General features: G+C 37.2%; 1 non-coding gene across 1 annotated transcript; it reads right to left on the bottom strand.

Moving 5' to 3' along the window:
* Window positions 1-92,162: 92,162 nt before the first annotated feature.
* On the bottom strand, window positions 92,163-92,289 carry LOC123325629. Its single transcript, XR_006540560.1, has one exon. It is a non-coding gene; the product is annotated as a small nucleolar RNA SNORA72 (small nucleolar RNA).
* Window positions 92,290-144,179: the final 51,890 nt, after the last annotated feature.

Below are 144,179 nucleotides of genomic sequence, written 5' to 3'. Positions count from 1 at the left end.
GTGGTTTGGGGGAGGAAGAATGTATGGTGATCATTGGTGATATTGACTGATTCCAAATTATCCCATACTCTTTAGATATAATTTTGCAAATATCAAATTTACCATATTTTGCCTTCTTTGTAGGTCCCGATCCCTTAAAATCCCCCAAAGACAGTTAATCATATTTTATAGGCCCATATAAGGCTAGTAGTTTTATCTTTATAAATACTTTAAATTCTAAATTGAAGGTGCACTGTGTGTTCTAAGACTGATCATGACTTACTTAGCCCCCTTTTGTCTCAGCATGACACTCAAGGAACACTGATCCGTGAGTCACTTGAGCAGACTTTTTCTACATTATGGTGGGAATCTTCTTTTCTTTTTTAAAAACATGTATTAAAGACAAGATTAAACCATTGATGTGCCATCTATATCACATTTTTTTTTTCTTAAAGACTGTGTCCTAATAGGTTAAAATACTGCTTCTCAGATCCGCAATTGGGTACCCTCAGTGCACACAGAATAAATACCCAAAGTTTATTCTATGAAAAACAATTTTCAAATGATTTTATCTTACAACCAATAAAGATTCATTCCAGGGTATATTACTTATTTGTATTGATTTTGAAACAACCAGCACAGTTCAAAGCTATTTGGATCTTGTTTTGAATAGAACATAGGGCTTTCACAGTCCAGTCTCCACACCTCTCTGTACTATGGTGGGTTGCCATTTGCATTCTTCTCTGCCACTTGGGTTTTTGTTTTATGGAAGCTTTAGAAGCTGGGTTAGAGACTCAATTTCTGCTTTCTAGGATGTTGTGGCGGAATCTAGTTTGCAGCTGAATTCCTTTTCCTCATACTTGACCCGCCTTTCCATGAGGATTCCCCAGGCACTTATAGACCTACTCTCTGACACCTCCCAGCAGCTACCGAGCATCTTTATAGTTTACCAGTTAGACCCGTTCACAGTAGTGCTGATCCCCCACCTGAAGCTTGTCCGCTTATCTGCTGAGAGGCTCTACAGAGTCCTAAAGGTGGATGTTTTCGCATGGCTGGTGTCTTCCAGTCCCATTCAAGTAATTCATATGTAACCAATGTAATTCACATTGCTTCCCAGTCTTTGTTTCATGGATGTTAAGATCAACTTGGAAAGTTAGGGTTACAGCAGTCAGAGAAACCAGCAGAAGCAGCTTCAGTGTTTCTCCAGATGTTTCCCTCTGTAGATTGCTCAGTTTTTAGAGAGGACTTGAAGGGCATTAGAATTCTTCCACGATCACAGATACCTGCAAGAGACTTAACCTGCTCATATGTGACAGTGGCGCAGGTGACAACCTTTATCCTCACTCTCATCACACCAGCAACAATTTTTTATTGATTTTTTTCATGGTTCGGAGAATAGAGTTTAACTGTTAGAGTTATCTGCGTCCTACTGTTGCTAGGCTATTTGGATTGGAAGTCACAGGAGCAGAAAATCTGGGTAATGTTAAAAAAAAAAAAAAGTTGGGTTAGCTTTCAAGTATTTCACTCAGTGGGTGAATCAAAAAATCATTTTGATTCTGAAGGTTATTCATGTAATAATTAAGATGACACATTTCGAGCTCACCCTTCCTGACAAATGTTTCTTTAAAGAGACACTGATGCCTCATAGAAAACTTGCAAGACGTGACACATCAGCAGAAATTGTTTCTGCACAGAATGTTTTTCAGAGATTTTTCCTGAGTAATCACTGGCATTTCCCCCCTTTTTTTCTATAGTCTTTGCAAAACCTTCTGTTACTGCATGCTTGTTATTTTTGTGCTGTTAGTAAAGGTTTCATTTTTAAAACAACTTCTAAAACCACAGTATATATAAAATTGCGTTTAAAATAAGCCAAACACTCTGATTTGAATACTGATTAGGATGAAGCATACTCATCAATAAACATGGAGCCACAATGACCTCGGGAGGGCAAGGAGCTTGTGATGTGCATCAATTGTGTTTGGGAAATAGCTTTTACTTATGACTACAAAGTCTGTTTAAATTCAGGTTCCCAAATGCAAAGGACATGAAGCATCTAGCTCACCTGCCAGCACTGCATTGGGCACGGCTTCTATTTTAGTCAGGAAGTCAGGCAGCGTAGTAACAACATAGTCATTTCTCTAGACCATCTTTTCATTTTTCCTACCCCAAATTGCTTTTTAGGGGCTTTGGGAATGGCTTTGCATCCAGGACATGCACTTAGGGAGGTAATGAATCATTATTCCTAAAGCTTGCTCTGATTCTGTTGCACAGATTTAAATACAGGGGAAAAAAATCAAAATGTACTAATTTCCTGTCAGAGGAATAGGATGGTTTCATGCAGTATAACTAAATATTGATCCCGTAACAGGCTGGCAGAGGGCAGCAGCTGGGAATTTAATGCCATTCATGTGACTATTGCAGGAGGGGTCTGTTTGGGTGCCCAGGGAAGGAGTCAGGGGAACATCCCATCAGTACTTGTTTTAAGCTCCGTTGGTTGAACTTGTGTAGTGTGTCCCACTGGGCTTCGGTGGTCAGTGAGGTCAGCTGGAGGTTTCCCCCAGCCTAGAAGCCCACTTCCAATAGCCCGGTGCTGTCTGTTCTAGACTGGGATGGACGCCAGCCCCAAAAGAAAGGGGGCTGGGTGTGGCAGGTCAGCATTGGGGTAGCTCCAATCTGCCCCATTATTAACACTGTGTAGCCAGCTGGGTTCCTAGGGGGAATGCATGGGTGCCAGGTGATGGTAAATTTGTGCAGAGGAAAAACCTGTCTCCATATGTGCGCCTGCTGGGTGGTATTCTCCCACTCATGCTCCACCTGTCTTCTTCCCAAGCCTCCAGGTTCTGAGTCTTACCTCCCATAGGCAAGCGAAAATTCAGAGCAGAGATGTTCCTTGTTTGTTGGTGGAGAAGCCTTTCCAGAATGTGGAGATTTCAGTAGTTGCCTGAAACTGAAAAAAAAGAAAATGGTGGTGGGGAGGGGGTAGGAAAGAGGGTGGAAAGACAGAGACACAAAAGAAGAGAAGCCACACACTAAATCGGGGAAATCCCTGGAAGCAGCAACCCTGTGAGGAATTTACAACCCTACGGATGGCTATTTAGCCATGCGTCTGAAAGATCCTGCATGTTAATAAGCTTTGACAACTGGTGCCTCCATCTCATTTTTCCCCACAGCTTCATGAAATACTCTGCAGACCCCGTCTTATTGATATTAATGTTGTAACAGCTGCACAGCCTCACCTGGTGTGTTATGAAATGCTCTGTGCTCAGCCCTGCCATGTGCTGTGCGTAGGCTCACTTCCCAGGAGCCGTCCTGCACCTTCTGCAGGTGTCTGGGCCAAAGTTTTCAGCACAGGTGCCCTTGTGTCACTTCCGAATTGGGAACCTGGTGAGATATTCAGATTTGACACAATTTGGTAGCTTTCAAGGTGTAAAATGTCCTGAAACACAGGTGCTGGGGAAAAAGGTGTGCTTTGTTCTAGTCCCAGACAGCTTTTAGCCTCATTCTCACGAAGGAAATAATTCATGGGGAAATAATTAAATGGGTCTGCCTGATTCAGAAAGGGAGAGGTGAGAGTATCTTTTTTTAGCAAGTTCGGTAAGCATGGTTGAGATGCATGAAGTGAAGTTTCACACTATAAACACAGCCCTGAGAAGTGCACTGGCTTACTTTTAAAATTTAAGCATTTTCCAGGGACTGAGTTTATCACTGAGGTCTTAGGAAACAGCAGATTATATTGGGCTTACTAAAAATCACTTATTAAGGAGTGACAGTGTGGAGGACATAGTACTCCTAGAAAATGATCTTAATATTGATTTCTGTTTGTGTTTCCTAATGGAAAATAGCTGCAGTAAAATGCAATAAATATTGATGGGGACAGAATCGTATTGGAAAGGTCATTATAGCTAAAGGGTGCTATGATAATAAATTAGTGATTATCCCAAACATCAGCAGCAGCCTAGAGAAGGCAAGGTGACAAAGAGCAGTCACCAGAGGATTATGGCTAATACTGACCTCAGCTGGGACACTAGGAGGTTTGGAGTCATCTTAATTTTTTCTGTTGTTGTGGTTTTTGTTACATAAGTGTGGCGCTTTCCCACATTTACATCCTCTACAGAGGTCTGTACTGCAGTAATAGTGAACAAAAGAGAATTTAGAAACTGAAGCATTGCCTGAAGAAAGGTAGCAAAGCAACAATAGACTACATGTGCTGTTGGAAAGGGCAGTGCCCTTGGAGAACATACCTCCAAGAGTTGGCCACCTGTGCTCTGTGCTCTTTCTCTCCCATGCACTGAAGTTCCCTGTCTCACGGTGGAACCTAGGGCAGGCCATTTCACCACTTGTGTTGATTTACCTATCTGTAGAATGGAAATAATCGCATATGCCTAAATTGCTCAATGCAGTTCAAGTAATAATGTGAGAAAAAGCCGCTGGAAAGTTATAAAGCCTTTTATAAATAATAGGAATCCTTGCATAAAGACCAGTAGCACAAAGGTTATGCTGAGTGTGCCAATCCAGGATGGCGTGGGCCAGTAGGAGAGCAGACATCTGTCGAATCTCATTGCAAAGGCAAAGAGGCACAAACAGTGACATGCTCTGAACAATTCACTGATCAAAGAGTAACAGGTGAATGGTTTCCTGAGGTCTGGAAATATTGGTCCTTGAAGAACGACTAGAATTTCATCAGGCAGCTAGAGGAGGTGAGGCGGGGCAGGATACTGGAACACCTGCTCGTGTTTTTAAGAATCTGGTGTGCCTCTGCTTTGAAATATTTCCCAAACCTTTAGTAAAATTGACCCCTTCCACTTTCTGCCCTGTTTGTACTCTGTGTAAGATTTTATAACAGCACCTATACGTATTTTAGAACCTACTATTTTACATACGTCTGATGGACTTTACTGAATTGAGATTTTGGAAGTTGAAAGGTATGATTTATTTTTATTTTTATTATTTTTTTAGAGAGGGGGAGAGAGAGAGAGAGAATGAGAATCTTAAATAGGCCCCACGCCCGTCGTGGAGCCTGACAGGGGCTTGATCTCACAACCCTGAGATCATGACCTGAGCTGAAATCAAGAGTTGGACACTTAACTGACTGAGCCACCCAGGCGCCCCTTATGTATGTATGTATGTATGTATTAAAATGTGTAACTTATTTTTAAATGGAAAATTCTTACTACATGGCGTGTGGTGGGTACCTAATATGGATTTCTCAAATCAATTAATAGATGAGGCCAAAGTCATGGGGGTCTAAGAACCAAGATGTGACATTGTCATATCTGTGAAATCGTGTGCAGTGCAGCAAATCTAGATTATAGGGAGTTATGGGTAGGAAGCTGTGGGAGATAAAAAAGAGGACAGGGTTAGATTATAAACTCATGTTTAAAGAGTTGGGTTTAAACCTATGAGCCTTACAGATTTATAAGAGTTAATAAGCAGAGGAGTGACAAAATCAGAAAAAAACATTTTTTTCAGTTGAGTTCATATTATATAAAAGATGTTAAATTCTACTTTTAAAGGAAACATTACATTATATTTACTTTCTCATATCATTCAAAACTTCAGAAACTTGATATTCCATAATATATCTTAATATTCCATCAGGAGATGTACCATAACATATTTAATCACTTCCTTAATGGTGGACATTCATTTTTTTTTTTTTTTGGTTATGAAAAACATACTGAAATAAATACCCCTTTGCTTGCATAAATGTCTACATTTCTGATTATCTTCTTGAGATATTTTCACAGAAGAGCAATTACTGGGTAAGAAGGAAATGAATACTTAAAAGACTCTTGATACATACTACTATTTATCCCTTTCTGGGATGGTTGTACTCCTAGAAGCAGTATATGGGGAGATTATTTCATCTAAGATCATTGGATGCTTTCATTTAAAAAATTTTAGTAACCTGATAAAAAATTATATTACTATTGTTTTAAATTATAATTTTTTCATTAATAGTCTGGATATTTTCCTACATCTTGTTTAGATATTTGGATTTCATCTTTTTAAATAATTTGTTCACATTCTTTGCCCACTTGTGCACTGGGTTTTTAGTGTTTTTCTTATCTATTTGAATTTATTATAATTTTAAGGTATTACCCCTTTGCAATAGTGTTCCATATATATGGAACACACACACACACACACATACATGCACACAATTTCCTTTAATTCTTTTTTTTAATGCCAAGGAGCTAATGATTTTTAGAATTTTTTTTCATTTTCTGTTCTTTTCCATGTATCGATGCCTCAAGTAAACATAGTAGAGTATCCTAGGTAACCTAAACTAGGATTCTGAGCTTGGCTGTTTGTGAAACTTGTGGGTGGAGCCACATCATTTATGGAGCATGTATTTATTAGAGCTGATATTCATTGTCACTTGAGGAATTGGTTAGACAAAGAATGAGAAGATGGTCTTTGTCAGAGGTGCCAGCTGACTGACTAGTCCAGCAGAGAGAATTGAACACCACTGGTTTTCTCCTTGATTTTTTGGACCGGGTAGTAGTTCTAGGGAATGAAGGGTAAGAAAGATGATGGGGTGGATTTCTGGAAGATGCTCTAAGATACAGCTGGGTACCAGTAATTTTGCTTCCAGGCGAGGAGACAGTATGCAACCTGAGTGGGGTAGAAGGCCATTTTTTCATTTGTACATAAAATATGACACTGCCTGATGTCTCCAAGTGTGTGTCTTTGGAAAACTTGGAGGAGAACATTCTAGGCATGAGGCCTGCTCATGATGCTACCTTTAGGTGTTTTATAATTATCACTATTGATTGATACATATATTGAGAGAAGCTAATGCAGGGGAGAACAAAAACTGCAGATGGTTTCTGAGTGCATTTAAGGCTCTCCCTTGGCAGGTTGGGGATACTGGAGAGCCCACACATATATGTTGCAAAGAAAAAAGGAATGTGGATTATTTAAATTAGTGTGATTATACTTTTAGGAGGTTGAGTCTTAGAACATATAGTTAACATTTAGAAAACCTTCTTCTCCAGAAATTTCATTAATATTGAGAGATAGTTTGAATATAGAATTGACTAGACGGTGACTGATTATCTCTGAGGGGTAAGAAAAAGGAGGCTTCATGGGGATGGGCTGTGCTGGAGTTTCCAACTTGGGCAGTTGGGTAGATTCTTGACTAAATCTTTGTTGTGCCTCATGATATATCCAGGTAGAAAGTATTAGAAAACTCTTGAATACATAAGTGGTTGAGTTGAGGAGAGAGAGTTCAGGAGGTATGTTTGGAAATCATCAAATATGGGCAAAAGTTAAATCCATGAAAGTAGATAAGATCAACTAGGGAGAATATCATCTATTCATGCATTCATCCCATCTTTTGTTCCATGATTAATTCTTTGGCTTTTTCAGAAAAAATTTAAATCTGTGAAACTCTAAGCATTTAGGAGTCTGGGTTTCATGTAAGGGATGTTTCAGTTGAGCGATGGGGGAGAAGCCAGATTGTAGTGGGCTGAGGAGCGAATGAGAGGAGAGGAAGTCTGGGCACAGAATTTAGGGTTTGGAAGGAAGGGGAAAAAAGAAAGATGTTGTAATCAAGACTGGGAAGCAGAGTCCTTAGAAGTGATTTTATTTTGGGTGGGGAAGAAAGGAAAAGGTTGTTTATTTATTGAGTGAGCATATATGTACCAAGCATTGGACTCACTGCTTTATGTACAATATCTCATTTAATCCTCCCCCAAACTCTTGTGAGGCAAGGATTATTATTCCCATTTTGCAGATGAGGAAACTGAGGTTAGAGAGCACGTCTCTGGTTATGTAGCTTGAAAGTGATGGTATATCCAGGAAGGTCTCTTGTCTTCAAAGCTCTCAGTGAAGACAGAGAAAATGAAGGTACAAGAATGAGGTGGCTAACTGATGGAGAGAAATCTCAGAGGATGCTGAAAGGAAGGGAATCCATTCATAGGTGGTTCACATTGGAAAGGATGTGACATTTTCCTCTGAGAAAAGGAAAAATAAAAAAGGGAGAGTATAGAGTTAAATAAGAAGGTAAGGAGGTAAAGACTAAAGACATGGAAGAAATTTGTCCATGATGGCAGTTATTTTTTAGTAGAATATTATGACATCTGTTGGCAATCAGGTTATGGAATTGATTTTAGGAGGATTAGGAGAAGATTAAAAGTTTGAAACTGCTGCAAGGGAGTTGGAGATGGGACAGGGAGTGGGAAAGGTGATAGAACAGCTGGGTATCACCAAAGGCCCCCTGAGGTTGGTAACTGTGTTTAGAATGGATCTAAAGATTATTTATCATGACTATTCATCATGACTATTCATCAGCCCTCTCAAGTGATCTGGGAGCAAAAATAGATGTTCTGGGGCACCTGGGTGGCTCAGTCATTAAGCGTCTGCCTTTGGCTCAGGTCATGATCCCAGGGTCCAAGGATCAAGCCCCGTATCGGGCTCCCTGCTCAGTGGGAAGCCTGCTTCTTCCTCTCCCACTCCCCCTGCTTGTGTTCCCTCTCTTGCTGTCTCTCTCTGTCAAATAAATAAATAAAATCTTAAAAAAAAAAAAAAAGAAACACTCCTAATTCATTTGATTATTGAGTACCAGAACCTGTGCTCAAAGCTGGGGATATATGCACAAAAAAGTCAAGGGTTGCCTTTTGTGAGTAAACTGCCTATCGGGGGGGAGGGGCAGGAATAGACATCTAAATACGTAATTACATTCCTGGACTTTAGAAATGATAAATAGTATTGCAGAAGAGGAAGCTGTCTCGGAGGTAAGGAAAGACCTCAGAGACACCTAACTTAAGGTGGGCCTGGAAAGGGTTCTAAGAATCCATTATTTCTGGGCCTGCTATAAGTCTGTGTGCCTTATATGACTTTCTCCTCTGTCCTGCAACAATTGAGGAATTCCAAGTGGCCTTCTGGTTTCTGGCTGTTCCTTAATTGGTCAAAACATACGAAACTTTTCTCATTACACTTGGTTTCAAAAAGGTGAAGACTCTTCCTGAATTCATGTACTTGTATCTTGAGGCTTGCATTTACTGTTCTCCAGAAAGCATGAAATAGACCAGGTAAGACCTACCCCAGGATGTGGATGGTCTAAATAAATTGTTCATTGTCTCTGAAAAACAGGGAGAATTCATGGAATACCCAGAGGTACCCAGGAAACCAGAATGAATTTTCCTCTCCTTTCCTCCTGGCACTTTGCTTCTAGATGGCACATCAGCTTCCCAACAGAAGGCCTCTGCTACCTAAATTAGATGCTACTGGTGACTATTTGAGAGCACGCGGAGTAGGAAATGTGAGTTTCCCTGCGTACTGGATAGCTTATGTCCTTCAGCGATTTTTTACAGCCTTCAGTCAATACATTCTAGGCAGAAGCTATAGAAGTATAGACTAACATACCTTTCTAGGTCAGACAGGTAGAAAAACATTCATTTTGTCTCATAAAAACAAAATGTCTTTAAAAAGTGGCCTTGGAATGATGGAGGGAGATAGTTGAATAGCTATTTCTTGCTTCCCTTAAATACAGTGCTAATATGCTTCTCAGAACTTTCTATATAAAGGCTGCAGTGTATTTTTTCTACTCTTTTCTCTGAGAATGAGTATTTTCTAGGATAAGCTTTAACTGGCGAAGCAGACTTCAAGCTTCTCATTTGCATTGTTGGGTTATGCTCTTTCATAGTTTCATGAACAATAACCTCCCACTTCTCCACAGGCTGATGGGATAATTTGCTCTGCTGAGAAGATGAAAACCAAAATGTAGAGGTTTTTTTGAAGCACGTGGTTCAATGGAAAAGCTTCCAGCAGTGCAGGCAGTGAAGTTTTAGTTCTTTTAGATTATAGCCTGGGATAAAAGGTCTTTCTGTAAAGAAGACTAGGTACAATCCATGTGATCGATACTTTTAGACTTAAAAGAAAACCCTTTAACAATACATTTGTTTCTCCTGTGGTTTCCTGGTAATAATGCTGGGAGAGAAAAACGTGTCTACCAGCCTTGGTTTCAACTTTGCTTGTCATTGGAATCATGCCAGCAAGGGTAGATTCCCCTCTTTTCTTCACTTACTATCTGGTATCTCATGAATTTCCTTTATGATGTACAGTCCAGGTGATTAGCCAAAGGTAGATTATGGAAGACTGATCTTGAGAGGGGATTTTAGCCCTGACAGTCTTATTTAGGGTCCTGACTTTTCCTTGGGTGCCCCCTGTCGGTGGTGTGTTTGAGAGCTGCAGCCTGCCAGGCCATGCATCCTGTGCCCTCACACTGTCGGATGAGAGCTACTTTCACAAGAGCAGTGGGAGCAGAGAAAAATCTGCGGGATTTTCTGATGTCCTGCCTAGAGATACTGTCTCTGTTAACACACTACTGGGTCATTAAAGGATTGTTCCATTCAGCTTTTGCCTCTGAGACTGTTTAAGATCAGGTGATGAGAAACTGTGGGCTTACTCCTGTACTTCCCGTAGTGACTAGTGGTTGGTAAGGGAACCTTTCCTTCGTTTCTCTAATGCTGTCAATTGAGCGACTCCCAGGGAAAGGAAAAGTTATGATTCCCCCTAGGATATTTTTATTAGTGCTCACAGGAGAGTCTAGGCAACCCTAGGAAAGCATAATGGCAAGAACCAGTAATAAGGGATTATGCTTTAGATACCTTTGGGTGTTCAAGGTTTATTTGCTTGTGAGTGACTGACTCATGGGGTATTCTAATGGGAGCATTCCTTAATCATTACTGTTGTGTTTTCTGTAGGAAAAGCCATAATCTTAACAGATGTTATTCATATTCATGGAGATGTCTACTGCCTTTTTTTTTTTTTTTTTTTTTTTTGAGTTTCACTAAGCCTCATACTCTATTGCCATGGAATCTGCAGTGAGCATCAGGCACAGCTGGCTTTCTGTGGTGCTCCTTTTCATTCCCAATTCACCCAGCCTGGCCTCCGCAGGAGATAAGGCTGCAGTCAATTTGACACCTCAAAACACCTCCTCAGAGAACCAGAGGAGTAAAAGAGGCGCACAAGGGGCTGATGTGACAATAAACCATATTTCTTTTTCGGAAAAAAGCTTCTTCAATACTTGATAACTCATTTTCTCCTGAATTAAACAAGGCTGATTGCTGAATTCAATTGGTTGTGCAGGGATTTCAGTGAGAGAGGCCGGCTGTGCTAACAAATAGGCCTCTATTTTTCATTTCTCCTGATAGTTCTGACAGTATAAGTTTTGAGGCTGTATTATTAGGTAATTTGAAGCTGTATAATTAGGTAATATTAAAATTTTGTCTTCCTGATCAATTGAAATTTTTAGATGAAATGACCCATTTTATCTGACACAAAGCTCTTGTCTTAAAGTTCATTTGTATTTGTAGTTTATATAGCCAAACCATCTCTCTTTTGGTTAATTCTTACTTGACCTATCTTTTTTCCTCTTGTATTTTTACATTTAGTTTTTCTATGTTTTTATGTTTTAGATGTATCTCTCATTCAGTTTAAGATCTTCCTGACTTTTGGTATGGTGAATGATTTTTAATTGAAATGTATACATTTTGGGTTTTACATTATGAGATTCTGTACATTATTTAAACCTCCTGTTTTAGCAGGTCTTTTCTGACACCTCTCTGACAGGGGAAGTGGAGGTGGAAGGTGGGCCTCGCTTGTTAATTTTGGGTCAGGGGTGAGAGTTCTAGCTCCCGTTAAGGTCTACACAGATACCTTCCTGGCTCGGAAGGGTAGGAGTGACTCATTACTGCTCCCCACATCAGGTGGATGGGCAGTGATGAAAATCTTGTCTTACTGCTAGGACTTCTCTGACACCTCCGCAGAGCCTTGTTACCCCAAGACAGGGATAGAAGTATCCAGGCTTTTCATGTGATCTTTGTTGACCTTGCAGAGTGGGAGCTCCTTCCTACCCAGAAGGATGAAGTCACAGCCCCCTCTTTGGTCTTCTCTGACACCACCTCTGCAAGGTGGGGAGGTTGGAGCACCTCATTATATACAGTGTGGTGAGGGTGCAAGTCTAGGCTTTCCACTCTGCCTTTGCTGCCCTGGGTGGGGCTCCAGTTTTTTCTGTGGTTGTTGCTCAGAGTTGAGCTGTCATCTAAAAATTTTCTTTCTTACTAGATCCCATTTTTGGTCCTTTGGCTAAAGAAAGCAGGTTTTTGTTGGGGCTTTTTCTTGGACTCTATAGGTATTCCCAGCTTGCCAGCTTCTTCAGCAACAAATCTGAGATTCACAAAGGAAAAAGAAAACCAGAGGATACCCTACTGTGTTGTTCCTTGGGTCTCAAGATTCCCTGCTTGATGTGCCTTCCTCCCTCCATCTTTCAGGGTCATCTTATGTTTGTTTTATATATAATGTCCCAACTATGTAGTTGTACTTAGTGGGAGTAGGGAATAGTAAGTCTTCAACATATTCCTGAAAGTGGAAGTCTCCAGTGTGTCTTTCTTAAACAGCATTTGGCTTTCATTTTTTAAAAATCCATTCTGAAGTGATCTGTCTTCTAAATAGAACATCTAGTCCTTTTACATTTAGTGTAACTCTTGATACAATAATATACTGTACTATTTTATTTTGAACTTCCTGTCACTTCTGTTATGTTTCTTTTTTTCTTAGATTAACTTTTCTTTGTTTTTCCACCTACCAGTTTAGAAACTATACATTGCATTTTTATTTTTTTTGTAATGGTAGTATGTATGTTTAACTTACCAAAATCTCAATTTAATTAATACCTCTTTTGCTCTCTTGGACCATATGAAAGGCCTTAGACATGTTAACTCTGTTCTCCCCTCTGCTAATAAATTTTTGCTTTTTGGTGGCTTTATATTTTAATCATCTTATTTATTCTATAACACATTATGTTATAGTTTCAAATAGATTTTTTTTTTTTTACGGTGCTCATTGATTTCTATGTTCATCATCTCTTCTTTGAGCTAGGGTCATCCTTCTGGGATCACTTGCTTTCTCCTTAAATTCAACCTACCAAATTTTAGTGAAGAAGAGCTGAGCGTAAATACTTTTGGATTCTGTTTTTATAAAAATATCCTATTTTGTCTTTGTTCTTGATGGCTATTTTTCCTAGGTACATAATTCTGTAATTTTCTCTCAGCATATTAAATATATCAGTCTAATTTAAGGCTTCCGTAGTTACTGATGAGAAGTCAACTGTTAGTCTAAATTGTTGCTCCTTTGAAGGCAATTGGTCTTTTCTCTGTCTGCTTTTAATACCCATTTTCTTGCTTTGGTCTTCAGCAGGTTTACTAGGTATGTTTTTGTTGGGATTTTTAAATTTTTGGATTAGAGTTCTTCAGTGGTTCTGGATAATTTTCAACTGACATTCCTTTAAATATTACCTCATCTACCTGTCTCATTTTTGAACTCCAAATAGATGTAGTAATGCTTTTTCACTTTAATTGTTTATGTCTCCTAATCTTCTTTCTTATTTTTTATATTTGTCCTTTTATGCTGCCTATAATCTGGATAATTTCTTTATATCTATTTTTCAGTTTGTAAATTCTCTCATTTATGTGTTGTTAAATTTATCCACATCTATGAATTACATTTGGTTTGTTTCAAATATGCTTTGTCCAACTCACATATATTTCTCTGGCTTTAAAAGTTTCTTTACACATATTAAATATACTTATTTCATAGTTTGCGTCTGAATTCATTATCAGAAATCCTTTTAAATTCTTTTTTTTTTTTCCCTGCTGGTTCTCAGTCGTGGTGTTTCTTTTCCTTTTGGTTTTTGTTTTTGTTTATGAGATGATTTTCTTTGAAACAAGAGGAGGTGGTGGGTTTTTTTTGTTTGTTTGTTTTGTTTTATTTTGTTTTGAGAGTACTTCCATTTGTTTCTGTCTGACAGCTAGGGGAAATTCTTTCCAGATACCGAATTTTAATCTTTGACTTGAAGCTTTTCCAAATACTGAGGCAGTGTACATTTGTCCTCTGGGTATTGGTGAGGGTTGGCTTGTGGTTCTGAATTCTCACTGATGATTGTTCCTCTTTGTTCAGCATTAGGTTTTGAGATACACAAGTTTCCTTGCAAACCTCTGGACTTGTGGACAGAGTCCAGACTATTTTTGGTTGCCTGTTAAACTGAAGGTTTATCTCTTTGGAGTTACAACCTGTAAAACCTCATGAGTCTATGAAAATTGAAGCTTTCATTTACCTAGTTAGGCAGATGATCTCAGGGGGTGAAAGTGTTCTCCTTCTTTGGGTTGTCGTTTTCGATTAGATTTTTTTCACTTGAGAATTTCTTTTATTCTTTCCAGTTTATTGTTTTTTAAGAACACTGAAAAAAAATTTATTACATACTGGATTATTATTTTCAACAAGTTGTTCTAGGTATTTAGCCCACCATATTACCAGAAATAGAAGTAAAACCATATTTGAAGCTGAACTATAGTAATTATACTGGCCCTATTTGGAACATATTTGCATTGTTCTTTTCATTGGTCAAAGATTTTCTTTATTGTCTGTGTCTTTGATTATGCTGATCCCTTCCATTACTTTTCTTTTTTATTACACTCTGTCTATTCAAAACCTACCAACTCTAATATATCAATGTTCTCTGTGTGTATTTCTGACCTCTGGGACTATGTTGTAATACCTGAAGAGTCAGGGCAGTTACTTTTGTCTTTTTAACTCATTTTTTTATTTGGTTAGTAAAATTAAGGTGCCCAGTAAATCTTTGATTTAATATATATTTGGCCAAGTAGTGTATTCCACAAGGTTATAATAGTATTATCTTAGCAATATTCATAAGCAATGATATCATTTACTCAAATCTGTAATAAAGTATTTTTAAAAACCAAAGCAAAGTTGATTTAGTTTCCTCACTCAAGAAACTCTGAAAGAGTTGATTAACATCTTAATTTAAAAATCCTCAAATGTGTCCATATGTAAACACTGGAATGTGTAGGTTTTACTTCACTGTTAAGATTTTATAGAAGCATTAGATTTGTTCAAAAACCGAAAGTATGAGTCACTTAAGCAAAACTTAGATGCTTATGTTACTAGAAACTTGATATATCTTCTGAAAAGATGGTTATTCAAAAAATCATTCATCACTTAATGCTCAAAGTTCATTCATCATGAGTACTTTATGTCATTTTTTAAAAAAAACAACCCACTAAACTTTATCAGAGATTCAAATTACTGCAAGGCGCATTGTGATATGTCCATATGGTACATTTTGCAACTAACAAAAGAAGAAGGAAATAACATCCTAATCATTCATTTTTCATCTGCTCTCTTTATTTCATTCAGGAGGATTTTCAACAGAAAGAGCTCCAGTGATGGTAGAAGCTGCAGAAATAATGTTGGGAATGCATTATTGGATGCAAATGTTGAAGAAGAGTGAGGAGCCTAAGTAATTCTTCATGTTGTGCTTTGCATAACTGAGCCTATGTTGTTCCTCTTAGAAAGAGAGGTTTTCCTACAGTATTTTCTGTAGGAAAAAAAGAACACAGAGGTTTTATTTTTTGCAGTGGGAGACTCAGTTTAAACTCCCACACAAAATAATATAACTTTATAGTGTACCAAGGCAATTTAATGATCAGCACTGTCCAATAGAAATATATTTCAAGCTAGATAGGTAATTTTCAGTTGTCTAATTGTCACATTAAAAAAATTAAAAAACAGGTAAAACTAACTTTTATGCTATATTTTATTTTACCCAATATATCCAAAATATTGTCAGTTCAAAACATAAGCAAGATATTTTACATTCTCCTTCTTTGTACTAAGTCTTCACAATCCAGTATGTATTACACACTTACAGCATACCTTAATTGGCATACTAATATTGGAAATATTTTATCTGCATTTAGATTTCATAAAATATACAACAGAAAAAAATAGATTCATATTTAAGTTGTTTCAAAAATACTTGAGATTTTCTGATAACTGAAATGAATATCATTTGTAAAATTTAAGTCTAAATCAATTAAAATTACATAAAATCAAATATCTATTTTAAGTGTTCAATAGCTGCACATGGTTGGAGGCAACTCCATTGGACAACAGGGCTCTAAACCAGTGTTACATACAAGAAATGAAATCTTATTTAATACATACAAGGGAGGTTAGGCTCATGTTACTGATAATGACTTGGCAAACTAATAATTTATATAAAATTAAACACACAAAGCAATTTTTATAGTCATCTTGTCCTCAAGACTTAAAGTTCTAGGCTAATTTTGACAGGAGCATAGGTGCGGTCACTTGTTTTAGATTTGCTGTTTCCAGGCTATTCAGAGTCAGAGCTCCTAATCAACAACAACAGAACAAAATCTGGGTTAAGAGCAAGGCCTGGGGGGCACCTGGGTGGCTCAGTCGGTTGGGCAACTGCCTTCGGCTCGGGTCGTGATCCTGGAGTCCCGGGATCGAGTCCCGCATCGGGCTCCCTGCTCAGTGGGGAGTCTGCTTCTCCCTCTGACCCTCCCTCCTCTCATGTGCTCTCTCTCTCTCATTCTCTCTCTCTCAAATAAATAAATTAAAAAAAAAAAAAAAAAGAGCAAGGCCTGGGTCAGAACCCCAGAGTTCAGAGGTCTAGGAAGAGATGAGGCATCAGCAACAACGTAATAGATGAAAAGGGTTTGCCTTTCACCCCAGAGGTTCAGAGTCTTGTTAACCCTTGCTGCCCATCAGCCTGCTGCGCTACAGTGTCAGATAAAGGGAAATATCTATAGCTGGTAGGCAACCCAGTAATCAACACTGTCTATCTATCATCTATCTATCTATCTATCTATCTATCTATCTATCTATCTATCTATCTATCTATCTATCTATCATTTATAGTCGATCTTGCAAAGAACCAAACTGCATCTTCTAGGTTTCATGTTAGAGGTGACTTATCCAAGATACCAGATGAGGTATTTTGATATTGTAGCATTACAGGTAAGATGTGGACTAGGCAAGAAGAGAACATACACACACCCGCTAAAATTCCCAGTTTGTTTAGCCAAGAACAAAACAAGAGCAAGGTCATTATATGGAACAGAAACAGAAGTCACATATCTTTGCATAGTTTTTCTCTTGCCTCTTGTTCTGTATGGGGCAACTGTAGCTGGTGAACTTTCTTCACAGCTAAGATCTTGCCAGAGTGAAAACGAAGGTGGGTTTTTGTCAGACACTGCTTTTTTTATTGGGGCTTGTAACACTGAAGAATTATGTGAACACTGTTGGTAATTGCATTTAAAGAAATGTCTACAAACATGAGGCTTTTCTAGTTCTTAATCAACTGAGGCATCAACAAGTCCCTGTCCTTGTTTTCAGGGCCCAGTCAGCCCTAGACACAGCCCCGACCCTGTTCTCTCGGTGACCTGGGAAGTTTATCTCTCCATAGACATGTTGTCCACCTTTGTTGATGTTGTTTCTCCTGGTAGTTTCTTTTTATCCTTTGACCAGAATATAAAATGGAATCTGGGGGAAAGAAGGTGGGGGAGAACCTGGATTGACTATCACCTAGCACATTGGGTACTCAAAATAGAAATTAAATTCAGCTATAAAACAGCAAATTGTTTTTCTTGAACACCTGAGTTTGTTGACCCACGATTATTCACACTTGTTACAAGTTAAGTCTGTTCAGAATTTCCAGGTATCCTCATGGTCAGCCATCTCTGCACCATAGACTAATTGTAAACCCTGGCCCAGAGTTATCTAGAAGCAATGGGTGTTATCCTTTGCGGCTTTTAGTGTGTAGAGATAAAGGGGATTCAGAGGTTAGTAAGGATTTCAATGAAAACTTTAGTGTGAAAGAGAACTATATGATGTCTTAAATTTCCCTAGTAAAGGAAATCCTAGATTCGGGAGAAATGGTAAAGGAAGAAAGGGAGAAATATGAAAGGCTAATTTTGAGGCTGTTGGGTACTCTGAATTTCTAAAATAGCCAAATCTCTTCCTGGCCAAGGAGGAGTCCTTCCAGCAACATCAGCTATACTGACCTGCCCTTCAGTCTGCCTACATATATATATGGGGAGAGGCATCTATTGCATGTTTTTTTCATTCCCAGCAATTATTTTTCTACTTGTTCTCCCTCTGTTTAGGTAGAATTTGGGAAGCATCCACTGTTATAGGACAGAGTTGTAGCACCAAAGCAGAGACAAGAATTTTGGGGTTTTGAAAATTTAGGCTATTGAGTATCAAATGTAAAGATCATCTAGGACTTTGGTAAACAACAGATTTGGAAAAATATGCATTTTATTCATAAGAATCTTTTTCCACTGGGGTGCTTGGGTGGCTCAGCTGGTTAAGTGTCCTACTCTTGATTTCGGCTCAGGTCATGATCTCAGAGTCATGAGATCAAGCCCCACATCAGGCTCCATGCTCAGTGAGGAGTCTGTTTGAGAGTCTCTCTCTCCCTTTCTCTCTGCCCCTTCCCCTCACTTGTGCTCTCTCTCTAAAATAAATAAATGAATAAATAAAATCTTAAAAAAAAAAAGAATCTGTTTCCACCAACTTAAAGACTAGATACATGTTTCTTTTCCAAAACTAAAGGCAAAGGAAGGAGGAAAATCTGTGGAACCACAAGACAGTTCAGGTTTTTTTGAGCCTTTGTGAAGAGACATCGAGTCTCCTAGTATGGGACAAAGATTTGAAAGGTGAGAGAGAACAAGATGACAGTGCCTTGGACAGTGTGAAAGCAATGGAGGTGGTGGAAAAGGGTCAGGTACTAGATATATTTTGAATGTGGACACAACAGAGTTTGTAGAAAGATTGGATGAATGTTGCAGAAAGGGGGTGGGAGTCAAGGATGACTCCAAGGCTATTGACTGGAATAGGAAGGAATTACTATTATCAGAGATAAGGAAGGCTATAGGTGAAAGTGTATATTTTTGGAGGTAGGTGGGTGTGTGTATGAAGATCAGTGATTTAATTTTAGGCAAGTTAAATATGAAATGGCCAAAGAGAATAGTGCAGTAGGCCGGTAGTGAGGTTGGGATTAGAGATATAAATTTGGGAGTCAATGTCATATAGATGATGGGACTGAATCAGGTCACCAAGGGAGTGAGTAAGGATAGAGAAGAAAGGAGGACCAAAGAATAAATACTGTGGCATTTTTAAATTTTGAGATGTGCAAAGGAGAAGTAGGAGGAGGAATCAGATAGGTAAGAGGAAAACCAGAAGCTTCTCTAAATACATACCTACTCAACAATCCCACACCCTAAAACATTTATGTTCTGGTGATATCTACTTTACTTGAAAGGAGGCCATTCTTTAGAATGGGAAGGGAGGAAAAATGGAAAAAATATTAATAGAACCCTTCTTCTTTCCTCTACCACTCCCCATGCCTCTGGTTTCTCAGGAAGATACAAGGTTTCATGAGCAGATTGTCTTATGATATCCTTAGGTCTGGTTCAGCATCTGCTTTGGCAGATCCATCCTTTGGTCTCCTGCTTGCCTTCTCCATGAGTCACTGGTACAGTTTTCTTTGGATTAGTAAAGTGCCTCTTACAATTCAAGTCCAAAAGATGAATACCCCAGATCTTCCATATTTTGGAATTGTCTCATTCTACCATTTCCAGAAATTTTTGCAGCTCTTGAACTGTTTCAGTCATGAAGCTTTCTAAACGTATTTCAAAAAGGATATCCCATTCTTGATGGATTTTCTGCTTCTGTAATGAACTTGATTTAGTTAATGTTTCTCATTCTTGTTCCCTTGTAGTAACTTCCTGTTTAGGAATGCTTGAATTCTATATATAAATAGCTCATGTTAGGAGATTATTACCAAATCTATTGATTTAGTATCTGAAATGAACATTATTTGAAATAAGATAGGTTATTTAGGATATAAATGAGGATTAGAAGGCGTGCCATCTTCTAGTATCTTAAGGAGGAACACTTTATAAGAGAGCCCTTGGGCACAGTGGCTCAAATGGATGCTTCAGAAGCCTTAAAGGTAATCAAATGGATTCTAAGATACATGAGAAGATGACTTCCAGAGAATGAAATGCCCTTCACTGGTTTGACTGATAAGGCAAAACTAGTAAATATCAAAGGCAGTCCCTACCTTGCAGTCCTTTGCGTTTCCTCTGTACTTCATTCTGAACTTTTTTGACATTGGAGAAAAGTAAATTTAAGAGCTAGCCTTTTACAGAAGGACAGAACAATTGCTCTCCTTCTTATGCACAACTTTAGTGATAAATATATCCAGAACACAGATAACTAGCTCTGAAAATAAGGACAGCCTTTCCTAGTGTCATTTATTTGTGTATTGTACAAATGTGTGTCTTTCAGTGCATATAGAAGTGTTACCATTCTACAAAAACAGACAATCAAAAGAAGTGTTGTCATTCCTTTGACCTCTGGAAAGGACTGGATTATCTCTCTTTCATGTACTTGTACGCCTAAGCCCAATATCCTACTTACACTTGGGTTAAAATATAACTTAATGATGATATTATGCTTGGATAAATTAATGATATTTAATATTGCACAGGGCATAATAGGTATTTATTTGGGAGAAACAGAACTTTTCCTGTTTTGATCAATATTTCTATACAAGTAAATGATTAGGATGATTTCTATATCTTTTCTTTGCAGACACTGCCTTTAAGACTTAGTTAAATCTTTAGAAGTAGCTTGTGCCCTGTGACATAGTCTGTGGCACTGGAGTCTGACCATTGTGATGTTTGCCAAGCAGGCACAAAGGTTAATTGAAAATCCGTAATAGCTACAATACTATACAGCAAAATCCTCATAGCTGTTTTCTTCATTTATAAAGGCTTGAGCCTGTCTTACCATTGATATCAAAAGCACAAATGATTCCTTTGAATGGGATTTCAGAGCACAGAATCTGCAAAAGAGGAAAGAGTTAATGCATGTGGATTGCTTTCCAGGAGGTATGCAATTCCTTTCATAAGCTTACTTTAAAATGCCGTCCTTATATTTGCCTAAAGCATATGAGTGTGTACTAATAGTGGAGTAAGAAATCAATTGTAAAACTAACATGAGGCATAACTGAGTCATACACATTTGGGTTTTTTGTCCCCCCCTCCTAATAACCAACTTAATTAGGACTTTCAGATGATGTTCTAAGACAAATATTCTAATTTTGCATGGGAGAACAAAAGGTCTCATAACAGGAAAAAAAAAAAAATGGATGGAACTAAACCGAGAGCCCATAGACCTTGAGCCTTAATGGTCTCAGATGATTTTCTCACATAATACTTAGAGAATTGACCCTGTGGGCCGGGACTGTCAATTGAGACTTGGCTCTGATTTTCTGAGATTGTTTGCTTACTGACATTTGATCTTTGTTAAATCACAGAACTGTCTCTGCTCCATTTTCTCATTGGTAAAACAAAGATGATCCTTGACACTTTCTCAACTTGTAAGATGTCATTAAAGTACCTTTGGTTAATGTGGTATCAGAGAGCATTTTTGGTACCTGAAACACCAATACTATCTAACCAGAAGTCTCTATTACTGTTATATCATTGCTATTGACTTTTTCTGCATATAGGAAGAATTCAAGTTGCTTTCCCTTTCTCTTTAGTTCTTTGAAAATCACATAAACAACACTATTGTCATTGTTCTATACAGAACAAGTGATGTGGAATATAGAAAGTCAGACAGAATTGCTACTTGTTCCATTCTATTAATTAATTAAAGATTTTTCTTGGGCGCCTGGGTGGCTCAGTCGTTAAGCGTCTGCCTTTGGCTCAGGTCATGATCCCAGGGTCCTGGGATCGAGTCCCACATCGGGCTCCCTGCTCGGCAAGAAGCCTGCTTCTCCCTCTCCCATTCCCCCCTGCTTGTGTTACTGCTCTCGCTATCTCTCTCTCTGTCAAATAAATAAATAAAATCTAAAAAAAAAAAAAAAAAGATTTTTCTTGCTCTTCTGCTGAAATTTGAAAAATATTTGCTTCATTTAAAAGATCTAGCTAGTTCCTGTCATCATTTCGACTTTTAAAGTCTAACTTCACAGCAGAGAGCCTGCTATATAAATATTTTAAGTCAGAAGTTCCCGTCTTAAGGTAACAAGTGATTATCCTTCACAGTAGAACAAGGAGTCTTAATTACTGAATATCTTAAATGTCTTTCCCTGTTGCTGTTGACATAGAAGCTAAAAGGCCTAAACAGATGAGATCATTGCTCAGGGGGAAAAAAGGAAAAGAAAATAAAACATATCTGAGAACTAATCTCAGGAGTTCTCCAGACAGTCCCTCCATCATTCAATTCACCTTGCAATTTAAAACATTGTAATGCCTTTGTGCTATTACTGTCTATTTTGAGTGTTTCCTAAGATTTTCAGTTCTTTGTTACTGCTTTACTGCTGAGAATTGCTTTCTTCTGTGATACTAAAATTATGTTTCATTGTGCTTTTCCTTATAACTTCATAACTGTAGAATTTGTGCCCCTCAGCAGAAACTAGTTCCTTGTTATTTTCCCATCTTCACTTATTTCCAGTGTACTGGTCAGCCAGGCAACCAGTAAAAGGAAAGGCCTGTTGGCATCATTATGTGTGAGATTTTCTATGGGAAAAGGTTTTCTTTTACTCACTTTTTTTTAATGGTGTCTGAGATGAGGGCATGAGGCAAAGAGCTCAAATTGGATTTTTAAAAATAAAAATATGGGAAAAGACACTAGCTCAGAAACATAGCCTACAATGCCATCTTAGTTCTAAGAACTGAGTATAGCTCTCAGATAGAATTCAAAGGGTTCTTCATTTTGGGCTCAGCTCAGCTTAGAGAACAGAAGGGCACCATATGGAACAACTCTAAAGCAATTATACCAATAACAGTTTGTAATGAAATGGTTTAGAAATAATAAAACCTAGATTAAGTAGGAACCAGTTAACTGGAACTTTCAATTATCCATATTTTAGTTTGTTTCTCTCTTTTAAAAGAATAGCTAAGTGATGAAAAAACAAACTTAGGAAGTTAAAAATCCTTCTCTTCTTATATTGGAAGAAAATGAGGCTCATGGACTACTGCTTAGTACCTGTTTTTCTACCTAAATTCAGAGATCTAGGAACCATCTTTTAATAAAGGGTATTAAGACTAGGCAAATCCTTAATTTGCAGATATCAAAGACCATTATAGAGTCAGTCTACTTTTTTATAGTTCTCACAGACATGTCTACCATACTGCTAAAAAAAAGACTAGACTCAGTGTCAAGACCTGATCCAAGGTCAGCTGCCATCTAACAGTGTGGCCATGGGTAGGTTACTTCCTCTGTATCTCAGTGTTTTCCTGTGTCAATTAAAGAGGTTGGCCCTGTCCCTTTCAAGCACTAAAATGCTTTTGAATTTGGTAATCACAGATCTTTAGAATGGTCACCCTAAGGCAATGTCAGATCCTCAGCAAAGATAAGCAATGTTTTCTATTCAGAATTGTTAAAATGTATTGTGTGCTAGGGAAATTGCATACAGAGAAAACAATGACTTAGAGAAGGTAGGTAACTGGCCCCTGGTCACATTGTCAGAAGGATAGCTTGAGAGCTGGGATGAGAACCCAGGGCCCTCTGATTTCAGAGGTCATGTTTTTTTCACATCAATGGATATATCCCAAAGGCTCTGTTTAATTTGGGAGTTTGAAATAGGAAATACTGATCCTATCAAGACCAGAAATACCTATTAAAATGCCATGAATTTGATTCAAAGACTAGAAATTACAGGAAATAGGGGAATGAATTCAATATGAATCAAAGACAGACTATAATGTGGCAGGTTTAAAATAAATTTTTATCTAATTTCAAATAAACATTTATACAGTTATACATATCCAAGTAGATATTATTGCCTCTGATGCATTAGGATTACTTGCTTCATTGTTGATTAGAATAATGTTAGAGAATTGTATATAAAGCCAACAACACATTTATTTTTTTAAGTATCAGCCTTTATGATAAATTCTCATCTTTTGAAGATGGATTATACTTTGGAATTGGTGAAATGTCAATAACCTCTTAAGAGAAAAAAATATTTGTCTTCTTTATTTTATATCCCATGGTGCTTATCCTAGTATTTTTTTACTTAGTGGACAGTCAGTAAGCAATTTTTAAAAATTTGATTTATTGTTTTTTACCATACTGAAGTGTGAGAATTTTGTGAAGTTATTAATTTTATTATTCAGGGGTCTCCAGGGAAATAGAAGCAGTAGTATATATTTTATTATTAATTATAACATATTGGCTCATGCAGTTATAAAAACTGAGAAGTCCCCTAATCTTCTGTCTACAAGATGGAGACTCAGTCTGGTTCTGAGAGTGTGAGAACCAGAAGCACGAAGGAAAGGAGAAAGGGGATATCCCAGCTCAGCATTCAGGCAGAGAAAGAATTCAACCTTCCTCTGCCTTTTTGTTCTAGTTAAATCTTCAGTGGTTTGGATGATGCCCAGCCACATTGGAGAGGGTCATCTAATGTACTTAGTTCATGAATTCAAATGGTAGTCTCTTCAGGGAACACCCCTATAAACATACCCAGAAATAATGTGTAGCCAGCTCTCTGGGCCATACTTTGCCTAGACAAATTGACACAAACATTAGCCATCAGAATGGATGTATTAAAGCAGAGGAAGAGGAGTCATTTAGGATAAGACTTTTTACTTGTTCTTTTGATTGTATCCAGGAATACTCCTAAACCTTTGTTAGGAACTACTAAAATTAACCTATGTTGTAACATCCACCACTTATATTGGGATCCATATAGGCACATCTCAGAGGCAAGAGGAAATCTTTGCCTCATAGGAAATTGTTTTCCTTTTTATTGGAAACATTCAAATAATGCATTTTACTGTTTATAGTGTTTTAAGTCAGAGGTGCAGAGTGGTCCTTTGCATTTTTCGTGTGGTGGCTCAGATGAATACTGGACATATAAAATTAAAAATTAAGATGCCTGTTGATGTCAGTACTACCTGAGGATGACTCGTCTTGTGAGACTGCATTTGTGGGTTCTATGCCTGACATCAGGCAGGTGGTGACTCTGTATCTGCTGGAAAGCATTTCCCAGAAACAACCTCATGCAAGGCATAGGATCCTCAAACAATGTAAACCAAGGCATGTGAGACAAGGCACTTTCCTTGATTTATTTGATAATAGTCACTTCCCTTTCATTTTCTCCTGGGCAGAATAAACCAAACTGAATGTTTTTCATGATGGCATTTTAAACATTTCAAATTATTTGTTATAGGCCTGAAGGATTTTAAGCAAAGGTACAATCTACACAAATCTCCACAATCCTAGAAGGACAAGAAGAGCTTTCAGGGATAGGGCACACTTCTATTCTTTGGCACTAAATGAGAATCACACAAATAAGTCATCTCACACCCTGAAAAAATATGCCCATTTTGCTTCTGGAAGAGTCCAAGCTTAGGTATGAAAGTTCCCATGAAGGCTGATTTTTCAGAAACAGAGTTGGAAGGACCGGAATTGCTGTTGCAGATATAGGCAATTCCAGGTTTTATATCTCCAACCTGTGAATCAGCACATCCTATTATGTTTTAAGGAATCACATTTTGCTGCCCTTGCAGTCTTGCAGCATTTCTAATTAAAAGTGCCTGCTCTTCTGAACAGGTTTTGTAAGGTTTCAGAAGACACTTTTGTGTTTATTTCCCTTTATTTGTGTTTTTAGTACCACTTTTGGGATATTGCTTTTAGCAAAGTAGGAATATGGAACGCTTAGATATAGTGCTGGTAAAGTGCTTAGAGCAGTAGTATCTGGTTACTTACATAAATAGATGTGAAACATCTGCGGGAAGAGAGGAAGTTTCATGTGGACCAATGGTTTTCTAAGAGCAGCCTTTGGAGTGAAGTGTATAGGCTCACTTGAAAGTTAATTTAAGGTAGTTTTTCAAAGGATTTAGAAATATTTGAGTTTAATTTTGGAGAGACTAGATCTAAAGTCAGAGAGATTGAGACAATAGGACATAGGAGTAGAGAAAGGAGAGTTGAAATGGCCAGAGTGGAACTGAAAAGGCTACATTGTGAGGAGACTCAGGCATGGATCAGTGAATTGGGAGGACCTCTGGACACTGAAGTCTGGTCCTTGGTCACAACATCCCTGTTCCCAGATGTCACAGTGGAACACAGGTAGAGGAAGCAACATTCCTCAGATCCTATGTCTACAAGATGATGGGTCTGGCATTCAAAAGCAGGAGGTCTGAAAGAAGATTATGTTCGCTATTGAAAATGCCTTTGTGGTATGTGTCCTGCATGATATCATCTCTATTTTAGATATCACATTCCCCCCATGATAACACTCTTATTTGGGCCCCTTGCTTGCTGCCAAAAAAATTTCATTAGCTATTTGTGTTTGAAACTGTCTCTTAATCTTGAACAGAGTAGGTATTTTGTCCCCTTGTTCCTGCCTTCTATCCTACTTGCACCATGGGATGATGGCTCACTGATGATGGTTGTACCTATGACTCAAATTCCTCCAAACCCTTTCCAAGAGTAATTAACTTGGAACCTTGCTTTTAAGTCCAAACCCCTGGATTTCTTATCTCTTCTGTAACCATTGCCACCTCAGGCCCACCTCTGACAAGAAGAAAATAATACCAAAGGTAGCAGTGCAAGCAAGAATTTGAATACCTTAAGAGAAAGAAATCACCTTATTTTCAGGCAGAGGGGACTAAATTAATGTTGGGGACTGGCACTATTTCCCTGAGAGATGATTTTCATTTGTTTAACAGTCTTCACGCGTGGGAATGTTATTCAGTTTACCTTATAATACTTCTGAGTGCTCTGTTGCCTTCTTAATCTATTTGTTTGATTATGTTGACTTGGCAGGAAATGGTATTTGAACACTTTACTGTTCAAATATTCTTGTTTGAAAAACAAGCCTGCAGAACAAACTACCCCACTCATGTTACTACATTTGTAAATCTCCTTATTTTGAAAGTCACAATATGTTCTTCACCAGTGCTCCTTGATCTCACCCACTCCAAGTTTTTATGAGAGTATAAAGGTTATTATATGTTAGATACAAGAGAATGTAGTACTATGTAGTTGTTTCACCAATTCACTGTCATAAAATGAACAATATTAAAAGGAAATTGCTGGTCAACAATGAGGAAGTAAATTGTCAGAATAATTCTCCTGCAAATAACAATTATATATTTTGAACAAAATGAAAACACTCACACACACACAATTATTTAAAGGCATGGAGAATGACCATAAGCAGGCAGAAACTGGGTAAGCCTTAGCCATAAAATGTAGGTACTTTGAGAGAAGTCCATATATATGGGATTACTTTGCCTCAAGTGTCCTACCAAAAACACCCAAGCAAGCAAAAACCTAAAAAATCAATAACAGAAAAACATACTCTAATTTTTAAAGGAATTTAGTAAGTTCTAAGGATATAAGTTCAAAAAACAATGAATTTTATTTCTACATACTAACTGTAATTTTCAAATTAAATTTAAAAAATTTCATTTAATATAGAATCAATAAACATAAAACATTCTAGGAATAAGTGTAACAAAATATATGCAAGGACTCTCTCTACTGAAAATTATAAAATTTTGCTGAGTGAAATTAAAGACACTCCAAATAAATGAAAAGGTTTACCATACTCCTGGATTGGAAGACAAATAGATTCAGTGTAACCTCTATCAAAATGTCACCAACATAAATGGATAGCTGATATAAAAATGTACATGAACTTGAAAAGAATGGACAATAATCAAAACAATTATGAAAAAGAACAAAGTTGGAAAGCTCAAAATTCCTAATATTAACTCTTACTGTAAACTATTGTAATTAGTGAAGAAACGTGGTATTGGAATAAAGATAGGTAAGTAGATCATTGTAACAGAACACAGTCTAGAAAGAGGCCCATATTTATATGGTCAAGTGATTTTTGACAAAAGTACCAATAAAGTTCAATGGGAAGGGAAAGTCTTTCTACCAATGGAGCTAGAATAACCGGATACGTGTATAAAAACAAAGGAAACCTCATTCCTGATTTCTACCTCACAATCCACATAACAGTTGATTCAGATTGGAACGGGACTTAAATGGAAAGATATGTAACAACATTAGGTGACAGAGATACAAATTAATCTAGTATGACATGTCATTTCATGCCCACTAGAATGTTTATAATAAGAAAAAAAGACTGATAATTGAAAATGTTGGCAAGGGTATAAAAGCAACTTGAACACCCATATGTTGCTGGAGGGAATGTGAAATAGTACAACCTCTTTGGAAAACGTCTGTTAAACATATGACCCAGCAATTCCAATCCTAGAAATGAAATTATATGTCCACAAGAAGAATTGTGTAAGAATATTTAGAGCAGCCTTATTTATAATAGCCTATTAGAAACAACCAAGTGTCCATGTCCATGTTTATTCATGTTGAGTATGAATAAACAAGCCATTGTGTATAATGGAATATTACTCAGCCATAAAAAATAATAAACTATTATACATGCAACAATATCTCAAGAACATGTTAGGTGGAAAAGCCAATATGACATGAAAAGGTACATACGGCATAATTCCATTCATATGAAATTCAAGTAATAGCAAAACTAAGATGCAACAATAGAAATCAGAACAGTGGTTGGTTATGGAGGTGGGATTTTGACAGCAAGGGAGCCCATGTGAATTTTATGAGGTGACAGAAATGCTTTAGATTCCTGATTTGGGAGGTGGTTACACAGCTGTATACATTTATCAAAACTATTTTTTTTTTTGTACACAGATCTGTGTATTTTACTATATATAAAAATGCTAGTTTCCTATATGTGTCTAGAGCTAGCTCTAGACTAATATTTGATTTGTCTGTCCAATCCTCATTTTCATCTATAGTCTTGTCTCGTGTTTAGAAATCACACTTAGCACTGTGTGAAGGGCTTTATATGCATTGTGTTGTTTAATCATCATGACCTTATGAGGTAGGCACTGTAGGAGTTTGTCTGTCTGTCCACACCTATTGCCTGACCTGGCCTCTGTCTTCTAATGCCATCTCTTACTCTAGCTTTACTTTATTCATTGCCACTCTAAAATCTACTGAGAGCCAGTCAGCAAAACCTGTTTTCCTTATTGGTTCAATCCTAACTCATGCCAAACTCCTTATATATGGAGTTCTCTCAATCAAGTGCTGACTTGCGCCTGTCTAAATCACTTCATCTCACTGGCTTTATCTATTCTATTTTTAATGAGGAAGAAATACCTCCTTGCTTAACTGAGTGTGTGTTGAGGAAGATAGAAACAATAGCTTTCAATGGTAGGATGAAAATCATATGAGTATCTATGGAAATATTAAATATATACTTGCTTATTAATAATAATGATTTAGTTCATACACTTTCACCCCAAATATCACCAAATTCATATAATCTAAATATTTAGTAAAAAACAAAGACTGTGTTTAGTGGTATATTTGTAGAAAAATCCAAAACTCCATGCTTACAAAATGGACTGTAGTTTGTTGGGATGATTTCTCTGGAAGCCAAATCCTATGAAATCATTAAGGAAAAGGGAGACACTCTTGGTAAAGATTACAGCCTAGCAGCAGGATAGAAGGAGGGTGGCCAGCTCCCCATTAATCCCTCCTGTTATATAGAGGAAACTAACAATTTTCCATCCTCAGTGAGGGAAGAAACAGGCAAATGGTATTACATTCTCCCATGTCTAATCAGGAAACCAAAATAGGAAAACATACATTTTCATCAGGGAAGCTGTTGGGTGGTGTGTTTGGTGAAGGACAGATTGTGACTTTCAAAAGGGGGAAATTTACAAATGTAGTAACACAAAGGTAGTGACAGATGTAGAACTGAAGAACTACAGGGTAGAGGAAGGCTTTTTAGCTGTTGCTCATTAAAATACTGTGTGGGAAGTGAGAAACTTTTAATTCTGCACCAACACATTCATCCAAGGGTATTTGTCTTTGTGATGTGAAGGAAACAAAATCCTCTGATTTTCAAACTTTTCTACCAAAGTGCCCTATTAGTGGATGAAGTCATATGTTTACCTAGGAATTGGAGGTGAGAAAATAGGAGAGAGGAGGCTTGACAGAGGGAGAGGGTATAGTTTTAAAATGGTCCTATGCAAGTGGGAAATTTTCTGTTTTATCTTTTTTCAAAGTATGTAATTAGCACCCACATTTACTTGAAGCATTTTATGGTACTTTTAGTTATTCTCAAATGAGGTTAATTTGCCATGTTTATCATGTGAAATTTTGGGGGATGACCTAGTTTGGGAAACTGGATGAATACATTATCGATGGTCTTGATTTTCTGGTTAAGCTTTGCTATCCTTTCCTAGGATAGTAAGTAGTCTGTGTTGTTACTCTTTCTACCATTCCCCCGGTGCACCAAACCCTGCACGGGCGGTGTGGAAGGTTGTGGTAAGGAGGTTGGGAGGGCATGCAAGTAACAGAGTGAGCATCTACCTACCCCCAGTTGTGGGTCCCTGACATCTGTGGTTTCCTTCTAAGCATCAACATTGGCAAATGGGCCATTTGAGAAAGCATGGGAATATAGTTCTGGGATTTATTGCTTAATGCTGATGCCAACCAAAGTAATTGGAAGGAGCTAGAGATCAGTAGTCTCAGGATGCTAACAGCTCAAGGTCACTTTATATAAAATGCTACATTCTTCTTGTTCATGATACCAGTCTTTGTCTAAGACACAAATTCTTCCAAAAGTTCTTCCTAGACAGTTCTTTAAAAAAAAGTCCATGGTTATACTTGATCATTGTATACATTATTTAATTCATTAAAGTCTCAGCAAAACACTATGAAGTAGGCTATCATTTTGTGCTATGATCATTTTATAAGTGAGAAGAAAACCTGTTATAGTTTGAGGATTTGCCCAAGTGGTAATTGGCAAAGTTAAGATTCAAATATTGCAGAGTTTGTGTTCCTAAACATTATGTTATTTATTAATGTTTATTCTACCCACAGATTTTTACAAATAGTGAAAAGTCAGACTTAGAAAAATTACTTGGCTTTCCCAGTCCCCACAGCTGATCAGTGGTAGAGTTGAGGCTTTTAGATAAGACTTCTTCCCATTACTGGCCCCGGTTTCTCTCATGTCACTTTCCTTTTTTAGACGAAGTTTCGACTATTGCCTTTCTTTTCATCATTCATTCCTTCATTCAAAACAAAACCCAGGGTAAAGCTTATGAAGAGCACAAAGTACAATGAAGAATACAAAGATGAATATGTCTTCTAAGATCCTTTAACCTACTGAGGGTAAAGAAGAAAAAATATATCAGCAACTGATTATGTTTCAAAGCAGAAAGAATGATACATTAAAAGTAGAAGCAAAGTGTTATGGTAGTGCACAGTAAGATACAAGCAGTCTTAAGGTGGACTTGGAAAGAATATTGAAGGACCTGGAATTTGAAATGAGCCTTGAAAGAAGGGGAGGAGGTTTGAAGGCAGGGTATTCCATGTAGGTAACTATGGAAGAGAGCCAGCTAGGTGCTATGAGAGGTACAGAGGTAGTCCAAAGAACAATCTCTCATCAGAAGGAAGTGAAATGCTACCTGAAGAGGAAAAACCCATACATGTGAAGTGAAAGGGAACAGTGAAGTGTTAAAATGTTGTAGGAGCTCAGAGGTAGAGAACTATCTGAGCACTGGAGTAGACAGGGAAGGTGCACAGAAGGACCAGAGCCTGAATGAGAACTTGAAAGATGGGCAGGGCTTCTAGGGAGGAGGAAAGGTGGTGCAGGCAAGGCGAGGGTTCCAGGTACAACCAGGTGGGAATGCATAAGGGTATTTATGGCATAATGAGGAAATACACAGCAACGTGTGTGTGTGTGTGTGTATTCAGGTGGTGGTTCAAGACTAATTGCAGCAGACAAGAGAAACTGAGCAAGTGATGCCATCAACCAGTGTGATGACATGTGGAGTCAGAAGTGAGGGACCCAGTTCAGTGTCCTGTAGGCTACAGAGTATTGACAGGCCCTGGAGAAGGTTGTTATATACCCTGAATGATTGCAGCTCATGCATCAGTCATGGGAATGCCTCTGGCTGAGAGTAATCTTGTTGGAAACTTCATCTTTAAATATGAAGAGCAAAAATAGTCCACGACAGTACAAGTTGTTTATATTTAAGGGCTCTCTTCTTTTTATGGGGAAACAATAATATTCCGTTGTGTGCAAAATCTAAACAAATGCTGTAGAGGTCTGCACCGTTTTACATTTTTTTTTTTTCGTACTTATTCATTAGAGTCTCTAATACATTTGTATGAAAACTTAAATCAACGGCTAGTGATGAAGAAATTTGAATTCTGGCATATGAAAGTAGTTGAGTAGGAGAGGCAGCAGAGAGATGGAATGGACTTCAAGGAGTGTAGAGAACTGATAGTCTCCATCTGCCATGTTTTGGGGATCTGCTGCTGCATTCACGTTGAGGCCATGCTCTCCATGAGCTGCTTCCAGGTGATGCCTGAGTATCGTGCGATGACAGGGCCTGGTGATTTCTGACCGTTGTTGGGCTCCTCTATGATTGTCTTTGCACTGGAATGCCCCGAAGGGCTGGTCAAGACTTTCTCAAAGCTGCACTGTCATCTGAAGCTCTTCCTAAGGAAACCTCCCTCCTTCCTTTCCTTTTATATAAGATTTGTATCTTCATCTGATGGCTTTTCCTGTCTCTTCTTGCTCCCTATTTTCTCAATAAATCTCTTGCCCTTGAATTCTCTCTTGGTATCTTTTTCCTAGAGGACCCAAACTTATAAGCACCTTTATGATGATCTAAATCTAAAAAATAAAACTATAGTCTAGAATAGGGGTCAGCAAACTTTTTTCATTAAGAGTTAAAGAGTAAATATTTTCAAGTTGGTGGGCCACATAATGGTCTCTGTTGCATTGTTCTCCTTTTTTTTTTTTAAACAATCCTTTAAAAACATAGAACTATTTTTTTAACTTGCAGGTTGTAGAAAACTGGCTCCTGCTCTAGGATATAGAAGATCTAATTTTGGAGGTTGTTTACCTGCTGTGTATTTCCATTTTATTATCTGGAAAAAGGGGCTAATTTCTGCCCAACAAGCTCATCAGGGATGTTTGTTAGTTTTACTAGTTATGGTACTGTTTTCAAAACGGCTTTGGGATCTGAGCAAGGAATAGACTGAGATGTGGTAGGAATTCAAGAAGTGGGAGTGATGAATGACGAAGAATATATGTGTCTGAGGCAGGAAGGCTTTGGCAAAGAGAAAATGTATAAATATAAACAGGAACAGTGGGAGCATCAGAAGGCCTCTCTTCCGTAACTTCAGTAAGTCAGCTGTACACAAGAATTTTGAAGAATAGGAATGGAAGGAAAAAGCTAGAGAATAAGAACAGATGGAGAAGGAAAGGAGAGGAGACAATGAGAAGAAGGCCAAGGAAAGGAAAGAAGGCAGAGATTGTTATGTGATATTTTTTTATTCCACATAATAAAATGGTTGAGAACACATGAAATGGAAAAGGGAAGAAAAGATAGAAAGCCCGTGAGAGTAGAATAGATGACCTAAAATTTGACTGAAAATAGTTGTCCAGAAATTATGTTTTAGATTGCATAAAGGTAACTCACCAGGAAGACAGAAAAATGTGTAAGGAAAGCCTGATTAGGATCAGTTATGATGAACTCAGGGAACATATTCTTCAGAGTTCAAATTTCTGGAGTTTGATGTGAATGTTAGCTTGCAAAGAAGTGGTGTTATTTATTTATTTATTGGACATCTGGTAAATGGCATCTTTTTTTAAAATTTAATTTTATTTTTTATTAACATATTTATTTAAGGGGTACAGGTCTGTGATTCATCGTCTTACACAATTCACAGAAGTGGTGTTATTTTAATGACTGCATTAGAAGAAAAAGGGATTTAGACCACTTAATGGAACAGTTGTACAAGTTCTGTTCATTCCCACTAGGAAAATATATGATTCAAGATGTAGGAATCTTTGTTCTCTATTAAATGTCCTAGTGAAAGGAACATTCTGGTGTGGTTTTAGATTAGAAATATAAGTATTAAATTGAACTAAAGTGAGAGTCTGGATGGGATTAACTATCTGGGGCAGATATGTACTGTGTTTCATCACACCATTCCCTTTTTCTGGGGACACCTGGCAGTTAGGTTGGGTGATACCAGTGAGTTTTGGCCAGTGAGATGAAGACAGAAATGATAGGAGCCACTTTCAGGCCCAGACCTTAAAACATTTTTCTTGACCCTCAGCACTCTCTCCTGCTGCAGTGAGCTTAGAGGCCAAATGTTGCATTTGGAATAGCTACATGTTGGAGGAGGGCAGCCAAACTTCTGCCATGCTATGCCTGAGTAAGAAATAAACTAGTTGATGATATTTGGTGCTTTATTTGTTATTTTAACAGAGTGTAGCCTATATTGATCAGTACAAATTCTGAGGTACCAACCCACAGTCAATGGCTTGCTTCATGTAGGGCTCAGATAAACATCTGCCTGTGAAATTTAGCTAACCACTGTCATCAAAGGGTGGCATACAGAAATGCCTTCTGTTGAAAAGCAGATTCAGAGGAAAGCAGATGTTGCTGGAATCATTTCAAGGGTATAGAATTTTAAAAAATGAAAAAAAAAAAAAAAAGGAAGCTCAATGAATGACCCTTGCCCAAATGAATTAAAGCAAGCCTTTTAAGGCCACAGGGAAAGGGGGAAAGTCAGACTTGATATGTACTGTTTGGAGATACCATTACTGAGGCAAAATGTAATGGTGATTACTGGTGGTGTTAGTTTTGGTTGGGGGTACTAGCAAATTCTGCTTTCTCATATTTAAAAACTAGTGAAAAGGGAACGTTCTTCTGGAGATAAATTGTTGTTGGAACATAGTAGGTAACGTATTAAAGGGTAGATATGGCCGCAACTGATGTGGTAATTTACCTGATATATATAGCACTGATCCTTCTAGCCCCCTGCTTCAAACTGCTATGGTTCCCTCTGTCTCTTCCCTTGAGCACCATGCATGCTTATACTGAATTATTTAATCTTTCCCAAATGAATCTTCCATTCTCTCAGTTTAATGGTTTTACTTATCTTGGTTCCTCTGATGGACATGCTCTTCTTTTCCACTTTTTGCCTGCTGAAATCCTAGTTTTTTTTTTCCAGGCCTAGATCAAATGCTATCTTCAAATAAAGGATTTCCTGTTGATTCTAGCTTATCATTTTTCCCTTGGTTCTTTCATGGAACCTAATAACTTTATGATACCACCTTCTTTCTACTTGCACTATAGTTATTTGTATTCATGTCTTTTTTCCCCAACTATTTTGTAAACTACTTGAGATCATGTCAAATTTATTTATTTTTTATATCTCTTAGTACAAATCAGACTTTCTAGTCTTACGAAGCAATAAATAAATGTTCAATTCAATTGAAGATAAAACAAAAAGAAAACACTAGTTCTCTTTAGCATTACTCGATAGTAAAATGTATTAAAGGAGATAATTAAATTAGCAGAATATTGTTACAAGACATGAGAAAGTGAGATGAAGGGAAATATTGGTAGCTATTCTCAATAAATAGAAGGTGATATAAATAACAAAATATCAAAAATCAATGATGTTGGGACAGCTTGTTATTAACAAAAAAAGAAAGGAAAAGAAAAAGAAAAACAAGAAAAGAAAGAAAGGAAAAGAAAAAATTGGTTTAGAGCCTTACCTTATCATCTACCAAAGTAAATACCAGATAGAGCTAAACATAAAAAAAAAATCAAGTCATCAAACACTGGAAGAGATTAATATTTATCTTGTGCCTGGATTTGGAAAGACCTATTACCTTGAAAGCACTGGAAGAAATTAAAAAAAAAATACAATTGACTTGAAAAACAAGTTCAAACAGCCTTGGTTCTTCAAAACAAAACCATGTAAACATAAAGGCAAGCATCAACTTGGGAGAAATATTTGCAAGAAATATAATAAAAACAAAATTTACCTCTTCAGAATAGAGAGCTTATATAACTTAGATGGACAGTAAGATTACAACGGTGCATGAACTGAGAATTGATAAAAGAGAAAATAAAATTTTTAACATCATTAGAACGATGCAAAGAAATGCAAATTAATGATTAGAAACGATTTTGGGCTATGAGATAATATTAAAGATTTGATGACTGATAACACTGAATGCTAAGTAGGTCAGTGAGTCATGCATTTATACTTATGGTAGTGGAAACTTTCTAGAAGGCAATTTAATAATATGTATCAAAAGACTAAAATATTTATAGCTATTGACTCATTAATGCCATTGCTAGGAATCAATCCAAAAGAAATAGTGGGCAATATAGACAGTTTCACACACAATGATGTTTATAGAAGTGTTATTAAAAATGGTAAAAATTAGAAACAATTTAGGTATCTAGCATGAGAGAAATAGTTCAATAAATTATATTTATGAAAAAACATTATGCAGCCACTAGTTTTTTTTAGATTTTATTTATTTATTTGACAGAGAGAGAGAGTGGCAGACAGAGGGAGAGTGAGAAGGAGGCTCCCCACTGAGCAGGAATCCCGACGTGGGGCTCGATCCCAGGACCCTGGGATCATGACGTGAGCCGAAGGCAGATGCTTAACCGACTAAGCCACTCAGATGCTCCAACCACTAAATATTTTTATAACAAGTCTTACATGGGTGCCTGGGTGTATCAAGTCCCACATCAGGCTCCCTGCCAGTGGGAAGCCTGCTTCTCCCTCTCCTGCTCCCCCTGCTTGTGTTTCTCCTCTCGCTGTCTCTCTCTCTCTGTCAAATAATAAAAAAAATCTTTTTTTTTTTTTAAAAAGAGTCTTACATGATGTGAGGAATTGCTTATGATATGGTGTTGAACAAAAGTGTAGGATATGTACCTTTATAAGATTTCATAGAGAGAGGAAATTTGTCGGAATGTTTACTGTGCTACCTCCTTGTGTTGGCTTTATAAATTTTTTCTTTGTCATTTTCAGATTTTCTACACTAATTGTGCACAGATTTTGAAACAGAAGATTGTAAGCAAATACACAAAGTTTAAAAAGACCAATAGCTTGAATTAAATGACCTCCACTCACAAAGAAAAAGTTTATGAATTTGAAATTCAGAGTATTTCCAAAGGTCTATAAGAAGTTAAAGCATTTATTTATTTATTTATTTATTTATTTTTAAGATTTTTTTTTTAATTTATTTATTTGACAGAGACAGAGATAGAGCAGGAACACAAGCAGGGGGAGTGGGCGAGGGAGAAGCAGGCTTCCCGCTGAGCAGGGAGCCCGATGTGGGACTCGATCCCAGGACACTGGGATCATGACCTGAGCCAAAGGCAGACGCTTAACGACTGAGCCACCCAGGTGCCCCAGAAGTTAAAGCATTTAGAAGCACATTCTCTTTGTTTAGATTGAGGGAAATTTAATAAGGGGATCACTTACTAAACTACATGGTGCTTAGTGATAGTAACAAGAGGCAATTTAGCATCCCAGGGTTAGCAAAGCGAAGCGCTGTTTCCATCCCTAGATCTGAAGGGGTATTGGAAAAGGATAGCCTTATGGAAAATATTCCCTGGCAGGGTCAGCCAATACACAGAGATCAGAAGATGGAGCAAGGAGAATAATATCAACTGTACCACCCTCCTGTTCTCCAAGCTCCTGCTGATGCTCCTCTTTGGGTGACCTCCAACTAGAAGCCAAAGGGCAAGGGAGCCTGTTGATAAAGATCAGCATCTTATTGCATAGAGCAGGATGGAAGGAAGAGAGTAGACCTGGAAGATCCATGAGACATGCAGCACAGATGCTGTAGGAAGAAAGAAAAGCTTGTCACAGTGGATCTCATACGAAATTCTTTATATAATAAACTGTTGTTCAAGTCAATATGAATTGGGGGACTGATTGATACAAAATCTTCCAAGTGAAGGGGAGACCTAGTCAGTCAAGGCTTAGACATGTCACATACAGCAAAAGGATTTTTGGATACAGCTAGTATTGTGGGGAAAATAAAATAGGCTATAGTGACAAATAAGCAATTTATGGAGTTTCATTAAAATAAAAGCTGAACAAAAACAATCACCAATTTAGGGATAAAAATCCACTGGAATAGCAAAAATGTCGTTTACAAATAAATGTGGGTGCAGATCAGGGAAGGAACTAAGAAGTCTTGGACAAATTATACTAAAGAGCATACAGGAACTGAGGAGGAGAAAACCATGATAATTTGAAAAATTGGAATGTAGGAAAGGTTTATATACATTGCATATATTTTGGTATATTTCTTTATGAAAAAAGGTATAAAAGTGAAAGTTTGGAAGGTAGGACTTGAAGGTAAAAATTTGAAATTAAAAATTGTGATTTTGTTATTTGTGATTATTTAAAGCTAAATTTAATAATTTTGTAATTTTTTTGTCTGTTTTGTTGAGTGTTAGATTTTCAGTGATGTTTAATTCATTTGAAACACATTTTTGTGAATTACTTAGGAATGAGGTCATGTTATAAAAAACAGAATATGGTAGTTTGCCAAAGTTTTTGGATAATTGTTTTAAGTGGTAGTATTACCCTTGGAAAATAAAATGTGGCTGTTTTGGAAAGATAGCATTTCCTTCAAAGGTTAAAAATATATTGACAGCCCCTGAGATTCAACAGGAATTCATCTTTAAGATAAAGCCCACATAAAAAATTTTAGATATTGCCTGATGGCAGGGAGATAAATGGTTGTCAGAAAATGGAAAAGACTCACTTTCTAAGTCTGAGTGGCAATTTTCCTATAACTCTGTCACATGGATAAAGTACTTGCCTTTCTGAAGGGCTGGCTGGCTGAAGGGGGAAGGAAGGACTGGCCAAGATTAATGAGATAAACCAAAATAATATTTATTTTCTGAGACACTCTATTAACATCTCAGAGTAGGTCTGCCAGAACCTTTCTCCCAGTATCATTATGCGGATGACATAGTTAAGACATTTATTAAGTTAATAGAAGTGGGAAATGGAGACACCCTGCAGAAACATCTTTGGCAAAACTGAAGGGATCTATTACAACTCTGTATTATGTCTGTTGCTCTTCTTTTGCCTGATCTTATCATGTGTGTGTTTGAAATTTGTTCATTTTCCCTTCCTTTTATTTAGAGCTGGGTGAAGGAAAGAATGTATGTGGTGTCATTTTTAACTTTTAAGAATAAAGATAACCCATGGTTTAGCTGAAAAGCAATTCGAGCAGTAAGATTATTGTTTGTGTCAGAGAGAGAGAGAGAGACAAAGAGATTGAAAGACAGAGACACAGAAAGGAGTTGTTAGTATCAGTTGTGAACTAAAATTTAAAAAGTACTTTTAATTAGCCAGGCACAATGTGTGTTTGCCTGTTTTATCCTTTTACTTGCTTGTGTATTAATGAGTATTTCCAAGACTGGCTGAGTGTCCTTCCCACATTCAGGAAAGAAATGTATATGAGAGATAGTGCTGCCAGATACATGGGGGATATATTTGTTAATATACAGTATAATACAATTTTGGATAATTTCCTTCTCATTGCCCCAAAAGCTAACCAGCAGGTGTTAGTATAACATATGTGGGGCAGTCTTGAAGTTAAATCTTATTTCCCTGCCAACAAGGTCATTATACCATGAAAGTACCCAAAGCAAATGCCCCACAGCATGTGTGTGCATCTTACTTTGCCCTTCTTTTGGTTGTTTTAGTCCAATATTCAGATCTGCATAAGTTGAGAGATTCTTAGGGGCCCAGTAATCCCACTCTAGAGATAAAGTGTTACTAGTAAAGTATTTATCTTTCCATTCTTCTGCAGTGCACATTTAAATGTGTACATTTTCTACATTATACTGCATTTTTTTAAAAGATTTATTTATTTTAGAGAGAGAGAGCCTGAGAGCAAGTGTGCGTGGGGGGTGAGGGTGGGGATGGGGTACGGAAGGGCAGAGGAAGAGAGAGACTCTTCCTCCAAGCAGACTCCCTGCTGAGCGTGGAGCCTGAGATGGGCTGGATTTTGACCCTGAGATCATGACCTGAGCCCAAATCAAGAGTTGATCAATTAACTAACTGAGCAACCCGGGAGACCCTCTGTATTATACTGAACTTTTAATCTGCATCCAATATATGATAAGCCAATACCTAGCAATTACCTGATCCTTTCTTATGGTTGCATAGCATTCTGCTGTATAGATATATTCTAATTTATTTTAAAAACTCTTTATTGGACAACTTTTAGGTTGTTTCAAATTTACTGATGAAACAGTGCCCCCAATTAACTTCACAATGCCATGTATCTTTGCATCTTTGTTTTTGTTTTTATTTCTGTAGGATAGATCCAAAATGTGGAATTGTTGTGATGACATATATTTAGATTATTGGGGTGGATTGAAACAGTGCCATCCAGACAGCTCTTGCAATTTATATTCTGAGTGTAAGAACTCTATTTCCTTACACATTCACCAGTTCTGGTGTCTTACTAATGTTTGCAGGAATAATAGATAAAAAGCGATTTAATTATTACATTTCAACTAGTTGAAAGGTTAAATAAAATTTTACTTTTTAAAAATTGAAAATCCAAGTAGTTAAAAAAATCCAAAAAAGGAAGGAAACCTCCCCCCCTCCGAATACACCCATTTTCCTCATTATTTGGTGCAGATGTTAAATGTTATCATTTTTCTCTCACACGGCTCCACTTTAGGAACCCTCTCTGTCTGCCAATGTTCTTCTGTAATATTGTAACTAGAGTTACTTATTCTTACCATAATTTGTGTGGATTCCTCTCCTTTTGTAGGAGTGCATTTCCCTTTGTGGGATTAACTGAGAGGGTAAGTCCTCTGTCATCTGATGACTTTGATGCTGATCCTGACACAACTCACTAAGTGGATCCTATTTCTTTCCATCTTAAGGGTGGTGATTTTTACAGCTTTGAAAATGGCTCGTATTTAAGATCTGCCTGTTACAGGTAGCGCCTGGGTGGCTCAGTCGTTAAGCGTCTGCCTTCGGCTCAGGTCATGATCCCAGAGTCCTGGGATCGAGCCCTGCATCGGGCTCCCTGGTCTGCGGGAAGCCTGCTTCTCCCCCTCCCACTCCCCCTGCTTGTGTTCTCTTTCTCGCTGTGTATCTCTCTCTGTCAAATAAATAAAATCTTTAAAAAATAAATAAATAAAAAGATCTGCCTGTTACATAGGTTTTTTTTTCCCCCTAAACAATTCCCTTTATATGGCAGTGTATATGATTTCTCATTGTATCAATTTCAGTTGGATCAGACACGAATGTCCAAAGTCCATAGTCATTGTCATTTGATAGCTGTTAAAATTTCCACTAGACACATTATTTCTCTGAGTGTTCAAACTTGGTTATCATAGTAATAATAGAATATTTTGTTTGCATGCTATATTTAAGAAATCACATTGAACTTTATGAATCTAGTAAAAGTAATGTGCTTGAGATTTAAAGCCTTGTGTATTAACATTTCAATGATTTAATAGTAGGCATTGGGGTAGTAAAAAGAGGCACTTGCTTTGCTTTATGTGAGATTGGTATTATGATATGTATATGATGGGAAGAATTGATGAGAAATGGAACTGTGAGTAAATTTTTTCATATCGTCTATATCTAAGACCATGAGAATATGATTACCTAGAATAAGAATTTTTGAGTTTTTACATACAATGATTTCTAAGTCCAAGATCTTAAAATATATGCAATTTAATTGGAACAAAGTTTACTTTATCTGGAAAACGAGGATAACAGTATCATTCCTGTCCCACATTACAAAACAGTGTATTTATTACCAAACAAATATATATTTGATAAGAAATCAAATATACATCTAATATTGCCTTCTTAAAATCTTTGTTATTACCTAAGTCCTGTGTTTTTGCTGCTTATGTAAAAGGCTAGAAGTTTATTTATTTTTATTTTTATTTTTTTAAAGATTTTATTTATTTATTTGACAGAGAGAGAGAGAGAGCACAAGCAGGGGGAGTGGCAGGCAGAAAGAGAGAGGGAGAAGCAGGCTTCCCGCTGAGCAGAGAGCCTGACATGGGGCTTGATCCCAGGACCCTGGGATCATGACCTGAGCGGAAGGCAGGTGCTTAACTGACTGAGCCACCCAGGCACCCCAAGGCTAAGAATTTTAAATGGCTGCTTTTGATGCTTCATATTAATTGCATAAATTATTCAAGTGCATAGTTTATGTGTACATCTTTAAAAAAGGATCATTTTCTGGAAAGAGAAATAGGGATGTAACTGAGGGGGGCAAATCCAGGCAAATATGCTTGTTCTGCACTTTTATCTTGCCTTCCATTCTTCCTTTTTACATTCTGGATCCAATTTTTAATACAGTATCAAATATATGTATTAAATTAGTATTAGAGAGTCTGCATTAAATACTTTTAAATAAAACTATTTCTATTTTACCAATAAAGAAATGGAATCTCGGTGAGGTTAAGTGACTTGCTGAAGTTCACACAGCTAGTAAATAAGAGAGCTGGACCTGGCACCCAGAGCTCTTTGGTACTCAATCACTGTTCCTACCCTCAGTGTTCCCTGTCACCTGGGGTATTTGTGTTCATGTATCCTTATTGTCTATCCTTTTTATTTCATGAATACTAGCTGAGAGTAGTAGAAAGAATGTTGCAGTAAAAGTCAGGAATCTGGGGTTCCAGGTTGACTTCTGTCTTATTAGCTCTGTGATCTTTGGTTATGATTGACATTTCCCTGAACTTTCATTTCATACTCTGGAGAATGAAGCTAGTAATACCATCTACTTTTTTTCTACCCCTTTCACAAGATTGATATATGTGCATAATGAAAATTTTGTATAGATATTATAAAACTTTGTGGTAGACTGAATTATTGTTAAGAATTGTCTCTGTCTCTATGGAAGGATTTATACTTCCCTTTTCCACTGATATAAGAGTGAGCATATGTTTTGCTTTAATCAATAAAATGTGAGCAGAACTGATATGCTTTGTTATAAGCAGAAACTGTTGATTTCTTTTCTTTGACTCTATTCCTTTTCATTTCTTCTTGCTAATATTTTCTCTGAGCTCATCTCTTTTTTGTAATAGTTGCTAAACACAGCCAAGAGTAGCCCACACATAGTATTAAACAGGTTCAGCTGTTAAAAGATAAAACTGCCAAGGTCTCATGCAATAGGAGGCCTTTAATTAACAACACAGGCTAATTCAAATAGACAGAACAGCTTAAACAAAAGCAAGGGTGTGGTCATAAATCCCATTGTTAAAATCTTCAAGTTGACTAAAGTAATACCCACTAAATTCTTTCAACTAGATAAAATTTCCCAGGGAGAAGAAATTAAGATCATGGCTCTTTCATAGAAGCCTGATAAGCTTAGTCTGGAATGGAGGCTTGTTCTAAAAAGAATTATTATTATGGTTCTTGGCACATGGTGCTGATTTGTGTCAAACAGACAAGAAACTATTTTTTTTTATAGATTAGTGTGACCCTAAATTCCACTATCCTTAACTAACAGAGATTCAATTTTTAGAACTTACTGTGACCCTTAGGTTTTCAATCCTTTATGGGCAGAAAACAGGATGTGAAATTTTCTGATTCCAGAAAGTTCATTTGCTCTAATTCCCTTCTAAAAAGGTCAAGGGAGATAAATGGAAAAAGACCTGCCAGAGTTGAGCCAAGGGCCATTGATAACAGTGGAATAGAAAGCTATTCCTCCAGGCAGAAACAGGGCTCAATCAAGAAACATTACCTATTAGGGCACCTGGGTGGCTCAGTCAGTTAAGCGTCTGCCTTCAGCTCGGGGCGTGATCCCGAGATCCTGGGATCGAGTCCCACATCAGGCTCCCTCCTCAGCGGGGAGCCTGCTTCTTCCTCTGCCTGCCTCTTCCCCTGCTTGTGCTTGCTCGCTCTCTCTCTGACAAATAATTAAATAAAATATTAAAAAAAAAAAAGAAACATTACCTATTGTATTGGTCTAGGGCTGCCCCAGCAAAATACTACAGACCAGATGGCTTAAACAATAGAAATTAATTTTCTCACAGTTCTGGAGGCTGGAAGTCTGAGGTCAAGGTGCCAGCATGATCAGTTTGCCATGAAGACCCTTCCTAGCTTGCAGACAGGTGACTTCACTGTGTACTCACATGGTCTTTCTTTGTAGGTGAGACAGAGAAAATGAGCACAAGCCCTCTGGTTTCTCTTGTTATGAGGACACTAATCCTAATGGATATAGGCTCCAAATTTACTCTCCCATTTAACCTTAAGTACTTCCTTGGAGGCCCCATCTCCAAATATAGCCACACTGGGGGATTAGGGCTTCAGAGCATGAATTTTGAAGGGACACAAACACCCAGTTCATAATACTTTCCTTCAGGGTAGAGTCCTTACAATGCCTGCGAGCAGGATTTTAGAATTACTACAGCTGCTTATATCTGCCATTCTTCCTGTTTCTGAATGGGTGTGTGCTTTTTATAATGAGGGGGAGGGAAGGCTGATAATTTGGGTTTTCAGTTCTAGTTCTTTGCATCAAGAGGAACCACATATGAATCTGGTATTGAAACTCTCAAGGAGTGCAAGCTTTATGCCTTGAGGGGATGATGGGACTTTTGGATTGCTTCCTTGTGCAGATAGGATGGGAATTATTGTATTTTATATATGGAAAAGGGATGTTAAATACTTGCAAATAAAAGAGCAGACTGTTATATATTATGATATGGTTTAAATTTTTTTTCTGCCTCCTTGCTGTGACCCTTCTTGTCATGTATCTATCTCCCTGTGGAAGAATTCTATATCAGAATCTTATTGATATAAGACTTGGCAATATGACTTGTTTTGTTTGACCAAGAAAATGTGAACAAAAGTGATGTTTGTCACTTTTGAGGGGAAATGTTAAGCCAGAATATGCTTCATGATGAGATGTAAAACATCCTAGATATAGGATCCTAGATACTCTGTCAGCCTGAATACTGTTGAGAAGATAATATTGAGCACAACCATAATGGGCATGTGGCATGAATGAGAAAAAAGCACAATAAGACAAAGCTTTTGTTGTGTGAGCCATTGAGAGTTTGAGCTGGTTTCTTATCACATATAATCCAGCCTAGGATAATCGATAGTATCCTATATGTATATGGGGATTTCATGTTATATTTAGTGTATAAGTTATATCTAATTTATCCAAATTGACCAAAGGGTTAAACATACTATTTTATTTAATTTGCTAGTATCTTGAGGTTAAGACTGAGTTATAGAAAGGCACATTTTCTTTTCTTTTTGTTTTGTTTTTAAAGATTTTATTTATTTATTTGACAGAGAGAGACACAGTGAGAGAGGGAACACAAGCAGGGGGGAGGGGGTGAGGGAGAAGCAGGCTTCCCGCTGAGCAGGGAGCCCGATGTGGGGCTCGATCCCAGGACCCTGGGATCATGACCTGAGCCGAAGGCAGATGCTTAACGACTGAGCCACCCAGGCGCCCCAAAAGGCACATTTTCATATTGAAAAGTAGCCCAAAGAAGAATTGAGTCATTTATTCTATTTCAGTGTTAGTTTTATAAAATCCACTAAGCTGTTCTTATCACAAGTTTGGAATACAGCCTTTAAATGAAGAATGGAAATTTTGGAAAAGAATTTGTTCTTCCAGAGAGTGTGCCATGACTGTAGCTCCTTTACTGTATTGTGGTAGGGGTGTAGTATACTAATTCTGCTCACAGGGATGACAAGCATGCTGACTCGTCCAGTCCTGTTTCATTATAATAAATTTAGGATGACTTCAGCAGCATTTTCTATGAATTGGCCAAAGCAATTAAGAGGCTAACTTTGCTTTTTCCTAATTTAAATTCAATTAATACTCCAATGCAGGATCTCTAGTTTATCTGGTCTTCATTAAGGGCCTGTTAAACTATGAAAAAAGTACTACATTTTTGGACATTTACATGATCACGTATAATATTAATTGCCAAAGTTTACTAATTAGCTGATTAAAGTAACTGTTCTTTGTATATATGTTGTTTCCCTTACTCTAGAGTCTGCACTCTGAGTAGTGTTAGGAGCAGAGAGAAGAATTTTTGTGTCATAAGGGAAAGGGTCACCCAAGTCTTCCTTGGTTGCACCAGCTAAAACTCCTTCAGTCACCACCCTGTCTTCAATCACCTGAAAGGACTGGGTGCTCATTAGTAAGCTTCTCCATTCAATTTCTGGTGCTGAGCATAGTGTTGAGGGAGGGAGATTAAATGGGCTTACTCAGCACTGCAGATAGAGTCAATTGATCTTCCAGGCAGCGAATACTTGATCGGCTCTTCTCATACTTACCAGTATCTCTATGTGAAGATGTCTGAAATCAGTGAACAGTAGTAGCCTAACCAAGTGAGATACCAGTAGGATGTGCTATAGTTGTAAGGACAATCTATCCACCTACATTAAGACCCAGAATAATTTGTGGACATCAGGGCCCAACCTAATTGACAAGATTTTTTTTCTTATCCTGCAATAATTCCAAAGTCATAAGTCCTGTGTGTTTTTATCAAGTGATTGTAAAATACTGTCTCAGTACAAAAATCTTAATTTTATAGATGGGAAGTACAAATATTTGCTTGAAGTTCATATGATGTGAGAAAAAGAAAATCAAAACAGAACAGTTCCATTTGTCTGATTATTATAGTGCTCAGAACGACTGACTGAGCACAATATATTCATTGATAAAAGCCCCAGTTGGGGAAATCTTGGTGGCGAGAAAGTTGAGTGTTCTGGGAGTCAGTCCCCTGAAGTTTTGCAATGAGAACATCTGAAAATAGGTGACTTCTTTTACAGAAATAGAAAAGAGAAGCTATTTCTAGTTCAGTAGTGCATTGTTTGAGAAGTCTGTGTCTGTGTTTTCTGAATATTGCTAGTAGAAATGCTAATAAAACTCATGGAAATTTCCAAATGCTCTGGTTCCCAAACTTCTAATATTATGTATTATGTACTTTCTTGTTTTGCTGTTTATTTAGCTTTGCACTTTATTTTCATTTTAATCAGCTTATGCTCTCCAAATATTTGGAGAAGGTAAATCCTTCTAGTCAAGCCTTCTTGCAGTGTAACAAGGATAATTTAATATTCTTGTTCATATTTATTCAATACCTAGTTCTCTCTAAATGCTTATTCAGTTTTAACAATCAGCTTATGTGTTGGCAACACATTTCCATTGATCACTCACGAGTAATTTCTTGTACAATGGCATGGCAAAGGCTTATATTTATTTTGGTGCACATTTTCAACATTGACATTCCTTGCTGTGTAAATAGGACTATTGTTAAGGAAAAGTACAGTTTTTCATAAGTGTGTGTTGAAAAAAGGTTAAGTACTTACTATTGGGAAAAACCATTAGGAGATGATTACCCCAAAATTGATCATCTGTGTTGCTGTTTTCATACAGGATCTAGTGTATATATGGAGTACAGGCTATATAAATGATCTTGTATAGGATTGAGTACAGGAGTCTGGGAAAATATAGAGAATCAAATATGAAGATATTTCAAAATGGTTTCAATTTGGTTCAGATATATTTGAGAATATTAATAACATAGAAATGATGATGACTAACAGTATGAAACTTTAGATCTGAAAGAGTCCTCAGAAATTGCTTTGTCCAATTCCTACATTTTAGAGATAAGTAAAATGACCCAGTTGTATCCAAGGCCATGGGGCAAAGAGGTGACAGATTAGACGTTTGAATAAAAAGACACTTTGTGGCTAATCAATGCCTTTCTTCTGCTCAAAGTTGACTCCTTATGTTCTTAAAAATCACAACTTACTGTCTTTACTATGGAAAAGTCAGGGCAGAGTACTCCTATCAGTATTTTTTGTTTACCAGATCTGATGGGCATTAGTTGGTGTTATGACCTAGTAAAATGGTGATTCTCCTTGAAAGAAATTCTAGAGTTAATAATATTAAGGAGAATTAGTGGGAATTAAGAAACTGGTAATATTTAGTACGCCCAAAGACAGTAATTTCCTTAAGATCTTGTATCTAGCTTATAACTCATGTTTTCTTTCTAGGTACAATTTCTTTTCTTCTAGTTACCAGACTAAAGGCCTGGATAAAGAATCTTGCCAAAATTCTGTTATTCTGTTATTTGTGATATGTGAGAATGTCTATTACAATAAAATGAATAGGAGTTACTTTTCCAACATGTTCTTGCAAAGACCGTTAGGTGGGAATGCAACTTCCCTACACCATTATCTCTCATATAAGCCCATGGTATGAGAGCTTGATTAATGCTCCCAGCATCTCTTCACCTCTTTACTCACTCTGCTCCTGGCAAATAAGAGTCACTTATGTGATTGGAGAATTTGGGAAAAATGCACTCACTATGTTTATCTCTATTCTGTCCCCTCCCCCCTTTTTTTTCCTGTTGGGGGTGGGCTGGCTCAGGAAGCAGAGTGAGGAGAGCTTCTGCTGTTTAGTGTTGCCTGTAACAAGGTGATAAAATCTTGGGTTTAGTTAGCAGGGTTGTTAGGGTTCTCACAATAAGCTATGTCTTCTAACTCAGTTTTTTTGGGTACTAAGTATGATATTTATTTTATCTACATTCCTTCCTTATCTAAATTTTCAATTTGTTTGGAAGAAACAAGGACCCTATAGACTTCAACAGATGCTCTAGGCATAGACTAATTAAAAATATAAATATTATACACAAAATATTATATTTAAAAATTAGCTTAAGAATGTTGTAGGGATAAGGAAAACTCCCATTTCCCCCCTTCCCAAGCAACTATATTAGTGAACTCTTTAATAAGTGAGCAGTGTTAGGCTTGTTACAAATGAAAGAATTTCTCCTCATGATACCTTCTTGATCCTGCAGTCCCAATCTGGTTCCATATGATGAGATCCTCCTCTTCCTTCCTTCTGGGAGTTGGTGCTGGACTCATTCTTTCTCTCTCTCAAAGCCATCAGTCTTGCACATCCAGTATTCCACAGAATCCTGGCTATCTCAAACCTGCAAGATTCTTTTTGAAAAGAACTTCACATTTTAATTTTTATTTATTTTTATGCCCACTTTTCTCTTCCTCTCCTAAAACTGTTCTCCTTGGAGTCTCTCTTTTTCTCATACATTCCTGTAATATTCCTCCCCTTCAATCCCCCATACTCACATATACCATCCATATGTATACCTATATTTCTGTATAGTATATGTAATCCTTACATTTTGTACTATTCAAAAATGATGATAGATTTGTAGTGAATAATTCTCACCCACTTTGCCATTTATATTATGTATATCTGCTATTACTCTTCACACTCACCAAAGAGGAGTTTCTGGAACTGAAAATTTGAGAGAATTTACCTGACTTCACTCACAACCCTTAAAGAAGGAAGTCAGTAATGCATTGCAATCTGCTGAGCTAGATATAGTTCTTGATATTGAGGGACATCTGCAAATTTGATTTTTGTGAGAAGGAAATATGTACAACTAAGTGTTTGGTGAGCTTCAGTGAAGAGCATTTTTCTTTATCTGCTGTACTTTCTTTGTTCTGACTATACCTTTTAATATTTCATATCTTACAAATCTTTACTCAGAACACAGTGAAAAGCAGCATTTGAAATCTTCTTTTGGATTCCATACTATTAGAAAAGGAGAGATTTTACAAAAAAAATGGAAATGGTTATTGCCTCATTTAACAAGACATTATAAAACAATATGAACTTAAAAAATTTTCCAAAATGACAAAGTCTAGATCAAATTTAACTAGTGCTGGAAGAGTCTAGTCCATAAGGATTTGAAATTCAGGTCAACTATTGAGGTCAAATTAAACTACTTAGCAAGTTTTATCTGTGACACTGGGATTACTTGGCTTCATGGACAAAGGCTAAAGTCACTTAAATACTGAGGCAAAGTTCACTGCAAATCAGTTGTGTTGAGAGGATGTCAAGTAAATTGCTCTCTGATGGACTGAAGAAAGGGAACTCTGGAGGATAAGGGAGGACCTCTGTTAAGGAGAACTTAGTCCCAGCCTGAATCCATTTTGAAGACTGAGAAACAATCAGGTCATGCTGATGCACGGTGAGTGGGTTATCAGGAAAGTCATCCAAATGACTGGGAGGTGTATGCAGAGCCCAAAGCAGTGTTTGTATTAATAGGGAGCAGGAGAGTTTAAAAAATGAATCTTTGTGTATGTTGACCATATTTCAATTAAAAAAAATCGGTTTCATTAAAAAAAATTAGTTTTAAAAGATCAACAGGAAATGAACTATTGACTGTGTGTTGACATTTCAGGTCATAAAGGGACTGGAAGTAACGTGAACATACCCTTCAAGTATGCTGATATATTTGAGTGCTATTTACATAGGAAAAAGAGATTAAAATCACATTCCTCCCCCTCTTAAGGCTATGTGCACCAAGATTAGGAAGTTAAACAATGGCCTTTTCTAAGGAATTTCTAATTTATAATGCCTGGTTTTGCTCCAGTGGCTTGGGCATTGAGACCAATATCCAAGTTGACCCCAGGTCCTGGTGATCTTTAGGTCCTCTCTGTTGACAAACAATGCCCTCTCAGGGCAATTTTGTGTATTTTTTCTTCAACATTAACCAAAAGGGTAAGCTAAATTGAATCATATCCCAGAGCTAATGATGAAAAATAATGGTGTTTCCAGAGCTTTGTCATATTTTTGTTAATATAAGCTGAATTTCAGAGCAAACCCTTCCTTATATCATGTAATTTTTTTTTCTTTCTAGAACAGAGGTCACATATAACAACTTTTGAGCTCAAAATGGCTGATATATAATTTTTGTTCTTTTTTTCCAGTTTGATAAAAATTGAGAGCATTAACATAAGAATCCAGATCTTCAGATTCTCTTGAAAAATTAGAAGACGTGGCACCACTTTCCTCACTTCCCGCATAACAATGACTTGATGGAATAGAGTAGTGCTGCATATCCAAGCAGAGCAGGTGCTTTCTGATGTGGCACCACTCCCTATGTTTTATGTTAGACCAGCTTCATTACTTATGTTACCTGAGTGGCCTCGTAGGTGTTTCCATTTGTGGCTCTGCTTTTGATGGTCTAGCACTTTCACTAGTGCTTGATCCTTCTTCAAATTGTGTCCTGCAGGCCTTTGTACTCATCTTGCCAGTAACATTATTTTCCTATGCATTTAAAAAACCGAAATTTTAGAACAGCCTTGCAAAATCAATTCTTATCTTCCTTCTAGCAATTATGTCAGACTTTGCCATTTTGATCATCCTTTATTTTAAAAATTTACTGCATCAGTCCTCTTGGTGGTGGTACTTGTGGAGAAGATGAGAAAACGAATAAATAAGTGTAAGCTGGTCAATGGAAACATTTCTTTTGTGCAAAACAAAATCCATGTTGTCCTTGGGTTCCTATCTCTTATTCTGACAGGACTTTGTGACGTTGGTTTTTCTCCTGAGATGTAACTAACCTATGCGGCTTCGCTGCCTTTCCTCTCTCTGGCAATGTGCTACATTAACGATTAAATTTCAGTGGGTGGATGTGTGAACACCTTAGGCAAGCTGCTCTCTGGGGGAAAAAGAAAAACCTCTCCTACCAGTCTTTATTTTTCTTGACTTACCAAGTAGCAAAACCACCGCTTACTGCCCTGATTCATTGAGTGGAATAAGTTAAGGTTAGCTGTATCTGCATTGTGATTCCAGTTGTGGTGATGATCCGCTGTTAAATGAATTCCAGTTTACTTCCTGTGCCATGTCATTCTTAGTTTTTAGTTGAATCTTTAATGTACTGTTTATCTAGACATGGACCCCTTGGCCCTTTTCTGATGGACATGGAGAGAATGTTAAGTTGCCTTTTGAAAAATCATACAAAAACATAAACACACAATAGATATGAAATAATCCTCATCTTATAATCTGTTTTTCAAAGAGGGCTCCAATTTAATATTTCTTTGTAAAAATTACCGTGATTACAGAGGTTCCCCCTCTCTTTTTAGATGCTTTCTGATCTAATTTCAAGAATTCAGTGCATTTTGTGGTGAACCAAGACCTAAAAGAGATAAGCTAAGGCATATCACCACACATTAAAAAATTAGTTACTTATTAATATTTTGGAAAATAATGGTGGTGTTTATTGACCTGTGCTGCAGGACTGCATGCAATGCTGATTGGGAGAAATTGATAAGTTGATCATTTGCTTAAAAACCAAATTTACCCTACAGGGGAATAAAGTAGAAGATAGCACATTCAGTGAGACACAAGTAGATTTGAGAGGGAAGCAAATAGTTTGACCACTAAGGAAAAGAAATTAAAAAAATAAAAATAAAAAGAACATTGATGATACATTCTAAGGTTGGAGATATATAAATACTTTTAACACAGAAACTAGTTTTATTCATCTTTGAATCTCCAGTGCTGAGCCCCATGCCAGTGTATGGAGAAACACTCAGCAACTGTCAGGTGAATTACCTTGAATATGGCTGTGTGGGGAATTAGGCTACTATTCAGATTTCTATGGACAGACAAGCCCGGTGGGAACACTTGGTTCCCAAGGACCTATCACTAATAACAAATGTCCTTCAGAAAATGAAGAAAAGATAGGGCAACATGCTACTGATTGCTGTAATAAAAAATATCTGTACTTAAAGATGAGTTATATTCAGTGTATTTAAAGAGACCCAGGGGTGCCTGGGTGGCTCAGTCGTAAGCGTCTGCCTTCAGCTCAGGTCATGATCCCAGGGTCCTGGGATCAAGCCCCACATCAGGCTCCCTGCTCAGCAGGAAGCCTGCTTCTCCTTCTCCCACTCCCCCTGCTTGTGTTCCCTCTCATGTTCCCTCTCTCGCTGTGTCTCTCTCTGTCAAATAAATAAATAAAATCTTTAAAAAAAAAAATAAATAAATAAAGAGACCCAGATATGGGCAGGTCTTGAAGATTCTCCTGGCTGATGCAAAATGAAATGAAAAGTGATGGTGCAAATGTTATGTAATAAAGAATAAGAAAACCTAATTTTACTTTTCTAGGAGAAATTAATGCTGCAAAAAACACAGAATTTTAGCGTTCTTGAGTGTACTTTCCAGAATACTGAAAAGGAATGTTACACTACTACAAGCTACCAAAAAGACAAGAAACTAAGTTGGTACCAATGCTTTGCTTTTTAAAAGTAGTATTAAACATCTTAAGACTGCTCAGAGTTCTCTACGGTTTTCATGTGACCCAATAATTTTTGAGAACACCTGTGGTAGTCAAGCTTCTAAGATTTCCCACTCCCCTGGTGTTCATGCCTTACATAATCCCTGGCATGGTGAATGTGATGGATTTTGCTCCATGCTTATGTTATATTACATGGACAGCTGATCTTAAGATAAGGAGATTTTCCCAGTGGCCTGACCTAATTGCATGAGCCATTTAAGAAAAGAGAGTTTTTTTCTTGGCTAGTGGCAGAAAAGGAATTCAGAGATTCAAAGCATGAGAGGAATTTGGTGCCTCCTTACTGATTTGAAGATGGAGGGGGGCCATATGGCAAGAAATGTGGGCAGCCTCTAGGAGCTGAAAGTGGCTCCCACTAATAGCCAACAAGGAAATGGGTCCTACAGAGGCAAGGAATTAAGTTCTGCTAACAGTGAGAATGAACAATAGATTTTTCCATAAAACTTCCAGACAAAAACAGCCTGAGACTCACACCTTGATTTTAACCTCATAAGCTCAAAACAGAGAACCCAGCCATTCCAGACTTCTGACCTATAGGACTGTGAGCTAATACATTTGTGTTGTTTTATGCTGCAAGTTTGTGGTAGTTTGCTATTCAGCAATAGAAAATTAATATAACAACCAAAGGCACTTTGCCATTCTTGATCATAAAAAAAGTTCTGTTCAGCATGTTCTTCTAAAATGTCTAATCTATGTTACAATATTACTTAGTTACAAAGTACAGTATTAAAAAAGGAAGATTTTCTTCATTCTTTGACTATTCTGATTAACTGAGGGGTTGCTTTGTTAATCCTGCCAAAATAATTTTTTTATATTAAAAAGCTGTCATGTAAGATTTAATTGTCTCATTTAAACAGTTATCAACAGTATGGTAAAATTTGTAGAACAGATACTTGTCTCATTTTACAGATGAGGATGAAAAAGGATGAAAGAGGGAAAACTTGCTCAGAGTGGCAAAATGGTAGACCTGGCTAGAATGCACATATTGGATTAATGTATTCTTTGATTCATTCACTTATTCAGTAGTATTTATTATAACAAACATTGTTCTGGGTGAAGAGAGTACTGTAGTGATCAAAACAGAAAAATATTATTCTAATGGAGCTATGTTCAAGTTTTGGGAATTAAAAAATACTTTCACTATAGCATGGTGCTTGAAAGCTTTTTTAAACTTATGAAATGTAGCATACATATTTATAGAATATTGCACCAAGGTATAGCTCACTGCACTATAACAAAGAAAACACCTACACAAACACCAAATAGGTCAAACTACAATAAATAGAAAATACTCCAGGAGTCTCCTGAGACCCACTCTTAATCACTAACCTCCCTGATGGTAGCCATTTTTCTGACGTTTATACTAATCTTCTTTCTTGCTTCTATTGTTTTACCACCCAAACTTGCATCCCTAAATATGATTGTTTAATTTTTTTTAACTTCAAAAAAATGGAACCATATAGTATATTTTCTCTTGTGTATGGCTTATCTCAATATGAAAAGCTTGTGAGATTAATCTTTGTTGTTTCGTTCATTTTCATTGCTGTGTAGCTTTTTTTTTTTTTAAGATTTTATTTATTTAACAGAGAGAGAGACACAGTGAGAGAGGGAACATAAGCAGGGGGAGTGGGAGAGAGAGAAGCAGGCTTCCCGCCGAGCAGGGATTCTGATGTGGGGCTCGATCCCAGGACACTGGGATCATGACCTGAGCCGAAGGCAGATGCTTAACGACTGAGCCACCCAGGCACCCCATTGCGGTGTAGCATTTATGTGAATGTACCAATCTGTCTATTCTACTTGATGGACCTTTGGGTTGTTTCTTACTTTTGAATACCCTTGCACATGCTTTTTGTGTGTATTTCTGTTCATTACATATCCAGGAATAGAAATGCTGGGTCAAAGTTTATGGGTTCAGCTTTTGTGGATACAATCAACATGTTTTCCAAAATAGTTGGGTGGATAGGCTTTATGGTGACTCCCAATGTATTACACTTCTTGGTGTCCATGCCTTTGTGTAATCATTTTCCCTTCAGTGTGAGCAGAACCTATGATTTGCTTTTAACCAATGGAATATGGCAAATGTCATTCCCTTGACTAGATTATGCTAAATAGCAAAGGTGATAGGGTGTCACTTTCATGATTAGATTATGTTATATAAGACCCTATTAAACAGACTGGAGCAAGAGACTCTCTTACTGGCTTTGCAAAAGTATGCTGCCATGTTTTTGAGAAGGCCTATAGGGGAGACCATGTGGCAAGGAACTCTAGGAAGCCTCCACGAACTGAGAGTAGTCCTTAGTTGACAGCCAGCAAGAAAATGGGGACCCCAGTCTATAACAAAATGAATTCTGCCAACAACATGAATGATTTGGAAGATTCTTCCCCAGTTAAGACTCCTGATGAGAATGCAGCCTGGCTGACACCTTGATCATAGACTTCTGAAGCTTTGAGCAGAGGAGTCAGCAAAACTAGGTCAGACCTACAGAAAATGTGAGAGGATCTGACCCACAGAAATTGTGAGGCAATAATGTGTTGCTTCAAGATGCTAAGTTTGGGGTAATTTGTTATGCAGCAAAGAAAACTAAGACAGTAGTTTCAAATTACACTCCCAGGAGAAGTGTATGAGTTAGATATATTTGGCAAATGTAGTATAGTTGGTATTTTAATTTTAGCCATTCTAGCAGACGTGTAGAATTATCTCACTGGGGTTTTAATTTGTACTTCCCTAGTTCTCATTGAAGTCAAGCAGCAGTTCTTAAGCTTATTCCTGAAGTGCCTGTTAAATCTTTTGCCCATTTTCTCTTGGATGTCTTTTTCTTATTGATTTAGGAGTTTTTAATCTTTCTGGATAGGAACCGTTTGTTGCTTAATGAATTGCAGATATGTTCTACTCTATGACTTGCCTATTCTTCCATTTAATACATCTTTTGATGAACAAATGTTCAAATTTATCAATTTTTTTTAATGGTTGGTGCTTTTTGTGTCTTTCTCCTGAGATCATGAATATATTCTTCTATATTAGATTTACAAGTTTTATTGTTCTAGCATTTAAATTTAGATTTATAATATACTCACGATTGATTTTTGTGTCAAATGTGTAGTTTAGGGAGAGGGTGTCACTTTTTTTTTTTTTTGATATAGCTATCCAATTGGTCCAGTACTGCCCAAATCTGTCTCCATAATTTATAGAGCTACTTAATTATAAATCAACTATAAATAGATAAGTGTGTGTTACTGGCTCCTTATTCTATGCCATTGGTCAAATTGTCTCTCCTTGACCAGTACCATCCTATCTTAATTAACTGAAATTTATTATTAATTTTGATAGCCAGTATACCAGGTCCTCCCTTACTGTTTTTCTTTAGAAGTGTCTTGATTATACTGACATTTCTATTTAAAGTTTAAATTCAGCATGCTAAGATTAACATATAAAAAAAGCAATCTTGAGATTTTGGTAGATATTGCATTGATCTATAGATCAATTTGGGAAGAACAGTCATTTCCCAATCCATAAACATGATGTATACCTCCATTTATTTAGATTTTCTTTAATTTCTCTCTATAATGTTTTATAGTTTTCTGCATAGAAGTCTTACATACCTGTTGTTATATTTATTTCTTAGGCATTTAATATTTTTGATGTTATTGAAATTTTTATCTTTAATATTTGATTTTTATTAATAATGAAAGAGCAAATGAAATTGATTTGCTAACTCATATCAATTTTAATAATTTATTCATAGATATTTGGATTTTCTGTAAATAATGATAGTTTTACTTCTGTCTTTGTAATTTTAACATTTGTTTTTTTACCCTACTGTTCTGGCTAGGAGTTCTAGTATAGCGTTAAATGTAAGTGATTATAGCATGCACCCTTATTTCTTTATTGATCTCAAAATAGAAGAATTCAGTATTTTATATTAAGTATGATATCTGTTCTTTTTTAAAAAAATATCCCTTATAATATTAACAGAGTTCCTATCTGTTATTCCATGTATGCATTTGTTATGAAAAATGGATATCGAAATTCAGTATTAATATTTTTAACATCAGAATCTATTGTGGCATTCCTTGAGATGACCATATTAACTTTATCATTCTGTTAAAGGCATGAGACAGATTGGTTTTGAAATGCTAAAAAACCTTTGTATCCCTGTAATACATTCAAATTTGTTTATATTTTGTTGCAGATATACTCTCTCATATTTATGCCTTTTGGGGGTCTGTTATCATTGATGTTTGCCTCAAAAATTGGGCTTGTGAGTGGCTTTTATTTTTCTTATAATCTAGAAATATTTGTATAATATTGAAATTACTTTTCCTTAAATGTTTGGTTGGTTTCACTGGCAATTTATGTGGGGTTTTGGCTTTTTTTATTGGATGATGTTTGAATACTCAATTTCTCTTATAGTTATAGGTGCATTCAGATTCTCTATTTTTAAGTGTCATATTGGTAAATTTAGTATTTAAAAAAATTGAATTGTCTAAATAGTCTGATATAGTGACATACATAATATCTTTTCATGTTAATGCTCTAAAAAGTGTAGTGCTATTCCCTTTCCAATTCTACTGATGTTTATTTGGGTATTCTCTATTTTTCTGCATTGGTTTCACTAGTTGTTTATCCATTTTATTCATCGTTCTATGTTAATGACCAAGTTTTATCATTAGTGTTTTGTTCTATTGTTGGTTTTAAGTTTTTGTTCTTTATCTGACTTTTTGAAATATAAGTTTAGATCATTGATTTCATCCTTTATTCTTTCCTAGTTTATGCATGTAATGTTATAAATTACTTTCAAAGTATTTCTTTATCTTTAGCACAAGTTTTTATATACCATATTTTCATTATTGGTCACTTAAAATATTTTCTAATTTTATTGTGTTTTACATTTGACTTTATAGACTCATTTATAAGTACAAGTATAATTCTTAATTTCCAAATGTTTAGAGATAGTCTAGCTATCTTATTTTAAAATTCATTTCTATCTTAATTCTGTGATTTAAGGTCTTCATCAATAATGTCTCTTCTCAGATATTATCTCTTTAAATATCACTCTGACCATTCTTTCATGTGTTTTTCTCTTAAATTTCAGTTGCATGCATAGTAAATTCTTTCACTGTCTTTTATGGCTTTTATCCTTTGTGTGTGTTTCTATCTTGTCTCTTTGTATATCATTTTGAATTTTATTTCAGTTCACTGATTCTTTCTTCAGCTGTGTCTAATCTGATGATACACTGATCCACTGAGTTCTTAATTTTGGCAATTTATTGTGTTATTTACTGCCTAGAATGTCCACTTGGTTAATTTTTATGATTTTCAACTCTTTGTTGCAATTTCTAGTCTTGTTTTTCATCTCTTACTGTAGAGCAAGAACACTCATTTTGTTTTATTTTTTTATTTTATTTATTTTAAAGCCTGTGGAGGATAACCATAATCTGTAGACCTGTCTTTTATTGCTGTTGCTTTTCACTCATATCCTGTTGTCCACATGTGTACAAGATAATTTTTTATTTTGATCCTGAAATTGTGTTTGTAATATTGTATGAAGAAATCATTCATTACTTAGAGTGATATCATCTTCTGTTTCAGAGAACTTCCATTTATTTCTGCCTGGAGATCTGTCACTTTGGAAGTTAGGCCACTTGCTCTCTGATCGCCTTAATATAATTTCAGGGACTTGCAAGATTCAGAGCTGGGCTGCAATGGCTGTGAGATCCATTTTCATTTCCAGTTCATCTTTATTCCTAGGTTGTAGCCCTTTAGAATCCTACACAGTTGTGAGGTAGGCTCACCAATATGTATTTTTTCCAGCTTCTTTACTTGTCTTCAACTGAAGAGTTTGCTTGAATTACCTACATAGTGGCTTTGGAGAGAGTCCTTGAATTTACATTTATTATTATTTATTATTATTATTACAGGTATTTACTTGGAAAGCATCCCATGTATACTATAACTTTGACATTTGCACATTAAAATTTTTGGTTCCATTCCCGCATAATTAAAGATAATTTCATAGTTCAGAAACTTCATGAACCAGAAAATAATTTGTGATTTTGCTGACACATGAACTTGACATATGAGGCTGGGGGTGGTGATTGCGTAAAGTCACCTGTTAGCCAGTGATTCAGCCCAGCTGACCAACCAACACTCAGATATACTGTTTTCTATGCAGAGTTTTGATTCTCTATGGTGATATTTCAAAATTTGAGGATTGTAAAAAGTTTCAGGAACTATCTGATATAAAGTCAAGGGCCTAGTGTGTTTCATTTTAATTAGTAAAGAAAATGGGTTTTCCTCACTTAAGTTTTGAAATCTTACCACAACTTTTGCAGGAAAACAGTTGAAATATGGGGTAACAAAAACATCTTAAAGAAATGATATCGTGAGCTAAACATTGTATGAAGAACTCTATCCTAATCAATTTTAGAAGTCAGTCACATTAGACCATTCGTAAACATACGCAATTTTATCTAAAAATATCTCGGCATTCTTCCTTTAATACATTAAAGTAAGGTGGTAGTGACTCTGTGTTCTTCCAAATATGCAGATTAACATTTGAAAGGTCAAAAAACTTTCTGATCTTGGGCATTTAAGTTCTTAAAATAGATTTTGATGGTTTAGTTACAAAACCTTTACTAGATAATATAGTTTAATTGTTACAAAGTTATTGAGCTGCTTTATTTAATTTTCTTCTTTTTGTGGTGTTTCTGGATTTGCATAAAAACTTAATAAAATTCTTAGAATAGGGGCTTGGGGTTCACTGAATTTTCTGATTAATTGGTGCTCAAGTTTATAATCTTTTTTATGTTGATAGAAATAAAAAAAAATTCACATCCACTTGACTGATTTAGTAGAATATAATGAACATAATTGAATTTCCTTTTTTTGATTATGATACTTATAATAGATGATTCATGGTGGTTATTCAGAACATAAGAGTTTCCTGTGTTGTTCAGAAAACTGAACTAACTTTCTTCTAACTTTTGGATTTAACAGAAATGATTTTCTCATACTGTGTGATATCAGTGTGTTTTCTTGCAATTTGACTTTGTACTCAGGGTTGTAGACATGAGAATGTAATAGTATGCAAATAATGGTTAATGGAGATAATATTTCTAAGTATTGGGGATAGATTTATTCTATCACTTGGGGAGGTGGAATATTCACTTTTTTGACAAGGATTAGAGAATCAAAGTAAAACAGAATTCTAAGATAGAATTTGCATCATTTGATATGATATTAGTGAAAATGTAGTGTCATTTCTGGCTTTCTGAATGATTGATACTTAATCTGTAATTGGAGAAGCTACACAGCAATTTCCTGTAATAGCTTACAAGCTATATCTAATTTCTCCTTGGGGGAGAATTTCAATCATACATTACTCCCCAAATATGGACAGATTTGGCTGCCTGCTCTTTCTTGAATTTGGTATTAATTTTTCTGGGGAGCCTACAGTTTTCATGTGTTATCACCTTTACTTTTGATGTGACAAAGTAACAAAATCTTTTGATATTTTCTAAACCAAGTGTTAACATCTTGGTTTAAGAAAAAAATCACAGCCAACATGAAAATAAATCTCTTCGGTATAAGTCTCTGAGTTCAGCTTTCCATATTAACAATGATAATCATAGTCATAATGACTCAATAAAGGGTTATTGAGAGCCTGCTGTTCTGCTGTGTGTCAGGCACTGTGATGAGCAGTTCTATGGACAGATGCTCTGCAAAGCATGGTAAACAGAGTTTTAGATCTTGATCTCATGTTATCAATGATACCATTTTATACAATGCATATGCACATACATACAGGATTTCTATTTCAAAAAACTTTTAGCATCTCATTTGATCCTCAGGACATATGAAGCTCTGAAGATGAAATTTAGAAATTTGCTAAAGTTCTTGATGACGTTACAGGTATGTTGTCCAGTATCATGAGCTTTCTGGTAAGTCCAGAAATGATTACTTTTCCTGCATTGTGTGACACACAGGAGACGCTAAGTTGACAAGTGGGGGCTATTTTTAGCCTTCCCCCCCTTTTTTAAAGTGCAGTATAGTGGCTAGGAACACAAATTTTGGACACTGTCCTAGTTCTATCAGATTGAAAAAATTATTATTCTTTTTTTAATTTATTTTTTATTTTTATATTTTTTTAAAGTTTTTTTTTTTAATTATTCATTTGAGACACAGAAATAGAGAGAGAGAGAGAGAGCACACGAGCAGGGAGAGAGGCAGAGGGAAAGGGAGAAGCAGGCTCTCCGCTGAGCAGGGAGCCCGATGTGGGGCTCGATCCCAGGATGCTGGGATCATGACCTGAGCCGAAGGCAGACGCTTAACCATCTGAGCCACCCAGGTGCCCCATTATTCTTTTTTTTAGAGCCTTAACTTCTTTAGCTGTAAAATGGGTAAAATTGGGGAGAGTAAGATTTACTCATAGGATTCTGAAGATTTAAGGCAATGACTACCCTTGAAGTTCTAACATCTGGTATTTCTTGTGCTGCTCACTAGATTAAATTGCCTATGAACTTGCCAACTCAAGAGTCTTTTATTGACAGAAAACCCATGGTTAAAAATATTCTTTCTTGCACAATCTCACTTTGTTAACACAATATATATATAGTTTTACTATTGTGTTTAACCAGCAGGGAGTTGTGAAGGTTTATGAAAAACCAACTAATCAACCTGTTTCTGTTCAGGGATTCTGGGATATAGACATAGGTCTTGGAGACATAGCTGGTAAGAGGTTACAGTCTTCATTCATTATAAGTCAATTCTACTGATTTTGAAATTTAAGGTACAGGTTGAGTTATTCACCTGATTGTCCACCTGAAATTTATGCCTAACTCCATCTCAACCTTCTTTTTGGTCCTCATCTTATTTTAGACCCTTATCCTAAGCTCCTGTTTCTAACCTTACTCATACCTCTTGGTCTTTGGTTTGTTTTTGCATTTGGTTTCCTCACCCTTGACTTTGGCTTCTTTCCCTCCCTCATTCACTATGGAATTCTGAATTAAATTCACAGCATTGGCCTCTCCCAGCTCTAGTCCAGGGCTTCTCAAAACTTATGTCCACAAGTCACCTCACGATACTGTTTTGTTTTGTATTTTTTTTTCATTTTTTCTTGCTAATTAGAAAATTGAGATATAATTGACATATAGCAATTACTGTTAAATATGTAGATTTTTAAAATGCAGATTTTGATTCAGTAGGCCTGGAGCAGAGCCTGAGATTCTGCATTTCTCAGGAGCTGCTAATGCTACTGGTTCTGGGACCACAATTTGAGTAGCAAGCCTCATTTCATCCAGTGTTTTGGTTCTTACCACCCCCTGCAACCCAATCTCAGCCTCTAATTCTAACAGTACTTGCTTGTAACACACTGTGCTTCTACTTCTGGGAAAGAGTATTGAACATGTATCTGATGTTGATAAACATCAAATTGAATCTACTTATGTGACTTTCAGGGCAGCAGGGGAAGGATAGTCTTTGAAGTCTTAGTCTACTATGGAAGAATTATTAGATCATTAAAAGTTTCAGTTTTTATGACTTTTATGTCAATATATCCAGAGTTCTTTAGCGAGTGGCTGAAAATCTTAGAAATCAAATAAATTGCTATTTCCTTAAAATATGTTGAGATAAAAGGATCTAAATCCTATACCTTACATTCCATTCAACATGAATCATGTAGTCAAGACAGAATTGCTAGTATCATGAAGCCACACTCACTGAAAAGATGGAGAATTTGAAACAAAGAGACCTGTAAAAGCTTATGAGATTACTGATCTCTGTTGACAGTCATAGGAGGAAATGTAAGCATTTGGAAATGTCATTGAGGAATGACATTTGGAATCATTTTTTTCTCCTTTTAAACTACTTCAGTGAAAGAATAATAGTGTTGTTCTTGTAATTATAGAAGTTATAGAAGTTGTAGTTATAGAAGTTACACAACTGTAGTTATACCGTTGCTTGGACTGTGGAGTCAAGGATAAAATCCAGCATTTAAATTCTGACTTCAATTTTCTATTGACCCAGATTATCACATAGAATACTTACACTAGGAGACTATTATTGGTACGTAGCATCTGCTCACTTCCCCATTCAGGTGCGATGGTGATTTCTGTTCCCCATGGCCACACCGCCTCTTTTTTGTGTGTTGATTCAGGAGTTCATTAACAGTTTGTGAATTTACAAATAGTCCATGTGTCATTCATTCATTGCCCCAGTTTATGTCATCTTGCAAGTCAGGTTTATGTATTTTAATATGACATACGAAGATGAACAATTGAGAAGAAAATCTTGTTTCCTTTGACCTTCACAGAAAAAATTTAATACACATGCAAGAGACAGAAGTGCAACCAGGGTGTTAATTCCACCTCACTTGTAAAAGGCATTTCACCACAAGCAGATTTCATTGTATATATGTTACTGTCTGACCCAGGGAGCTGCTTCCAGGACTGCCATTTATTTGCTGGGTATTAAGTTCATAAGAAAGCAATATAAAGCTTCTCTCAACTGTTAGCTGGGGAGAAAAAGCTCTGTGTTTTACATCAGTGAATTTGGAAAGGGCAATATATTTAGTTACCTGTGTGTGAGGTGATTATACAATTGCTCTGTGTCTTTTTATGTAGTGATCAATTGAGAAGGCTTTAGAAGCTTATTTGAATTTATGGCTATTGCCTGGCCCTTCTCTGGCTTTATATCAAGCAAGGTAAACAGGGTGAATTCACCCATGTGGGCTTCCTGTTTGACAACTTACTGGGGCTTGCAGTCGCTGTTGAATGCTCTCCAGTCACTCTGTATGAAAATGCTTATTAACAACATGGCAAAGGCTTAACTGTCCTCCAGAACTTCTTCCTAATTAATGCCTTTGTGGCTGATCTCCTTAGAGCTCCGCAGCCTGCAGACTGGGACATGCTCAGCAGCCAGATTCTGATTCACAGGCACAGTAATTCTCAATGAGATTCTGAACATGCCAGGTGAAGGGGTTGGCCTCCAGGGCTCCTTCTCCTAGACAGCTAAAAGCTATTCAGCAAATTAGTTTGAAGAATTGGTTTTTTTTTCCACTCATTTTATTCTAAAAAAAGTATTAGACGTAAAAATGTCTTTTATTTTACCCATGAGGGACAATATTAGTGTTTTATATAAAAATCATATAAATAAGGTTGCCATTTTTGTTGCCAGTAGCAAGAAGTGCTAACTAAGCATGTTACTGTTCTTGGGTCATTTTCTTTTGAGATTTGAGACTGAGTCAACCAAGTAAATAGGATCTTATAGCTTTTAAGGTCTAATATATATAGATGTCTATATAGGTGTTTATAAAGAGGTCATTGCTCAGATGTAAAATAACTACAGGAATGGTAAAGTAGGGTTATAGAACCTTCTTTGTGCCACTGTTCTAAATAAGACACACTCATGTTGGGTCTCTGAACTGGAAGAATAAGTAAAGCCTGGTTTGAAAGGATGTTAAATATTCTGATCAGAAAAGTAAAATTTTTTGGCCTATCAAATCCATCTGCATTCTAATCTTAAATCATTATATGTTGAACTGTTCACATTTTATGTCAACTGTAAGTATAAATAGTCCTATGCTATTTAACATCTTAGGAAACTTAGGTTCAATTCCACAGAGCTGGTGGGATTCATGCTATACATGACAAAGGATTGTTGTAAACTTTTATTAAAGTTTATGAGAGTGTGGGACGCCCTAGCTCAGTTGGTTAAGTGACCAACTCTTGATTTGGGCACAGGTCATGATTTTGGGGTCATGGGATCAAGCCCTATGTCCAGCTCTGCCCTGGGCAGCTCTGCACTGGGTGTGGAGCATGCTTGAGATTCTCTCCCTCTCCCTCTGCTCTTCCCCCTGCTCTTTCTCTCTCTCTAAAATAAATAAATAAATAAATAAATAAATAAATAAATAAATAAATAAATAAATCTTAAGGAAAAAAGTTCTGTGAGGATGTTTTTTAAATGTTAGCTATAAGTTCTTTCAGATTTTCTTATTTGTGTGGAGGAGATGATCCTCATGGCTTTATTCTAATTTGTCAGAGTATGTGAGCTAGTTTTCCTTTGTTAGGATTTTTGTTTTATATGTGATTCTGACTTTTCTCCATAGTGGTTATCTAGGCTGGTTTGGGGAAGAAAGAGAATACCTGGGATTTATATCAAATACCTGGGATTTACACTGTCAGATGCCTTTTTTTTTTTTTCCCGCTTTTGCTTTCCTTTCACTTCTTCCCCATCCCAGTAAGATGTATCAGGAGAAAGAAAGAATTAGGAGTTTTCAACTGGCCCAAGGGGAAAGAACAGTTTCATTTACTGTCCCACATGGCATCATAAATCAGGAAGGATAATACCCGTGCATTGTGATTGGGCATTAATTCTGGCACTAAGAATTTAATGCTTCCCTGGCGAACCCTCAGAAGTGTTGGGGTTAATAAGGAAACTCTCCTGGAGGACTCTGAGTTCCTCCAGATGTGAGTATTTGGGAATTTGGAGAGTCCCTTTCCAAGTGAGCTTTGTGAGGTCTATATTATTACAAATGGCATCAACAAGCAAGCCAGGGTCTATGACAATGGTGGGTTGAGTATCTTTAACAATTCATTCTTTGCTTTTACCTAGATGCTGATATCAACTCTCTGCTCCACTGGGGTATATAATAAAACTTAAAAACAAGAATGTCTAAATGTTTATAAAAAATATACTCTTCTTCATGGACTCATGGACTAATGGTCATTGTCAAATGAACCAAATCACCATTTTTTTTTTTCCTTCAAACTCATTAATGTAGACTTGCCATGTGGGACTATTCATAAGATTGGACTGTATATTCTGGATTACATACTTAAGGCTTAATACATTTTCACTTTGAATATTCTCTATTTTCTTCAATCAATTACTGACTAGTACTTTCTGGGGAATCAGAGTGCTATTTTTCACTGAAGCAGATTGTTTATATGATCCTACAGACTTTGTGGCTGAAGATTTTATTTCATATCAATATATTTATGTGACTTCAATTTATATAAGCATCAATTAAATAAACAACTGGATAAAGAAGAAAATGGAGTGGTAAATGTTTTTCAGTGGATTAAAATACAGTGCAAAGACAGTGACTGGGAAGCTTCTTTGTATTGGCTGGTCAGGGAACAGTTCTTTGTGGAAACGGAAGCCACACTAATATTGAGGGAACATTTCAAGCAGAAAGAAACAACTGGTGCAAAGACTGTCAGGATGGAATGAATTTGGTGTTTGGGGGAATAGAGAGAAGGCCAAAGTGGCTTAAGACACATTGGTGAAGTAAAAAATGGTGTGAAGTTGGAGGGGTTAGCCAGAGCACATCACAAAGAACTTCATAAGCTAGAATAGGGCAGGGAAACATTAGGGGGCTCTAAGCAAGGGCATGTGATATGATCTGAGTTATAAAATTCTCTCCCTAGCTGACGTCTGAGGAATGGATTGTTGGAAGGCAAGAATGGAAGCAGGGAGACCAATTCAGGGGTTATTTCAAAGTTTAGACTAAAGATAATCATGACTTGAATGAAAGTAGTTGGGATAAAAATGGAGGGAAGTAGTTGGATTCTGGAAATGATTTGGAAGTAGTAACTTTAATGATGTTTTGGATGTGGGGGTGAGGGAAAGTCTTCTCAAACATGTGTTCTAGAATTTTTGTTGGAGCTACTAGGTGGATGTGGCAGCCATCTGTTAGTCTACCACTGAGGAGACTTGCCCTATTTCTATCCTAAGAAGGATATAATAAAAGACTGACGAGGGTTAAAAAGAAACTTTTCCTTGGTGCTGTTACAGGAGCCATGATAAAATCAACATTGGACCTCAGTAGGGTGGTAATAGTAATCCGAGCATCAGTGGCAGTATTGGCTGAAATAGTTACTGCCCTGATGCCATTTAATAGGGGCATCTCTAGCCCTGGGGCAGTGGCGTGGGTAATAACAGTGGCAGAGTTAGTGGACTTCGGCATCATTTTTTGATGCTTACAAGTGTCGATGCAGGTTTATGGCCGACATCTGCAGGCTTGGTGGTCATTGCTGGCAATGACGGTGGTGGTCATGCCTTTGGAGAACTGAGGCAGCATCGTTACTACTTTTGATGTTGGCTACAAGCACTGCAATAGAGACCTAAGCCAGAGGACAGAAAAATAGTGGTGGCCAAGAGAATTAATTAACTCTTGGTTTTCATATATTAAAAAAAATCCGGGCGCCTGGGTGGCTCAGTTGGTTAAGCGACTGCCTTCGGCTCATTCGGCTCAGGTCCTGGGATCAAGTCCCACATCAGGCTCCCGGCTCAGCGGGGAGCCTGCTTCTCCCTCTGACCCTCTCCTCTCTCATGCTGTTTCTCTCTCACTCGTTCTCTAATAAATAAATAAATAAAATCTTTAAAAAAAAAATCCTGTGCTGATTCCTAGAATATTTTCCAAGGAAATTTACAGGATATTTGAGTTCTCAAAGAACAAGTGGGAGAGGATTAGAAACATTTTGCTTTGCGGTTATGTGCTTGAATCGCCTGAAAAATATAGATCATTCATAAGTATAGCAACTCTTCAAAGAGAAAGTGTATAAAAGTGACGGTATGTGAAAGCACTTGGGTAAAATATAAATGGTTTAGAAATGCAAGCTATTAGTTATACAAAAATTATGGAGTGGCATCCAGAGATGCCATATGAAGTTTTGTAGGTGGGAACAAGTTATTTTGGTCATAGTGGAGGTTTTTGTCTTGAGCTGTGATTTTGGTATCTCATCCCAGTGGAACAAGAACTTTTAAAATGCTTCCAGGGTTTTAGGGCTTCTTGCTTCTGCAGAGGATTTTAGGGAGATAACTCACCATCAAATGGATGCTTGGAGCCAGGTTCAGATTCTGAGCACTGAGGAAATACAGCTTGAGAGTAAGTCAAGGTTTTCCTAGCACGTGATTTAGTGGACTGGTCGTAACATTTGTTATTGTGTGGTTTTCTGGGACAGATTCTATTCCCAGCAGGGCTGTGACTCAACACTTCATCCAAGCAAATGGAATGCTGGGAAGGATGAGACCATAAAAAATGAGCCTTTACCTGGACCTTGTGGGAATTCAAGAGCTCATGGTCCCTTCTGTAATGTTTTAACCAATCAGAATTAGTTCAGAGTACTCCCTTCCCTTTTCACCATTAGGCTCTTTGCTATTTTTTCTGCTTTTCTTCTATTCCTGAAGGGTTTACTTTTTTTTTTTGGTGAAACTACATGTGTGGGGTTTTGAGAAATGCTTCAGGATGAAGTGCTATCTATCAATCCAAAACACTTCCAAGAGATTTATTTGTTGTTTGCCTGTTCCTCTCACCCCCTCACCTCTTTGCTTCCTAACACATTTTTCTTCCATTTCTATTTTTCTTCCATCCACACCAGAGAAGGGCTGCCTACAGCTTTTCCCCAGAGCCATTCAGCAGAGCAGTCTTAGAGAGGAGTTAAAGTCTTCAATGTCTCCCCTGACAGGCACTAGAATATATATATATTTTTAACTCTTGCATCACTGATCTTTGCCACCAAATATCTACCACCCTGCTTCTGCCCCACCCTTTTTTTTTTTTTTTAAAGATTTTATTTATTTATTTGACAGAGAGAAAGGCAGGGAGAGAGGGAGCACAAGCAAGGGGAGCAGCAGAGGGAGAAGCAGGCCTCCTGAGGACCCTGGGATCATGACCTGAGCTGAAGGCAGACGCTTAACGACTGAGCCACCCAGGCGCCACGACACATAAGGCATTTTTGTTGGTGGGTGGATGGGTGGAGAGGTGGGTGGTTAGGCAAAGGCCACTGTTATTCAACCAGTTATTCAAAGTTTTTTCTTTGTTTTTATAGAGGAGAAAGAAAGTTACCTTGCTAGACATGTTTTTAGGAGGAATTAATAATGCTATTCACATAATTTAAGCTGGAAAAAAGAAAAAACAACTCACCTGGCAAATTTTGGCAGGGTCCGAAAAGTTATGTATTCTACACTACTTAATTATGATGGTGATTAGTGTATCTGTCTCAATGAAAGACCATTGCAATTATTAGAAAATCAACAAAACATAGAATTACCCCACTTTGCCCTACAAATATGTCCCTGCCTATTATACATAGTATGTGAATATCCATTTCATGCCAGCACCTCATTGTCATATTGTTTAAGCTGTACCAAGGAAACTATCTGAAAAGGCTTTTCTTCAGCATGACTGCAGTTCTTGTTTTTGGGTGCTATCCTGTCCAGGTTCTTAAAGCAATCAGTAGTGTCAGGAGAGCATCATTGATTGAAGCTCTGACCTGATTATAAGAATCAAAAAGCTTGGGTGATTATCTAAAGCCCTATAGGAACTTAATCACATTGCTTTAGTCATGGAAATAAGCCAAGATTGCACAATCAGCTTTTCAAGTAAGATATCTGTAGATCTAAGGTTGAAAGAGAATAATGTGATCCTTCCTTTTAAATCAGACCTTCCTTTTAGAGTGGGCAGTGATGAGTTTGTGTTCTACCAAGTTTATGTTAAGGGGGATGTTCTTGCTGCTAGCATTAATACTGTTTCATAATTTCCAAGAGTTGATACTAGATGGATCAAGGTTGAGAATTTAAAAATAAGCAAATTATTTCAATAGAACTAAGTAAATATTTATTTTTTAGAGTCTTTTAAAGAGCCATTTTAGAAAGAGCTGGGTTCATTTTAAGCTTATGTCCCTTAATAATTTTAAAAGATTGAATTGATATTTTAACTAAGTGCTCAAGTTTTTATTTACTGCAAATCCAGCCTCTATTGACAGGTATATATCATTATTCCCTTTTTCTCTTGTTTAAGGCCAGGCTTTGCCCTGGATCCCACCCCCCTCCGTCTGTCTGAGGTCACTTAGGGGCCAGCAAACTATGGCCAGAGGCCTGCTTCTACCTTTTTTTTTTTTTTTTTCCTGGTAACTAAAATTTTATGGGAACTGAACGACACCCATTAGTTCACATATTTCTGGCTACTTTGTGCTACAACAGCAGGGTTGAGTAGTAATTGCTGCAGAGACCGCATGGCTTATAAGCCTAAAGTACCTACTATCTGATCCTTTAAGAAAAGGTTTCCCAAGGTTTCCTTCAGCCTATGTATGAACGCATCTCCTTCTCACCCTTACCAACCCCTTGATGTTATAGAGCCTCAAGACCTGTCTAGTCTATTTCACTTCCCTTCTGTTCAAACTTCTTGGAAAGTATTAGACACTCACCAACTCACTCCCTGTCTGACAGTCACTCCTCAACTCTGCATTCTGGTTTCTGCTCCTACTCTTTTATAGCTGCTGTTATTTAGGTTAAAAATGGCTCTTTACTTATCAGCCCAAATGGGCACATTTTTGGTTCTTTTCTATGGCATTGGACGTTGGGATCATCAGTCCTCATGCTGGATTCTATAGTCTTGGTTTCTGTAATGATATATTCTCCTTGTTTTATTCTGACCTCTGTGGTATTATTCCATGGATCTCTTTCAGACTACATCTCAACTGCTATAGGTATTTCAGGCCCCCATCAGTTCTCACTTGGGCAGTCAGAATAGACTTCTAGCTGGCTTTACCTTTCTGTATCGTTGTCCTCTTTAAATCTATTCTCATATACAGTGATCTACATTGAAACCCAGTATTTCACCTCTGCTTACAAAGCTTTAATAATTACCAGTGCCTATAGAATAACTTGAAATCTCTTCCAGAGCTCCAGTGAATGAACCAGGGCTCCAGTTGCTGCCTTACTCATGGTTTCCTTCTGAGGAGAATTGCCCAAGGTCCCTGATTTATAACATAAGCTATATTCCTGGAAGAGCACAACATGTTGTAAATGCAGAGTGGTGATACAAAATGTTGGGTGAAATAGTTCAATATTTCATAGGGTGTGTAAGAAAGATGGGTAGGAGATGAGGAGGAAAACTGAGTGGAGGACAGGTAATGAGGAATCTAGTATGTTATATTAGGGAATTTATATTGTATTTAATAAGGATCCACTGACTCATTTTTAGCCAGTTAGCATTATCAGTTTTATAGTGAATAAAATCCATTTTTAAATTGGAATAATACTTCTGGAAAGTAATTTTTATAATATATATGAAGATAATTAAGGGATTATACGGCTGTGCCTTTTTATTTTTTAAGTAGGAGAGACTTGAACGTACATATATACAACTCCTCAACATGAAATGGCTAAAATACAGGATTGGAATCATTGATGGAGTGATTTACCTGTGGTAGAATACCAGTTGAAGGATTTAGCATGGATAGGACAAGGAAGAATTATAATTGAGGGAATTCTCATGGGCTTTACTATTTGTAAACTAGGAAGCCACATGGTTATCTGAGAATGATGAAGGAAATAATGGCAGACAGTACTTGAAGGAGATGTTTGGACTACAGCTGAGGAATATGGGAGCTAGAGATAAATGTAGATAGAAGGATTATTTGGCAGTGTTAAAGATCACATGAGATGAGAAGTCATCAATTTACAGTGACTTCAATAGAAAACTGCTTCTAGCTTTCAGCCAACCATGGTAGACTTGGGAAGTGGGAGGCAGTCATTTAGTTGGACATGGTGTTTTGTCATGTGAAGAGGACATGGGGAAAAGAGTATTGAAGCCCTGAATCAGTGTCTAAGGCTGGCTGCAGATGGAGTTAACTTTCACAGATTCAGAATTATGATCGGTACACAAAGCATCAGCCCATCATGTTAATACCCTTCAGTGATTCCTAATTGCTTTGCATGTTAATGCAATCTATTGGTAATCAGCTTTAATGTCCTCCAACTGTTAGCTTTCTTTTATCTAACAATTGTGGATGTTTTGAAAGGGAGAGTCTCAGGCAGAATTGGAATGAACTATGAGGAACACCCAGTTTACAGAGGCAGCCAGTCTGCCTAAATGTGTATTCCTCCTTTTATTCCTATGAAAACCTTCCTTCCTTATCATCCACAAACTTCCTTCATTCTCTTCCATTTCAGGGGCTTTTATTGTTCATTTACTCAGTCAATAAATATTTAAGTAGTATGTTCCAGGCACTGTAATTAAAGTTTGGTTGGCATCACCTGAGCTGGAATGTTTAGTCTTAGTATCTTTGGAGTTGGAAGAATTTGAGATTTATTCTTGGTTCTAACAGGGTGAGAATAATGAGATATATCTAGGGCTTTTTCAGAGCTAATGGGTCATGCTGTAAAACAAGGTGCCAAAAACTCACAAGAGAAAGTAAGATAACTGCATGAAAGCACCAAGGGCAAACATGTCTTGCTTAGAGGGAAAAGAGTCATTTGCACTTTCGATCTTTCCCTCTCTGATAATATTTCTTCTGTTTATTATGACATATTGGTGGCTATGGTGATGGAAGTTTCAATCTATATACTAAATACTATATATTTTCTCTTTTAAAAATTTTTAAAAAGATTTTATTTATTTATTTGAGAGAGAGAGCACAAGCAGGGGGAGCAGCAGAGACAGAGGGGAGAAGCTGGCTTCCCGCTGAGCAGGGAGCCGGATGCGGGACTCCATCCCAGGACCCTGGGATCATGACCTGAGCTGAAGGCAGATGCTTAACTGACTGAGTCACCCAGGCACCCCTATATATTTTCTTAATGCTTATTTATTTGAGCTTGATTTTGAAATAGCCTCTTCCTGCCTCTCCCACTGGACTACAAGTCCAGGAGGGCAATGACCAGCAGAGGATACATGTTCAAAAAAAATTTTTTTTTAAAGATTTTATTTATTTATTTGAGACAGAGAGAATGAGAGAGACAGAGAGCACATGAGAGGGGGGAGGGTCAGAGGGAGAAGCAGGCTCCCTGCCGAGCAGGGAGCCCGATGCGGGACTCGATCCTGGGACTCCAGGATCATGACCTGAGCCGAAGGCAGTCGCTTAACCAACTGAGCCACCCAGGCGCCCCCCAATTTTTTTTTGGATGAATGACTGAACCATGCTGATAGATTTCATGAGCCTAGTAAAGTTTTCTAGACTCTGAAAGCCTAGACTGGGTTCTGTTAAAATCCAGTGATGCCACGGGAACCACAGCTACCGGGGAGTGAGTTTCCTTATACGATTAACACAAGTTACTATAAACTCTCTGTGATAACTTCAGACAGGTCAGCTGTTTTCACACCCTCTGACGTGTACCCGTTCTCCACTTTCCATCTCAAGTGTCCTCTAGGCAAATTGCATCTGAAAAACTCATCTGAGGAATCCAAATCATCACAAATTATTTCCTGTCTACCATTACAATCACAGCTAAAGTCTTCTCCCACTTCATTTACCCTGTTTTCTCGTTCCATAGTGCTATCAAGTTCCGGGAGAAACAGAATAGTGGGATGATGTGTTAATTATATTTTTATGCCTTAACAATTATCTAGTGCTTGGGAGACAGCTTGGTTTCCTGCATAGATTTATAATAACAAACAAACAAGGCAAGTAAACAAGAATAACCAAGGGATACTATATTCAGATTCTTGGAATACAAAAGCCATTGTCCTGATGCCTATATCTGTAGCCATATCAGATCTTTAGTTTTTCCCCCCAATAAAAATAAGTCAAAAACTTAGTTACCTTCTAACATTCCTTACTTTTGCACTCAGTGGGTGTTGATAAATAATAGAGCCTGGGGAGGTAACTTTCCTCGAGGACCTCATTTGATTCTCGTACTAAACACAGAAGTATCACCTACATTTTGCAGGTGAGGGAGCAGGTTCAGAGAGGTTAAATTACCAAATAATAGTAACAGGTACGGTGATACAAAGAGTAGCATTCAAATAAATGATAATGCAAATACCAGGTGAGGTGAGTATTATTATCACCACTTTACAGACAGGTGTCAGTTCAGAGAGAGAAAGTATTGTGTCTGGGTCCACTCATTACTAGTATGTGAGGGCGGCTAGTGTTTCAGCCTGGTTTGTCGGACTACAAAGTGTGTGCTTTTGCTGGATGGCTGAGTTGTTTAACTAAGGGCTTTTCTCTCAGCAGGAGATCATTCTTGAGTGTGTACAGCTTCCCTGTAACAGGGAAATTACTGGATAAAATTGTATGCTGGCTTGTCCAATTATTAGATAATCAGTGCTGGGAACACCTTACTGAAAAGTGAGTGTTAACGCCTCTGTTCCAGCATAGGTTAGTCTTGCTCTCAGGAAAGTAAAACCTGATAAGCAAAAACAAGTAAAAACCCTATTGATGCTTTCTGCCTTTGCCTTTTTCTTTCTTTTCTCCTGAGCTGGTGCCAAAGTAATCACCTAATACACAACCCCCAGAAGCATTATGCTGACAGATCCTGATGTTCCACTTCTGTGTTTTCATTTGAGCTGTGCAGTTATATCTTCAGTCAAATGGAGATATGCTGTGAGAGATGCAGGATGGCATTTTTCAAAAAGCAGTGAGGATCACAGAGACTACTTCTTGCTGTCGGCAGAAAGGAAAAGCAGGAAAATAAAATAAAAATGAAAAATTGGAGTTTCTTCCATATTGCCATATAAAGGTGCTTTTCTAGCTATGTGTTCTGTATACATTTAATCACATCAAACTAGCTAATAAAATAACAGCTCTCCTCCCTTGGCCCTGTGCTAATTATGCTTGTTAATTATTTTTTAATTATCTTTCTGTCACTGGTGCTGGAACAACTGTCATAATTTCCACCTCAGAGGTTCCAGACATGACATACCTATAAACATAGCATAAAGGATGGTGGCTGGTGTGTGAATGCTTTCAAAGGAAACACAGAAGGGAAATCAAATCCAATCACAGCTTCCACCACCTTAGCATGGGTAAGCCTCTCCAATTGCTTCTGTTAATTATTCATTATAGGAACACATACACACTAAACCCCTTAATTAGTTGAGGGTTTGCATTACTTAGTTCATATCTGTGTATTTGTCAGGTGTCTGACAGCATGTTGAACAAAGCAGAGCTCAAATAGCCTGCTACTTTGTCTAACCTTACTTCTGGAATTAAAACAGCGATTAGGCTGGGCACTAATTAATTATGTGGACCTTTGAGGTCTGCCTCGTAATAACCAGCTCTCCTGGGGTCAGATGAAGCCGTTAGCATATGCTACGCACTCGGATATGAAGTCATTTGATATCTGTTCTCCACTCTCAGGTGATTTATCATCTCAGTAGCAAGGCAAAATATGTGTATATGACATTAAAAAATGTTGGGCCAAAGGAGTGGTAAAGATAGGAATCCAGAGGAGACTCTCAGGGCTGTTTCTCTGAAGGATGTTTGGGTGGGAGGACGTTGCCCTGCATGGATAAAAGGTTAGCTTAGTGGTAGCAGTGAGTATGGGCTATTCAGTGGGCTGATGGCCTGCTTGAATTGAAGTCTGTGTGTGAGTATATGAATAGGTAGGGTAAATATATACGGGCATGAAATATATAGCCTATATATGCTATAAAGTGTTATTCATTTGCTCAGGATATTGTTGACCAGCTTTCATTTCAGAGGCCTGAAGCCCTGCAACACTCACAATACAGTAGTTTTTCTTCCTTTATATGAGATTAACAAATGATACCTAAAGACAGTCCCATCAAGATCTGAGTGTTTGCTTCGCAGAAAAATAAATCTTGTATCATTGTTGCAACTGGGTATATATATATTTGTAAAGTTTCATGAAAGCTCTTTATCCAGAAATTGAGTCAACCTATGTCTAATTAATGTGAAGTATCAGGGAGGAACCTGCTATTTAGAAATATTCTATATGACAAGTACCATATGATTTCACTCACATGTGGAATCTAAAAACCAAAAAAAATGAATAACCAAACAAAAAGTAGAATCAGACCTATAAATACAGAGAACAAACTTGGTTGCCAGAGGGAGGAGGATGGGGAGATGGGCAAAATGGGTGCTGGGGAGTGGGAGATACAGGCTTTCAGTTATGGAATGAGTAAGTCATGAGAATAAAAGGTACCGCATAGGGAATATAGTCAATGGTATTATAATAGCACTATATGGTGACAGATGGTAGTTACACTTGTGGTGAGCATAGCATAATGTATTAACTTGTCAAATCACTGTGTTGTACACCTGAAACTAATGTAACATTGTGTATCAATTATACTTCAATTGAAAAAATAATAACAAAAATATTTTATATGAGCTCATCAAGTTATATTGAATCCCATCTCTGCTTATCATTTCTAAGAGAAGTTGTAAGGGGTCTGTACCCACTCTCCATTAAAGCAGACAATTAGTTGAAGGCAGGCCTTAATGATTAAAGAGTTATCTAGCTCTTCTTGAATATATGAGAAAAAAATCTTTTAAGCCGAGTCCAACGCAATACTATAATGTCCAAATATGTTGAAATAATTGAGCAGTGGAGTAACACTTTGACTGGTTTCCAGGTTCGTTCATCATCTAAAAATACAGCCTCATTGCCTTCTTTTCTCCTAACAAGAATTAGGGATCAAACTTAGGGAAAAGTTACTCCTGATTTTAATAATGGTATAAATACATGCATTATCATATTTAATTCCTATACAACTCTATGTGATAGGTGTGATTATCTCAATCATTCCTGTCCTTAGACATGAGTAAAAGGGGCCTCTAGTCAGTGTTCTGAGCCTAGATATTTTTTACTTTTACTTCTCAAGCTAAGATTTTCTCCTCTCTCTCGTTCTCTCTCTCTCTCTCTCTTTCTCTTACGTTTAGAATGAATTTGACTATACAAGAATTATGGAAAGTAAAAGTATTAGCCAAAAATAACTGCCCCAGGGGGTGCCTAGGTGGCTCAGTCATTGAGTGTCTGCCTTCGGCTCAGGTCATGATCCTGGGGTCCTGGGATTGAGCCCCGCATCGGGCTCCCTGCTCAGCGGGAAGCCTGCTTCTCCCTTTCCCGCTCCCCCTGCTTGTGTTCCCTCTCTCACTGTGTCTCTCTCTGTCAAATAGATCAATAAAATCTTTAAAAAAAAAAAATAACTGCCCCAGGCTGGAGGATCTGAGCTGGGGGGGGGCGGGGAGAGAGAGAGAGAGAACACGCACACACGCGTGTGTGTGTGCGTGCATGTGCATGTCATGTCTTTTGCCTTGGGAAACTAGAAGAACCAGTGTTCTTGTTTACATCTGGCTGTCCCAAATCACCAAAGTGGGTGCCTGGGCTGACCAAGATCTCTAGTTAGTTTCACTCTCTTCCTCCCTACCTCATACCATGTGCTTGGATGCTAGTTTTGTTAGGGCATAGAGATGTCTGTAAATCATGAGTCAGAAAGATATCCCTCTGGCACTGCAATCACCATCCAGGAGGCCCAGGAACCTTCTGCCTGCCCAGCTCCAGTAGACCAGAACTCCTTCCCAGGCTTGCAGGGGGCAGGGGCTGGCCCAGGGAGAGCAAGGTGGCTCTCTGGCCTCTGGCGGTGAGCACATTCCATAGGAGAAGGCTTGGGAGTGGGGAAGAGAAGGCTGAGTGGAAAATAGGCTAGGTAGGGGGCCTAGGTTATTTGGTAACTTTCAGGTATTTAGACATACAGTGTGTTGGTATATTGGCTGTCATTTGTCCTTTTGCCCTGGGCTGTGCTAATATTAGGGGAGACTTGTTCTTAATTCTACAGAGGAGAAAATTGAGGCTAAAAGGGATTCAATTAGTTATCTAATAGCTGGTAAATAGCAGAGCTGGAATTTGAACACCAATCTGCTGACATTAGATTTTCAAATTTTGAGTAGGGTGGAGGCAGTTTCCCTCTGTAGGGAGCACTTTAAAATATAGACTTATGTAATAAATAAAACTTTTTATAGAAGTCCAAGGAGAAAAACCACATGAGAAAATCCTGTCATAAAAAGATTTGTCCAGTGTTCTAAATGTATTAACCCTAGAGGAATAAGAATTGGCCTTGGTTCTTAATCTAAAGGTTTCCAGAGGACTGTTTCATAAGTCTTGATTCACCAAATGCTAATAGTTTTTACACAGGTGTGTAACACAACGAGTGTTCTCAAATTAAGAAGAGCAGGAAATTCAAGTTTAAACAAAGTGAAATATCATTCTTTATTGCAGTGATTCTCAGAGTCTTAGATTTACTTATCTGGATTTCTGTGGAGTAAATAACTTCCCCCCACTACTTGCTGATTGACCTGTTTTGTGTTGTGGATATAGTGATTTGTAACCCCTCTCCTGTTGACTCTTCCATTGGACGCAGTGGAGGGAAGCAGCCCAATAGCTGCTCTGACCCACAGTAGCCGAAATTAATGGTTCCCATGTCTGGCTAGTGGTTGAGTCCCTGGCCAGTGAAGGAAAGAGTGATCGGCAGCCATGACAAAACCAATCTTCAAGTCACCGGGATAGTCCTGATAGCCAAGAGAACTGATTTGAACCAAAACGTAAGCTCCTAGGCTTTCCACATAAATGAAAAGTAAACCAAAAGACAGCACCTTTACTTTTATTTTCTGCATTCAGAAAAATAAGAGAAGAGATGGGCATCTAAGTAAATTTGGACAAAGACAAGAGAAGGAAATGGAAATTATTGAGTATCTGTGCCTCTGGCTAGTAGCATTAGAAACAAAGCATCCTCAGCACGGGTGAAGGAAGAAAATTATGAGATACAAAGATTTTTTTTTTTAAAGATTTATTTATTTATTTGAGAAAGCGAGAATGAGAGAGAGAGAATACATGAGAGGGGGGAGGGTTAGAGGGAGAAACAGGCTCCTTGCTGAGCAGGGAGCCCGATGTGGGACTCGATCCAGGGACTCCAGGATCATGACCTGAGCCCAAGGCAGTCGCTTAACCAACTGTAAGCGCCCCTACAAAGATTTTATATTTAAAAAAAGTCTTACTGCTGCAGGATGACAGTAAAGTCTAGGGCATGTCATTTTGCAAAGTGCTTACAAATGGAAAGCATGATGAAAGCATATGAATGGGAGCATTATTGACTAATTTTCATGTAAGAAGAAATTTAAGATAAGTTAGTGCTTTTCTAAAAGGCTTAATAAAGCTACTAAGAGAAAGTATATGTTACAGATCTCCAGGACAAGAGAGAGAAAGCAAAGAAATATATGAAATGGTAAGAGAGCAAGAGAAGATAACAAGATTAGACTTACAGGAGATTTCTAACTTCTTTTTTGTGATGCGTGACTTGTAAAACTTTTGAGAAAGGGTTAGAATGAGGAAAAAGGACATGATGAACTTTCTGAATGCAGATCATAGATTTTCTCAAGCTTGCAAAACCCCAGCTGACGAGGGCTGCTCAAGCAAGTTTAGTTAGGGTGAAATTTTCAGTCCAACTATAATAGGTGTCAAACATTCTCATATACATCAGTAGAAGTATAAATCCGTGCAAACTTTTGTGGGGTAGTATCTACCTAAAGAAAATATTCTTTGTATTCTGCAAATGTACAGCAGTGAACACTGTTCCAACAGTCCCTGACATTCAGTATGCTTCTCAGAATAGTATTAGCTGGCACTGGGTAAGACTCAGTTACTCTGCCATATCCAGACTTTCTCAGGGCAGCTGTGAAGAAGCTGTCTTGCAGTTGGGTGCCTCCAGTCTAAGGAAGTCCCTGTTTGGACATCAGGGCTATGGTCAGTAGGCTTTCAACAAGCTCCTGGGACATAGAAACAAAAGAACCAAATTAAAAGAACAATGTAGGGGTGTCTGGGTGGCTCAGTTGGTTAAGTATCTGCCTTAGGCTCAGGTCATGATCCCCGGGTCCTGGGATCGAGCCCCACATCGGGCTCCCTGCTCCATGGGGAGTCTGTGTCTCTCTCTGTCAAATAAATAAATAAAATCTTAAAAGAAAAAGAACAATGTAAATAGCTTATGAAGTGAGTAAGTAGTTAAACTTGGTATTTGTATACATGTGTAATTATGAATATAGTGCTTATTTTTACATACTTTTTATACAGGTAGGCTTCACAGTCCTGCTCAGTAGGAATTGGTCACATCTTTCTGAATCCTGGGTGAGTGGGAGCCAAATTGTAGCACATTCATCTCTTCCTCAGGCTCCTTGATTTTTGTTTCTGTTCATTGGCTTACTTGGCTTTTTCCTAAAAGATCTAACTCTGAAAATATCCTGGCTCCTTTTTTCATTTTAAGCAAGCATCGATTTTATTGTGCATTTCTGCCTTTACCACAATTGCTGCTAGCCCATTGCTACTGCTACTCATTTTCATTTAGCTCTGTTTATGCTATGCACTTGCAGTGTACTATGGAGTTAGATCTCTCTGTTTAGTTAGGAAAAACGACAACTTTTCCTTTCATCTGTTGCATTAAAGTTTTTCTAACATAGAATTATGACCTCTTTTTCTTTGTCCCAAAGGCATGTTTTAAAAAAATCGGGTTACCGATGTAACAATTTTTTCACCAACTAATGAATTTAAACACTGAATTGCAAACCACACATATTGATTGTTTTATATGGGACAAGTACTAAGTAAAGTGCAAGAAAAAAATATACCTGCCTTCAAAAAAACTCATAATCTAGTGGAAGAATGAGGTAAGGAACAATGTAGTACTATAATATGAGATCAGCCATAGAGGTTTTTGAAATGCTTTCCTTGTCCTCTTTGACAGAACACTCTCCTGGTTTTCCCATTTCTCTGGCTTCTGTTAATTTTTATTTTTCTACTGCAGACTTTTACTGTCTACCTGGCCAACAACTTGGGGCCAGTTCCTTGAGGGTTGGTCCTGGCCTCTTCTCACCTTATATTCTCTCCCCAGGCTGTTCTCTGTATCTAGGCCTATTATTTTAATTTGTATACAGAAGACTAAAATTTTCTCTTTACTGAGAACTCTACTTTGAGTTTCAGACCACCTATATATCCTAATCTTTATTTAATATCTTTCCAGGGAACCTCAGACTCAACCTAATTAAAGACTGAATTCATTTTTTCCCTCTGCCCACCCTCCGCCCCCCAAAACTGATCATCCTCCAATACCACAATGTCAGTGAATGTTACCAACATCCATTCCCTTGTTCAAGCTAGAAAAGGACAGCTGCTTTTTATTTGTCTCCAGTGCTCAATCTGTCATTAAGTCCTATTGGTTTTCCTTTCTAAATTTCTCTCACTTAGATTATTAGAATAGCCTCCTTTCTCCACTCTTGAATCTGTTTTTTTCACACTGAAGCCAGAATGATCCTTTCAAAACTCTAATCCCATCAAGAGAATGCTCTTTGTAAAATCCTTCATACTTTTCTGTTGTTTATTTTTAATAATAACTTTATCAAGAAATAATTTACCATAAAATTCACCTTTTTAAAGTTGCAATTCAATAGTTTTTAGTAAGTTCATAGAGTTGTGCAATTATCAGCACTATCTAATTTTAGACTATTTTTATCTTCTTAAAAATAAACTTTAAATCCATTAGCAGTCACACTCCATTCTCACTCTTCTCTCAGCCCCGACAACCACTAATGTGCCTTCTGTCTCAATGGATCTGATTATTCTGTAAATTTCCTATAAATTAAATTATACAATCCCCTTGCTTTTTGGATAAAGACAAAACTCACTAACCTTAGCTTTAAAACCCTGCAGATCCTGGCCTCCATTTCTTCTCATGTCTCATCTAAAATTATGTTCTCCCTGATTCTGTAGATTCTAGTCACACTGGGCTCCTCACTCCCCACTTGTCATGCTTCCTGTTGTTAAAGGTCTTTGCATGTGTTATTTTATCTTTCTCCTCTTCTCTGGTAAACTTTGCTTTATTGTTCAACCAAAGCTCAAATACCACTTTTTCAGGATGGCCTTCTCTGACCCCTCTGACTAGGTCAGATCTCCCAAGTACAGGATCTGATCACACTGGTTGCTTCCACAGTGCAGCATTTGCCACAGTTATAACATCCATTTGTTTTTGAAATTATTCGATTAATGTCTTGTCTTTACTGGCCCATGCTCCACGAGAGCAGGGATATACTATAGTAGGCCTAGTATCTAGCACAGAATCTAACTCGTGTTGGACCTGATTAATATTTGCTTCATGAATGAAAGAAATTAGGAATAAAAAGATTTATAGAAAATAGGTACTGAAGTTGAGCTGACATTAGAAAAAATATGAAAAATATAATGCAAACTTTAGTAGTGAGAGGATGCAGCAAATATGAATGGGATTGGCTTCTGGCATGCTGGAATACAACTGTAGCTCATCCTTTGGCACCTTCTTGCCTCATCTTCCCAATCTGTAAAGCATGGATTACATTTCTCTTTTCATGTCCCAGATTAGTTCAAAGACTCAAATTTTTTTTATAAGATAGGCAAACCATATGGCATAAAAGTGTTCTTATTAAATAACCAAGAAATATATACTCAATAATCTTAGTTATTATAAGATATAGAACTAGATATAGATTATTATAGATATTATAGGTATTATAAGATTTAGAACTGTATGGAATATTGGAAGAATGGTAATTTTTCCCCAATTGTATATGTAAAGCACATATTTGCCAATTATAAAGATTAAGTCTCTTTTCTTGATTGAAAAGAATGTGAAAGGCACTTTGCAATTTTATGAAAAAGAGAAGTGGCTGGATCTAAGGTAACAAAGATGATATACGTGACAACAGCATTAGGCAGTAGCCAAAATAATGGACATGGGCAGAGATCTCTAAGATCATAGACACTGAACCAGTAAGGTGTTAAAGGTGAGTTTACTGAGCTGGATGATGTAATATTTAGTTAGGAAGAAAAAATAAAACTGTATATGGAAATGGAGGTTTCATTAAAAAGAAACTGTTTTAATTTCATATTGTTGATTAATTATATTAAAGTACTATAATTCAAGTATTCCTCTGATTCTGTGTGCTTTAAAACTCATCGGTAGGTTGTGTGGGATAAGAAATTTATGTAGAGACCAATCACAGCATCCTGGAGAGGAGGAAGGTAGGTGTTAGCACTAAATACAATGCCTGTGTAATAAAATAAGTATATAAATGTGTCATATACATTGATACATGATTCCTACAGGCCTAGTGTTTGATTGGGTTGTACATACCAAGAAACAGAAAGACCATTAATGAACACTTATTTTCCTAATATTATAGAATTTTAGGATGGACAGGACCTCAATTATCACCATGTTACGATTCAAGGAGGGTATGGCTCTCTTATAGGCTTATAGCTAGTTAGTGGCAGAAATGCCTAGCACAGATACTGAGATTTCTGATCTAAATTTGTCTTTTTACTACCCACTATCTTCATTCCTCAATTAAGAAGATTTTCAGCAAAGAGAAGAAAAATGGTAGAATTTTGGCAAGTAAATCTTCTTGCTGGATGAGACAGGTAACTTAAATTACCCTATTGACTCCATCCCATCTGTAGCTATCTCCATTTTTAGCTACACCTCCAGAGGCTGGCTGGTTTATACTCCCACTTGCAGCCATTGTGCAAGGGCATCAAAGCAAGTGTCAGCATTATTACCCTTTGAATTTTAGGGCTACCATGATTAATGTCCATAGCATAATTATTCAGGGCTTTCATGTCTAAGAATACATAAGCAGCCAGTCTTTAGGTTCATGGAGAAGCCTCTTGGAATAGCAGAACTATGAATATGCTAGGGCAGCCAGTGTTTGATGCCTATATTATAAACTTAATATTTGATTCATAAATGTAAGTGGGAAATCAAGGATGCACATATATTTGAGTAAAATAGAAAGCATGAAAGAAAAGGAGAAGGATAAATAGAGGGGGAAAAACTAATTTTTTTTGAGTGAAGAAAGAATTTTAAAAAGTTCTAATTTGTACATTTGGAGTATTTCAGAGAAGAGCTAATTCATAGAATTAGAAATGGCTGCTATGTAAAAGAATCAAGGAGATGGCAGGAAGTAATTGTGCATTAAAGGTATGATCAGTAAAGTAAAAAAATAGAATAGGAGTGCTGGGAGATAAAGTTTGGAAATAGTTGATAATGTAGAAGAATAAAGGCAAAGAGAGAAAGGGGAGAGGTATGGAGGGCAATCTAGGAGATCCAGTATTTCTCTAATAGGATTTATATAAGGAAGGGGACAGAGGCAAGGGATGGGAGGAAATCCAAAAAGACTGTAGGAGGATTTCACTGAGATGAAGAAAATTTAAGAGTTGATTGAAGACCAAATAGAATGAAGGAAGCTATATCCATTCTAGATCTATCTTAATGAAGGTTCAGAATTAAAACAAGGAGAAGGGCTTCAAAGTTTCCAGGGCAAATGAAACGGTTTGCAAGCAAAAGGATGAAAATCTGATTGTTGAAGTCTATTAGACTTCTCCCAAGAATTGGGCAACAATATATATTAGAAGCCAAGATATAATTTTTGAAAATCTGAGCAAAATTATTTTGAATGTAGAAATTTTAGTCCACCTAGTTTATCAATCAAGTGTGAGAGCAAAAGGAGAACATATTCAAACTTGGAAGGATTTTACTTACCGCCAATTTAGAAAAAAAAATTAAGAATGTACTCCACCAAAACATAAATGGAAACTAAGCAAGGGGACAGCACAGAAATCAAAAAAGCATGAGATTAAATTTGGAATACTATTAAAAGAAATGTCAGAATGAAAAACGTGCATCAAATTTAGAAGAGATAGAAACAGGTCTCTGAGAAGATTGTTTCCAAAAAAACGTTATTCCATTCAACATATTTTATTGATTTAGAAGCTGGATGACTTAGTTATTTGGCCAAGGAGGCAGACATTTCTTTTGTGAACAAGAAAGTAAATGTGGGAATTGAAGGAAAATATTAAACTTTCAAGAGAAAACAAACAAACAAGCTAACAAGAAATCTACCCAAATAAATGGAACAAATTGAGTGAGAGTTTAAAATAAATAACTCATTTGAACACAAGCCTTCGATATCCTCCTTCAAGAAGCATAGCTTTTGGAATAAAATTAGTTGTCTTTTTGTATTTGTTCAATCACTATACTTACTTCTGTAGTGAATAATATTTGCATAATGAAAATATTAATGGTTTTCAATCTTTAGAATTGAAACTTAATTTTAGTTATAAAAACATGAAAATTTGGTAATCGAAAAGCAATGGTATATGATGGCAGGTTGAACGAAGCATAGGAAAGACAACCAGAGAGTGGAGTAGCAGTGATAATGTTTTCATTTTCCAGAGGAGACCGCTAAACAAGTGGGTGTTAAGTTCTATCCAGTTTCCAGGGCTAGCTTGGTCAATAACTACTTGTCTAATTCAATCAGGTGAAAAGTCACTCTGTGATAATATTTCAACCATAAAATGAAGGTTTTGGTGTGTATAATATCCATGGTCATTGAGATAATATCCCAGTTCTGAATACATATTTCAAGTAGCAATCTGAGAGGGAGAAGAAAAATGTCCACATAAAAATGTAAATAACAAATTGCCCAGGACTCTTGGAAAAATGGAAAAATACTTAAAATTTGATATGTATATAAAACAATGTGTATGAAATTGATAATAAAGTGTACTTGAAATATTTACTAAGGAAGATAATATTATAACCACAATAGCTAACCTTTACTGAGCATCTACTGTGTGCTAGATATGTTGTAAGTAAATAATCTGTAATGTACAAAATAAATGCAAATTTATAATTACCACCAGAATTTGAGAGGATAGAGGTGATATCAGAAGCATGGTGGAAGCACAGAGAAGAGAATAACAGAAGAGAAGAGATACTGCAGAAGCTTACCCATGGTGTGGAGGACATAGGTGATGCTAGTATCAAATTGCCATAGTGTTTGCATTCTGCCTGGCTATATTTTGAAGAGTGAATGTAACTCTTTAAAAATTTTTAAATGTTATTATCTATATTGTGCCAGAAATTACATCTTTGGTAATCATTTCAACTTAAGATGGAAAAACATAGAAGTCAATTTAATATTTGAGGGAATACAAAATTATTCAGAATTATTTCTGATAATGCAAGCGAGTAAGTATGAAGACCAGTTTCAGTTTCATAGTCAACCTTTGATTTCCCGTCCAATTAAATTCCGTGATTCAAGAAACATGCATTTAAAAATATAGAAACAAGTTCTTATTTAATAGTTGGCAAATGTTTTGGGATAGCAGTATCACTCAGTTGAGGTTTTGTTTTCTTCTTTGAACTCATATTTCCATTATATTTTTCCAGTGAATTTTACTCTAATACGATACACTTTTATGCTTCTTAAAGTCTTTTATTGGTCACCTAGCATATTTCTCTGCAACAAAAATAATTGTATAAATTTTTAATTACTTTTATTTTTCTGGCCATAAGGCCCCAAGTGTTAAAAAATTTCTTCTAGATTGAATTTCATGAAAATTATTACCTAATTGATCAAAACAACATATTATAGATTTTGATAAATACTTATTAAATATAAAAAAGAAAAGATTACTGAAAAGAATATCTGAAGAAGAATAGCCTATTTTCTCCTGGATGAATATTAGTTATTATTTGACTAAGGCAAGGTTCAACATCAATTAGTTTTATATTTTTGTATTCTATGTTTTTGTAAGCTTGGAAAAAACTTACTATCATAAATAAGAAGATAGAAATGGAAGGAGCTTTGGGAGAGCAATATCACTCAATTCTTTGAACTCATTCCAAGTTATGTGCCAAAAATTCATACAGTGATCTATCATCAAAAATATTTTTATTAATCTATCAGCTGACAATTCAATTAGGTTCTCTTCAGTTTTGGTCCTGACTTGCAAAAAGATTTGTCACCCTGTCATGAGAGTCATTTTATTCCTTCATTTATAGGAAGTATACCAAAAAGGCTTTTTTTACTGAAATGTATTCAGTAGCTGTTATTATTAGTTTTGATACACATTTAATGATAAGTAGTCTTGATAAAATGCTTTCTTTTCATGAACTTTCAATACACTATTGTTAAAATCTCAGCACTGTAGAATTAGCTAATTTATGGAAAATGTTTATTTTACTTATTTGGCAAAGCAGTCCTCATGTCAAGCCAATCAGCCAAATCAGATTTACTATCTGTCAGAAAAAGTGACTTTGTTTCTTAATCCAGTTACATGTGTTAATATGTGTATTCATGAAACCCTCTCACATCTGAATTCTAAATCCGACAGAGATAGTCACAGCATAGAGTCCTGCCAAGACTTTATTGCTTGGATGGAATAAAGCAATTTTGGAGTTGAGTTGTGTAAGTGATTGGAATCTTGGGTGAAAATGTCTTGGGATGCATAAAAAGAAGTAAAGAAATATTAGTCCCAGTCAAGCGTATCTCTAGATTTGACAGAAGCTGGGCTCCAAAAGTTGGGAGAAGAAAAGAGATATTCTCGTTGTAAAACCAGGTACTCTTGAAATGAAAAATGTGAAAATCTGATGGTAATACTGCTAATGATTCTGAGGAAGAAAATAAAGGGGAGGCCAACAAAGAAATCAATGACACTTCACAGAAAATGCTGTGATGAATTCAGGTTCTAAAGTTCCCCAAATATGGAATGTGTGTGTAAAACAGTGGCAGAGGTCTGAAAGAATATGAAAACAGGTAAGAGGCTAGAACAGAAGAGAATTGTGACAATGCTACTGAGGGCAGGGAATGAGCTGGGCAAGGACGAGACCAGCCCACAGTGTCCCTAGATGCTGTATTACTTTAAATGATAGGTACTTCTCTACTCAGCTGTTTTTCTTCCATATTAAAGATCAATAAAATTAGTTTTCTAACTGGAAAAGTAGAATAAAGTCTGAAATACATTATGAAACAATAAAAGACACTAATCTCATTTAAACAAAATCATTTGAATTTTAATAAATTGCCCTATAATTTATAGAAAGGACTTATAAACACAGTTGCAGAGTTTCCATCAGTAATATTTAAGAAAAGATAAACTGGGAGGCACCACATGAGGAGACTGATATTTTTCTAAAAAAGTTTATGTCCTAAAAATTGTGTGTTGATATACTCAATGCCAATGCTAAAAACTTTCTAGAACTAAAAACTAAAGTAATTAACTAATGATCTCTTACAAAATACCTCTTATCTCTCTCTTTCAAGGACCAGGCAGAATCCCTAGGTAAAAACCACAGGAGACCAGATCACAACTCAAGGTAAATTTCATTAAAATTTACAGTGGCCCAAACTTGAACCATCATCATATCTCCATGTCTATTGAGAATGCACGCAGGGCACAGACATTGAAGCAGAGACACTACCACAGTCTGAATGGCAATCAAGGGGACTCTTTTTGGGTGGAATTGTATTTAGACCATCTCAGATATCAGCCCCAATTCTTAGTTTCTGGAGTTCTATGCAGCTGTCTTGGGTGAATGGAAAAGACCTGCTTAAAAAGCATGAATTTCTTTGAATGCTTTCTAAGTACCCGTCCCCCCTCCCCATTAGCCCTTGGTAGGAGATGGTATCAGGTAGTAGGTCCGGAGGAGCATGGAAGCACACATGTGCATCTTTGGTGAGGGTGGAGATGGAGAAAGCATTGCTCTCTATAAACCTGGGCTGTGTGGATCATCAACACAATCCACTAAGAAGACCAGTGAGGTTTAGATTCTCTTGGTGTTAAGATTTATCCGCCTCACTTTTAGTCTCTGAGAGGTCTTTGCTGCTCTTATGGATTTGGAGGCTCTGAATCATTGAGAAAATCTCCTTTGGTTTGCTGCTGTTGTCTCGGCCCCCACTCCTGCTGAGGAGTCAGTTAGGTGTTTTATCGATCATCCCACATGCAGAGACATCTGCATCGGCTTTATCACCACTGTGCTCATGGCCTTCAGTTTCTGCCTTGTGGGAATACAGGGGCTATCCAACGTTCCTCAAGATTTTGAATAGATGCATTTGTAGGAATACATTAGTTTTACATGGCAAAAATTATTTGAAAACTACAGGCCTTATGAAGAGCAGGAGTAGAGTTACTTATAAGATAGCTCTAAGAGGTATGTATATGTATATGTGTGCATGAATATTGAGATGAGTGGTTTCAGGCATACACTGAAGTGCAGTTGCATAGAGTCTGTATGACAGACTCTACTCAGAAATCTCTTAGCTTCCTTTATTTACAAACCAGGAAATTCAGCTGTTTTATTGAAGACTGGATGTGAAAGCTGAAGTGCTTTGCCGACACAGGCATCAAAGGGACTTACGTGTACTTTTCCCCTTATGTTTTAGCTAGTTTTTCCCTTCATGCCTGATATCAGTCAGAGAGGGTGCTAGAATGTAATACCTCACACCTCAAAGATTAAACACCTTCTCAGCTGGTATTTCTGTTTCGACTTCATTTCCTGCCACCTTCTATCATAAGCACCTTGCACCATGTCATGTACGCTCTAGGTTCTGTCTGAGCAATGAGACTGTGTTTTTCAGAAACATTATTCTGCAAATAAGTAGACTCTGCCTTGTCTTTGACGTGAGCTTAGTTGCTGAATGAATAGCTTTGTTGGACATCAAGATAAGATTATAATAGAATCTATAATAGCAGTGCCAATCACGGATGGCAGAAAGGCTGTTATTCTTGGACTGTTGTATTTGTAAATCATGCTAGATTTCCCATGGCTTAATCTAAAAATGCTACCCTGTCAGTTGTGGAGGCTTACATTTTGAGTTCCCAAGAAAAATATTTCGGAAAGAACATCCTACTCTTCTTTACTGTGTAATAAATAAGTTCTAGGAAGGACTTATATCATCTAAGGAATTACTCAGGTGGCGTTTTTCACTTCTGTACCTAACCCTGTAGGATCCAGGCAGTTACCACATTCACTTGCATGAAAGTGATTCTTATTTGTATGGAAAGTTGTATTTTTGTTGGTTTGTTTTAGTTTTCCTTTTGCTTGAATTGGAAGCACATGTCTTGAGATAGGCGATGAAGTGTGGATTTTGGAGCTCTATGTCCAGGGGACAGACCTAGAAGAAGGAAGAGGCAGGTTGGAAGACCAGTTAGGGGTGAGGAATCAACTCTTAGAAGCAAGAGGACTTGGAGTTAGGTATTAAAAGAAAAAAAAAAAAAAAAAAAAGGAAGCGTTTTCAAACACTCTATAGATCTTCATGGAGTTGGTATGTTTTTAAGGGTAAAATACTAAGATATAGTGAAATCAGATTTCGTGTTTCATTTGCCTTATATCTTGAGAGATATTTCATTTTTTTTTTTTAATATGGAGAAGGTGGCTTTTCGTATAATTTTCTGCCTACTTTCATATCCCTTCTCTATACACCTCGGTCACTAAAAAGCAAAGTAATCATCACTGTGTAGCTATAATAACAAAGGGGCTGTGGACTGTTTCTTTCTAAGAAAAAGACCTATTTCACAGTATGTTCCTATGTGAAGTCCTATTGTGAGTTTAGGAATCTAAAATCCACAAATGATAGTAACACTTTATAATGTTAAAATGTTATATGTTGTTATGTTAATGTTAATGTTAAAATGTTAATGTTAAAATGTTATAAAATTTATAACATTTTATAAATAAACACTTCAATGAGTCAATACTTAATGGGACCCTAATAATAAGGCCAATTTAGATTTAGAAAGAACATCAGATCATTTTGCTCAATCATTGCAGTTGTAAGATAAGCAAAACGAGGCTCAGAGAAATTGAAAATTGTGTCATAATTTTTTTTAACCTGGGTTAGATGTGAAATCCTGATTTCTTGAATGTTATTCCTGTATTCAAGCTCTTGAATATGTTTGGTATCTGCTTTAATGGAAATGTTCATAACCAAACCTACCTATTTTGTATATATACAAAATTTTTTCTAAACCAGAAACATGTCTGCAATCATAAATTGTCAATTGTAATGAAGTAGCAATAAACATCTAAAATATGACCAATTTCCTCTATCAAAAAAGAAATTCTAAATATTGAGTAACCGAACAACCAGTAAGAAAACTCCAGTTCATAACAGCTATGCTCTCCAAATTACAGCCACAACCTTAGAATAACATCAGACACAGACTAAAATTAGGTAATGTTAGCTTGAAAAAACCAATTCCCTCACTTGTGAAAGTGGGAATTTGACCCACCCATAGTTGTTATATAGCTATTAAGAGGTAGAGTTTTCTTTTTTTTTGTTTATTTTTTTTAAAGATTTTATTTATTTATTCATTAGAGACAGAGAGAGGCAGAGGGAGAAGCAGGCTCCCAAGGAGCAGGGAGCCCGATGCGGGACTCGATCCCAGGACCCTGAGATCATGACCTGAGCCGAAGGCAGACGCTTAACCATCTGAGCCACCCAGGCGCCCAAGAGGTAGAGTTTTCTGACTCCAGGTTCATTAAATACTTAAATTTCTGGATAGTATATTGAAGGCATCCTCGTCTCCTATGTCTCAGTCATCGACCACTAAAAACTGCCTATGTGAATTGATTAATTCTAAAGTGGAAAATACATGGTCATTTCTGACATTTTTGCAGCCTCCCTTAGAGCCCAGCACAGACTGTGTAGGGTATATGCTACTAGCACTATTCAACTCTGTAAATCAAGATGTATCTGGATCACTATTTTCCCCAAATTCATTCTGCTGAATGTTCCAAAGGATATTAACTGATGTGGGTGAAGGGTTTTATAGAACATACTTGGGAGAGGTAATATGCAGTTCCCCAAAATTCTAAACACTGAACATACTTCACTGTGTATCTTTTAGGATTAAAACACACTCTGGGCAACTTGTTGAAGACCTGGGATTATTCTGAACTTGTCCAAGTACACTTCTTCTACACCAACCACGGCACACCTTTAGGAAAGATCCTTCTTCATTAAAGTTCTGTAGAACTTTTTTCAGCCTTTGACAAAACTTTGGATGGGGGTGGGGACATATTTCATTTCATTTAATCCTCTTTGCTACAGATTTGGTAGATACACTTCTGGTTAAATTTTGGGTATTGAAACTTGCTTCCTCTCAAACATTTTAAAATACCAAATGTCAACAGTGTCCTGAGACTAGAATGATGAAAATTAAGTCTCCTAAAAACCTAGTACAGGAAAGGAACTCAGTGCACTCCCTCTACAAAAACAGGAGCATGGAAACTGGGATGTATGGCTCTTAACCCAGAAGACTTGCTACCACATCCAGCTGCCTCATCCTCTCCAATCCCATCTTCAGGAGAGTGTACTGAAACCAAAGCTATAAAGAGAATAACTGAAAATAATAGTGTTTTTAAAACATGTGCTGGCCAGTTTTATTAAAGAAAAATTTTGCACATTTTACTCTTCATCACTCTATTCTGGCATGCTTCTAATGATATTAGAATCACTTAGAAAATAAAACACAATATTTTCACAATTCAGTAAATGGAAACTGGTAATCATCAAATTAACAGTGGTTATCTTCAAAAGTTATTACACTAGCTGTGCTGTCATTTCTCGAGGTTGATCGAAGATACCAAGAGCCATAGACCCTTCCCACATGGGATGCATCATATAAATCAGACTTGATTTTATCACCAGCAGTTTATAAAACCAGACCTAGGGAAAGAATTAGGTCTGGGAACACATGCATGGTCTTAATATAGCAAACGTTGAACTGATTGTTACAAAATCAGAACAGCAAGAATATTTGCAGTATTTTATCAATTAATTAAAAATTCATAAGTTTAAAACATAATATGATGTATTATTTGTAGGTATTTCTATAAAAAAAGAAGTTCTAGGGGCGCCTGGGTGGCTCAGTCGTTAAGCATCTGCCTTGGGCTCAGGTCATGGTCCCAGGGTCCTGGGATCTAGCCCCGCATCGGGCTCCTTGCTCTGTGGGAAGCCTGCTTCTCCCTCTCCCATTCCCCCTGCTTGTGTTCCCTCTCTCGCTGTCTCTCTCTGTCAAATAAATAAATAAAATCTTAAAAAAAAAAGAAGTTCTAAAAGATTAAACTTATTTGAAAAAATTGCATATTATAAAATGATTTATTTTGCATCATAAATTTTAATTATAAAACATTTCCACAGATGTTTTTTTCCTATGTATTTTTCACAAAAAACATGTGAAGTAAGTGGCTATGGACTGCACTTCACAGATAAGAATTCTGAAGCTCCAGATTGAAAAGGTACATCTAAGATACCAGGACTGGATCTCAGGCCCAGGGTTCCTGACTCCACACCCCAGAGCTCTTTGCCTTGTCTCACAATTTGCTCTTTAATGGTTAATTGACCCACCTTTCCTACCTCCATTTCTTATCTCTCAGATTTTATTCCAGTTCAGGAAATAATAATGAGAATTTTTAAAAACCAAAGAGGTAGTAGTAGGGAATTTCCAGAACAATTCTGCAACCAAGGAAATATACCTAGAGAGAATAGAATCCTGGTAGTTAGGATGCAAGAGGCAGTGACATCCTGAGGCCAGTTCATAGAGGCTTGAAAGTGTCCATTGTTAAATTTACAGCAATTTTGCTCTTTGTTAAATAGCCATTATCAAAAATTAAATTACATAAACTTGTAATTGAACATTTTGTTAAAAACAAAGGTAATAAATATTGGGCTTGTCACTTCCTAGTTATTTTACTCGTTTACTATTATCTATGCTTTTGATGTTATTTACATCTGTGGTGACTGTGTGGTGGAAATACTATGTCTGTTATCTGCTTTTCACAGTTCTGTGTTGGTAGTTTGGAGCCAACCATAATGGAAGTATTTATACCATGAAAATCACAAATACTACAATTATTACTTTGTTCATTATCTGGACTTAAAAAATGGAGAAAATATTAATAATGCAGATTAAACTGAAAATTTTCTTGTGTCTGTAGCTGTTAGATTGTGAATGACTCATAAAATGGAGAAAATATTGGTCTAGTATATGACACCACTATCTGATTCAGCAAAGAAATTGCTCATGTCAGTGAAAATTGAATGAAGTCTGACAAACGTCCTTGTTGTTTTACTTTAGACTCACTCTGTACTGCAAAAGAAAATATCAACTAACATTTACATCAGAACTCCACTTATTTGTCAGTGACATGAGAGACTTCTTTTTGGAGTAGGATCATAATCAAGCATTTATACATAGTCTAACTTTGTGGCACTATTGTCGGGGATAGAATGGAAGGAGAAGCTTGTGACAATAGATTTTGTAAGAAACAAAGTCACACCAAAGTCCTTGGTATGGAATTTACAATGATGGTTATTACATATTTTATCATTATTTGTAAATTGGGTGCTAATGTTCTTAAAGCAGTACCTTTTATATTAAATTGTTTTTCCCTTGGAGAACTGGTTGTTAAAACACTTAGCATACCACAGGTTGGAGGGCATGTTTTATTGGAAGATGAAGCACTCTGCAGATGAGAGGGATACCAGAGAAATCTATGCTTGTCACTTTGTAATTCTCTTTGAACAAGAGCTCTAATTATGTATAACGATGCCAGTTTTATGTAATAGACCTCTGTGACCTTTTCCTATATTGTACAGGGAGGGACTCTTTTCTACCTGTGAGGTGTCAGCTTCAAATGCCAGAATGTATTTTCATTGTAAAAAGTTACCAACTTACATAGACAAATGGAGGACAAAAAAACCACCCAAAAAACCTCTCATTAGCTGTAGGTTAGCTTGGCCAGGGTTCCCAATATTCTTTCTTAACATTATCCTTTATTTCACTTTCCTAGTACCCAGTACCATACAATGATATTATCTTCTGGAACTAAGACTCTCAGCTCTGGTGCATCTTTGGTCCTACAGGGCGTCACTCCATTGATGTGACTTCTCCAGAATTAATCATAATTTACCTGTCTTTCATTCTATCCCCCTGGGGTCCCATGTTATATTATGCTACTGTAATGATAGTCACCAAAGAGTCACTGCCATCCTCTGTCCAAGTAATATATGTTCACCTTTACACATGTTTGTTTTCTGGTCATGACTTAACCCCTATTGTTAGCTCAAGGGTTGGGATTCTAAGCATGTGGCATAATGGTAGTGGTGGAGAATATTCAATAAATAATGGTGGATTGATTGATAGGATGTCCTTCTAGACTCCTTCAATTATATCACTTCCAACTTCTGTCCTGAAGGCCAAATTAGCCATATTTTTCTCCCCCCAATTATTGAATTTTGAATTAAAATTAATTTATATGAAATCCAGAATTGCAGATTGGTCATCTACTAGTTTTCTGGTAAAGTGTTCTAGAGGGGAGAGGGGTGGGGGGATGGGTTAGCCTGGTGATAGGTATTAAAGAGGGCACGTACTGAATGGAGCCCTGGGTGTTATACACAAACAATGAATCATGGAACACTACATCAAAAACTAATGATGTAATGTATGGTGATTAACATAACATAATAAAAAAGTTAAAAAAAAAAGCTATCTTGGGCTTTAGAGCTGGCTTGCTTCGTCATTCATACATGCCCCGTTGGTTTTTATTTGGGGTTTAACTTGTACTGTAGTTAATCATATTTAAGTTCCATTTGTAAAGGCCTTGATGAGACAGCAGAAATGTCAAAAGAGAAGAAATCATGAGATGCCATGGTCTTTTGATTTCCAATTGAAGAGCGGAGGTTAGTTATAGGTCAAAGTGAAGGAAGGGATGTTTTGATGTCATAAGAAGCTTGCTAAGATAAAATAGGGGAATCTTACTGAAGATACATTCTTCCTTGTAAACCTTCTGTGGCTACTGTATGATTTAAATAGGAATGTTGGGGTGTTATATATATTTAATATGTGAAATAGTTAACTGAATATGAGCATTACAGAGAGAGGTGGGTGAAGGAAAGTACTTTGTAATTAGGTAGGCTGGCTTCCAATCCTAGCTATGCCTACTCAGAAAACTTAATCTCTCTCAACTTCAATTTTATTATTTGTAAAGTTGGAGATTATTTATGATGTACCTACTTCGTTTGGCTGTTTTAAATATTAAATATGATAATAAACATAAAATGCTTAGCAAAATTTCCACTCACAGATGTTGATGGAAACATTTTGCAAAGAATATTTCCATGATGCAAAACCTTATTGGGAAGGCAAGTTGGGGAAGTGTTTCCCTTCAGAAAATCTTTTATTTCATGGACTACATGATGACTTTCCCTGTTATTATTCTAAAATGGTGCTACTTCCTAAAAATATTTTAATAAACTACAAATAGACTTAGCTACTTTAGGAGTGATATGTTGAGTTTTTGAGGGATTGCTCAAATATGTGTAGTCTATGCAATCTCTGAAGGTTAAATTACATTGGGAATTCTCTTTTTGGTACAGATCATGAAGATCTAAGGACAGTGTGTCATATCACAGGGGGAGGTTATGGACAACAGTAGCACGGTCTGCTGTCCTGGTGCGTTGAATTCCAAATCCAGCGTAATAGTTTCCGTTTTAGATATGTGTTCTCTGTGAATTTAAACTTGTTATTCATAGCAGGTTCTAGGTGTATTCTGTGGTGATTCCTGAAAGATTTGTCTGTCCCTTTCATTTGAAGTAATTTTTCTGTGTTATCAACAGTTCACACAAACATCAAGCTTTTCCAGAATTTACATTTTAATCTCTGTTATATTAACAGATTGTAAGTGAAGAGTGAGTGCAAAGACTAAGACTATCAGGCCTTACTTACCTGGTCAGGTGAACGCCCTCCCCCACTCCTGCCCCACTGGGACATTATTTCTATAGTTTGCTCCTTGGGGCCTGAAGAGGTCTGTTGTTACAGAGGGTCACTGTGAGGTCCAAGTATTTATGAAAAGACTGCTTTTGGCGGTTTATGAGGCACACTAGCAAGTTGTTTGATCCACTGTTTTCCTCTTTTGTTGCATAATACCTATACCTGGTATCTTTGTGTTTGATGAAGCATGTTTTAGGAAACTTTGCTCTGGATTACAATCCCTTAGCCAGGGGCAAGAAAAAAACCTGAAATTGCATTTAACAAGTTCTAAGAGTTGATTTAGAATGAGAAGAATTGGGTTTGAGCTTTTATGCTGCAATTTTACAGCTAGAAAGCATTGGGCAAGTTATTTCATTTCTCTAAGTCTCAGATTCCTTTTCTGTAATAGCATAAAATACCCAATACGTATCTCCATGTTTTCATAAATATTATATAAACTAGTATCAGTGAAAATGATATATAAAGCCAATGGCTGATATTTATTGACTCCAGTACTTCCCTCATAGATTTATTGGGGCTTACTTAACATACACATGTTAATGAGCTTAGGTCTCCAGTGTCTCAGCCCATGATAAATTAGAATTAGAAAAAACAGCTAAAAGGTAGTAAGGCAGTTAGAGAACAGAGACAGTAAGAACAGCGACCCCAGAATTGAAAAGCATTCTCATTATATTGATAGGTGGCAAGTAGTCATTGGTTATAGTTCATCAAGAAATGGTTAAATGATGATAGGAGGCTTCCATTTAAAAATGGACGGGGTATAATATTTTAGGGAAATACCACAAATGTTCCTTTAGATCAAGGTCTCTTTCTTACACATATTTGAACATCTGCCTTTTGTACTAAGGTCAGGACATACTGAGATCTCTAAATTTCTGCTTAATATTTTCAGTGTTAGTTAACTGGTGCTTTCTTTATTTAGAGTAGTTTTTCTTTAAAAATTCTAGATGAACAGTGTTGTTCTCTTTGAAAAAATAATACTGTCAAACAACTTAAAATCTGATTTTTTAAATAAGATTTTATTTGAGAGAGAGAGAGAGAGCAGGAGAGATCATAAGCAGGGGGAGAGGCAGATGGAAAGGGAGAAGCAGACTTCCCCACTGAGCAGGGAACCCAATGTGGGGCTCGATCCCAGGAACCTGGGATCATGACCTGAGCTGAAGGCAGACGCTCAACCGACTTAGCCACCCAGGCACCCCTAATGTCTAATTTTTATATAGGTTACAAGTAGAATAGAATATATAACATACATATTTATTAACAATGAAAGTATAGGAATTATATTTATTCATAGGGAATATATTTGTGATATCCTATTGAGAGAAAAGAGCAGGTTCTCAAATAATATAAAGACATATTTATTTATTTATTTATTTATTTAAATATTTATTTATTTATTTAAAGATTTATTTATTTATTTGAGAGAGCGAGAATGAGAGAGAGAGAGAGTACATGAGAGGGGGGAGGGTTAGAGGGAGAAGCAGGCTCCTCGCCGAGCAGGGAGCCCGATGCGGGACTCGATCCAGGGACTCCAGGATCATGACCTGAGCAGAAGGCAGTCGCTTAACCAACTAAGCCACCCAGGCGCCCTAAGACATATTTATTTAAAAATATATACACAAATAAAAAATTGGCCAAAAACTTAGTGTTGATTTTGTCTGGATAGTGACATTATGGTTAGTTCTTATCTGATTGTATTTGCTTATCTTTATATTCCAGTTTTTCTGCCATCCGTGTATAATCCAGTGTGGAATACTTCATACCAGCCTAACTAAAAATAAAATCTTTACCCTGATATTTTTGACGATCTTAGTCCATTTGGGCTCCTATAAAAAAGATACTACAGATTGGATAGCTTATTAGCAACAGAAATGTATTTCTCACTTTTCTGAAGACTGAGAAGTCCAAGGTCAAGGGGTTGGCAGATTCAGTGTCTGTGAGGGCCCACCCTCTGTTTTATAGATGGCACCTTCTCACTGTGTCTTCACATGGTGGAATAGGGATGAGTTAGAGATCTCTGTGGGGTCTCTTTTAAAGAATACTAATCCCTAGGGGTCCCTGGGTGGCTCAGTCAGTTTTTTGGTTGCTCAAATTCCTTTCAGTCCCTCTGCCTATTTGCCTCCCTGAGTGTCATAGTCTCTGAGGAGATAGTGGACTGTTTCTCCCCCAATCAATCAAGTTCTTACCTAAACCGGATTTTCTGAAAGATGGAACATATACATCAATGAACATCTGAAACCCATTAATCTTAACACCCCGTGGGACTCCTTAAAAAGTTTCTACCTCCTATTTTAAATCATTAAGCAAAATGAATAAAATGAAAAGGGAGTAAGAAGGACCTTGTAAAAACTGTAAACAGTTTTGTAGATCATCTTTCAGCTGGGGTCTCTAAGCAAACATGGCTCTAGGCTTTTGAATGATTATTCAGTATCGATGCCAAGCCATTAGTAACATAGAAGGGATATAAAATGTTCTCAGTATGCCATCTCTTACAGATAAATCTTAACAGGTACCAAGAAGGACTCATCAAATACTACCTGGGAGACACGGCCTTGAAAGCATAACCTGTGAACATAATCCATCTGAGACAGCACTGAACTCCAGGTAAGAGATAAATGACATAACCAATAATGCACAGGGTTCTTGAGAGATTTTATTATGCTCCTTTAGTCCAACTTTCTTTTGTCAGAGAGAACAAGATCACAGGCTAAAAGTTACTTTCCCATAGCTCCTCCATAGCACTCTGCTGTTGGTCACTGTGTTTATATTTAATGATGAGGAGGGTGAGGAAGAATCTTGAGTTAATATCACTGTCAGATTATTAATTCCTTTAAAGTCCTTGTGATTTGTTGCCCTTAAAAAATTAATGAAGTATTCATGTTACACTGGTATGGAGCAGTAAGCCTAGTAGGCTAGTTACTGGTCACATGTGGAAGGGTAGACTATTCACTGAAAGCCATGTATTTCAAAAGTTAGGTAGTTTCCAAATGCAAGCAAATTATATGATTGAATAATTTTAAAATAGATATGTTGATGCCTTTTTATTGATTATCAAAGGGGGTAGTCTTAGGCTTCTATGCAGAGGTTTCTATTTCTCTCATTCTCTTTTACTTGTGTTTTGCTGATTAGCCAGATAAATTGTGGATTCGCAACAGTAACCCTGGCCAGAGATGGTCAGAAGGATTCAGTCCATACAGAGTCTCCTCTTGTTCCCTTCCTTAGCTCACTTGCTTTGCTTTTCTGGTGGTCTTGTTGTTAGCTCCTTTTTTTTTTTGTCTGTTTTTTATTAATTTTTGTTCTCTGACATCCCCCCCTTTCCTTTTATTTTCTCAAGTGTTTCTCCTATGTCTTCTTACTCTCCCCATTGCTTTTTGCCCATCGCGGTTCTCATCTCCCCCCCCCACATCAGCCTCAAATTCTGCGTTCGCTCATCATCTCCTCCCGGCAGTGCCTGGTAGTTTCCTCCTCTCTCTCATTGTTTCTTTTTAGTTCATTCTCTCCCTGCCTTCTGACCCATAAGGAGCCACTTCTGCAGAGTCTTATCTAGGGCAGGGGACGTGACAGCAAGTGTCTCTTATGTCCTGCGTCACTGAGATCTGGCATCTTGACAGAATCAGAAATCAGGGTTTAATGAGAGGTGGATTTTGATTGCAGGATAAGGGCACTGTGTGTGGCCTACTGTGATGGGCACCAGGGAATGGACACAGCACATCTGTAGGTCCTGGGCTGATGGGTGTGTTTCGGTGCTGAACACTTCCATGCTGATTGTAACAGGGCAAAGTTAGAGTCCCTGGCACTCCATCATTCAGCTTATGCCATACATTCTTCCCAAATGAATTTGCACAACTTGCTGCCTTAATCTCCCCTCTCTTAAAACTCCTTCAAAACTCCAGTTACTGCTTTGTGCAAATCCTTAGCACTTCTTTCTTGCTGCTGAATGAAAGCCCATTCCAACTTTTCTTCTTTTTCTCACTCATACTCTTACCATATATTTATTGATGTTTTCTCCCAAAGTGTCCTCATTTTTTGAGAGACTCCCTCTAGCTCTTCTAGAAGGATTTACCTCAATTGAACAGCCCCATCCATAATCCCCAAATTTTCTGTGCCCTTGGTAAAGCTCAGCTTTATTTTATGCTTTCCCTATGTATTAATTTTAATCTCATCTTCCCTTCTCTCTAATATTATCAGCTCTGTTTATAAGCTTTATACCCATCTTGCCTATGTCTAGTAAACATTAATTTTTAGTGAGGATATGATTTCACACTTTAAAATTTTTATACTTAAAGCAATCTTAGTGATTCTACTGATGTGTATAAATAAAAGTACTACAAGAGGCAGTGTTCATAGAAGAATTTTATAATATTATGTTAAATTTTTAAGGAGTAAGTAGTCTTATCCGTGCTCTTTTCCCACAAAAAGTACAAGGACAAAACACATTCTTTGGTAGTTATGGTCTCTATCCCAAGTCCTGAAGTTCAGCTCTCCTTTTAAGTGCTTCAAGTGAGTGTCTTTAAAAATGGTCTGTTGGTAGAACATACAATAGTTTCTGTGGTTTGGACCATTCAGCTCTTTCTAGGAGATGTCAGGGGCTCTTTTATATTTTTAAATGCCTTTTATTTTTGTGCCTATGGTATAATTTCCCAGATTGGTTTTTGGACACTATTTTTATTTTTTTATTTTTATTTTTTTTAATTTTTATTTTTTAGATTTTGTTTATTTGACAGAGAAAGACACAGCGAGAGAGGGAACACAAGCAGGGAGAGTGGGAGGGGGAGAAGCAGGCTTCCCGCGGAGCAGGGAGCCCGATGTGGGGCTCGATCCCAGGACCCTGGGATCATGGCAGACGCTTAACGACTGAGCCACCCAGGTGCCCCTGGACACTATTTTTAAGGTCAAAATCAACTGGATACTTCAAGTACCCTAATGAATAGCTGCTAGGAGAAACTGATGTTTTGGACCCTTAATAGACATTTAAGCAGACATGTTTCCTATAATACCCATGTCCTTTTCAGAGAGCGTGTTCTAACAGCCACTGCTGAGTGGACAGCCACCCATGTGACAGCCACTTCAAACCAGCCACAGCTTGACGTCAATAGTCTGTGTGGTCAGTCAGGTTTTTTCTCCTAGAAATTTGGAGTTGGGACTCTCCCTAGTCAGCATTTAAATTTATAAAGGATGTTAAGCCAGAACAGGAAGTAGCAATCTGACTGACATGTAAATGGGTAGATAAATCTGGACAACACAGAGGGAAGATAATAGAGACATGAAGACAGAAGCAGAAAAAAGACTTGGTGGCATGGGAGACAGAGACCAAAAGCAGGCAATGACAGACATAGAGAGACAGACACACATATACAGAAATAGAGGCAGATACATCTGTCGTTTAGGGGGAGAGACAAGAAAAGAGAGAGGAAAGCAGAGAGAGACACACTTAATGGAATGGCTATCCCAGATCCTAACTGTTCTCCAGTTCCTGATTCCACCCTCACCATGAGGACAGAGGTAGAGCCTCCAGTGCTGAAGTGAGTTGAGTTGACTCTATTCCTTGTATCCAGAAGATTCCAGCATAAAATAGAGCCTATCTCTAGTCTATGCATGTCTAATTCAGAATACCTCTCATCATGACAGTTCTATGTTCCTCCCGTGAATTAAGGGTTCATGAGTTCTGTCTCTGTATTTAGTAAGTTGCCCAAGCTCATAAGTGGTCATTATCATAGTAAATCCACAGCGAAGACTTTTTTACTGAATGATATTGAAATACTGCTGCCAATTTTTGTAATTTGGAGCACTTTATTTAATTCATTGGTTAATCAAAATAATACATCAGTGTTTAAAAAGAATTGCCTAAAAATAACTAACATTAACCATGACAAAGATTCAAATGATGGTCTATCATGTTCTAAATGGCCTATGTAAAACATGTCTTTTCCATGAAAATAACCTTACCAATTCGTTTTAAGTTAAAAAATACAAACTGAATAAACAAATAATTATGTGTCATATTGCCACACTAATGTTTTAAATTACAACTTCAGTGGTTTTGTAGTTTTGCTATCTTTTATCTTATAAAGTTATTCAGATATTTAGCTCGGTAAGAGTAAAAACATAAGAACTTTATACCTATTTTTATGTAAGTACGTATATAGATAATATTAAGTAAATAATTTAAATAATATTGAGTTGTCTAATATTTTTGCCTTCAAAGAAGTTCCATGCATGGTTTAAATTTGAGAAACTTTGAATTAGGTAGTAATTCCTAAAATGCGAATTTGTTCTAAATTCACTTTACTTTTCCAGTTCTTTGGGTAACATTCCTAAAGCAATGTTACCAGGTGTACTTAATATTTACTTACCTGTGGTAGGCTTCCTTCAGGGTTAAATACATTTATTTTGGACAGTTCAGGGGAATTTCTCCCTCTCTCTCCTCCACCCCCATTATTTTATTTTATATATATTATGTATTTCAAAAATATATTTATATTTTATGTAATTATATTATAATATATAATATTACATATATATGACATATAAAATATCATATCATATATACATATGGCAACATGACTCCGGACTGGCAAGTCAGAAATCTGAAAGGCAGCCGGGCAGGCTGGAAACTGTCAGGAGGAACTGATACTGCTGTAGTCTTGAGGCCAAGTTTCTTCTTCAGCGACATCTCAGTTTTGCTGTTAAGGCATTTCCACTGACTGAGTGATCCACCCACATAATCAAGGATAATCTCCTCTACTTAAAGTCAGCTGATTGTAGTTGTTCTTCTGATCTAAAAAGCACCTCCACAGGAACACCTAAATTAGTGTTTGTTTGGATACCTGAGTACTGAAGCCTAGCCAAGTTGACAGAAAAAACTAACCATCAGAGTCCCTAAATCTTATCCGTCTTACACCTGCTGACGGGCAGGACCCCGGTTTCCTCTTCTAAGATGCCCACAGAATCCCTAAGAGGGGAAGATCTGATTCACATTTATTTGAACTGCTATACCCAGCTGTTCTCATCTCTTGGTGGCTCATAGTCTCCATGCCACAGCTGTTTTCAAGAATCTTATGCTTTTATGAAATTCCTGACCCTCTGCTCAAACTGCCCTTGCAGTGGTGCTAAGGCCTTGATCTTTGGGACCTCCTTTCCCCACAACCCCCTGTATTCTCTTACCTCTGCCAGTGCTTTGGCTGGTTGGATCCTTTTGCAGTGGGGGTAACTCTAACATCTCTTCTTATAGAATTTGAACCTTTTATATACTTAACCTTTATTGAATTTCTGAAGATTACCATAAAATTTTATAATGGGAGTAATAGGTGAATTACTGGTAAATCTCTTGGACTCCCTTCATATCCCTTCTTGTTCCTATTCAGTAGCAGCAGTACAGTCCTCCTTGGCAATTGGGATAGATTACCCCAACAATATTACAAGTCCCATCTCTGCATGTCAATTCAGTGGCATAAGAGCCCTAAAGTAAAAGGAAGAGTTAACTTTCAATATAATAGAATTGTGACTCCATTTCCAGTTGGAAGCATCACTCTCTTAGGAGCTTGTAATTCTGATTTTATGGAACCCAACAGTACAGGAATAGGAAAAAAAAAATCTTAACACAGAATATTTCAGGTTTCGTATTGAAGGGCTACTCCCACTTCTACCCTTTGGTTCCTAGACCTGAGCATGGGGTAGAATGGTGGGACAGTATCATATATTGGTCACTGGTTTACAGAACCATAATCCCACCATCCTCAGTTGATGCCATAGCTGAGCCTTCATTACGCCATCTGCTTCTAGATGATGGCACATGTGGTAAGGCCAGTGAATTCCCTAAACATAAGCTCATTGCTCCTTTTGTTTCTTTATAAAGTAAGTTGTTTGGTTGAGGGTGATGTTTTGTGGAATGTCAGTGAAAAGGGCACAGATGAGAGGATATATAGATTCCTATGGTCACAGCAACAAAGTGCTACCAACTGGGTGGCTTAACACAACAGAAATTTATTCTTGCACAGTTCTGGAGGCTAGAAGTCTGAAGTTCAAATATCAGTAGGGCCACAGTCTCTCCAGGATCTAAGGAAGAATCAGTTTCATGCTGTTCTATGAAAAGGAGGTATATGCAAAATGATCTCCAAAGGCTGAAGGAACTCTTAAGACTGACAAAAATGACTAACCAGTATAGCTTGATGAGAAATGGTTTATTAAGGGGATTTACGGACAGAAGCTCTCTTGGGTAGCAGCAAGACCAGTAGATCTCCACAGCCCCACTTCCAAAAGACCTGCTTTTATAGTCCTAGAGGCTGGGTAATACATCCTGGGGACCATCCCTGGGAGGCCATCCCAGGCAGACCACCTGGGAGGAAATGTTTGAGAATCAGTCATATCTCCAGAATAGAGCAAAGGAGTTAGGCCCCAAGGGTGTACTTACAGGTGTGTTTAAAAAATGTGGGAGTGGAGGGGTGTCTCAGTCAGTTAAGTCTTAATATTTCATGACTATTCCAAGAAATCTATCCACATACCTCTTCCCAAGAACTCCTTGTCATCAGTCCTCTAAGCTTGTTTTTCAAGTCTCTGATGGACTAGGCATCTCATTAGTTTCTCCCAGGAGTCATTAGGGATCCATATCATAGAACATCTCTCCCTCCACAAAAAGTGGAAAACCAAATATACTACCTTAAAATCTGCCCCCTGGGAATATTTTCCTTTAGGACTCTCTTTCAGACTGCCACAGATGGGGTAGATGTCCACTTCTGGATGAGGTCAACAGCCATCAAGCAGCAGATAATTTTTCTTCTTTGGCTAGTAGTCATAGATAGCTAACTGCCCATGAGACCACAGGTATGGTTTAAGGGACTCTTGACTCAGCAGTAGGAATAAGTGCTTTGAAGTCTGATTCTGTTCAGAGGGGTTATTTGAGTTTTTTGGATCTCTCCAGGCTTTTTTAGGTATATTCCATTCCCATTTAATTATTCAATGCTGCTGCACACATCTACTTTTAGGATTTGGTTGACCAAATAATACCCAATTTATGACAAGCAGCTCAGGTCATATAGTCCCCTGGTTGTTGCACTCAGGTGTTATTTGGTTGTACCACAGTCAAGTAGCAAACCAGAAATAACTTTACAAATGGAAAATAGTAGTTTGTAGAAGAGAGTTTGGATTTGCCCCAGAATATTATGGTCTGTGCTATGTTTTTCCTATTGTGACACACTGGAGGCTCCAAAGGGTATTTCTAGTTTTTAACAGAGTTCAAGTACCATTTAGATATTCTAGCTTACCAAGTCTAAGAGATGGGGAAGCTTGCATCACAACTTGGACCTCATTGCTAACTCCTTTTTTGCTCTGGGCAACAATTAAAACTGATATCCTTGTGGATTAGTCAGGAGATGCGTTACAGCAGTGTTCCCAAATGTAGTATATATTTCCTCTAAAATACAAATACTTATGCCAAATTTGTTGCCTCTCTCTTCACAGTAGGAAATTCAAGGTGCAGTTAACTGTTGCTAACTCTAGAAGGGATACCTACACATGCTCTACACCAAAGAATTACTAGAATTTTTGCAATGTGGTAGTATCCCAAAGCTTTTTGAGGTTTATCTCCTACTCAGTAGCACACATGATTTTACTTCGATATCTAGTGCTTGTGACCTTCTGTTCAAGAGGTCCAACTTGCCTAATGTCTTCAAATGTAACAGATAGAGTGATGTTTTCTGGGATTTCAACATGGTAAAGACTCTTCTGGACTATAGTATGACAGAGACCAGGAGAGTTGACATAGTCCTAAGGTAAGACACTGAAGGTATCATTCTATTCCTACTATTTAGATAAAGATGAACTGTTCCTCATTGTCTTTACAAATTCGGATGGGGGAGAAAACCCCACAACAAATGAAAGCATTTCCTGGATCAATAACTACACTCTAGGAGCCAACAATTGTGTTGATTTGCTCTGGTAAGCGAACCACATCTGGATCAGCAGCGGTGGCTGGTAGCACCAATAATTCAGGGTCATTCAAAAGCATCCACTTGGCTTTTGTACCAGACAAACTGGAGCATTAAAAAGAAGATTGGGAAGGAATTTCAATCTTTGGTAATAGCACAAATTTCTACAGTTTTTCCGGGGTATTGCTTTCTGTTTCCTTTTTGACAGGGGAGATTCCAGCAGCCTTACTTGGTTCTTCCCATCATAATAACATTTACTTCATGGGTCAGAGAACCAGTGTATGGATGGTTCCAGTTCTTAAGTATAATTATTCCACCTATGCAATCAGGAACATAGGAAATAACCACTGGAATCCCACTGACCACTGAAGGTGGATATGGGCCAAGATTCCATTTATTTCTTGAGTTTGTACCCACACTGATTAGTGCTAAATTATGGCCTGTAAGTAATAACTCCTACGTGGTATGGTTATTCTTTCTCCCAGTTCACTGTGACCCTGTTAAATGGCTATGGATCTTTTGGGGGAAGGTGTGGAGGAAGGTTTACACTGTACTTTTGTGACCACATTTCAATGATTCCTTAAAAGAAGATAGCCTCCATCTCAAAGGACTCTGGGTAAAAGGCCATGAATTCCCACTATAGTACTTTGATTTGGTTCTTATTGGTCTGATAATGTAGACTAACTGATATTATAGAAGGTTGACAATCTATTTCATTCCTAAGATTCTCACAAAAAAATTATCTATAACCATATATTCATGTGGATCAAAATATTTGTATCACCATTCTGCTTTTGTGGTTTATTGTGATACTTGTGCCAACCTCATCCCTGCAATTGAGCACTGCCACCTGGCCTCAACCACTCCAAGGCCACTGAGATTTAGGGAGCCCAATTCTTCTGTAGCATCTCTGCCCTATGGAAGGCAGCCACAACAGAACTTTTTGGGAATACTGGTGCTTACTACCAAAGTAGTCTTAAAGCTTTGGAGAAGGAAGTGTCCTTTTGTCTCTCCTGAAGGTATAGTAGGGTGTGGCTGAATAGGTTACAAATGATTGGTCCATTCCAGCATCGCTACCTTCTTAAGCTTTTGATTTCTTTCCTTTTTATTGCAGAGAAATCCCAGCATCTCAATCTCATTTATGCAGGTCACCACTGAGTCCAGATTTCAAGCACACTATTAGAGCTAATCCCAGGTGTTTCAGCCAACATAATATATATTTAGAATCTTAGATAAACTTTCCTGTACTGATAAATTCTTTTTGAACCAACCTCATACTTTTATCTCCTTGATTTAAGCCCTTAAGAATCTGTTTCTAAACATGCTTCTTCCCACTCCCATTTCCTGACTGTAAAAGTTGTCAGGGTCCTATCTCCCTTTTGGTGTAGAATCTAGCTTATCCTTGAAAATACTTTGCAATTCTCCCTCTGGCCATGGAAATGATGAATGATGGTGGGAATTAACCTTGAGAATAGGAATGTCCTTGCTAGGCAAGTGCTCCAGATGAAGTCTTTGAAAATAGTTCTCTCAGATAAGCTGGAGGGACTGCTTTAGCCAGCAATGAAGATTCAGGGGTCTTTGAAAGTTCAAGTTAAGGACCTCATCTGAAGATTTAGGATTCTACTTTTTCAACCAGTGACTTATTGAAACAAGTCTCATAGATGATAGTTAGAACCCTAGTTACAAAGGTGTGGGACCCTGAGACTTAAAAAGGGCTGCTAACCTTAATTTTAATGTGAACTCTCAAAGCGCACTGAATATATATATTTAATCAATAGTGCAACTCTGCAACCTATATTCTCAGGTTATGGTTATGATCATTAATTATGTCTGTTCTACATATGCATAAGAGATACATATAAAGCTTATTAGAAACCTTCTGGTTTTCCATCCTGCCTTGAGTTAAAAGTTCACGGTACTAAGCTTTTATTTTATCTTTGTAAGTTCTCTAGTAGAGTGAGAGAGAAGCAACCTATAATCTTTATCACCATAATAGGGAAATAATACAGACATTTAATCTCCCAAAAGTTTGTCCTCTACTAGTTACCCATGTTCTCCCCCCACCTGATTAGGGAAGTCATCTTTATGTTACAAAATAATATATATGGAATCAATACTTGAATTTCAACCTCAGGGTCTGTTTCTTGAGTCCACTCCTGAACCCGATTACTGTTATCAGCCAGGGGCCCAGCAAGAGACAGAAGGCACATTGATGGAATTCTGAGAATTTAATGAAAGTACTTGTTGGAGATGTGTGGGATTCAGTAACATAACAAACAAGAGAAGCTGAGGCACCTCCAAGTAGCAATATTGGAAGGTGCTACCATCTCTAAACCTGCGGGGAGGAACAGCTCACCAAAGCCCTGTGACAGCCAAAACTGTGGAGGAGGGGCCACTTGGCAGAAACTGTGGTCAGAGGGAGTCACAGCCACTGTTAGAATCCTAGCATTGAAGCAAAGCACGAATGAACCAAGAACAGCATTCACCTCTTTCTCTTTTCCCGTTTTCTGATTTCCTACTGGGTTTCCCATAGCCCAGGCAATGCAGTTTGCAGGAGCCAGCCTTTCCGGCATTCAACAGATACAGTGGAGAGTGGATCCAGGTCAGGGGAGAATGGAGAATGGCAATTGAAGACTAATTACTGTGGTGGTGGTGGGGGGGGGGGGCACAGCAGGTGGTGGTGATGGCACTGGTAGGAGTAGTCTCTGCAGTAGGGGTCAATTCAAGGAGAGCCTCCTACTGTATTCAGAAGTACTTCTCCCTTTTAGTATTGCTTCTGGTAGAGAATATGTCTTTTTTAGGCTCATTGTGTCACCATAACAATCCCTTGCTACCCCAGTATGTCAAAAATTCTTTCCTATGGGCCTCCATGGTCCCCAGGCAAATCAAGAACTATGGCTAGAAACTTTAAATGTCCTGAAGAATTTTCAGACAGCTAAGGTGATTGTATATGGTTGTAGCATATGAGAGCCTCCAGAGAGATCATTGCCTGGTGCATCTGAGTTTCAGCCAAGATAACCTGTTAAGAGTAGTGAAGTAAAAGAAAATTAAGGTGAGCATTACTTGGAAACAAAATTAATTTATAATGTGATGTGGCAGCAGAAAAGCCAAATGCTTTCTGAAGAACTATATGAAGAATAATCACAGTCCTGAGTATTTCTTCCCACACAATTCAGTTACAATGCTCAGACATCACATCTGATTTTGAATGTCTGAGTTACAATGAGTTGCAGACGTTTGGAGGAAGAAACGGTAGTAGAAGGAAAAAATGTGCAATTAAATCAAAGAAAAAAGCCTTACTAGCCAAAAATATCTACCACCTTGCCACCCGCCTACCCCTGCCCCCCACCACCCTCCAGCTAAGAACCAAAATGAAATAGGTCAATTGGCTTGGCTCCATGACTGGAGAAGAAATTTTTACTACCCAAATAATCATTAAGAGTGTAATGTGTTTAAGTAACATATTAAATGATGCAGTAGAAGCTATAGGGAAAATGCACCTTGGGCATGAAAAATACGACTCTTGTATCAGTAACATAATCTTTTTCTGAGAAAGAAAATCAGTAATACATAGATGTGTGGAGGGGATGTTGATTGTCTTTTCAGGAATAACTTGTTTATTCATAGCTGTGCATCCCTTTCAATGATGCGTCCCTTAACTCTGAAGGTGAAATTTCAAACTGGGGATAGATCTGAAAATGAGGAAACAGGAGTCTTTACTCTCCTTCCATTCCCATAAGTAGAACAAATTTAGCTGTATTTTGCTACAGGCAAGTTTGCTGAACTTGAATAACCTTTACATTGATTGCTGTAGACATTCAGGTAAGATTGCGAAGCTTTTTCTGTGTTGTTGCAGTTTTACATGGTGTAGGTTTTTGGTCATTGTGTCAATCTACATTGCTTCCCTCAGACTATCTCTATTTGAGTTGCTCCTTTAAATAAGACAGTGGCTTTTACTTGGGTTACTCCGTTTTTCATTGCTCTGCTGTGGGGGAGGGCATACCAACTTTGAAGCCAGTTGACCAGGGGCTGAGTCTCGCTTCTTCTGCTTACTAGCTGTGTGACCTTGGCCACAAGTTTAGCTCCTATGAGCCTTAGTTTTCTTTTTTGTAATATGGGACTATCAATGCTTACAGTAATGTTCTGAAGATTAGGGGAGCTAATATATATAAGGCATCAGACATGGCTGGCATATAGTGGGGATTCAATACATGAAAGCTTCTGTAATTCTTCATCATTTTCTTATTTCTCAATTAAGTAGTCAGTATGCCTTTCTTGAGAAGTAGAATGGTCGTACTTCCAGGAGAGAGAATGTTGGCAGGGCAGGAACCTGTCTCTGTTGCCAGAGTTAGACACCATTTAACTAAAGTAGCTTCTCCATTTCTACTTCTCAGAATAGACTGATTTAGCACCCCCTGGAGACCTTAACTTCTTCCCTAATAAATGAAAAGTTTGAATCTGAAGTCAGGTAACATTTTGCCTTAAAGCATTGTCTTAAATAGATTTTTCTTTCCTGCTTAAAAGGAAGTCAGGAAAGATTTATTTATTTTATTTTATTTTTTTTTAAAGATTTTGTTTATTTATCTGAGAGAGAGAACACGAGAGGAGAGAGGTTCAGAGGCAGAAGCAGACTCCCCGCTGAGCGGGGAGCCTGATGCGGGACTCGATCCTGGGACTTCAGGATCATGACCTGAGCCGAAGGCAGTCGCTTAACCAACTGAGCCACCCAGGTGCCCCAGGAAAGATTTATTATAAATGCTCTCAAGAGACCTCTTCCAAAATGCTTCCCCTTAAAGAGGTAGTCACAAAAATGAGCACTGAATGCTGCCTTAGAGATTTGTAAAGTGACAGCCCAAACCACTTTCCACATGTTTTTCGGTGAATTTGAGCTGAGTCTGAATATGCTAAAAATTAACCTCAAATTTCACATTTGATTAAATTAGCATCTACATATGAAGATAAAGATAATAATTCATTTTTTTAAAAAGGTACCAGTTACTAAAAAAGAGATATGATAAGCTGGTAAGGAAGCCAGATTATACTAGGTGGCTTTATAGTTCTATCTTTAAGGTCAGTATCTCTTTAAGAGATTATTTCACCAATATTTAGTTAACTTATATTTATATTACATTTGATTCAAATAGCAATTCTGAATTTAATTAAAATAACATAAATGTACTTTTGTTTTACTCTGACATTTTATAAATCTTTGCAAATATTCTTTTAATTTGGGGAGGGATAAAAGTAAAAACATGAATTTCTTTTCAGATGCCTCTTTCTACCTGAAGGTTTTGAGTGATTGTTGAATTTTCAAAGGAAGACAAAAGCTTGCATTTTGCAAGCTCGCTTCATCTATACCCTAAACTCTATCAACAGCTTAATATTCACTGAGAAGGAGTGTTAATCTATTTAGCAGTTCTTCCTAAGTTGACCTCTTTGAAACATAATAATAGCCTCATAAATGAGCAAATGAATGTCAGGAAATGTTAGTTCCTCTTACAGGGTATGATCAGTTGTTTCTTTTCTAGTTTAATAATCTCTTATAATCAGTACAAAATGGCAAATTGGAAAGTATACTGGACACGACATAGAAACTTCTAGGTTGTATTCCTGATGATTCAGTTATTTAACATTGAAGCCTGTAAAAGTCACTGAAATTTTCTGAATGTCAGTTTCCTCATCTGTGAAATGGACGTACCAACTCTTGCCTGTGATAGCTATGATCAGTCTGTTCTCAGCATTCATTTCTTGTGGACTTCTTGTCCAGCAGAAGCTAGAAAGCTGAAAAATCCATATTTCTCAGGCTCCTTGCTGCTAAGGTTTGAAAACAAGTTAGATCCTATCATTCAGAAGTATTTATTCAAGATTTATAAGATGGGAATGATAGGGGCACCTGGGTGGCTCAGTTGGTTGAGTGTCCAGCTCTTGGTTTCAGCTCAGGTCATGATCTCAGGGTCGTGAGATCGAGCCCTGAGTTGGGCTCTATGCTCAGCAGGGAGTCTGCTTGAGATTCTCTCTCTCCCTCTCCCCTTATCCCCGCTTTCCCTCTCTCCTTCTAAAATAAATTAATACTATCTTAAAAAAAAAAAAAGATGGGAGTGATATGGAAGCCATCTTCCTGCAGCTTTGTCTTTTTCTTTCAGAACACAGGTTACAGATACGGGGGGTTTTTCTCCAGCAGTGTTCCAGTGTCCCGCTCTACTAGTAGCTAAGGTGACAGTAGCAGATACTTTCTCATTTCCAGGTCACAGCCATAGCGGAATGTTCTTACTTAGTTCCAGTGGTGGCCTCCTGACTCTTACCTTCATATTTTGGCAGAGTCAGCAGCCCTGGTGGTATTCCGGTTGTGTAGTGTTCAGGGTCATTCCTGGATGCCCAGCATAGAGACTGCTCCTTCCAAATTTCTAGTTGTTTTGTAAACAAAATTTCTTGTTTTAAACTCATTTCTCTTAACACACCTAAAGTGGTTCTATTTATTTTCTTGAACCCTGACACTTGGCCTAAAGTCTTGTGAGGATCATATGGAATTTATCACATATTTTAAGGTGCATTGTTAAAATGTTATAGGAGTATAGGAATTATTGTGATTAACACACACAAGATTTTCCATGTTATTTGTCTGGTGGAATTTAACCAAAACACACTCTGTAATATATCTCCTGAGGCTGTAAGAAATGAGATTGAAGTGGGTAACTCTTCACAGAGGAAAAGGAATTACTGTGTAACTAAGTCACATTCAGCTTTCTGCTTATGGTGTGGCTGTGTGGTCAGGGTAGAGTGGCCTGGGTGTGCAGGAAGGTGGCCTTTTGCTTTTGGAGCAACTTGGGGTCTGGCTGTGTGGGAGCATTTGGTCCTGAGTGATTTCCTTGCTTCCACACTCTATTCCTGATCTTAGCTCCCTTTGACTAGAATTATCTGCAACACTTGTGAATTAGAAGTTTCTAAAAGTCAAAGTACTGAGCTATTTCTTGCTTTCCCCTTTTTCTTATAAGTGATGTCCCTCAGGAAACTTAAGGTTAGAGGTTTTGCAATTGTAAAGGATTGAGCCAATTCCTAACATCGTTAGTTATTCCAAGTTGCAATCCTGGTATATTTCCTGTAAGAGATCAAATTACTCAGAAAATATGGTGATTCTTGAAACATAACAGGAATGTTATACGTGCTAAATCAGCACTCTGGGTCTCAATATTTCTGAGTTATGATTAGCTTGTCTCAATGTTACCATTCACTTCATATAGCTGCCTTTAATATTTGTGACTTTGGATTTGTGGTTAATATGGTGAGTCAATTATAATTTTTTTTCCTCATCCTTGGAGAAAATGAGATTTATAAATAGTGGACTGCTCTGATCAAACACAATCAATTTTAAAGTAAAAATGTTCCTGGTACTATTCTGAATTGATAAGCATTTACTAAAAAACACATGTTAGTTTTACATTGAGCAAGTATGCATATTTTATGCTGCCATATATCACAATGATGCTGAAGAGGTTTTTGATTGCAGCACATGGTGGAAATTAGAAAGATAACACCTGGTAACCCTATTTAACTGTCCAGTGGCTTTAATATCTGGAGGAGTAAAACAGTATTTTACTTTATGAATTCTTTCTACTTTGCCTAATGAAACACATAATTGTACAAATTCTGATGTAGTCTGTGTTTCTCCTAGCAAGAGTTTTTCAAATCTAAGCTGAAGCCACATCCACAGATGAGGTGGATCTACATGGTTCAGTGGTTTCTCTCAACACTTTTGAAATATAACTTGTTACCCAGGTGAATTAAAAGATTACTTGGACAGCTGAAAATTTAGAAAATCACATTTTAAAAATGGTTTAGTATTTATCTATGAATGTAATAAATGTTGGACAAGGGTGAAACACTTCTCAACCTCTCGTAGTATTTAGATATATATCATCTGTGGGCCAATTTCTGTCTATCTACATCTCTCTTACTGCATCTATGTCTATACAATGATATTTGCAAATATGTGTATATATACAGATATATATGTAGAAGGATGAAATTTGAAATAATAATGATGTACCATAATAACTTGTGATATCAAACAACATTTCCTCCTCTCTTCTGTTCCTCAAGACCATTTCCAATTTATATCATGAGTTTTTATGGAGCAGGGAGGGGCTACTGGGGCAAACTGCATCTGTTAAGGTGAAGAGCTGAGGAGCCCCTTTATACTCCCCTTTTCATGCATAAAGGGCTTTGAACCATGTTGGATGTAGAGAGAGAAGAATCAAGTTTTAGATGAGAAAGAGAGAGAGGGAAAACCAGCCTGGTGTTGTTTTGCTCCCTGATCGTCTGTGCTGAATGCTAAGTGGAAAAAAAGGATGGGAATATAAGAAGCCCCTAGGGAGTGTGCGGATACCTGAGAAAAGGAGATGGGTGTTCTGTCTTCTGGCTGCATTTTAAAAGTGGCAGCTGGGCCGATGTGCCCCACACCACCCTGCATTGGTAATTCAAGGAAGATAGCCACATGGTTCATTTAGATGTGAGAGGGGCCTCCAACCCTCCCAGTCTCGAAGGTGTCACCTGGTCCAAGAGTGACATGTCAGGGAGTTGCTCATAACAATGGACTAAAACACGAACTTCATGACTTACCTGCGAGAAGTGGTGAATGTGCAAGGCCAGGCAAAAGGAGGAGAGAGTAGCAGAGCAGCTGCATCTCTGAGATATCACCCTTCCAGGTAGCTGCCTGCAGCCAGATGTGGCCCCCTGCCAGAGCTCCTTCTGATGTGGCCGAGAGACCACAGACTACAATGACGTGGCTGGGAAATACAGTGTAGAAAGTAGGCTGCCCCTCCTCTTCACAGCCTCTCCCCACTGTAGATAGGCAGCCAGCTATCATCAGTGGAAGGCAGGGGCTTGATACCCTGGGATAGTGAGAGCCAGAAGATGAGGTGGGAAAAAGCATCTAGGATGCACTGTTGAAAAAACTATAGCTGATGTACACAGTCTAAGTTATCTATTAACTCACTGGACGGGGTAGAATTGTAATGCAAGAACTAAATTAAATTGCCTGAGATGAGTCTGGCTGTTTGGAGATCCAGCATTAGAAAATAAAATCAGTTCAAGGAAAAAAGCATTATGTTTTTAAACACCCAACTTTATAATTGTATAATACAGCCATGTTATTTGAATAGTATATATATTTTTTTTTCTGAAAATGAGATTATGGTATAAATGCATGTAGTCTTTATTTGCATATACATCAACACTGTCATTTTTAATAGGTGTCTAATTCACATGTTTAAATTAATGTGAGCTCAAAGATATTTTTCTTTTATGATTATTGCTTTTTATGTCATGTTTATATTTTGCATTTATGATATAATATAATATATAAAATGTAATATACTAAGTACATAAATATCTTTATATGCTTATAACACTCTTTTGGTTTTACCTTTTTATTATTTATTTTTTGAAATATAATTGACACATAATGTTACATTAGTTTCAGATTACAACATAGTGATTCAACAAGTCTATATGTTATTCTATGCTCACCCCAAGTGTAGCTACCATCTGTCACCATACAATGGTATTATAATACCATTGACTCTATTCCCTATTCTGTACCTGTGACTTACTCATTCCATCACTAGAAACCTGTACCTCCCACTTCCCTTCACCCATTTGATCCATCTCCCCCACCTCTCCATCTCTGGCAGTCATTAGTTTGTTCTCTGTATTTATGTGTTTCTGCTTTTCGTTTCTTTGTTTTGTTTTTTAGGTTTCGCATGTAAGTGAAATCATACGGTATTTGTCTTTCTCTGACTTATGTCACTTAACATCATACTCTCTAAGTCCATCCATCTCATTCTTTTTTTATGGCTGAGTAATATTCCATTGTGTGCATGTATAATGTATACCTATTACATCTTCTTTATCCATGTATCTATCAGTGGATGCTTGGGTTGCTTCCATATCTTGGCTATTGTAAATAATGCTGCAATAAGCATAGGGACACATGCATATATCTTTTCCAATTAGTGTTTTCATTTTCTTTGGGTAAATACCAAGTAGTAGAAGTACTGGATCATATGGTATTTCTATGGTTTTACTTTTATATTTAATCTTTAATTTATTTCCAACTTAGTTTAGGGTAAGGATGAAAAGGAATCTACTTGATTTCTTTTCACATTTCTCACTCAGTGTTCCAACTCCATTTATTAAATTATTCATCTTTTCTGTATCAACTTGAAAATCAATCTTTATTTTTACCTACCATTTTTTATAATTTGTGTTATTCTGTATTTCAAAAGTACCATACTTTTTAAATTATGATAAATTTAGATTACATTTTAGAATGTGGAAGGACAAGTCTTCCCTCGTTATTCTTTTTCATATTTTTTTTGGATTTCCAGAGACATTTAGGATAATTTTTATCAATTCACTGAAAAAATACTGGTATTCTGACTAAAACCGAAACAAATCTATAGCTTAATTTGGGGGAGAATTTTGTTTTTATAAAGATGTTCCTTTCTATCTCATAATCTGCATGTTTTCCACATATTCATTTTGCTTATATGCTTCTGAGTAAAATTTTATAATTTTTCTTCAAATAAAAGGTCTAATTTCCTGTGAACTTAATTCCCTCTGTAATTCTTTTATATTTTGTATTACTATTCTAAGTCAAATGTTTTTGCTGTACATTTTCTAATTTTGAAAATGTATTAATTTTTGGTTTAATTGTCCAATTTACTGAATTTATTTTCTATTTTTAATAGCTTCTTAGTTGGTTCATTCATTTTTTTCCCTAGGTGGATAAATATTTAAATGTTTTCCTATACTTCAGTACTTTTCACTTGAATTTCATTTTCTTATTTAATTGCATTGGCTGTCTGATTCAGACTAATCATGTGTTCATTATTTGTGGATAAAATGATTATCTTTGGCAAACAAATACCGGCATTAATGGACAGACATACAATGTTTTTTTTTTTTTTTTTTAAGGATTTTATTTATTTGAGAGATAGAGAGCACTAGAGAGAGAGAGCAAGCATGAGTGGGGGGCAGAGGGAGAGGGAGAAGCAGGCTCCCCAGTGAGCAGGGAGCCTGATGTGGGACTGACTCCATCCCAGGACCCTGGGATCATGACCTGAGCCTAAGGCAGATGCTTAACCAACTGAGCCACCCTAGCGCCCTGACATACATACAGTGTTTAAGTGTGAGGCTGGCTGGGAGAATTATGATTGATTTTTAACATACTACATCTTTCTACTCATGCTTTTAAGAGATTTTCCTTTATGAGTAGATGTTAAAACTTATCAAATACTCTTTTAATGTACTGAAAATCATTTGAGTTTTTCTTCTTATTTGACTTATTAACAACATGAATTTTATTAATACATTTGTATATGTAACCTATATATTCTTGAAATAAATACAAAGGATATTAACTTTGAATATATAGCTGGATTTGATTAGTTAATTTTAATTTAGGATTTTGATTGATTATATTCATTATTCACATTAAGGTAGTCCCCAGTTCTGCCATGGGATCAGAGTTGGATATGGTAAGGAAGATATTGGGAGAACTTCATTACGTACCTTGGTGTTTTGGAAGGCAGTGATGCAGGTGCCAGACTTTACTGTGGAAAAGTCTATACACTGGTTAGAATTGTGAGCATGTCAAAGTGAGCAAGAAGTCTGTACTTCTAGAGTTTGTGGGGCTAAAATAGAGCTGCTGTTGGCCCATTGTGTGAATTAGGAAAAAATATCTCTTGCTCCAGGCACATATAGTCCCATTCCAGGGTGTACAGTTAGATGTCAAGAATGAGGGCTTCTCAGTTGTAGAGAAGTGAACGCAGTGCACAATGTTTTGTGGTAGCTTTGGGCAAAAAGGCCAAGTTTTTATCAAGGCTAAGGAGACATTTCAGAAGAAAGCCCCATGAGAAATATTTTGTAAAGACCTCATTAAATAGGACTGTCTGCAAAGGGTGAGACAATCATCACAGAAGAGGAATGCTGGTTTGATATAAAAAGAATGAAAAAAAAAAAGATTGTTATTCTTAGTGATACAAAGTTTGTCCATAACCTATGGGCATGATTATACAAGTTACGTATGAAATTACCAGCCAGTAGTTATGGAAAAAGAAACTAATTCTCTACTTGAAATAAAATGAAGACAAATATATGCCACAATGTGGGACAGGATATGGCATAAAATTGGCAGATCCTATTGAATGGCCAAGAAGAAAGAAAGAAAGAAGGAAGGAAGGAAGGAAAGAAAGAAAGAAGAAAAGAAAGAAAGAGAGAGAGAAAGAAAGAAAGGAGAAAGAAAGGAAAGATGGAAGGAGAAAGAAGAAAGAAAGAAAGAGTGGGTGAGCCAGGAGTGAATATGCCTTTGCCTATGTTTGAAAGACTCCCCCACTCCCTGCCAATGGTAGTATTTTCTTGAATTAGCCATTAACTTAGTTTTTGTTCCAGGGAGGAAAAAAAAAATGGTCTCTTGGTTTTAGGTTAGTGTGTGATTTACAACTGCCCTCTGTGTGTTCAAAGAAAAAAAAAATGGCACAGTATATTACATGAAAACTCTGGAAGTCAACACTCCAAATTTGTTCCAGAGTATCTGATTTATGATAAAAGCCTGTGGCACATTGATGCTGCCTGACCCCATGTGAAGTTGCATTTGGTATTTGGACTGTGAGTAGAATTTCCTTCATTTCCAATAACATGAAACTCAGCAGTAAATCTTCACAAGATTATTGTAACTTGGACCAATTGGAAACTATCCTTAGGGTTTACTGAGTAGCGTAATGGCAAAAATTTCAAATCTTAGGTGATAAACAGTAAAAGAACCCCCCCCCCCATTTTCCTTCCTGAAAAATTCTATACAAATGGAATGATGCTTCTTACCTCAGTGTCTAGTCTTTGGATCTTTATAAAACCACCAAGAAATAATGCCTTATTAAATGTCTAGAGTCTTGAATTTAAGTGGCTAGAATATCACTAAAAATAGATTAGTGTACGTTGCCTAGGTGCAAAACTTTATATCAGAGATGAAAGGGAGGCAGAAATCCCCAAACTGTTGTAACTTGAAAAATGAAACAAATTTAACCTACTGCAAATGGGCCGTGTGGATGTAAGAAAGGACATATTAATCAAACCTTACCAATTAAGGAGCTGGTACTTCCCTATTAAACTCTGAGATGAATTTTGAAAGCATGGCTTGATGGAATGGATATTTACGTTATTGATATCGTAGCAACCAATCTTTATTTGTTCTGAATGCTACATAGAGGTCATGTTGAAAGTTCTCAGCTGATTACCATCGTGACAATTAATAAAGATGATTTAGCTTGTCCTAACTTCTCTGAAAGCATCAGTATCTAGAGGTAGGAGAGTCTTTCTAATGCTAAACAGTAATGTCTTCTGCTAAATACATGAGACATAAATGAATTAAACTATTGCTAATGATTCAGCAAATAACTTCAAACCAATTTTAATTAATGTAAGAGCTCTTAGAATTTGTGAAATTTGAAGTGAAGGTCCTACTATTGTCTGCAATGATTTTCAGTTATACTTTCTAAAGATGATTTATCTTGGGATGTTATTTTCTTCCAGTTTTTGCTCTCATTACTATTGCTGCTTTCTAAAATGCTGCAGATTTGGAATTTGAGGCTATGTACTTATTATCACTTATATAAACAGCTTATAATGCTATTAATTTGTACTTTTCTGTTTTTCAATTACAAAATTAGCATTTATGGAGCATCTGCTCTTGGAACCCTATTTTAGGCTTCTCCCCTAGTCTTCCACATATCATAACCCTATCACTCTTCAGATCAGTCACCTAGAAGTCATCCTTGATTCTTCTCATTTTCTCACAACTCAGATGCAAAACTCAGATGCAAACCATTAGCAAGTACTATCTTCGGGCTCTGCTGTCGAAGTACATTCAAAATCTGACCTCTTCTCACTTCTTCAGTCTAAAGCACTAACACCTCTTGCCCGGTCCCTTCCCTTGTAATATCTCCTGACTGGTCCCCCAGCTCCCATTTTTGCAACATGCTAGTCCATTTGCCACATAGCAGCCACACTAATCTTCTCAAAAGACAAATAAGATTTTGTCCCTCCCTTACTCACAACCTTCCATAAGCTTCTCATCACACGAATATAAAATCTAAACTGCTTACCACAGCCCAGATTGGCCTTACATAATCTGCTCTTTCTAACCCCATTTTATACTCCTCTGCCCCTTACTCACTCAGGTTCAGCCACGCCATCTTTCTGATGTTCTCGGAACTCACAGGGCTCATTACCACCTCAGGGCCTTTGCATTTTTTGTTCTCTCTGCCTAAGACATTCTTCTACCCAGATCTTTCAAAGTTTTCCTTAATATATTCAGGTGTTTGCTTAAATGTTCTTTGACCATTTCATCTTAAATAACCCTCATCTTTATCAGTTTCTAATCTCTTAATCTAGTCCCTTATACATAAGTGTTTTTATAGCACTTTTTCCAGCTCAAGTTTTCATATTTGTTTACTTGTTTAATCTTTGCTCTGCCCCACCTATCACATCCATATTCAGTATAGCTGCATGGGAGCAAAGACTTTATCTTGTTCTCTACTGTATATCCCGTGTCTAGCAGAGTAACTGACACAAAAAATATCTGATGAATGAAGGTATGAATTGATACAGTAAAAAGGAGGGACGATTAGTGATGGAAAGGAGTTAACTAAAAGTCAAGGTATTTGTTGCCAGGGAACTTCAGGTCTAATCAGAGGAGAAAACCCACACCAATGCAAAAGAATATAAAGCATTACGGATTGAATGCATAATATTCAAGTAAGGCAGAGCAAAGCAGGACAGTTTATTATGTATATTACATGGAGCCATCTGTCTCCCTCCTGTTTCTTTTGCATTTCTCTATACTGCCTCATATGGTCTCTGCACATAAATGTTGACTATGACTAATTGATTATTTTTAAAAATATGCAAGTATGAGTAGAAAGGAATATTGAAAGTAAAACTAAAGTCAAGGCTTGAATTACTCTGAATTACCTGTGATTTTATTTTCCCATGCTTGATGACAAACATGTATGAGTATGTATTGGCTTTTGTTTAGCTGCTGGACATATATCAGAGCAAATTTTTATGGGATAGTACGATATTTTCAAGATACTACTAGTTAAAAAAAAATTGTACTTAAAAATCTCAATTCCCAGTGCTTTATTCTACTCTGCTGTATCTGTGATCCTTATAAATTTTGGGAAATTAAGTTATATACTTTCCTTGAGAATCAAGTTTGTTGTAACTTGCCTATGTTTGTAGAGTATAAGTGAATAACACACAATTTACTGAATTGATCATTGATTCAGAAAATTGTTGCTCACTGACTTGGGCATAAAGACTTGAATAAGATAGAGTTCCAGCTCTCAAGAAGCTACCATGCATTCGTTTGTTCACCCAATGTTTTCAAACAGTTGAGAACTACAGATTCCAGGCACTGTCCCAGGCATTGGGTATGCAACTGTGAACAAGGCTGTCAACGTCCCTGTAGTTAGAGAACTTAAGGTTCTGGGAAATAGAAATTGCATAGATGCTGACAGATGTGATTTTATATAAAGGAAGAGAATAGGACAGAATGGAAGCATATCATGAGGAAACCAACTTTGAGCCTTCAGGAAAGGCTGAGGAATGGCATTGAGATTAGTCCCCGGTAGAAATTTAAGGGCAAAGGTGAGGGCAGCGGAGAAGGACATGCAAACAAATCACCATAGTACAGTGTAACCAGAGCTTTAGTAGAAGAGAGGAAGTGAGCACAGAATCTGCTGGTTGCATTGAAAAAGGAAAGATAAACTCTGTTGTTTGGCATCAGCAGAGCCTTGCCCTAGAGGATATGCTTGGGCCTCCGGAGTGTGGATTTGCCAGATGGATAAGGGGGGTAGGATTCAGCGTGTGCAAGATCTGAAGGTTGTAACACTGTAGGAGAAAGTAAACAAGTGACATGACCCAGCCTCATGAAAAGTGGACCATTAGAGTGAACTGGTCTAGGGAGCCTGGTTGGAATTCTGTCTTTTTGTCCATGTGCTAGGCACCGTGACATTCAGAAAGGTGATTAATACTTGGGAAGAGTGCAGGGCAGTGCCCTGGGCTGATCTGGCCCAAGAGCTGCCTGCAGCTAATTTGTGGCATGACAAAGTGCCATGTGCCGTGTGCCATGACCTGAGCCATGACCAGCTATTCACCCTTGCCTGGTGGCCATGCTGGCTGAATAATGGGTACAATTACATAACAGAGGATGGACTTCTGTTCTAGACAGCACTGTACTTGGCCCTGGACTTGGAAACAGAAATAGAGCTAAAAGCTTTTCAAAATGTTTGAGAAGTACCTAAACGAACAAATTGTGTTGTATAAATGTGGATGATGTTGGTGTTATGTAAGTGTAGTTTAGTTTTTTTTTTTTTTTTAAACATAAGAAATAAACAGGAACCATTACGTTTCCCTTCAAGGAAGATAGCTTAAAAAAATTGGTTACTAATCTGCTCAGTACTAATAAAGTAGACAATCCTCAAGAGATGTGTTTTTCACAAATAACAAAATGCCTATCTAGTACTGACATCCATTTTTGTGAACAAATACCGAGTAGATTGGGAGGAGAGAAATTCATGAAAACAACTTCAATTCTCTAAAACAGGTTTTTTTTTTTTTTTTTTTTTAAGGATTTTATCTGCTTTAGAGAGAGTTGTTATTTTAAAGGACTGTGATTTTCTCCATGGTGCCCTGTTTTGAGAACATGGATTTACTTGGCTGTCATATGCAATTGCCTGCCTTCAACGGCTCTCTAAGTAACAGCATTTTTCATATATGCAAAAATTTTTGGAGGCAAATGGGTTTGTGAAATGATGTCTTGTTGTTTGATTAGCTGTATGAAAGCTGCCTTGTCATGAGAAGTCTTAATTGTAATAATTCTTTAGCAGAACTTAGCCATGTATTTCAGGCAATGCTACTATTTAAGGTTTTGCTTATGCCCTAGCCAAACAGATGTGTTTATTTACATGTCTGATCTAAACAGGAAGACAAAAGGGCTCTGCCCACAGCCTTGTACTTCCTCTAATATAGATAAAAGGGGAGGAGAGAGGCGAGCAGTTGGGGATCATGGAAATGAGAGTGGGAATGAAGAAAAGCCCTGTAGGTGTGAGTCGAACTGAGGCAGCTGTGCTTTCCCTCAGCCCTGAAACAGCTGCGTGGGGGCTGTAAAGAACCAGAGGAAGAGCTAGCTGGTGGCATTGGTTTAGGGCAGGTGGTCTCCTCTCTTCCCTGAGAGGGAATAGATGTATAATTGTCCTGCCTGGGCAAAGATGCTACTGCTGGGGCACTTTGAATCCATGTCAGCTCAGGTGCAGCGAAACACAGAGATGTGTCACTGTTAAAGCTGTGGCTGCGTGCAAAGGGATGCCAAGAGGCTGCTTCTCTTTAAATGTGGATGAAACGCTCTGAACAGTTGGAAAAGCTTTGCAGGTAGAGGACCTGCAAATCTAGAGTAGATAAGAACGGAAGAAGTCAGAGTCTTTTAGGGAATAAGCCGAGAGTGGTAGGACAGGAATCAGGGGAGGTTCCTTATCCCAGGTAGGAGCAGGCTGGGGACATGGGGATTGAACCACGTGTGGCAGCAGGAGAATGAAGGGTTCTATTTTTCCTTCACTAAAACACATTTTCTTTCTTTCTTTCTTTCTTTCTTTCTTTCTTTCTTTCTTTCTTTCTTTCTTTCTTTCTTTCTTTCTTCTTTCTTTCTTTCTTCTTTCAAGATTTTATTTATTTGAGAAGGAGAGCATGAGCAGAGAGGAGAGGCAGAGGGAGAGAGAGAAGCAGGCCCCTTGCTGAGCAGGGAGCCGGATGCAGGGCTCAATCCCAGGACCCTGGGATCATGACCTGAGCCAAAGGCAGATGCTTAACCGACTGAGCCACCCAGGCACCCTAAAACACATTATTTATTTATTTATTTTAAATTTAAAAAATTTTTAAAGATTTTATTTATTCATTTGACAGAGAGAGAGAGAGCACAAGCAGGGGGGAGTGGCAGGCAGAGGAAGAGGGAGAAGCAGGCTCCCCATAGAGCAGGGGAGCCTGATGTGGGACTCGATCCCGGGACCCTGGGATCATGACCTGAGCCAAAGGCCATCGCTTAAACAACTGAGCCACCCAGGCACCCTAAAACACATTTTTTAAAAGTGTCCTGTGGGGTGTCTGGGTGGCTCTTGGTTGGTTGAGCTTCTGACTCTTGATCTTGACTAAAGTCTTGATCTCACAGTTGTGAGTTTGAGCCCCACATTGGGCTCCACACTGGGCGTGGAGCCTACTTAAAAAAAAAAAAAAGTGTCCTGGATTGAGAGTTTAATCTTCTTTCACTTCTTAATTTCTTCCCTTTATATTTAATAACATTATACGATAACAAAAACCTTAAGCAGAAAGCAAAATCCAACAATCATAGTACCAGAGATGGCTTTGGAATTCGTCCCCTGTTTCTACACAGGAGACACAGTGAAGGAAAAGGGTATCATCATTTGTAACTATTTCTTGAAAAAATATTAGGTTATAGTTCCTTTAGTCATAGCTTATGAGAAGACATAAAACCACAGACACACAGACACACAACTATAGAAAAAATGTATTCTGCAGCTTTGCTGTGCGACTTTTTAAATTCTAATTTGGGACTCCTTATCAAATTTTGATTTGATCAAATTTTATCAAAATTATCAAATCTCTGAAACTCATTGCCACAAGAATTAAGGGGATAGATTTACTAAAGAGAATTAATAGCACCAATTTCAGTGTGACTTTTCTCTAAGGGCATTGATCCTATGTGTTTAAGTGGCACCAGAAGCCAGCTCTGAATTGTAGAATTAGAGTCAGCTGAGGTTTTGTTTGTTTTGTTTTTAATTGGTTTGTTTACTTGCTAACATTAGGGCCAGGGTTTTCCTGCTTAATTCTAAATATTTATGACATATTATAGACAATAAGAAAGGAGGAGTACTCTGTACATTGGCGTCAAAAGCTGAAAGGTAAATATAACTTATGCTTTTTGTAACACACCTTGACAGGCCAAATACATGTTTGCACATAGATTTGAATCGAATTGAATGTGTGCTCTGGAATTTTGAGGTTCCCTGAAAATTGTGTGTACATTTTCGATATACGTGTTAGTGTGTATGTGTTTTATTTGTGCCAGTGTTGAAAACTGAAACAGAGACTGATTTTACTTAATAAGAGGATCCTAAATACAGATTTTGGGGGGTTGGAGTGAAACTGCATATTCATAAAACTCTATTTCCATCAGTAAGGAAAAAATATTGTCCTTATTTCCACTTTTCCTTACTTGGTCTTTGGAAAGGAAAGAGCTCCTGAATGAGTAGCAGGAGGTGACAGGGTTAGGCTCTGTTAGCCTTTATATTTTTCTGATGGCGAGGGGCCATGGTGCCTACTATTACAGTTCTCCCGAGTGTTTGCAGTAATATGACTCTGTTTACATGTTTAATGGGAATAGTGTTTTCTTCGGAGGAAGTGTAGTTGAAATATGCATTGCCTTCAGTTCCACCATGTTTGTTTTTAGTGTAAAGGTCTTTCAAATATAGTAGGTGCTTTCTTGGTAAGCAAAGCATACTAACATGTGAACCGTCTTGATCTTTAGCTCGCTGTTGTGTTTACTAGCTGTGTGTGCCACAAGCTGCCACTGGTCCCTAGTGATGGTAGCACCAGCATCCTAGTCCTGTCTCTTTCGTGGTTATTTTTACAGCACCATCTTGTCCTTTAAGATAGTTATACCCACCGGTTCTAGGCATATGGAGAAGTTACCAGTCAATGCTCTAAATTGAAAAAGGGAAGGAATGGAAACAGTAGAAGAAAGAAGGTAATTTTCCTGTTTTGGGAACCTCTTGCACACTGCCCTGTGGTTATTTCAAATGTTTGCATTTGTGCAGAGAGTAAACTGGCCTTTCTCCACGGGAATATAAAAAACATGGTTAAGTAGAAGAGTAAACAGTGGGTTGCACTAGGGTCTATTTTTATTTCTGAATTAAAACTGAATTGGTTTTATCGCATGTATAAGCTCTTTTCATTTTATTTTTTAAATCAAATGTTTTGACTAAGCACAAACTGGAGAGCTTGTGAAGAGAGTAATGACCTGCTATACTTGTTCTAAACAAAATAGACTCTAGGAATAGTCATATATGAAGATGACACTGCCTGCCTCCATGTTTCTCCCCTCACCTTGGATGATCTGTTCAGTGGGAGTTCAGTAGAAAGGTTTAGAGTTAGAATTTCTGAAGCTGTCTATGAACTTGTTGATTTGATGTATTGGAAATGATAATTTAGCTCTTCATCTGAGTTCTGAACTTTTCCTATTTAGCTCAGCAAGCTGGTTCCATTTCGTTTTCTTCCCCTACACAATTGAGAAAATAGATTTGGAAATTGCCTGAGTACTCTGGGCTATTTCAAAGATCAAGAAAGAGAATTTTATTTCCATTTCTCATGAGTGATAGATAACATTGGAAAGCAGGAAAATGATAATTGAATATGGACATAACTAATTAAAATATTATATTCAGGACTGAGATTGAAATGTAGCTAAGGAGAAAAATCCTACAGATGCTTAAAATCTGTGAGACTTCTAAATTAGCTGAATCCCCAATGAATCTTCATTATTGACTAGAGGAAATTATATGCCTTTCTTTTCAAGGCTTGAAAATTTATTGAATTGATACTAAAAGCTTGCAGAAGGTAAGGGAACCTTCTCAAAGGCAATTATGCTGCATGTTGCTCCTGAAATCTAAGTTTTTCCCATGTGTGACAGAATTTTAAATGAAACTAAGAAAACAAAATGTTAATGTAGATCATCATAGTCTTGTTTAGAGTTAGTGCATATGGACAGGGTTTGAGAATGGTGGTTGAATATAGAGGTCTCAGAATATGGCTTATCTGCCAAATGACAGATGGTCCAAAATCAGAAGAGAAAGGCTCAAGAAGATGTAGTCGAGGGTAAGGCTGGTTCTGGAAAGAGCTGAGCAGCTGTTTAGTGGTTGTATTAACACTGATCATTAGTACAGCCTCTTTTTCATTCTGCCACATTCATTTGTTATTGTTTTCACTTTTGTGATGATTCAATGAGGCTCTTTATTAGAAAGGATGATATCTACATAAGGTTCACTGAGTGAAAATATTCTGAAAGATTTAGGCTGAATTAAATAGTATTTTTAGATAGAGGGACACTAAAGCTTTATATCACACATTAGTTTAAAAAAATTTGAAAGTTGATTTTTTTGTTCTTCAAAATACTGTTGAGACATGTCATTTTGTTTTGCTATTAGAATTCAATTAAAAGGGGCTCCATATCATTTTCAGATATATGTATTATGTGAATATTTTCTCCCAGTTAACTTGATTTATTTCTTGTGTTTTTTAAAGAGCAGAAATTTTAAATTTTGACAATATTTATCATTTTTTTCCTTTTATGGTTCATATTTTTGTATTGAGATACTGACCTTAGTTAATTCTTCCACCATACATACTCAGTGATCCAAAACAGAAATTTGATCATCCTTGACTCATCTCTTCTCTTCATAATTGCTGTTGATTTTACCTTTTAAATATCTCCAGACTTTATCCACCTTTCTTAATCCTCAGTTCTGTTCACCTAGTCCAGACAATCATCCTCTCTTGCCTGGATTGCTATAATATTGTTCTTAGGTGATCTCTCAAAAATATTACCCTGACCACAATATTTGCTGCTTAAAACCCACCAGTGGTTCCCCAGTGTTTTTAGAATAAAGTATAAACTTTTAAATATGGCTCCTGATGATCTTGATCTAACTTATATTTCCAATTTCCTCCTTTCCCACTTTCTTTCTTCATCCCATCCCTACCTGCAATGTTCAACTCTTTAGCCATGATGAACTGTTATCATTTCCTCAACAACTCTAAGCTTTTTCTCAGTTGCATATCTATTTCCTACTCACTTTACATGAGTCTAAGTAGGCATTCTTTTTGTTGGAGCCATTTCCTCATGGCCAGGCTAGATTAAATAGCTCTGTCTGTGTTCTCCATTTAGTGGGGACTATAAATAGACAAGTAATGATGTATTTCAAGAAAGTGGGATTAGTCCTATGAAAAGGACCTCACAAAAAGAACACTTTCAGGTGGGAAGTATATTTTATGCTTCAAAATCATCCTTTATGATGTAGAACTTTGTAATTTACTCCTGGATACACTCCATACACTGCACTCCATACACTGAAGTCAGAACAAGGATTATTAATGGTTTCAAACAGACCCAATCAAGGCCAGTGGGTAAAGTGAGCAGAGGCCCTTAGGGGGCAGCAGAGGACCACATACCAAGAAAGCCATGGGAGGGGCAAGTGTGTAAGAAAAGGGACCTCCTTGTGTCACTAGCCACGAGGTTAAACTATTTGTCTTTCTATTCCTCAGTAGTAAATAAGAATAAAAGCTAAAGGAGTTGAAGTGTAAAAGCTCACAAATTCAAATGCCTACAAGGGTGTGACAGAAACACTTCTGGGAACGAGACCAGTGTAAGACAAAGCCTGATTAAAGGTCTCCTACCAACTTGAGAATACATGCTTCACCTGGAAGCATGTAAATGCCTGCGAATGGATGAAACAAGTTTTGTTAACCAATCAGCTCGTAGCACATGTGCTGCAAATCTGTGATCCTAGGATGGCAGACTACACTGAGCCACCTAGGGAGCTCCATTTGAAGATGGGAAAAGAAGCAGGTTTCAGCAGGGAGAGCTAGAATCAGGGTTAGAACAAAGAGGAAATGGGGACTGAGCTAAGGTCATTGTGCAGAGTAAGTTAGGATTGTGTTTGATGGTGTTATGAGGGAATGGATATTTGTTAGGCATCTACTATATGTATTTAGGAATGTGTACACAATATTAGAGTAGTAACGGTGTTGTTTATTGGGAACTTACATTGGATCAGGCACTTTACTGGGTGTTTTACACATTTTACGCAGTTTAATTCTGAGAACAACATGATGTTTTAAGTATTGTGTTTTTTTTCCCATTGAACCAACAAGGAAATGGAGGTTTGGAAAGGTTAAGTCATTTGTTTGAAGTCAGGGCTGCCTGAGACAGGGAGAAAAAGAAAGAGAGAGAATGGGTAGAGGGGCAAACGTATTTTTGCTGGGCCCGTCTATCTAAACAACTTGAGACATCTCAAATCACTTGGAAGCAATCCACTAGACAGGCTGCTCTACAACCAGGCTTTTCGTGTGGCCCCTGAAGGAAATGTAGGAGTGGGAAAATTTTCCCTTCTTTCCTTCTAGGTTCTTTAGCCAGTCTAATGATTTAATTGACATAAGACAGATTAACAGGAGAAAAATTTTGTATGTATGGGAGTCCCACTAAAAATATGAGATTCCCGGGGCGCCTGGGTGGCTCAGTCGTTAAGCATCTGCCTTCTGCTTGGGTTATGATCCTAGGGTCCTGGGATCGAGCACCGCATCGGGCTCCCTGCTCAGCTGGGAGTCTGCTTCTCCCTCTCCTGCTCCCCCTGCTTGTGTTCCCTTTCTCGCTGTGTGTCTCTCTGTCAAATAAATAAAATCTTAAAAAAAAAAAATGAGATTCCCCAGAAGTCAGGTAAATGAGGCTTATATACCATCTTGAGCTAAGGAGAAGAGGATAGGGTTCTGGGGCTTCAAAGGGGAGGAAGACAATTCATAGGAAGAAGAGAAGAGCAAATGTTTGGTTAACAAGGTTTGCTGTGCCACACAGGTGAGTTTTTCTGATATTAAAAATTTATTTCTGGTACTAGCTCTCTTCAGGCCTCCTATCCAAATTCTTTTAGGCAGTTAAGGGGGGCAGTTACCATCTCTTCCTGAGTCTGTTGGACTCTGATTGCCTTCAGCTCAAAATAATCCACTTGCCAAAGAGGCACATTTTGGGGTGGCGTATTCTGCCCCCCCTTAGAAATAATAGGCAGGAGTCCTGGAGCTCTTTGTGGCATTTGGCCAGTCCCACATGTGAGAGATGGGATGAAGGTGTATGTGGATGATTGGAAATCTCCCTGAAGGGGAGAAACAGGCTGGAGGTGGGTGGTCTGGTGGTGGGAGCTTCTGGTAAATAGAACCCATGTGGATTGCTCTGGATATAGGGTACCCTTCCTGGAAGGCTCTAGTTCTAGCCACGCTATGGGAGCTTGGGCATTTTAAAGAACAGACCCTTGAAAAACACAAGTTTGAATTTCACAGGCCCTCTTAACATGAGGCTTTTTTTTTTTCAATAAATATAGTACAGTGCTGTAAATTATTTTCTCTTCCTTATGATTTTCTTAATATTTTCTTTCCTCTAGCTTACTTTATAGTAAGAATACAGTGTTTAGTACATATAACATACAAAATATTGACTGCTTTTGTTATCAGTATGACTTCCTGTCAACAGTAGACTATTAGTAATTAAGTTTTGAGGGATTCAAAAGTTATACATGGATTTTTGACTGCCCCTAACCCCGGCATTATTCAGGATCAACTATACTCTGAAGAGTAGGGTCTCCTATGTGTGGCCCAGGGGAGAGGCCCTGCTTGCTGGGTTTAAGGGCAGCATTGCCCAAAATTACATAGCTAGTAAAGATGATAATCCAAGTCTTTACCCAGAAGAACATCATTCACAAGCCAGTGTTAGATTTGACTTTAAAGACAGTATAAAATCATCTCTACTATGCCTCTATTTTGTCTTCTATACTGGCCAGGACATTAGTAGGACCTATATAGTCTAACCACATTTTCTTTTTCTACTTCTTCTCCTTCTCCTCCTCCTCCTTCTTCTTCCCCTTCTCCTTTTCCTTCTCGTCATCATCATCATCATCATCAACATCATCACCATATTTTAAATTTACATTATGTTAAGGATGGACACCTTAAAAAATACAATAAAAATGTCCGAGAAATACCAAATTTCTATAAAAGGTTTTAACCATTATCTCTCAGTTTCTAGACTTTCTTTACTGGACCACACAGGTCCACCCTCCTGCTTAAAGTTTCCTTGGTCTAACCCCATGTCAGGAACTTCTCCCATTCACTTAAGACTCCTAATTGTTATGCTCCCATAATTTGCTATTGAAATAAATAATGTATACATGTGCCTGGCAAAGAATTCAAAGTGACAACTCATTAATGCTACATCCAGTTGGTGAGAGTTAGAGAAGCCATGACTTTGGCTGGAACTGTCTACATTTTCTTCATCTCTTCACCATTTAACTGAGACATTTTGGAGATTTTGGCTTAATATTTGTGGTAGAGATGATTTAGATCTATAGAGGATTGGAGGTTGATAGGTTCCTGTGATTTATATGTTTTGAAGTTTGACTTCTTATCCTCCCACAAATCTCCAGATGTGGGTGGTTAACTTCATCAACTACATATAAGAATATTTTTGTAATTTTCATTTGAGTAACTCTCCTGACTACATCTGGTTGGAGGGGTATGAAATACCGTTTATGGAAAAAGAAATTAATATTGTGATGGCTGTGTCTGACAGATTTTACATCTCTCCATTCATGTAATCATTTATATGAAACTTCCTTTAGTGGGCAACAACTCAGAGTTGAGGGAATTTGTCTATAATAAACCACTTGGCTTATATTACATCAAATTAGATCAGATCAATTTCTTCATTCTTAATTCTTTCCACATCATATCAGAATTCTCCTTAAATGAGATGCCTGTAAACAGATCTGGCTCCTTAAGGGTGATAAAAAGATATGAACATAAATGTCAAACTGTTTTTTTTTGGGAAAGGAGATTTTCCTTTTGTGAATGATCAGTTGAGAAATGGCAGAATGTAGAGCTAGGTTTAAGGGACTATTTGAAGAGCATAAAATAATATCCAAGATATAATATTTGTATTTTTTGCTAAATTAATTTATGTATTTTTGAGTCTGAAATCTTGCTTGGTCCTTATCTTAGCCTTTAAGGAAAAGATGCTGCTACTTCATAGAAAGTATAGAAAACCACGTTTTATTTAGAAAAGAAACAAGAGTCTAAGTGAGCATTACAATATTGGAAGGCCTCCTGTGGGCATACCACTTTATAACACTGATTTCCTGCAAGCATATATCAGCTCACATTAATGTGCATATAGATAGGTGTGCTATCTGTTACAGTTTCAGATGCCAGAAAACATTTCTGTGGGTTTTCGTGAATCATACTAACTCAGAGACTGTCTGTGATACTTCATAAACTTGCTGACCAAACAAGTTAAGAAGAGATTGAGTTAACCTCCTGACATACCATTTTTTTCCCTTTCAGACATTACCTGAAATCTTCCCGTCCTTGAAATCCTTATAGGATTTATTGCCTTACTTTTCATTTGGAATTTTCATTATATTTCCATTCATCTTAATGATCTTCCTTGTGTATGTGTGTTCTTTCTCTCTATAATTATCAAACAATAAAAACTAGGTGATAACTCTGGGGGTTGAATGGCTGAATCTGTTTTTCTCTGGTCAGAGAAATGACTGTAATCACCTGGGTAATAATGTAAAGGCTGAGAAAGAACAGATTATTTAAATTGATTTCCACCAAGGTAAAATTGCGTGGTAAAATATGCATAGAGTACCAAGTGACTGATTAATAATTATAATTTTTGATGTCAGATGTCGACATGCACTTGATATGTATGGTAAAAGGAGAAAGACAATGAAAGACTTGTAGCTCAGTAACCCATGAAATCCTTAGACTAGCAGACTTGTCAAGACATACTAAATATTAAATAGCTCTCAAATAATTTTTTTTCAAACAACTCAGTGATCAACTCAGGAAAAGCAGCAAACATGAAAATTCTATGGTTTAGGTTATATTGCACATCCTTGGAGGGCCATTCATATGTTTTGTATCATAGCTACCAGTCACAGGAAAATCAACAAGAAAAGAAAACCTGTGGTATGTGTGAACCAACTGAAATTTTAAGCACAAATATTTTTCTTTTTTTAAAAATGAGGTGAATATATTAGTGTTGATATTCATGCACAGAAATGGGCTAGCTGTTTTTTTAAATCCTTTTTTGCTTTGTTTTGCTCTGTTCATAAGGTCACTGACCAGACACTGGAGAGGTAATGTACTAAGACTCTAAATATCTATAAGGGCAGTCTTTATTTATTCCATGTAGAAGGCCCTGAGTCTGATAGAATATGTAGCATATGGTAAGCATTCAGTTAATATATGGTAAGAATGATGGATTTAGGGCCAAATATATTTTGAGAGCTGGAGCTTTATTCAGTACTTATTTCAGGCAAGTTGCTAAACATTCCACATGGATTTTTAAAAGTTCAGTGTTAGACTAGCCTTATGAGATACGTATTATTATCCTTCTTTGAGAGATTAAAACAAAACAAAATGGGGAAAAAGACACAAAAAAAGAAAATAAGAGTTAGTGGTGTTGGACACCATTGCAGGTCTCAAGTGGAATCTGTGAGCCCTGGTTTGAACCAAGGCACTCTTACACTAGAGCTCACTCTCTTAAGCGACCCTTCGATTATTATTCCTTGCTACCTAATGTTCCAGAGAAATGGTAATAGCATTGAAGAGGTAATTTAAAGGAAGGACTGACTTCAAGAAAGAAAACTACCAAAGAAAACACACATTTGTGCAACATTTTTCTATGGCCGCAGGAAGGTTTTATTTCACAGAAGATGGCTTGTTAGATGCCAGTTTAATTAGCCAACCTTCTCTTGGGTCTCGATATAGTTGTTAACTTTCTCTACCATGGGAATGACCCTGAAAATTGTATTTGTCTCATGCAGCTGTCAATATACCCTAACAAAATACGTATAGCTGGTAAGTTGCTTCCTAAAAGTTTTATGCCATCTTCAGAGCACAGCAATGAATCGAGTATGCAGAGAAGTGATGTGGTGTAAGACGCAGGCAGATGGTTCCATTTAGCCATAACCTAAGTGAGACGTACCGTATCAAAACGTATAAATGGATATGCTGAGACTGATTTTCTCTCACAGTCTTTCTCTTCTCTTTATGAAACTGAGTGTGACTAGTTCTTAGCTGCCCACAAGAGAACAAGGAAATTCTAGTCTACAGCCATGATTTCTCATGGTGCTAATTTCAAGATGCAGCACAGGGTCACTTGTTGTCCGCCTGGGGCAGGGCGTAGATTCTCCATATGTGTAACTGGCCTTCCTTGCTGTTCCCCACACAGTCTTCAGCAGAGATGTTATATGACTTCCAGAAGTTAAGGACCATGTTTGTCAGACAGCTGGTGTATACCTTACATTATTTCTTATAGGTAAAAATTATTTCTTGTAGGTTAAAATATTTAGAGCCACTATGCAAATGACTATAGAATAGTGCTGCATGCTTCCTGGAAAAGTTTGGAAAAGGAAATATCAGAATTCTTAAATTTTAGTTCATTTCTAGCCACTGTCAAGCAGAAATCCAACTCTTTATTTTAGAATACCTCAATAAGTATCCCTAAATTTATATGATGTTTCTGTTTTTATAGTCTAGGAATACTCTAGCAGATGTGACATTCACCAGAATTCTTCTTTTGATTTTTTTCCACCCAATTTATATATTTTGTTATATTTTACTCTGAACCATTAATGCTCTCTAAATTGTAGGAATATTGTCTTTATCTTGCCCTCACCCTGTTATTTTTATTATTGCAGTTCACAAATTAGTTGTATAAGGTGTTGACAGTTTAATTATTATTATTGTGCCTTAAATATTGGATTAAACCCAAAAGATCAGAGTATTCTTTTTTAAAAAATATCATTCTGAGGTTCTTGTTATCTCGTTTGCTCTGTCACAGTGGGCAGAAATGCAGAACCATGCCAACTAGAATAGGATCAAAATCAGCCATGTCTGCAGAACAATTTCAACTTTTGTGATATTTATGTTTTATTTATTAATTTTATGCTGTAATAACATCTGAAATTTTCTTTAGGAAACAGAAAAAAACCCCTTATCTCTTTATCTTAAGCAGTAACTGCCTTCCAGACCTATTTTTTTGATCAAATTTGTAGCATAAGTGTCAAACTTAATTGTTTTTTACTTCAACACTCCAGTGTTTCGTATGTTAGAGGTAACCTCCATGCACTAGAAGCTATTTGCTTCGGTGACTTCTTCTCTTTCTGACAAGCATCTATCTCTTTACCACTTAGTGCTCACTGGTGAATTTTACTTGGTTTTGGAAGAAGAGCTGGGAAAACCAATTATCTCAGCCTTGCACATTTCCCCGATCAAGGATCAGTCATGTGCTTTAATCGTGGTGTCATGTAATGCCCATGCTGCTTCTTGCTTTGAGCTGAATTGCTGCAACTGTCTATCTTACTTTGACTATTCTTGAAAATGTATCCACATCTGTCTGTTTTTATTGCCTACTTCATGGGTGTAAACTGCACATTGGTGACAGGGTAGTTTGATGAAGGAAACATTAAAATTTTGTGTCAGAAAAAAAAAATTTTGTGTCAGAAAGTCTGACTTCGGTGTTGACTCTACCAGTTATTAGATGCCCATTTGATGTTGGGCATGTTGCTGATCCTCTCTGAGCTCCATCAGCTTCAATGATAAAATGTGGTTTATTAAAGTAATAATTTTAAGGATGTTTATATCATATATTTTATGTTGTATTATACATTATATAGTTACATATAATTATACGTAAATGTAATTTTAATTATGTATCATGAATTAAGTATTGCATATTACACATTATATGTTTTATATATTTTATGTGTGATATATATTTTATTATATAGATCTTGTTTATCCTTTTAGTTTCATTCAGAGTTGAGGTGCTTGATCCCACATGAGTCAGGGTATTCACTCCTTTGTTTTTTTTTGTTTTATAGTCTCTGAAATCATTCCACTTTTGTTATTAAAGTATGGACAAGGGGCCTCAAAAATCCCTTGTTTGATTAGTCACTGACCCTGACCTACCAGTTGATCTTAGAGAAAATATCCATATCCCCAAAACTAGTAGTTTCCCCAGACCACCTAGGAGATTTTCACTTTAGATTCAAAATATCCCCAAAACAGGCTCTGAACATTGTGTTCAATATTCCTGGTGATATAGGTCTGAATGTCATATTGATACCCTGGTAGCCCCCAAAAGGCAAAATTAATTATGTCTGGCTCATCAGCAAAGCCTCCTCCATATTATACTTAGCTCTGTTAGGTATGTAGGATTATGTCAGTCACAGCTGGGGTGAAAGTAGGAAATGGTGAAAAGTCCATTGCAATAAGACATAAAATTCTGTGTTGAGCAAAAAAATAAATTATCTGGGGAGGGATCTGATTCTTTTGATTTTGAAAGCTCAATATTATGATGATATTTTAAGTTTTATTTACTAATTATGTCACCCAACAAAGATAATATTTTGATAAATGAATATAAATATTAGCAAAGATTATAATGAAATACTAAAAATGGGGAAGTACTCACTATACAATTGACCATAAAATTTCTTGAAAATATAGTTATAAAATACTTCGAGTTGATTAGTAGTAAGGGAAATTTTAGACATATCACCAGCCTAATAAACTATCTTATATTTAGTTCCTCTGGGCTTCCTACAATGCTTAAGATGAATATTTTTTATCTAGATGTAATGTAACCATTTTGACCTCTGTTCCCCTCCCCCACAACAAACACACTGCGTTTGATGTTAAAATAGCATATGTACTCACTTGCACTCAACAGTTGGGCCACTGAGTTTCATTGGTTGAGAAGTCTGACATGAAGCAAGTGGGTTTTAAATTTTAGTGGCATCATATAAAGGGAAGTCTTCTTTATCCATTTCATGATTAGAAAAAATTCAAGGAGACAATGTGAATTGCTTGGAAGGAAGCAAGGACTATTGATTGAAGAAAAGAGACTTGAGTTAAGAGGACAAGTTAGATGTTCATTGAAATAATTCAAGTAAAGGCTGTTGAAGGACTGAACTAGGGTAATGAGGACCAGAGGCATTTTCGATACAGAATGTATACGATTTGAGAACAGATTTTTAGGGATTGAAGAGTTAGAGAAATTGAGGAAAACTCTGAAGTGTCTGGCTTGGTGTGAAGTTCTGGCTTTAAGTGACTGGCTAATGGTGATGCTGTTAACTTAGGTAGGGAAAAAAGAATAAGCTGAAACAATCTGTTGAAAAATGAAGTGTATAAGGGTGAATTTAGGGACTGAGGAAAGTGGCAAAGATTTGGAATAGCCTCTCTGGTAAAATAAATGGTAGTAAAAAAGGTGTATAAAAATCATATTTAGCCTCAATGAGGTCACAGCTAAGGCTGGAATACACAGATTGATACTGACATTCAAGTTTTCAAATGCCTCCTTGTTGGCTATAACAGCAATTTTCAATATTTTCCCATCCTGAAACTCAAGAGGGGCAATATTCAAATCCTAAATATAATCTAATGAAGCTTTGGCATAGACAAAACTGGCTTTATAAATGTAAAATTGCCCATTAACTAGCTATAATTCCACCACTTTGTTTCTAAGTATCTAAGTGAATGAGTGTGATATTTTAACAGTGATAACTTTATATGAGCTCTATTTTACTTTTTAGCAATTTTACTTCAGTTTTGATAGTTATAACCATTATTTGAGTAAATTACTTGTAATATGCCTCCCAACTAATCTTAACACTGAAATTTAGAACTAGTCTATATAAGATAATTGGCACATTTGTTGGTTTAGCAAATGAGGTTCTCCACAGTTAGACCCTATCTCAGATTTTATTTTCCAGGATGGCTATGAATACCTCTCACCCATATGGATTTCTAGAACTTTTTCACTAGAACTAGAGTTTATTTCTTCTCCCCTAGAATCTGAACATATTTATGATTTGCTGGCAACCAGTGGAATGCAGTAGAAACAACAAGGCATGGCTTCTGAGGCTATATCAAAAAAAAAGACAGTGCAGCTTCCACATTGTTCATCAGAACATTCGTTTTGGAACTCCAAGCCACCGTATAAATAATCTCAACTGCCCTCAAGTTGTCATGCTGTAAAGAAGTCCAAACTAATTTACAAGTAGAGAACATGGAGAAGCCCTAAGACCATATAAAGAGAAAGATGTTTGGCTAGTTTCCAGCTGCAACAGCTGCCAGTATTCTAACTCTGGAGGATCTGATTGTGATCGCCTGAGAGAACTCAGATCATAACTATCCAGCTGAGCCTTTTCCCAATTCCTAACCTACAGAAACCATGGCAGACAATAAAATATTTTGTGCTGTTTTAAAATTTTGAGGCATTTGGTATGCAACAATATGTTCAATGTGCAATTTTCAATGCACAGAATTTTGGATATGGGAGTGGGGTTCTATCAAAACAAAACACCAAAACTTGTGCCTTTAGTTTTGGAACAAGTTATCAGTAGACACTAGAAGAAATTGTCTACAGTAGTAGACATCAGTAGACATTGAGGAGACTGTGAAGAAAGCCTGAAGGGTCTTGAGCAGGGTGTTAATGAAGCCAGAGGAACTCAGGAAGGCTGTCAGAGGAGGGCTAAAGGAGTGAGGAAGATGTCACTGAGTGCTGGGGAGAAGGAGACCCTAGGTATATAATGAGACAAAGTTACCAAGATTGTTGCCTTCATTAGCATAGAAAAGAAAAAATATACCGAATGAACTTTATGATACAGCTAGGGATATTTCCAGGCATGGTCCTAAAGGTGCCACCAAACCTCTTGTAGCTACTAATAATGAAATGAGAGAGGAGAGAAATGTGTTAAAGAACACATTATTCAGTTTTAAAATGGAATTTAGAAGACATGTTAAGAGTCTAGATTTTTTTTTTTTTTCCAGACAGCAAAGCGTTCTCTAGGTAAGAAAGGATCTCAACACAAAGATCAAATCCAGGAGAGAAAAAGAACCCTTGTTAAAACCTTAGAATGATTTAAGATAGAGCAACATTAGAAATTTTTGGATGAACATGATGACTTTTATATATATGAAGGGCATGCTTCATAGATCCTTGTAATTAAACAGTAGGGCTTTCACGACTCTTCAGGGTATTATCCCGCAGTTACAGGAAGGCCACAGTGGATCAGGGATTGTCTTGAAGAGATTATTGATACTACTTGACCAATAGTAGCTCTCTTTTCAGACTGACCTCTTTATCTCTTTTAACAATCTCTGTTACTCTGAGAGTGTACTTGCTTTGACAACATCATATCTCAGGCTCATTTTGAACTGTCCTGCCTACATGGATTGAGTCAGTTGTTCTACAAGAAGATTTGGCTTCTTCTAGTGGAGAGTAGACAAAGAATTGAGTCTGGAAGCTAGTGATTGAGTACTGTATGCATTGCCTTACATGAGCATTTGAGATAGGATAGGATGACACAAAAGGTACAAGTTTCCTTTTTGTCTTGTCAGAAACCTTTTTTATTTTTTTTGCCAGAAACCAGAATCTTTTCTTTAAAAAAATCGTATGTTTGCATTGATATTTCTTTTTTTTTAATTTTTATTTATTTATTTATTCATGAAAGTCAGAGAGAGAGGCAGAGGCAGAGGGAGAGAAGCAGGCTCCCCGCCTAGCAGGGAGCCCGATGCGGGACTCGATCCCAGGACCCTGGGATCATGACCTGAGCCGAAGGCAGATGCTTAACCATCTGAGCCACCCAGGCGCCCCTGCATTGATATTTCTAATTGGACTCTTTCTTTTATTCTTATACTGCTAAAATGGCTTTCACTTTTTCAATGCTACATTACATTGTCATACCAACTGTATGTATATAAACTAATCTTTATTCATCTATCAGTAGATTCTTAGGTTGTTTTCATATCTTGGCTATTATAAATAATGCTGTGATAAACATAGGGTTGCATGTATCTTTCTGAATTAGTATGTTTGTTTTCTTTGGCTAAATACCAAGTAGTGGAGCTCCTGGATTGTGTGGTATTTCTGTTTTTAACTTTTTGGACAAAACTTCATACTGGTTTCCGCAGTGTTGCACCAATTTGCATTACCACCAAAGTGATGGGGGTTTCTTTTTCTCCGCATCCTCACCAACACTTGCTCTTTCCTGTCTTTTTGATGATAGCTATTCTGCCAGGTGTGAGGTGATAACTCCCTGTGGTTTTGACCTATATTTGCCCGATGATTAGTGATGGTGGGCATGTTTTCATGTATCTGTTGGCTATCTGTATGTCTTTGGAAAAATGTCTCTTTTTAGGGCCCATTTCTAAATTAGATTGTTGTAAAGTTGAGTTGTATAGTTTTTTCTTTTTTTATGTATTTTGGATATTAACCCCTTATTGGATATGTCATTTGCAGTATCTTCTCCCATGCAGTAGGTTGCCTTTTCACTTTGTTGATGGTTTCCTTTGTTGTGCAAAAGCTTGTTATTTTGCTGTAGTCCAAATAGTTTATTTTTGCTTTTGTTTCCCTTGCCTGAGGAAACATATCCATAAATACATTGCTAAGGCCAATGTTCAGGAAATTACTACCTATGTTTTCTTTTAGGAGTTTTATGGTTTCAGGTCTCACATTTAAGTCTTTAATCCATTTTGAGTTTATTTTTTGTGTATGCTGTAAGAAAGTGGTCCAATTTCATTCTTTTGCATGCAGCTGTCCAGTTTTCCCAGCACCACTTGTTGGAGAGACTGTCATTTCCCCATTGTGTATTCTTGCCTCCTTTGTCATAGATTAATTAACCATATAGGTGTGAGTTGATTTCTTTCTTCTTTTCTTTTCTTCTCTCTCTCTCTCTTTTTTTTTTTTTTGAGATGGAGAGAGTGAGAGTGTGTGCATGGCAGGGAAGGACAGAGGGAGAGGGGAAGAGAGAGTCTTAAGCAGGCTCCATGCCCAGTGCAGAGCCTGATGTGTGACTTGATCTCATGACCTTGAGCTGAAATTGAGTCAGATGCTTAACTGACTGGCCACCCAGCACCCCAGTGTGTTTATTTGTGAGCTCTCAGTCCTGTTCCATTAATCTACATGTCTTTTTTTGTGCCAGTACCATACTATTTTGATTATTATACTTTTGTAGTATATATTGGGTGCTGGTATTGTGATACCTCCAGCTTTGCTTTTCTTTTTCAAGATTGCTTTGGCTTTTTGGGGTCTTTTGTAGTTCCTTACAAATTTTAAGAGTATTTGTTTTAGTTCTGTGAAAAATAGTATTGGTATTTTGATAGGGATTGCATTGAATCTGTACATTGCTCTGGGTTTTAATTCTCAAGAGTTGTCCACAATGAGCTTCCAGCAATTCCATTACCATTCAGGTTTTTCTACCTTAGCACTGGTTCCCACAACAGTATCCACTCATGTGTTTCTGTTTCCAATAAGCAGTGACTCCCTGCACTCACCTGTCTTTCTCTCCAAACTTTGGGTCAGTGGCTTGCCCTGTGTCCTCCCTCTCCTCTCTTAGGGATCCAAGAAGAGTTTGTTGATTTTCTCAGTCTGTTCAGTTTTTTTATTCATTAGGATAGAGTAATGACTTCTAAGCTTCTTACATGTGGAATCAGAAAACTGGAAAGTTATTATTTTTTTTAATTAGTCTTATCATTGGATCAGAAGTTTAGGATTTATTGAATATTGCATTTGATTAAATGCAGCACCAAATTTCAGGTACTATCTTTAAATACTGAGTCCTTCATAAATTGCTATTTGTCTCATTTTCTTTAATCTTCTAATTTGTCTTTCTTTCCTTATTGTATTGACTTTGTGACAATATCTATACTGGTCAAAAAACACACCCCTGACCTGAGGGAAAATATTTGCCCCTTCTCTCTATCAAGCAAAGGGCTATTATTTGTGTTGTAGGAAACCTGCTTGAGTGTGCTATGGATTTGTAAGAGCAAATTGAATGATTAGCATTTGAAAGGAGTATCTGTAAATTTTTAAACTAATCTAGACAGTTGGGGATGGTTAATTTACCTCAGTGCTACCTAGAAGAACATAGGGCTGCATGCAGTAAGACCATACTTAATGCTTTTCAAATATATTATATATATATATAATATATATATATTTTATATATATGTATATATATTTTAGAAGAGTAAATTAGCTTTCATTTCTAAAGATCCCACTGGATTTGCATTCTTTCATATAGAAATATTTTAATGTGTTACATGGACAAACATCGACCAGATTTCCAACTGACATCAATTACGTGTAATCCAGGGTACATGTATATTCATTAAGATCTCCCTTAAATAGTACTATAAGGGTGCTAAAATAAAAATAAATGCAGAGAGAGACCATTCTTATGAGAAAAAGGTTTTTGAGAAGCAGTATAATTATACTTTAAAGACCCTCTATCCATAATAAATATAGGGGCAAAATTCCTACTTTGTTTTAGTTTGTAATTTTAAATATTTTGTGTGTTGGGAGTGTGAAGGGTGAAGTGAGGGAATGAAAGTTATCAAGTTATGAGTCCTCTTATTTCAGGGAGAATCACTTCAACTAGAGTGAAATTTCTGAAGACAGAGTGTTTTGAAAACAACTGTGTGTGGGAGTGGGGTGGGAGGCACATAGTAGTCACTTGTCATTTTTTTCCAATACATTATAATTTGTCAGACTGTCAATTTACCCAAAACTATTTTGTATTTCCCAGAAAGAAAAGATGGATGATAGGTGTTGTTTACAGGCTAGGCATTATAAAGTGAAATAATGTTTATGAAGCACTCTTTAGTCATTAACTCTTTAGTGCTAGCAAAGAGGAAAAACAGCCACCAAAATGAGTAGCTCTGCTAGGGAGCAAGCATACCATGACTGTATGTATGGCTTCTTTCAGTGCCTTTCCTGTGTATCCTCCTTGATAAGGTGATTCTTTGTCTCTCTAAGTTGGTGAGGAAGGGATGGAAAAACATGCCCACTGATTCTGTTAAAAGTCAGTGATAAGTTTTTAAAAATTCAAAGGTAACACTTGAGATAACTTAATTTCATTGAGTCTGACTACCTTTTCTCTCCCCATTCTTAAGAAAAGGTTTTCTGCTGTCATTTTCCTGATGCTTGAAGGCGAGGTTTGGTGACCCCAGAGGACTGCTATCCCCTCAGCATTGGTTAGACATGGCTCTCATTGGTCTGTCATGGCACCCTGGAGTTTCCCTGAAACTCCATGTCCGTATGCACTTGTTTCCCTTTTGAGTCTCTGGCTGTGTGGAGTGGGTAGCACCTGTCAGAGATCTGGTTGGGCTGCCTGTGTGCTGTCATGTTTCCTGGCAGCTCTGTCTAGGGAGGCAGATTCAGGAGGAACAGAATACACTGGAACTTTTATGTATTGTGAGGGTGGTTGACAAACATGAATCATCAAAGGAGATTTAGTGCATCAGGCACTAAAATAAACAGAAAATAAGTAACTCTTTTATCCTTTCAGCTAAGAAGCATATGCATGAATGGATGAATTAGTAATTTGAAAATAATTTCTTGAGTACCTGATATTATACCCAAGATACAATTCCGGGTCTAGTGAAAGATATGAAAAAAATAAGAAACAGAACCTCTGCTCAAGAAATGTATAAGCTTATAGTGGAAATAAGAATTATGTGATTGACCATATTCTAAGGTATAAATTGTCACACAGGAGTCTGTGGTATCTCAGAGAGAAAGGTATCAAGAACATCAAAGTCTTTATGACTTTATGATTTTCTTGAGGTTTTCTCTCTTTTAGGTTGTTTAATTATAGTAATAGGAGAGCTAACTCAAATTGCTTAGAGAAGAAGATAATTTTTTGGTTCAAGTGACTGAGAAGTCCAGGGATGGATGACATGGCTTGTAAGCCTGGCTTCATGAGGACTCCACACTTCTGTGATTCTTTCACATTCTTATGAAGAATACATAAGAGATAAATAAAACCACTGCACACATAGAGAGTAAGTAGCTAATAAATGGTTAAAAAAAAAGCTATTATCAGTATTTTTATAAGTAAAAACATATTTAGTACAAAATTTTTAATATTCATGACTATCCAACTTTCCAGCTCTAGTGATCATTAACATTTATTTTAAATTGTTGGAACCATGTAG

This window comes from Neomonachus schauinslandi, chromosome 8 (assembly GCF_002201575.2).
Source record: "Neomonachus schauinslandi chromosome 8, ASM220157v2, whole genome shotgun sequence".
NCBI lineage: Eukaryota > Metazoa > Chordata > Mammalia > Carnivora > Phocidae > Neomonachus > Neomonachus schauinslandi.
This window is presented reverse-complemented; position numbering and strand designations above follow the sequence as displayed.